The sequence below is a fragment of the Myotis yumanensis genome, unplaced genomic scaffold (assembly GCF_028538775.1).
Source record: "Myotis yumanensis isolate MYYU_CA2020_CCGP unplaced genomic scaffold, mMyoYum1.0.hap1 SCAF_5, whole genome shotgun sequence".
Taxonomy (NCBI): Eukaryota; Metazoa; Chordata; class Mammalia; order Chiroptera; family Vespertilionidae; genus Myotis; species Myotis yumanensis.
Window position 1 is genome coordinate 24407846 of NW_027223756.1, and position 144179 is coordinate 24552024.

Sequence of the window (144179 nt, forward strand, 5' to 3'; positions counted from 1 at the left end):
CAAACTAGTTATGCGTTTTTGTACCACATCACAGCACACATTTTCTAATTTGCTTATGAAGGTATTCAAAATGACAATTTCCAGACTACTCTTACTTAACTGATCTGCACCAACTTTGGCTTAGGCATTTTTACTTTAGGACAGATACTATTATCACCTTTAAAAAGCAACCTCTTTGCCCAACTGCTGTGGCTCAGTGGTTGAGTGTCAACCTATGAACCAGGAGGTCACGGTTCCATTCCAGGTCAGGGTACATGCTCAGGTTACAAGCTCAATCCCCAGTGTGGGGTATGCAAGAAGCAGCCGATCAATAATTCTCTCTTGAGGGAGAAGGACATGAGAAGATGGCAGACGACCCCAATGCTGTGGATAGGAATGTGGAGATCTGGAAGATCAAGAAGCTGATTAAGAGCTTGGAGGCAGCCTGCAGGGAGAGTGGAAGAAGGAAAGACAGAAACATCGATGTGAGAGAGAAACACATCGATTGGTTGCCTTCTACACAAGCCCCGACCAGGGCCCAGGCCAGGGAGGAGCCTGCAACCAAGCAATGGCACAAGCATGGTATCATTGATCATTCCTCCCAAAGACCAGATGTCACGAGTGGCAAAAATGTTAGCAGATGAGTTTGGAACTGCGCCTAACATTAAGTCACGAGTAAACAGCCTTTCAGTCCTGGGAGCCATTACATCTGTACAACAAAGATTCAAACTTTATAACCAAGTATCTCCAAATGGCCTGGTTGTGTACTGTGGTACAATTGTAACACAAGAAGGAAAAGAAAGTCAGCATTGACTTTGAACCTTTCAAACCAATTAAATAAAACATCATTGTATCTGACAACAAATTCCATACAGAGGCTCTTACAGCACTACTTTCAGATGACAGCGAATTTGGCTTCATTGTAATGGATGGTAGTGGCGCACTTTTTGGCACACTCCAAGGAAACACGAGAGAAGTCCTGCACAAATGCACTGTGGATCTCCCAAAGAAACGTGGTAGAGGTCAGTCAGCCTTGCGTTTTGCCCATTTAAAGAATGGAAAAGCAACATAACTATGTTCGGAAAGTAGCTGAGACTGCTGAGCAGCTGTTTATTTCTGGGGACAACGTGAATGTGGCTGGTCTCGTTTTAGCTGGATCTGCTGACTTCAAAACTGAATTAAGTCAATCTCATATGTTTGATCAGAATTTGCAATTGAAAGTTTTAAAATTAGTTGATATATCCTATGGTGGTGAAAATGGATTCAACCAAGCTGTTGAGTTATCTACTGAAGTCCTCTCCAACGTGAAATTCATTCAAAAGAAGAAAGTCATAGGATGATACTTTGATGAAATCAGCCAGGATACAGTCAAGTACTGTTTTGGAGTTGAAGATACACTAAAGGCTGTAGAAATTCTAATAGTCTATGAAAATCTGGATATAATGAGATACATCGTTCATTGCCAAGGCACAGAGAGGAGAAAATTCTCTCTATAACTCCAGAACAAGAGAAGGATAAATCTCATTTCACAGACAAAGAGACAGAACAAGAACATGAACTAATTGAGAGCATGCCCTTGCTGGAGTGGTTTGCTAATAAACTTGAAAAATTTGGAGCTACATTGGAAGTTGTCACAGTTAAGTCACAAGGAGGATCCCAATTTGTGAAAGGAATTGGAGGTATCTTGCGGGATCGAGTAGATTTCCAGGGAATTGAATACCAAGGAAAAGACAACTTTTTTGGCCTTGATGACCACTAGGTAGTCAACATGGGTCCAGCAAAATGTGCCTCACCCTCCAGCATCCAACCCAAGGAGCATACCCGTGGTGGAATCCAAACAGATCCCTGCCTTACAATTGGAACATTTCCAGAACTTAATCCATGAGCATTGGATACTGAAAAGAAAACGGAAACAAAACCAGACCCAACCCTACACTTTGGTTTGTCATGGTGTCAGCGCAGCAGCAGCCTACAACTAAGTTCCTAAATGCCACTTTGGACTAATTTAAACAAGAATCCCAGTTTTTACTTTTACTCAATGGTGAAATTGGTTGCTTTTTTATTTTATGAAAAAAAATGATTTTTTAACCTTCATACATAGAAGCAAAAATACTTTAACTGCTGTAAACCTTCAAAAGTTAATAGAAATAAGATCATACTGAATTGTTTCTTATTTTGATTGGAAAAAATTAAATTGCTGCATTTCACAGTGACGCACTTACATGGCATTCTCAGCTTAGACTGCATAAGAAGAAATATGTGTTAAAATGTTGGGGAAAAAGTAATCCTCTCTCATCATTGATGATTCTATATCTCTCTCCCTTCCTCTCTGAAATAAAAAACATATTTTTTAAAAAAGCAACCTCTGTAATTGTACCCATTACTAAAATACCTGTAGAATGTATTGCAATAACAATTAAACCAGATAGTGGTAGAAAGGAAGAAAATTAAATAGCTATTCCAGAATCTCTCTTCTTCCCTGTGTTGCCAGCCTCTTATTGCTCAGGAGATAATTCTTATTAAAAACCTGAGCTTAGTAGCCTTATTAGGTAATGCAAAATCAACGCATATGGGGCAAAATGGCAAGGATGTCTACTCTGTGTTTATAATTTAATATCTTCCTGAAACGAACCAGCAGATGACACTCATGTTTCTGATGTAATGCTCTTTAAAAATGTTCTTCAAAAATCTATAAGTTGATTTTTGTTATTACTACCAATGCATAGACTGACTAGAGTAAGTGATCTTTTCCTACACAAAAGCCCCAAACTCCCATGTAATCTGTGACCCCAGGTTTGTTGCCTGAACAAAGCAGTGTGTTGGTTATAAGATGGGGTTATATATTTTTTCCCCTGAAGGTGCTTCCCTTTTGGGTTACAGTATAGTTAGAATGGAGTCCACAGGTATATTCATGACAGTGGAAAAAACCTGTTCACCTAATGTTCCAGATCCAGACCATATAAAGCCATTTTCAAAAATTTCACATCTGTTACCTCAGTTTGATTTTTTAAAATTTGAAATGCAATTTTGCCTCTGGCTTCTGGGTAGTCACATTAAGTTAATCACTCCAACAGTAAGAAAGAATAAGGCAGAAAACAAAGAAGAATTAAGCATAGTGCCCCTGGCCATTCCTGAGGGAATCATGTGGCCACAGCCTCCTTCCTTCAGAAGGGGAAATCCTTTGCTACAGGGAATGGGTTTTAAAAAAGAAAAGTCTTGCAGTTTTATGCATAGAGAGATGAAGTGTCAAATCTATATATATAAAAGCCTAAGTGACCAGTCAACCAGTCACTATGATGACGCACTGACCACAAGGGGGCAGGTGGTCAACGCAGGAGCTGCCCCCTGGTGGTCAGTGCACTCCCACAGCCAACCTCATGCAGTCCCTACCTCTGGCCCCAATTGCCAGCCAGGCCGAGGGATCCCATCTGTTCATGAATTCGTGCACTGGGCCTCTAGTAGATATATAAAAACAGTCTCAAAGAAGAAAGTTTCCCTCTGGTCAGTGGAGTGAGCTAGAAGTGAGGAGGGGGAATCGAGCACAGGAAAGATTCCATCCTTTCCGGACAAAATGTGTGTCTATTTTCGAGTGTTTCAAACTTTTTTATCTTCCAGAATTTTAATAAATCACTAAAATTGCTTAAATGGTTATAATAGAACCAACAAAAAAATCCTTAATAGTTTTAAGAGCATGATTCTTTTCACAGCATGTACCTTTGAATAATTTTATAGATGGAGAAAATGACAGCTTGCTTTTAACTACTTTTTCTGCTTTTTTATCTAGAAACATAAAATCCATGCACTTTGTGCAGTTACTTCACATACATGTTACTAATATATATCTACTTAATAGCTAATTCTAGTGTCACCCCAATAGATTGTGTATGCAAAATAGTTTCAATTTTACTATTGTTTCCCAATGGCCACATCCTAAAGCATAATTCACTGATCAATGTACATAAACCAGTATATACAAGTACACTGTACAGAATTGTTAAGGCAAGGAAAAAAATCTCCTTTTACATACTCAGAGATTCACAATATAGGATATGTCAGACTAGAGCAGATTAGATGACAAACAGAATAGCCAGGGAGGGTGATTCTGAAATATGTCTGTTAAGTAAAATCCCAGGTCAAAGGGCTTGAGACTTTGGGAAATGTTTATGCTTTTCTGTAGCATACTACATAAGTATGTAAAAAATACTTAATGTTCTTCTGTGGGAGGCTGGTAAGAGGATTCTAGTCAGGAAAGAGACCCGCTTCAACCATCTGCAGTGAGTGACTTGTGACCGGACTCGCTTCATGGCTAGATGTAATATATACATTTTCAATTGCTAAGGGTTCGAAAAATGTCTTTACCTAGAGTCTAGTTGTCTTCTATCTAGTTGATTAATGTGGCATATTAAAGAAACATAAAAGTGCAAACTCAGGTATGAAGTATTCCTTCCTTTTTTCTCCAACATTGCTAAACACATTGAAGCAGTTCCACAAGATTTAATAGTCCATGTAGAAAATTCCATTGTAGGTAAGAATAACTCCATTCAGACAATTCGATGATGATTAGATGGTCTGCTAATAGTGGATTACATTTCACAAAGTATTTTCAGAAACATTAACTCACATAATGCTTATTGCAATCCTGTGAACATTAAATGGGCACTAATATTATAATACTCATTTTATAGGAGTAAACTGAGCATTCAAAAGACTAATTAACCCCAGCTCACATAGGTAGCTAGAATTGGGATGTGAACACAGTATCAAGCAACGATTAAAAGACTTACTTTGAAGTCAAATATAAGGGGACTTCAAATATTGGCTTTGACTTGAGACTATAAACTGTGCCTCAGTTTGCCCTTGCACAAAAAGGGGAAAATCTTAGGATACCTCACAGAGCTGTTGAAAGGACTAAATAAGAATGTTTGAAAACACGCAGCACAGTGGATCACATAAAGAGCATTGAAATGGGAGACAATGTTATTTTGACCATATGGCTGGGGAATGGCCCAGTTGCGGGAGATGAGCTACCTGCATCAGACCTGTGGGTCCTCAGTTCTGCTAGCCATCCCTCTTTCAAACTGGGAACACTGACATTAAAAGTACTACACAGCCCTGGCTGGTGTAGCTCAGTTGGTTGGAGCATCATCCTGTGTACGGAAGGGTTGCGGGTTAGATCTCATTCAGTGCACACACACATGTTGTGGGTTTGATCTCTGGTTGGGGCAGAAGGCAACCAATTGATGTTTCTCTCTCACATCTATGTTTCTCTTTCTCCCTCACCCTTCCTCTCTCTAAAATTATTTTAAAAAAACACATATCCTCTCTGATTGGCATGGCTCAGTGGTTGAGCCTCGACCTAGGAACCAGGAGGTCACAGTCCGATTCCCTGTCAGGGCACATGCCCAGGTTGTGGGCTTGATCCCCAGTGGGGGACATGCAGGAGGCAGCCAATCAATGATTCTCTTTCATCATTGATGTTTCTATCTCTCTCTCCCTTCTTCTCTGGAATCAATAAAAAATATATTTTTTAAAAAAACACGTATCCTTGGGTGATTAAAAAAAAAAAAACTACACAAAAATGGTACCATGCTTAAGGAAAGATTTAAATTAGAAAAAAAAAAAACTCATGGGGAATATATTGGGAAATAACAAGTCTTCACAATTCCTTTTCCAAGTTTACAATCATTTCTTAACACCATTAAAAATGACTGGTGAACCCTAACCGGTTTGGCTCAATGGACAGAGTGTCGGCCTGCGGACTGAAGGGTCCCAGTTCGATTCGTAGCGGGGACATCCCCAGTAAGGAGTGTGCAGGAGGCAGCTGATCGATGTTTCTCTCTCATCAATGTTTCTAACTCTCTATCCCTCTCTGTAATTAACCAAATAAAAGGCATAGATGGATTGTTTTATATTTCCACTGCTGGTTCTTCAAGTCATTTATTCAAGTTACTCAAGGGCTTCTGTGTGCGGAATATTTTACCATCTGATCTATGTTTTAATTTATTTATGGCACGTACACACCCAAAATCATGTTTCTGGGCAAAAATGGTCAATGACAGCCCTACTAAAATGTTGAACAGAATCAAAACTCTCTGCACTTTTCTCATATTTTAAGTGTGCAAATTTTCTGTGGATTCGGACTCTCATCACCACAAAGAAAAACAAGTGAAAACAGCTACTGTAACCATTTCTCCCACCTTATGTCCATGAAGCATAAAACCATCACCGGTGAATATAGTCAAATCTCAAAATGAATAAAAAGGCAATCCTGGGTTGTAAAAAGGAGAATCAAAATATGCTGTGTACTGTTTCTATAGACAATGTTCAACGTTTTCTGAACATGTCTGAATATACCAGTTAGGTTCTATTTTTTTTTTTTTTTCAAGATAACGGCCAATTTCTGAGAAACTAATAAGTACCTAAAACTCACAAATAGCTTTCCAAAATATTAGGAACTCAGCACAGAAGCTTGCCATAAAAATAGGGCCCTTACATAAATAAGTTCTCGCTTCTAAGTAGATTTTAATTGTTCACTTCAATCTTTTAGACTTTTCTTCAGCTTTATCTGATTTATCAATTAATAGTCATTTGAAAAAGTAAAACTAAGAGTGGAGGAAACTTCTTTGACATCCTTGGGACCTCAGGAGACCACACAGCACCGTTCTATTGAGATAACTCTAAATAATTTTCACATGAATGGCTAAAGTGCAGAAATGTATAATTTATTAGGATTTAAATAAATCACAGGGAGAGAAGTGCTTTAGTCATTGGCAGAAAATTTTTCAAAAAATATAAAATTATGATTCTAAGAAATTAAGTTCTATGTGTAAAATTTTCCCCCATCTTTAGTATTTCAAAGGAAAAACATGTTGATAATGCTTTAAGAACGGCACACATTATTTTTAGCATTTGATGACAGCAAAGTATTTTTCAATGACACATTCCAAATTTTAGGGGTAAACATCTTTCTAAAGCATGTACTGTAACCAGGAGAATGTTATAATCATTTTGTCTCAGCAATTTTCCTGACACACTTGCCATATTGGAAATATTCCCAATGGCTACTAAATTTTGTCAAGAGTAAAAGTCTTTCTCTGTTGTATTATTAGAACATGCCTATTTTCCCATGGGTTGTCAAAGAATAAAAAGCCCCCTTTCTCCCAAGGGTGCTTACATCTTTTTTTTTTTTTTTTTGAGATGACAATTACTACCATACCATTAGGAGTCAATAAACATTTTATAGTTACCAAAATAGCTAAAATTAGAAACCCATAAGGATTTAGAATGGCATTGCTAAACTAAGAAACCTGAACATGTAAAAGTCAGATAATTCTATAAACAATAGAACATGAACACCAGTTTTATTCATTGAGAATATATTATTTTTTTAAAAAAATCTATGGCATAAACATAACTATAAATGAACACTGCTATTCTCAGCACTTTCTGCCTAGAAAATTCAGTATACTATATGAAAACATCATTAAATAAAAGCATGTAACTTATTTATGTGCAACATGATTTTTTTAATGCCAAGGTTAAAAGGAAGAAGGCACCAGCAATATTAAAAAACACAAAGAAACAAGGTAGAAATATTGCAAGATTATCATAATTCAGTTTGCCAGAGAAAATATTTAAGATAAAATTGAAAATAAAATAAACATAGGTTATGATATAGCCAGATGATTGTGAAATGTATCAAATTGGCTGGCTGTACATTACGGAGGTCACAGAAAATTACTTTAAAATGTTTCCCCACAAATTAGCATATATAAACACTGTTCGCTATGGTTTCCAATATGCTACCTAAAAACAGTGTTGCTCCCTACGGGAGCCTGGTTCCAATCCAAGGCAGATGAAATAGATGGAGCCAGAATGGCAGTGTTTTGACAGACACTAATAAAAAAGACCAGTGACATTCTATGGACTTGTAATATTCCATTTTATTAAAAGCAGCAGAGCACAGAGGTTAAAAGCTGAGCTCTGGAGTCAGATCTGTGTTCAAATCCTAGTCCCACCACCCTAGGCTGTGAGATCTCTGGAAACCACTTACTCTCCCCAAAACTCAGTTCCAAGCTGAACAACCGAGTTGCACTTCATCAAAGGGCTGTGCAAACACAGGATTCAGGCAAACTACAGAGCCATTCCTGGAACACCTTCTGCATTAAATACATGCCAGTTATTTTTTTAAGTGAACAGTTTAAAATTATCAATTTCGTTGAAAATATATTTTCTTAATGAATAGCTTAAAATAACCAGTTTAGTGAAAAATATTTACTTGGTACCATGGTAATACAAGGAAGTCAGGTTTTATTACTTAAAGAATCCCAAAGGAATGAATATGGACAGAGGATAGACATTCTAAAATGTACAAATAACTTACATTTCCATTATTAGGGCTGATTTCATTGCTTTGCAGACTTAATGGTTTTCCTCCTGTGGCTTTCTGAAAATATGTCAACATTCTCATCAACATGTTCCTAATCTTTTTCTTTATATTTTAGAAACTGGAAAAGCACAGGCATGTAAAGATACAAGTAACACACTTGCCCAAGATTAAGAAAAGTGACAAGGATTAGGTAATTATTTTTTATTTCCTATTTCTTATAACTTATAGGAAAATGTGTTTGAAAAGCGTGAAATTCAATGGCACAAGGTTGAAATGTGTACAATTTTCTCAGAAATAGACATCAAACTTGGTTTAGTTTTGATGGCTGATAGCTAAGGTGACTCTAAATGCAAAACTCAAAGCCAAATACTCTTACTGACTTGAATTTCATAAAAAGTAACACCAATATACTAGTATCCTACTTCCTCCCCAAAACAAATAATGACAAAAATATAAAACTGCAGGCAAGTTTAAAGTCACTCACAGTTGTCTATTTTAAAAATTAAAAACACCTTCACACTCAAGAACATCAAGTAATCAATAAAGACACTGATATATATTTTTTCACCTTTAATTTTAGACTCTAGACTACTTTTCCAAGCAAAATACAAAACGTTAAATTACATCATTTTACACTCAAAATTGTATTGACGATGTTACAGCAAGGAAGAGAGAGATTTAAAAATCCAATTCAGCCCAGCCAGTGTGGTCAGTGCTTGAGCATCAACCTATGAACCAGGAGGTCTCAATTCCTGGTTTGATTTGCTGGGTTGACTCCTGGTCAGGGCACTTGCCTGGGTTTCGGGCTCAATCCCCAGTAGGGGGTATGCAGGAGGCAGCTAATCAGTGATTCTCTCATACTGATGTTTCTCTCTCTCTCCCTTCTTGGAAATCAATAAAAAAAAATTTTTTTGAATCCAATTTACCCTATATCTCAATAGGCCAGTGTTTTTCAAACTGCAATGTTGAAAGTCAAATAGTGGATCCTGCCAAAAATTAATAGAATAAATAATATCACGTGCATATTGAATAATAAGGGTGTTGTTTGGTAAACTTTTGTTTGGAGGAAGTGTGTATACTGCATCACAATGCAAAATATTTTTACTGTAAGTTGCTGTGGGGAAAAAAAAGGATTCAGTCACTGCTCTAAGGCCAACTAAATTTTGTCTCCTAGAGCCCCCTACAGGCTCAAAATGTTAAAAACTTGAATCCTACAGTAAATAAATCTCTTGTTGGAGGGTAGTTCAGAATCTAGAACTCAATAGTTTACTGGTATGCAGGAACAGGTGTTTACACAGATAAATAGGCAGCGTTTGGTCTAAGAATTCACCCTGAGGCCAAATCATCCTCCAGAAACCAGAATAATTGGGCAAAGTCTATATTAGCCCTTATTGTCTAATTTAATTTAAAACTGGGAGAAATATATCAATATTTTACACTAAGAGCTCTCTGGGAGAAAATGAGAAAAGATGGAATTACAAGAACTTTAGGAAACTGTTAACAAGACATTCACTTTTATAAGGTTTTTACAAAGCAATACTGAGAATAGAAAAGGGCTAGGCAACTAAAAAGATTTATTTCTACACCTGGACTCCCTAACAAATAATTAAGAATAATTTTGAGCAAATACTAAACCAGTACCTCTATATAAAAAAATAACTATTATTTTAAATTACAAATGGACCACTATATCAAAATAATAGAACTCTATGAAGTGGTTAGAAAACTGAAGGGATGTAGGAAATACAGGCTTATTTTCATGGAAAACAAGCTAACAAGCTCTTGCTCCTCTTTCACAGAAAGATAATATAAATAAATAAAAAGAAAAGGTAACAGCCACATTTATCATGCTTAATGATCAACTCCACACACACAAAAAAAAGGAGAAAAAAAATCTGTTTGCAGTAGCCTAAGAAAAGAGTAGACTCAAACTGCAATTATCTTGCAAACAGTCATCAAACACTATTCTGACCTTAATTTCACCTGTATCAAGTCACCTATCTCAGAATGCTGGGATGGTTTAGTTAACCTAAGGTTGATCAAAGAACCAGGTAAGAGACCCTGCAGAAAGGAGATCACTTGGCAATAAAATAAATTTAGCATAAATGAAGGTGATTCACAGCACATGCAATAGCAGTTAATAGCCTTATATTTTCGAGTCAGTGCTCCTTGGCTCCTCAAACAGATCTGACACTAAAATGACACAAAATGTGCAGGTCTGCCCTTGTTTAAAGCAACCCTGACTCTATCATCTCAAACATTTCAAGTGTTGACATAAATGTTCATACCTTCTGTTTACTGTAACATAATTAGATACAGGCTAGATCATACACTGGGACTCATGATTCAAAATTTATCCTTGCTTTAGAATAATTTACATCAAAATCACTAAAAAAATCACATAAACCCAATAATTTGTTAATGAGAGGTCCATTTTAGTAAAATATTTGACTTAATATTAAACAGATGTAACTATTTTCAGAATTATGCTTATCCCTACTAAACTTCCCAGAACTAATGTTTATTATAAACATGGAGGGTGTCACCCAAAAATGTATACACTCACTATGAATAACTATTAAGGCAGTGTTAATTAAAATACGTTTCATTTTCAAAATTGAGCTATCAGCTGTTAAAGTGTATATACATCTTGAGGGGACACCCTGTATAGATGAGGATAAATTCTCATCTATTCAAAACAAATGATCACACAGCTTATTTGCCATTTACCAAATTCATAAAATACAGATGAAATTTATTTGGAAAGACTGAAAATGAAATTTACTCCCATTCTTTAGTAATTTCCTGTATAGGCTGAGATTAAAAGAATGACTCTTCTTAGACAATGAATAATCATTTCAAGGGAAATTTTATAAGAAATTTTTCAAAAAAGAAATATGAGCCCAAGTAATATACTTTCCTGTCTCATCCCCTCCCACCGAATCCTTAAGGTGTAAGATTACTTCTTGTTATTCTTTACTATTAGAGGTCACAATTAGAAGTCATCTCTTCAAGGTGTTTTTTCCCATCTTTCTATTCCACTTAAGAAAAATGTCCTTCCAGGTGGCCGGCATGGCTCAGTGACTGAGCATCGACCTAGGAACCAGGAGGTCATGGTTCAATTCCCAGTCAGGGCACATGCCAGGGCTGCGGGCCCAATCCCCAGTGTGGGGTGTGCAGACAGCAGCCAATCAATGATTCTCTCTCATCAGTGATGTTTCTCTCTCTCTCCCCCTCTTCCTTCCTCTCTGAAATCAATAAAAATATATTTTAGAAAAAAGAAGAGAAAAGAAAAAGGTCCTTCCTATGGTTGGCAGGCACATTGAATATCATCAAGGTAGCATTAAAATAATTGCTTTTATAAAATTGTTTGTGCTTTTTATCAGGGATACCAAGACCCATCATGAACAAAGAAATATGGCTATCAAAGCTAACTTACAAGTAATCCCCTTCTTTTTCATTTCCAAGACCATCCTGTTGAGGGAGTTATTCTACTGAGTATTTCATAGCCAGTGGCTTCAATACCCATTTTCATAGAACAGCATTCTCTCATGTACATGAACCCAACAAAAAACACACATACATATCCACTACTCACTCACAGACACACATAAGCAAGCATACACACACATTTTCTTTCTTTCCAGAACAAGCCAGAATTACAGCTCTTTTGGTGATTGTTATAATTTTTGGAATGGTTCATAAGTTTTCCAAATTCTTTTAAATTCATAATACTTTTATCTTTTTTCTTTTCTTTTTTTTTTTGATTGTGAACCATTCCATATTGCATCTTTATTGCAAAAGTCAACATGCTTCTTAGAAATTCAGATTGTAATTGATAAAACAAACATTACATATATGAATTTAAATGTATAAACAGTTAGAAATTCAACAATATCTCCTATTATACTATTACACAAGTTCACAATTTTGTAAAAACTATAATACAGGCATACTATACATAAGAAGAACCACTATTCCTTTTCACATGATTTTTTTCTTCTTTTTGAAATAATGATCCATCAGTAGGACCTTTGTTTCATCCTAACAAGACCGTTTTCCAATTTATCATCAATGCTTTCCCACATGAAGAAATGCAAAAAAATTCTGCATTCCCTGGGGTTACCTTTTTAAGCTTGGGCAGCAATCCACTAATGAACCAGGCTGACTTAGGTGGACTGGTCATCAGCTACTTAGAAACTTAGACATCACATTAATTAAAAAGAATACAGCTTGCCTCAGATGGTATATGTCATATCTGTAACTGAAGATGCCAACAAAACAAGTTATGGTACTTACTTTTAAAAAGAAATTCTAATAGTTGGGGATTTGAGGATGGGGATAAAAAAATCCTAAAGGAAAAATATATATTCAACTATTTTATGCTAACATTAACTTAAAATTTTTAATATTATATTTAACTCATTATTTTGAATTCATTTTTGAGAGTCAAAAATGTTTTAGAATTCTTAGAACATTTAAAACGTATTTTAATCTTATATGAGATGTATTGAAAAAGCAGTTTTATATAAAGAATCTTACTGGGAAAGGTGTCTGTCTATTCTTCACTGTAACACTCTTCTCTTTCACCCTCCTCTCTCCCAATAACTAAAAAGGCAAACAAATCCTCAACTCTCTCTGTACAGAGTGTAATAAGATGTCAATTTTGAGGTTAAAAAAAAAAACCATATGAAAAGGAATCTCATTCTGTTGAACTGTCAGTCTACTGAAAATTTTCTTACAGCTCCATTAATTTACTGTAATTTTCAGTTTCCAAATACAAAAATACAACAATTCTTATTGAAATCTATACGCTGGTAGTTTTAGTACACAAAAAAACCAAACAAATTATTTACAAAATTATACAGTTTAAGAAAAAACTTTGTACAAAAAATATATAAATCCTTTGTTCCCTCTATCAGGTTTAAACTGTCAGGACTCAAAATATTCACCACAATGAATCTTTCAAAATATATACCGACTGAGCCACAGACATCAAGAAAATTTCATTAGAGATGATGGAGGAAGGAGCAAGATTGCTTATTCTAGGTACCCCACTGTAACATTTTTACGTTTTTATAAGCTTATTTTAGTTTCAGTGTTATCAGAAATATTAATAACAACCTAGGAAGAGGGAGTCCTTATTATTGCGAAGGGGAAGTTACAATGAACATAAAAATGACCCTGGTTTGACACATCATTCCAGGAAAATAAGTAGAAAAGAAGAGATAATCAGAACGTGGGATTTAACTTCTTGTAGCTAACTTAGAGTCCTGATGGTTTTAAGTTTCTTAGTGAATAGTTTCTATTTTAAGAAACAGTCTTTACTTCAAGAAACAAAATCCTTGATATAGTGATCACCAAGAACTTTCTGAAGCCAACAGGAAGTTTCAAATTTTCACACCACACGTACATAAAAACATAGATGTGTATACTCTTGAAAAAGTGACATCCTATGTACATTAATCATTTTATTTCCCCAGGGGTCAATACAGTGTAGTGTTACTCCTCTGTTTTTCCATCTAACATTCAGAACACAAGGACATACATTTACATATATATTTTACTTAACAGATACTCTACTCTATACAGTGTACAGTAAAAATGCACACAGTGAAAGAAACTGTCTACTGAAGGATGCATATGTCATGGATAGTAACAAGCTACAAAATTATCAAAAAATAAGGTCATCTGATCAAAGTCAAGTTATGACTCCCATTTATTACTAGCATACCCATTCCCCTACCCTACCCCACCCCTACCCTACCCCAACACCTCACCATCATGGTTTAAATTTAGGAAAAGAATTTCAGACACTTTTTAACCCTTTTGTGTAACTATTAACTAAATTGAAGCATTAAAAAAGAAAAAAAAGCTAGTGACTGACTTTCCCCATAAATCCTTCCATTATTCTCATCTAAACATTTATCAAGGTGCTTGCTGGTTTAAACTTTTTATTAAGGGTTGACTTTTGGTGACCCAAAAGAATCACTTATCTCAATAATGGGTAAGTCAGGCCTAGTAATAAAAAGGCAGAAGAAAGAAAATGGGATTGAGAAAAGGGCAATGGGTAAAAACCTTTTATATTCTGAGAATGTTAAAAATAGAAAAACAAAACACAAACCAACTGAACCAATACTCACTAATTTCAAAGTAAAGGATCAGCAGCAACAGAAGTGCAGGAGAGCTAATATAATGACAGAAGGAAAATACCATAGAGCTAGCTTCCATTACCTTATAGCATTTAAGAACACAGAGTTTGTATGGTTTACACTAAAATAGTACTTCTACACATAAGCCACCTCCCACCCCAAATTTAGATTTAATACAAATTGGGCTCCTCCTCAGTAAAAACAAATGAAAATAAATTTACTTTTCTTCCAAGACAACTCTTGAAAGCAGAAGGGTATTGCAATTACAAATGTCTCCTACTGTCTGACGACCCATCCATAATAGCTAAGAGTTAAGAGATTCCAGGCAATTTTGACATTTAAAGAAATTTTATCAGCAGATTATAATCCAAAATAAAATTTCTGAACACCCTGTCATTTACATCATAATCCAACACCAATAGCAACAAAACAGGTGGTGTGGAAATATAAGGCTCTAGAGATTATCCATGTCATCCTGTGGATCTTCACAACTGTGTAAAAGTCACTAGGCCTTTGGTGCTTTAATATCATGAACAGTTATGAGATGTGTTTAAATAGCAAACTTGCTGTCCTTAAATCTACTGTGTTGAAAAGAAAAATAAAAAAAATTTTTTTGGCTCATTGACGTCTTTAAATAACTTTAAAAGTTGTTCTTCTAAACAAATATTCCTAAAAATTATACAGCTCGTTTCAGATTTCATCTTCGCCACGAACGAGACTCATATTCATCTTCATCTTCGTCATCATCATCAGGCAAAAACAAATCTGAGGTTTCTGTTTCCTAAAGAAAGAGAGGGTAAAATCTGCTTAGTGGCACAAGAAAGTTAAATAAAATACTTTTTTACGACAAAGGGCAAACAGACTAAATATAAAGGCTGGATTTACAAATATTTTTCAGAGCAAAAAAACAAAAAACAATTTTTTTTTACATGTACTGGGTGGGATAAAAGTAGGTTTACTGTTGTTCACATGGAAAGTAATACAATAATTAATAAATTAAAATACAGGTTTTAATAAATTAAAATTAATAAAAGTAGGTTAAAGTAAACCTGTTTTGCTCCAATCTATGTATATAATCTTCTCCCTAACTTTTCTTAGTCTAAATAGGAAAAGATTTCCATTCTAAAATCATCAGAAAAATAAAGTAAATAATATATGAACATTTAATAGGGAAAATAAAAATACCTATGAAATGTATTGATAAAATTAATTTAATTTTATTCCGTTAACTTAAAAATTAGGCAGTAAATGACCATTCAAACTCCTAAACCTTTCCTTTAATATTAGAATATTTATGAGGGGAGAATATACTAACTTCCCATGACACTGACATTCAAAATCTTATATAAAAATATTAAAAGTTACACAAAGTAGAAGTATCTGTAAATAGTCCCCAAAATATCAAGATTTTTCTTTTCTTTTTTTTTTAACAGAGGAACATGTTTCCACTTTGGTTATATAAAATTACCCATATGGTTAGAAGCCTCTTGACCATTAATAGTAGATATCTTTTAAACCAAAACTGTGATGAATCAGGAATAACTTGCAATGTTGGATGAGTGTCCATTTTAATAAACTAATTAGAAATATAGTAGTAAAAGAGCAGAATCAATTCTCTGATATTTTAAGAGGCTGATTATTTAGTACTTGCATTATTTAAGTCTTTGACTTTCCCAGCCTTCCCTCTTAATGTTTTACTTCCTTACACTGACATTTTAACCAACTATACATAGAAGGAAAGAAACTCCCATCTATTACTTATGGAACTTGAATAAAAGCTTAAACAATCAGCTAAAACTTAATTTATTCATATAATCCATGTCCTCATTTACCAGAATAAAAATATCTAGAGCCCAAACAAATGCCAATAAAAATGTCTCTCTACACCAGAAAATAATCCCCCAAAGCTTTTTATATTTATGTACCTTTTGATGCTTTAATAAATTTTAAGACTAGTCTTAGATAACTGCATTCATGCAATAATTCAATATTTATTTTTATATTATTTATTTTAATGTCAGAAAAAATGTAACTGAGAAACAATCTAATTCTTCTCTTTTTTTCTTTTTCAACTCTTATTTTCAATCATTAAATTTACCTCCTCCTTGACTTCTTCTTCCTCGGTCTCTGTGGATACAGAAGGCACCTTGGCCTTGTGCCATGATATTTGTAGCCGACGGTCTTTAAATTTTGACCCTTGGTTTGCAGCCTAAAATAGATTTTAGAAAAACACAAAAGTGTGTACTCACATTTACTAATGATTCCTTCAAAGTGTGTGCTACTTAAAAAGTATAATGACGAGGAGAAAAATCTATTAAAGTGGATCTATGAACAATCTCCAATGAGAGCTAGAAAAAAATGAAACCTGTTTTAACTAGTAGACCATATGTTCTGGTTGCCCAGAATAGTCCATGATTAATTTTTCTGTCATGTAAATAAAATCTGTCTTGGCCAGGTGATAAATTACTTAGAAAAGTCATCATAAGGACAAATAAATACTGTCTTAATACAATTATTGGCTTTTGGCTTTGATAATCTACATATTTAGACTGAAACCTTAAAAATGTAATTATTTAAAACACTGTCTTTTCATCATATGGCATCTCTTATAGCCCCACCTATATTTGACAAAGCTATTCCCCCTTTCTGTTCTGAAATGTTATACAACTATAAATAGTACTCCCCAGCTCACCTATACATTCAACAAATGTTAAACACCTACTATCCTCACTCAAGGTAAACCTGCTACCAATTATTCCTTGTTACTACAGTATCAACATTTCCCCCACCCCTTCCCAGCACATATCAATAATAAGAGAAAGCAAAAGTTTAATTTTAAAGACCAAGCAACAGAAGCAAAAGAATAGGGACCCAAAGTTTCATTAAAGGAAAAGTTTAGTTATTCCTACAGTTTTCTTATGAACTGGGCTGAGTTGTAAAATACCCCCAAAATGTGACAGAAGGAGTTCTTTTAAATTTGGGGTTTCACTCTAGGTTCTCTAAGAAAAATGTTGGTAAGCTTCAGGAAGCATCTGACAAATGTTTCCACAGAACACTGCATTGTAATAGTGTACACTAGGCCAGCCCCATTGCCAGTTAACTACTGTCTGCATAGATATTGGCCTGTGATCTAAGGAAATATCCCCATTATTTCTTATGGGATTGACTGTTTATAATCTGACACCCAACATTTGATCCATGAGACATAACTAAACTGATGTATCAAAAATGGCCCTATCCAAATACACATCTACCATCTTTTAAGTATATTTTATTGATTTTTTTTTACAGAGAGGAAGGGAGAAGGATAGAGAGTTAGAAACATCATGAGAGAGAAACATCGATCAGCTGCCTCCTGCACACCCCCTAACTGGGGATGTGCCCACAACCAAGGCACATGCCCTTGACCGGAATCGAACCTGGGACCCTTCAGTCCACAGGCCGATGCTCTATCCACTGAGCCAAACCGGACAGGGCAACATCCACCATCTTTTAAAAATCAGGTAGTTGCTAAGAGAGTAGATATTAAAAATTCTCATCCCAAAAAATATCTATGTGAGCTGATGGATGTTAACTAAACATATCTTAATAATTATTTCACAACTATACATATATTAAGTCATTAAAACTGAGAACAGCCCTAACTGGTTTGGCTCAGTGGATAGAGCATTGGCCTGTGGACTGAAAGGTCCCAGGTTCTATTCTGGTCAAGGGCATGTACCTTGGTTGCAGGAACATCCCCAGTAGGGGGTGTGCAGGAGGCAGCTGATCGATGTTTCTCTCTCATCAACATTTCTAACTCTCTATCCCTCTTCCTTCCTCTCTGTAAAAAATCAATAAAATATATTTTTTTTAAAAACATTTAAAAAAAACTCTGAGGAACAGAATAGAGATCCCAGAAATAAAGCCACACCTTTATGGTCAATTAATATTTGACAAAGGAGGCAAGAGAATACAATGAGGTGAAGATAGTCTATTCAATAAATGGTATTGCGAAAATTGGATACATGCAAAAAATGAAACTAGACCACCTTCTTACATTATACAGAAGAATAAACTCAAAATGGATTAAAGACTTCAATGTTAGGCTCAAAACCATAAAAATCCTAATAGAAAACACAGGCAGTAAATTCTCAGCCATTTCTCGAGCAATATTTTTCCTGATATATCTCCTCGGACAAGGGCAACAAAAGAAAAACAAACATATGGGACTACATTAAACTAAAAAGTTTTTGCACAGCAAAGGTAACCATCAACAAAATTAAAAGACAACCCACTGCATGGGAGAACATATTTTCCAATGATACATCTGATAAGGGTTTAATATCAAAAATTTACAATGAACTTATACAACTCAACACCAAAAAAACAGACATCAAATTAAAAAATGGGCAAAGGACCTGAATACACACTTCTCCAAAGAGGACATACACACAGCCAATAGACATATGAAAAGATGTTCAATGTCACTAACCATGAGAGAAATGCACATTAAAACCACAATGAGATATCTCCTCACACCTGTCAGAATGGCTATTATCAATAAATCAACAAATAAGTGTTGGCAAAGATGTGAAGAAAAGGGAGCCCTCTTACACCGTTGGTGGGAATGCAGATTGGTGCAGCTATTGTGGAAAGCAGTATTGAGTTATCTCAAAAAATTAAAAATGGAACTGCCTTATGACCCAGAAATTCCATTTCTGGAAATATATTTGGAGAAACCTGAAACACTGATTCAAAAGAAAATATGTACCCCTATGTTCATTGCAGCGTTATTTACAACAGCCAAGATTTGGAAACAGTCTAAGTGTCTATCAGCAGATGAGTGGATAAAAGAGCTGTGGTATACATTTTCACAGTGGAATACTACTTGGCCATAAAAAAGAAGGAAACCTTACCTTTGTGACAGCATGGATGGACAAGGAGAGTACTATGCTAAGTGAAGTAACCGAATAACAGAAAAATAAGTACCATATGATTTCACTCATATGTGGAATCTAATGAGCAAAATAAACTAACAAACAAAACAGAAACAAACTCATAAATACAGAGAACAGACTGACAGCTATCAGAGGGGAGGGGGATTGGAAGGCTGAGTGAAAATAGTGAAGAGATTAAGCAATAAATAAAAAATAAAAATAATAACCCCACCTCATGACACAGTCAACAGGATGGTGATTACCAGAGGGACAGAGGAGTGGGGGGGGGGGAATTTAAGAGGATAAAGGGGGGAATAAATGGTGATGGAAGGAGACCTGACTTGGGTTAGTGACATACCATAGAATATACAGATGGTGTACTATAGAATTGTATACCTAAAATCTACATAATTTTATTAATCAATGTCATTCCAATAAATTCAATAAAAAATAGGTGAAAGTAACCTAAATACCTATCAATAGGAAAATGAAAAAATAAATTGTTGTGTATTTATACAACTGAAAATTATGCAGCAATAAAAATGGCAAACTAGTGTTACATGTAACAAAGAACATGCATGAATCTCCAAATATAATCTTTTTTTAATATATATATTTTATTGATTTATTACAGAGAGGAAGGGAAAGGGATAGAGAATCAGAAACATCGATGAGAGAGAAACATCGATCAGCTGCATCCTGCACACCTCCCACTGGGGATGTGCCCAAAACCAAGGCACATGCCCTTGACCGGAATCGAACCTGGGAACTTTCAGTCCGCAGGCCGACGCTCTATCCACTGAGCCAAACCGGTTAGGGCATCCAAATATAATCTTAAACAAACAAAACAAAAAGGCAGTCAGAAAAGATCAGATACTGTGCAGTTTCATTCATATAGGCAGAATAATACTATCTATATATACAAAAGACTAAGCGACTGTCCAACCATCCAACTGGTAGCTATGACACACGATGACCACCAGGGGGCAGATGCTCAATGCACAGGCATGGAAACATGGAACAGACTAATGAATCTCAGAAGGAAGGGGAGAGGGGAGAGGGCAGGAAGAGATTAACCAAAGATCTTATATGCATACTTAGAGGCCTGGTGCACGGTGGGGTCCCTCGGCCTGGCCAGTGGGGATTGGGCTGAATCCATGCACTGGGCCTCCGATATCCCCCGAGGTGTCCCAGATTGTGAGAGGCGCAGGCCAGCCGAGGTCTCCACCAGTGCACAAATCCATGCACTGGGCCTCTAGTAACATTTATAAGTGTACGTTTAGCTAATAAAAAGCTCAGTTGATTATTATATGCAGTAGTCATATAAAGTTCAGTGCAACCACTGAATTAGCAAATACTGTAGCATTGTTCCTAGGGGAAATAGAGGGTTAAGTTCCTATAAGACTCTGGTCAAAACATTCTCCTTAACTGATCAATACATAACCTTGTTTTATGTTTAAAGACACCATATTTAATATATATTATTGACTCATTAGCCAAAAGCACTGTAACTCATGCCTGAACAAACATTATCTAACATGTATCTTTACCATAAGGCACTTCTCAGCCTTTTTGAACTTAGGATCACACAGAGAACTACCCTTACGGCCAGTTCAAACACTAATGAAAAGCACAAAAATGAGAAAAGGGCACACTAATTAGATTGTGAAAAGAACTTGTATACAGTACAAGATCTGAAACAAGAGCACTGAGTAGGCCTTATTTGACCACAGCTGGGAAAATATGCATTGGTTGACTCATTTTTCACAGCTCAGCTCATGTCTGAAAATGACCACAAAAATACTTCAAGTATTGATTTTGAGGTTATAAATAAATTTTAATGGATAGGTGAATTTGCAAATAACAAATAATAAGAATCAACTGTATAAAGAAAATAAGGAGATGAATATGATGAAGTGAGAATAATGGTTGCTTTTGTGAGAAGTAAAGTTAGTGATGCAGGAGTGGGCTTCTGGGGTATTTATTGGGAGTGCTCAATATCTTCACCTGAGGGGCAAGTATATGGGACTTCACCTTCTGATAAAGCACTGAACTACACATTTCTAATTGGTATAGTCTGTTTCAATAAATATTTTAAATTGAGTATTAGCTTTATAATTTTAAGAAAATACCAAATAGTTAAGATATTTATGTTTAAGAAGCAAGGTTTGGAATTCAGCCCTGATTTTATAACATGATTCCACTGTGGAATTTTTTTAAGTGAGAGCTTTATATATGTACAAGAGGCCCAATGCATGAAATTAATGCAAGAGTAGGCCTTTCTTCCCCTAGCTGCCGGCACCAGCTTCCCTCTGGCACCTGGGACCCGGGCTTCCCTCCCAGCCCCGCTTTGTCCAGGTCGTCCGGAAGGATGTCCGGTTTAACTAGCATGTTACGCTTTTATTATTATAGATTCTTATATTCCTAATTTTTTCTACCTAAAAATGTCCAAGAACAGCACCTACATTTTAAGAGTAGGCAGTGATTAAGAGAGAAATTATTTTTATTTTTTTTAAATATATTTTATTGATTTTTTTACAGAGAGGAAGGGAGAGAGATAGTTAGAAACATCAATGAGAGAGAAACATCGATCAGCTGCCTCCTGCACATCTCCCACTGGGGATGTGCCCGCAACCCAGGTACATGCCCTTGACCGGAATTAAACCTGGGACCCTTCAGTCCGCAGGCCAACGCTCTATCCACTGAGCCAAACCAGTTTCGGCTATTTTTATTTTTTATTAACCATTTGCATGCATTAATTTTTAACTATTTGGGAGAAACCAAGATGGCGGCATAGGTAAAGACTGGAAATTGCTGCCTTGCATAACCACTTCAAAAATACAACTAAAAGACAAAACGGACATCATCCAGAACCACAGGAAGGCTGGCCGAGTGGGAATTCTACAACTAGAAGGAAAGAGAAAAGCACACTGAGACTCAGGGGAGGTGTGGGAGTTAAGTGCAGAGGTACGGAGGCACACACAGAAAGGGCTGGCAACTGAGGACGCGGCTGCCTTTTTCAATCGGGAGGGAGACACAAGCTCCCAACTGCTCTGAACACCAGTTCTGGGAGAGTCTCTGGGGACCCAGACTCATACGGGGAGAAACTGGACTGCCTGGCATCGGGCAGAACTTGAGGGCGGCTTTCTCTCAGAGGTGTTTGCAGCGATTACCATGGAACAGTGAGACCCGGGGCCTCTTAGGGCAGGGCTGAGGATCAGCCATAGCTGTTTGCTCTGCCCTGTTGAATCCCTGAGACCACACCCCACCCAAGCTGTGTGCAGAGGCTTTTGCATATGAATGCCCTGGCCCTTTGCAATCTGAAAATTACCTAACTAATTGCAGCTGGGTCAGAAAGACCCAGAACATCCAAAAGAAGGCCCAAGGCCCCACAGCAGCTTGCATTGCTTCACAGCTGGGCCTCATCTGGGCACCTCCAAACTCCAAACAAAGAAAAGGAATCTGCAGATCTCCCCGTACCTCCTGCTGGGTAGCCTCAGGCAGAGGCTAAATTAGCACCTCCTTAGAGATCCAAGAGCCAGTGTACCCAGTGGTTAGAGTGGACCATCCAGATTACAACTCCTCAGATCCATAAGGGACACACTAAGGGGGCAGACTCAGTGAGCACCAAAGCCCCACTGAAGCAAGTCTTGCCCCAGAAGGGTATCTCCAGCACAGAAGTTCTCCCACTATAACCACAGCTGATTCTCACAGCCAATTGGCCTGGAGGTCAATTCCTCCCAGTGATACCTACAACAATCAAGGCTTAACTACAACAAGACTGTGCACAAAGCCCACAAGGGGGTGCACCAAGAGTGTTCACCTCAGGTAATTGAGGAGGCTGAGCCACTGGGCCCTATAGGACACCTAGCACACAAAGCCACTCTACCAACACAGGGAAGCAGCCAAAATGCGGAGACAAAGAAACAGGTCACAAATGACAGAAATGGAGGAAAGCAAACTACTGGATATAGAGTTCAAAACCACGGTTATAAGGTTTTTCAAGAATTTTCTAGAAACCGCTGATAAATTTAGTGAGATCCTCCATAAATCTAGTGAGACCCTCGAGGATATGATAAAGGACCAACTAGAAATTAAGCATACACTGACTGAAATAAAAAATATTATGCATAGATCCAACAGCAGACTAGAGGATCCCAAGAATCAAGTCAAAGATTTGAAATACAAAGAACAAAAAATGCCCAACCAGAAAAACAAAAAGAAAAAAGAATCCAAAAATATGAAGATAGTGTAAGGAGCCTCTGGGACAACTTCAAGCATACCAACATCCGAATTATGGGGGTGCCAGAAGAAGAGAGAGAGCAAGATATTGAAAACCTATTTGAAGAAATAATGACAGAAAACTTCCCCTACCTGGTGAAAGAAATAGACTTCCAAGTCCAGGATGCTCAGAGAACCCCAAACAAAAAGGAATCCAAAGAGGACTACACCAAGACACATCATAATTAAAATGCCAAGAGCAAAAGACAAAGAGAGAATCTTAAAAGCAGCAAGAGAAAAACAGTTAGTTACCTGAAAGGGAGTACCCATACGACTGTCAGCTAATTTCTCAATAGAAACTATGCAGGCCAGAAGGGAGTGGCAAGAAATATTCAAAGTGATGAATAGCAAGAACCTACAACCAAGATTACTTTATCTTGCAAAGCTATCATTCAGAATTGAAGATCAGATAAAGAGCTTCACAGATAGGAAAAGCTAAAGGAGTTCATCACCACCAAACCAGTATTATATGAAATGCTGAAAGGTATCCTTTAAGAAACGGAAGAAGAAAAGGTAAAGATAAAAATTATGAACAACAAATACATATCTATCAACAAGCGAATCTAAAAATCAAGTGAATAAATAATTTGATGAACAGAATAAACTGGTGAATAAAATAGAATCAGGGGCATAGAAAGGGAGTAGACTGACAATTCTCAGGGGGAAGGGGTGTGGGGGTGCGGGAAGAGACTGGACAGAAATCATACACCTATGGATGAGGACAGTGGGGGGGGGGGGGGGTGTAAGGGCAGAGGTTGGGTTGGGAACCGGGTGGAGGGGAGCTATGGGGGGAAAAAGAGGAACAACTGTAATAATCTGAACAATAAAGATTTAATTAAAAAAAATACTTAAAAAGATTTAGGACTGGCCTTTTAAATGTGATATGCCCATTAAAATATCTAATTTTTCTACACACACATATATTCTCTCACACACATATCTGTAATATGGTTGAAATAATGGAATACTGGGAAAAAGTGAGATGTCCATCAATATGAGACTGTTTAAACCTAGTGTGGTACATCTATCCAATGAAATATAATGCAGACATTAAAAAGAATAAAGTAACTATATGCACTAGAATAATCTGTACTAGCAATCTTATACATATTAAGTGAAAAGTACATTATAAAAAAACTGTATAATATGCCACCATTTGTGTAAAAGAGGGATCAAATCTTTGAGAAAATATGTGAGAAATGAGTAACAATAATTGCCTATGGGGAGTGAAACTGAGAGATTAGGAGGTAAAATGAAATCTTTTGTATACAGTTATTTGTTTTACACTTTGTATATGTGTGTTGCCCTCCAAAATAAAATAATTCAAATAAAATGTTAATATATGAATATATGCATAGATATGAGCAAACTGTGTAGCATCAACGAAAAGTTATCCTAATATATAAAAAGCCAGGGGCCGTCACAACAGAAACAACTGATGGAAGACCAAACAGCAGGCTGCGTGGGGCAACCAGGCCGGCAGGGGGGACAGTGAGGGACAACCAAACGACTCAACAGCAGGCTGAGTGGGGCATCCAGGCTGGCAGGGGTGGCAGTGAGGGGCGAGCAGGCAGGCAGGCAGATGAGCGGTTAGGAGCCAGCAGTCCAGGATTGTGAGTCAGACATCCCCCAAGGGCTCCTGGATTGAAGAGGGTGCCAGATGGGCTGAGGGGACCCCCACTCCATGCACGAATTTCATGCACTGGGCCTTTAGTATGCAATACTTTAGAAGTACTTGGAACCTTAGAGGTAGAAGTTACTCAGAGAGAAATTCATCTAGCCAGCCATTTTCCCAGATCAGAAACTGATGCCAAATCTGTATCAATCATCATTCATCAATCACATAACTGGCAAAGATGAAAAAATAAAAATCAAATGCTGTTAAGGGTATGAGGAAACAGGTACTTAAAGTAATACAATATATGTCAGGGATCTGCAAATCACAGCCTTCAGGCCCAGCACCTGTTTTTCAATGGCCTATAAGTTAAGAATAGCTTTTATATTTTTAAAAAGAAAATAAATTCATAGAAGGAAAAGGGAGGAGAAGGGGCAGGTAAGGGGAAAGAAGGAGGAAAAGAAAATATGACAGAGACTCTATGTGGCTCTCAAAAATCTAAAATATTTACTATCGGGTCCTTTACAGAAAAAGTCTGCTGACCCCTGATATATACTATTAAAATTTTTATGTATTATTATATATGTCTTATGTTGTTATATATAGCTTGCACTGTATATTAAATATTTTATATATTTTAAATTTGTGTATACTTTAATTTACACATATTTTTATATAGGTGCCTGGGACTAAAGCCCAAGATTAACACATATACTCAAATTTGGTTTTAAAATCATCATAAAAATGCTGACACTTCACCTAAAAGTGAATGTGATGTTAAAAGGTCTGATTTAAAAAGTAATATATGTTCATTTGGAAAGCTGGAAAAATAGAGAAGCGCTTAGAAGGAAAAAAATGAAAAACTTGAATTTTGTCACCCAGAACTAACAATTTAATGCACTTTCATTTTTTTGTTGTTTATGTTTAATATTGTCTCCAATTTTTTTTAACCTAGAAGTTAATCCAGAGAATTTTCTCATGGCACTCTTCTTTAAAAACATGTTTTTAATAGCAGCAAAGTACTTGTGAGCATTTAGATTGTTTCCATTTTTTCACTAAATATAAAGCATGCTTCACTGAGCAAATGTACAGGTATCATTTGCATGCAACCCTAGCAATACCCTTGTGATAAGTTCTTAGAAATGGATTGCTGGATACAAAAATAAACTGAACAACTCCAGGATTAGGTCCTCATTCTTCAGAATAGCTTCACCAAAACCCATCCATACAGATAGAATCTTCCATGATGATTTCACAATTATTAAGGACAGTAAAAAAAATACTGAAAATATAATTTTTATGGTAGCCTTTGTGGGATATAAAAGATCTTAAATAAGAATTACCCTTTAAGCCTGCTAAATCAATTTGCCCTAATATCTAGGCATATGTATTTCTTTCAAAGAAAACATACTATATGCCCAAGTCTGTTACTAGGGTAAATATGCTTCTAGTACTTAAGACTGTCTGATAAGCACTTTACCAAAAACAAAAAAACAAACAATAAAATGCCATCAAAACCAATGTCAGTGTCTCCTTGAAGTTACCTCGTCTGCCTCAGCTTTGTTTGCTCTCTCCCCAAATGCCTGGTATTTCCCCTTTCCACAAACCAAATGCCATGTGTCAGACTTATCAAATGCATTTATCTAAAAACTGGTTATCATTAGATGATCTAGAATGACTCTACTTATGAGAAGGAAAGAGATCCACATGAGCATGACTTCTGGGTTAAAACTTAAACATCTAGCCCTAGCTGGTTTGGCTCAGTGGATAGAATATTGGCCTGCAGACTAAAGGGTCCTAGGTTCGATTCCTGTCAAGGGCACATGTCCCAGTTGCAGGCTCAATCCCCAGTGGGGGTGTGCAGGAGGCAGCCGATCAAAGATTCTCCCTCATTATTGATGTCTCTATCTCTCTCTCCCTCTCCCTTCCTCTCTGAAATCAATTAAACACACACACACACACACACCCCAAAACAAAACAACTTAAATATCTACATATTGCCTCCAGCGACCCTCAGGACAGAACATGCAGCTTCCTACAATTACCTACTTTTTATAACTGAACTTTCTACACAGACAAATTTATAAAAATTCTGCTTTATATCACCCAGTATCACCTCACCAGAGCTGGCATTAGGTCTAAATGCCCAACTTACTTGGCAAGGAAGCTTTAATTTTATCTACTCAACATTAAAAGACAAAAATTAACATTTACCCAGGTTCTACAGGATACCTTGCCCAAGTATAGTGCTCCAAATATTATCTTCTTTATTTCTCAAAGAAGCCACTTAAAACTAGTCTCCCACTTTAAAAACAAAGAAAATAAGGGGCAGACTAGTGAAAGAACTGGCTCAAGAATGAAGAGGCCAGAGCCCAAAGGCTCTAAAATCTGGACACTGTATAACAACCGACAATTTTCTAATAGTGAGGGCAAGATAGGATTATGGGCACCAAACTAATAAGAAACTTTGGAATGAAGTTTTGCTTGTTAAGATTTCCCTCAACATCTTTAGCACTTAATAAGGCTAAGCATATTTTCTCTTAAAAAAGTTGTCTGAGGAATAGGGATCCTGATGCTAACCACTGTGCATTTCTATCTTGGTTTTACTACTTATTAACTGTTTGATTTTGGTTAACTTATGTTTAAGTTTTAATTTTCCCATCTGTACATATGTGACTTCACATGCACTTTAGTTATTTAAATGAGATCATGTATGCAAATCTCTAGCACAAATAACATGCTCTAGCACAAATAACAATTTTTACCGAATGAATTAATGAGTTGTTGGAAGGAGAAGATACTTGTTGTAATACAGAAACCCATACCTGAAACCTATATGTTCATGTTGACCAATGTCACCCCAATAAACTTAATAAAAAAAGAGAATATACTGTTTATGTGCAAAATAATAAACATTTACCTGTATCAAACCTCTATTTGCATGTTTTATTTAAAAATAAATTGTTGCATGTGTATACAAAACATCACTAAATAAGTCTCTTATCCTAATAAATTCTTCCTTTGATTTTTGCTTCCATCCCAAATTATTTTCACTTATTAACTATCAACAACCGGTAAACCATGCAATAACCCCAAAACAAAAATCAAAGATAGCTCTGGAACAACTTATCACTACACATGCATTTATGAGGAGTATTATGGAATTACAGAACATGAGTTTCTTCTTGACCTTCAAATATATTCATGAAAATTTGCTAATACCCATGTTTTTACAACTTCTTTTCTAATCTATAAAACATTTGGCATTTATACAGAATGCAGCCAGGAAATGCTGAATACAGTGTTTTCAGAGTTAGTTTCTGCTACTTTAAAAACTTACTGAGAAATGCTGAAGTAAATCATCTTTTTCCTCTTCAATGAGTCCCCCAACTGATAGTGCTTTGGGCCGGTGGTCCACCACCATGTGATTTAGTGAGCCCCTTCCTCTCCCTCCACGACCTCGGCCTCTTCCTCGACCTTGGGAGGACATGGTCTTTCCACGACCCACTGGTAAGATACCTAATCGTGCAGCCTGAATAACAACAACCAAAGGTAGAATAAAATACACAGTTAGATTAAACCTGGGAAAATAGAAAAAGAGAAAACTATTTTTTTGAGATGTTAAATGTAGTGAGTCAGTAACATCTCTTTAATCTCACCTCAACCTGTAACTGACTGAGCTTTTTCCGTAACTCTGTTGTGTCTTCTCCTGAGGACAGCCTCTTGTGAAGGTCCAGTTCAGTATCTAATAGTTCTTTTTGGGCCTTTGGAAAAATTAAGAGTAAAAGTGCATTTTTTAGATTACTTCCAAGATCTTATTCAGAATATTATATTTACAGAATGACACACATCTCTTTTAGGAAAATGAGAGTGAGAGGATGCAATACACATGGGTGTTTTAGAGAAAGTAATTTTATGGATATAATACTAACATGTACAGAGCATAGTGTTATCAGTAAAAACAATAAAGAGTATTACTGCTTAAAATGGCCTAAAACTCAGATTTTGAAAAGTCATCTGAGATGAGAATAACTTTCACATAATAAAATACAATAGGGCAAATTATATAGTAAAAATTCATTCATAGTACAAACCTAACAGTTACATAACTGCTTTCAGATATGAACCCTATAACTACTGCCACTCTTTTTTGGGGGGGGATGGTAAGAGACAATAATCAGTCTTTAGGTAAGCGACTGTGAGAAATTATTTTTCTCCTATATATATTCTCTTTAATTTTCAAAATGTGCCCATGTTCTTTCTATAACTGGGGGAAATTTCAATAAAAACATTTTTATTATATTTTTAAAAAGCAATCTTAGTAAAACACTTTACATTCATATAATAATTTCAAATGTAATATAATATTGTACATAAAAACTTGTGTTATATATACATATAAATGTATACATATATGACAAATTTATTCCGTATCAAATTTATTCATTCGTCTATTGATGGACACTTAGGCTGCTTCCAAATCTTGTCTATTGTAAATAATGCTACAATGAACATAGAGATGCATATATTCTTTCAAATTAGTGTTTCGCTTTCTTTGGATATATTCCCAGAGTGGAACTGCTGGGTCAAAAGGCATTTATATTTTTAATATTTTGAGGTAACTCCATACTGTTTTTTGATTGGAGCATTAAGAAATTTACATTTAAAGTAATTATTGATAGGTACGTATTTATTGCCATTTCATTCTTTTAACTATGTTCCTCTTTTTCTTCCTTCCTTCTCCCTTCTCCTCCTCTTCCTGCTTCCCTTCCCCTCCCCTCTCCTCCTCCTCCTCCTCCTCAAAGCGCTAAAAATTAAATCCCACTACAAAGCTGAGGTATAATGGAAGCACTGTGTAAAGCAAGTATTCACCTATGATAAAATAAAAGAACACAAAACAAAACAAAAAATTAACAAAATCAGACTTCAATGATCAAGAGCAGTGCTTCCCAAACTTATTTGGCCTACCGCCCCCTTTCCAGAAAAAATATTACTCAGCGACCCCTGGAAATTAATTTTTTTAAAATTTTAATAGCAATTAAACAGAGAAATATATGTATTAATGTTTCTACCTTTTTCGTAAAATATAGTAAAGAAAGGTGTAAATTAGAAACATCGAAGTTTGAAATTATGAAACTATTTATTGAACTCAGAATAGAAAGGTAATACAAAAAAAGTTAAAACAAATGCACCTGTGGCCATCACCGCCCCCCTGGATCGCTGCAGCGCCCACTTTGGGAATCACTGATCTAGAGCTTCCAATTATTCTTTCCAATAGAATGCTACGCTTTTGTCCTTACTAAAGCAAATGATTATTGAGAGCAATGGTTTTATTACAACACTATTATAAAATTATAAAAAAAAATTGCTGAGCCCTGACCGGTTTGGCTCAGTGGATAGAGCATCGGCCTGCAGACTCAAGGGTCCCGGGTTCGATTCCAGTCAAGGGCATGTACCTTGGTTGTGGGCACATCCCCAGTGGGGAGTGTGCAGAAGGCAGCTGATCGATGTTTCTCTCTCATTGATGTTTCTAACTCTCTATCCCTCTCCCTTCCTCTCTGTAAAAAATCAGTAAGATATATATATTTTTTTAAATTGCTGAAATAGGAAGTAACCCCTTTGCTCGCCATCACTTTATAGTTTCATGTTCAGCAGAAAGAACCAAAAATTTCAACTAAAAAAACACACCTTTATTTACCTCTTTCAAAGACAGTACATGTAGCATCTATAGAAATATTTTTTAAACTTGTTACTATAATTGTCTCCCCATTAGACTATTAGCCACCTAAGGGTTGCATTGTACTTTCAAAGTACCAAACATATAACAGATGTTCAATAACCCTACGTTGAATAAAAAATGCAAATAGCCCAGCTAGTGTGGCTCAGTGGTTGAGCATTGACCTATGAACCAGGAGGTCAGAGTTCGATTCCCAGTCAGGGCACATGCCCACGTTGCAGGCTCGGTCCCCAGTGGGGAGTGTGCAGGAGGCAGCCAATCAAATGATTCTCTCTCATCAATGATGTTTCTATCTCTCTCTCCCTCTCCCTCTCTCTGAAATCAATAAAAAATATTAAAAAATACAAACAGATACCTCTGTTTTGGTCTTCATTTTCGATGGTGTGGAGACTGCAGAAGATGTTTTTAATTCATCTTTCAGTTGTGAGATCTTTTCACCAAGCTCTTTCAAAGTCTTCATTATATTTGCTCTCTCTTCTGGTTTCATGTTTTTGTTTTTTTCTAGCTTGGATATTAGCATCTATAAAACAAACAGGAAAGAGTAAAACTATGCTTAGTAAAGTGTAATGTAAAAATAACCTTAAAATATTTACCATTAGGAGTATCTTTATAAAATCCATTTTATATTCCAATAGGCAAATAATGAGCTCTTGTCTTACCTTCTGGCATTCTATTTGTTTTTCTAACACTTCTTGCCTTTTTTTCCTCATATCTTGTTGTAGCTTCATTGCTTCCTATATGAATAGGTAAAGAAAAAATTAATAATGGATAACAAAATTTGCCAATGATACATAGGCTACTTTATTCTCAATTCATTTCTTCTGGGCCATCTCTATAATAAGATACATTTTCCTCCTGGTCAAAAAATGGCTGAAAACCAGAGATAAAACCTTCAACTATATTGTCCGAACACTTTCAATATAAAAACCTTTACATTTGCCCTGACCAGTATGGCTCAGTGGATAGAGTGTCAGCCTGCAGGCTGAAGGGTCCCAGGTTCGATTCTGGGCAAGGGCATGTACCTCGGTTGTGGGCACATCCCCAGGAGGGGGTGTGCAGGAGGCAGCTGATTGATGTTTCTAACTCTCTATCCCTCTCCCTTCCTCTCTGAAATCGATAAAGATCTATTAAAAAAGAAACAAGAAAAAAACCCTTTACATTTATAACTGTACTCTAAAAAGTATTTAAAATACTGAACATTAGTTAGCTGTATCTATGAGGTTCCTTCATTTGAATGACCTAAATGTAACTCTGAGGAAAAATAGGAAGTGTTTTCATTTGCCAATATAATAAGCCAAATCCTTATTTTTAAAGTTTAAAAATGTGAGATGAGCTACAGGCTAGAAACAATAGCAAAATATAATGTTTTTGCCAGGAAAATGTTGCTTCTACTCCTCTGTTAATTAAGTATCAAATTATGCTGAGTTAATATATATAAATATTTTATTTGAAAACTGTTTATATCTAAGATGATATGAAACTCAGAATTGAATCATCTGAATAATAACTACATAAAAGTTATATTTTATGTGAAATATTATCTAACTTGAAAAGTCAGAAAGAACAAAAAATAAATAATGAAATGAAATGTCTGCTTCTAGTCCTTGGAGAATGAAAAATTTTTCAGCTTGGTGTTGTTTACTTTTGCACAGAAAAAAGTCTTCCCTTGTGCTTGATGTAGCCACCGAAAGGCAATTGCAAGACATTTTCTCTGTTTGTTCACCTTTAGTTCAAGTGTACACTGCATCCAGCAGCAACTAAACAAACATGATGATGGAGTTCCATAACAACATCAACAGTCGAAGGTATTAACATAATCACTTAAGAACTCAGTGGGACCTTTTCTCTTTAACAAAAGAGGAATCAAAGCTGTTACCTGCTTCTTTTTAAGAACTTCTTGAACATCATGAGATTTAGACCCTGAACAAAGTTTTGAAGGAGTCTTTAAATTTGAAGAGCTGTAAATCATTTTTGGATGGCCTGGAGGTGAAAATATCTGTGAAACACAAACATGATTAAATTAAATCTTAGAAATGACTCAGTCATTTTTTATAAAGATGAATATATTTCTTTTTGGGGAGAGTTAAAGTTTATATTTTACATTTAAAAATGACATTTGTAAAACTAGTTCTTTATACATAAATTTAACTGGCACTCGAACAAAATAACAAAAATTGATGTTTAGCAATAATGTTGTGTTTCCGAATGCAATCACCTTTTTTCTCTCTTTTAAATTGAGATAAAGAACTACAAAACTATAGTTATATAAAAACTTGATATATCCATCACCAACAGCAACAATTATCCTATCTAATAATAGAAAAACATGGTAATTAACCGTACCTCCAACACGCTTCCCATTGGCTAATCAGGGTGATATGCAAATTAACTGCCAACCAAGATGGCGGCCGGCAGCCAGGCAGCTGAAGCGAACAGGAGGCTTGCTTGCTCCAGTGATGAAGGAAGCCAAGGTTCCCCGCCTGCCGCTGCCAGCCTCTGAGCTGCACTCTAAGCAACTATGTTGCAATTACAGAAGCTAAACAAACCCCATGCTTTCAGCCAGCTGGCCAGGCTGGAGTTGCAACAGTGTTTCAATTATAGAAGCTAAACAAAGCCCAGATACCTGCTTTCAGCAGCCAAGGTCTCAGAGCTGGAGCCGAGCCTCAGAGCTAAAGCCGGCTCTCAGCTCTGACAGCCATAGAAGGTAAATAAATCCCAGAATAAAAAAAGAAAAAAGAAAAAAAGGAGAGGTTGGGAGCTTCAGTCACCCGCCAGCCTAAAAACTGCCCTCAGCCCCTCACCCAGACTGGCCAGGCATCGCATTGGGGACCCCCACCCTGAAGGGGGTGTGACCAGCTGCAAACAGCCATCATCCCCTCATCTAGGCTGGCCAGGCACCCAAGCGGGACCCCCACCCTGATCCGGGACACCCTTCAAGGCAAACCAGCCAGCCCCCACCCGTGCACCAGGCCTCTATCCTATATAGTAAAAGGGTAATATGCAAACTGACCCTATCAGCAGAAGGACTGGGAATGACTGGTCACTATGACACACACTGACCTCCAGGGGGCAGACGCTCAATGCAGGAGCTGCCCTCTGGTGGTCAGGGAGCTCTCACATGGGAGGAGCTCTGCTCAGCCACAAGCTAGGCTGAGGCTGCCAGTACAGCGGTGGTGGTGGGAGCCTCTCCCGCCTCCTCAGCAGCACTAAGGATATCGACTGCAGTTTAGGCCTGCTCCCCGCTGGCAAGTGGACATCCCCCGAGGGCTGCCGGGCTGCCAGAGGGATGTCTGATTGCCATCTTAGGCCCAATCCCCCGGGGAGCAGGCCTAAGCCAGCAAGTGGTCACCCCCGAGGGGTCCCAGACTGCAAGAGGGCACAAGCCGGGCTGAGGGAACCCCTACCCCCGAATGCACAAATTTTTGTGCACCAGGCCTCTAGTCAATATATAAAATAACATTGTTTTATTTAAATCCCCAACTATATCTTTATACCAAATACATAATTTTAGATATAAATATATTTCTAAAAGGACTTTTAAAACATAACCATAACATCATCACACTTGCAAGTGAAGAGTAATTCTTTAATCTCATTAAATATTCACATCTCCAGATTGCATCATAATTTTCTAAATATTTTTCCCATTAGAATTGGGATCTATTAAAATCCATACAGTATAATTGGATACATGTTTTTAAAGTCGCCTTTAATTCTGTTCCCGCTCCTTCTTTTCCTTCAAAATTACTTGTCGAAGAAACCAGGTCACTGATCCTCTAGTATTCACCAGAGTATGGTGCCCTTAACTGTTCTGCTGTCCTCTAAATTTTTTAAAAAATTGATGAGGAGATATAGAGCTTTTATGATATTTTTTTCATTTTTGACAGGATTCTAATAATCTTGGACACTTCCTCACTTTCTGGTTTGACAAAATATTCCAGGGTCATCTGAAACATTGCCAGCCCCAGATCTTGGAGATAGCCATTTCCCTGGCTCCTTTGGGTGCTGGGGGTTGGGGATGAGGGCCATTACCATTGGGCTGGTCCTTGTTCCTAGACTTTTTCAGTGAATAAAGTTAGGAAAATGCTTTGGAGGTTTTTTGGTTGCTTATATGTTTTTTAAGATAAAATACTATCTGAATTTATAATAATTCTTTCAATTCAAATGCAAAAAGACTAGTGTTTTGACTTAATCTTATCCATCTTACATCTCTCTTTTCAAACAAAATGAAATCAGTTGTCAATGACACCAATGTAATTCCTCATTTGATTTATCCTACAATACTTACAAACCAGTTTCAGAACATCAAGAGAGCCAACAATATGATTGCTGAGCTTTTATAAATTGCTTTGTCCTCCTTAGGAATAAATAGTCAAATAACTGTGTTTTAGAGTACTCTCTATGCAGACATGCTAATTCATTTTTCGTTTTAATTTTCAGGGGTTACTTTCATTTCATTTTATAATTACACGTAGCATTTATTTATTTATTTATTTTAAATGTATTTTTTATTGACTTCAGAGAGGAAGGGAGAGGGAGAGAGATCAAAACATCAATGATGACAAAGAATCATTGATTGGCTGCCTCCTGCACACCCCCTACTGGGGATCGAGCCCACAACGTGGGTATGTGCCATTGACCAGAATCGAACTCAGGACCCTCCAGTCTGCAGGCCGATACTCTATCCACTGAGCCAAACCAGCTGACAAATCTACAAAACAAGACATACTCAAAAGTTGTCTACTTTGTTCCCTCCTTCTCATAGCTACAAGATTTAAATTATATGAATTTTTTTGTTTTTACTATTACAAACAACTGCTGACATGTGTTCATCACACCTTTCTTATACCAACAGTGGCTGACTATACATTTTTGTTCCATTTTGTCTTTTTAACTTAATACAGCCTAATTATCACATGGTATATATTCCTCATTCCTTTGTAAAATTGCATATACACTATTGTGTAGATGTACTACATATTAAGTAATTGGTACCTTACTGATGGACATTTGGGTTATTTCCAGTCTTTTGATATTATACTATATAGTCTATAGGTCTTAGTTTGACTAGCATACCTTTGGCATAGATTCTTAGAAGGAAGATTACAGGTTTAGAATAAATGCATACATAATTTTGCCAAATTTACTTTCGGGAGGGCTGTACCATTTAGCCTTTCTATCAGCATCTAAATCTCAGATCCTTTTGGAAATTATCCTTGTTTACTATGTAATTTTTTAAATGGATCAAATTCTCTGTTTTCTATACGGCTATCCAGTTAGCCCAACACCGTCCATATTTCCCCACAGATCTGAGATACTGTGTTGGCAAATATATTCTTATTTGCAACTGAGCCTATTTTTCGATCTTCTATTCTGTTCCACTGGTCTGTCTATGTGTCAAAATCAAATTGCATTAGTTATACAGACTTCAAAGCACTTTTTAATGTCTAGTAGAGCTAGCCCCTCTTGTTGTTTTTCAGCGTTTTCCTAACTCTTTGAAATAATTACCACGCTGGAGAGCCAGTGTTTATAGATATCTATACTAGAGGCCCAGTGCACAAAATTCATGCAGGGGGGGAGTCCCCTCCGCCCAGCCTGCACCCTCTCCAATCCAGGACTCCTTGGGGGATGTCCAGTCAGACATCCCTCTCACAATCCTGACCACTGGCTCCTAATCGCTCACCTGCCTGCCTGCCTGGTCACCTCTAACTACCCTCCCCTGCCGGCCTGATCACCCCTCACTGCCTCTGCGTGCTGGCCTGATCGCTCCCTAATTGCCCCCCCGGCCAGCCTGGTAGCCCCTAAATGACCCCCGCTGCCAGTCAGGTCGACACCAACTGCCCGCTCCCTGCCAGCCTGGTCGCTCCTAACTGCCCCCCCCGCCAGCCTGGTCACCCCCAACTGCCCCCCTCTGCTCGTCTGGTCACCCCTAACTGCCTCCCCTGCTGGCCTGGTCGCCCCCAACTGTCCCCACCAGCCTAGTCACCCCTCACTGCCCCCCCTGCCAGCCTAATCGCCCGCAACTGCCCCCCTGCTGGCCTGGTCACCCCCAACTGCACCCTCCCCCCCGCCGGCCTGGTCGTCCCTAACTGCCCCACCCCCTGCCGGCCTGGTCACCCCCAACTGCCCCCCTCTGCCAGCCTGGTCGCCCCCAACTGACCCCCCTGCTGGCCTGGTCGCCCTCAACTGCCCCCCTGCTGCCGGCCTGGTCACCCCTCAAGACCCTCACCAGCCTGGTCGCCCCACACAGCCTGCTTGTTCAGTTGTTTGGTCATCCCTCACTAACCCCCTTGAAGGCCTGGTTGTAGGCAGCCATCTTGTGAGGGTGTGAGGGTTAATTTGCATATTTCCTCTTTATTATATAGGATTATTACATAGGACTAGAGGCCCAGTGCACAAAAATTCATGCACTCAGGGGGGGTCTCTCAGCCCAGCCTGTGCCCTCTCACAGTTTGGGAGCCCTCAGCAGATGTCCACTTGCCAGCTTAGGCCCGGTCCCCGGGGAATTGGGCCTAAGCTGGCAGTCAGATATCCCTGTGGCAGCCTAGGAGCCCTCGGGGGATGTCCACCTGCCAGCTTAGGCCCACTCCCTGTGAGGAGCAGGCCTAAGCCACAGTTGGACATCCTTAGTGCTGCCGAGGGGGAGGGGAAGGCTCCCACCACCACACTGCACTTGCAGCCATCAGCCCGGCTTATGGCTGAGCTTAGCTCCCCCATGGGAGCGCACTGACCACCAGGGTAAGCTCCTACCTTGAGTGTCTGCCCCCTGGTGGTCAGTGTGCATCATAGCAACTGGTCATTCCTGGTTGTTTGGCCGTTAGGGTCAATTTGCATATTACCCTTTTATTATATAAGTTTCCTAAAAGCAAAAGGTACTATTTAAAATAAATTTTAATATTTGACTTTTAATTATAACAGAATCTCCTTTACTATGCTCTTCATTGTATTAAAGAGAAAAATTATAAAAGATATGAACTAATAAAGACATCTACCTATTAATAACTATCTAAAATTACCAAATTCCTACTTAGCTTTGAATAGAAAAAAATTTTAACTAGCAAATTTCTAGCTCCATCATGAAAATTAGGGAACTATATCCACCACACTTACAACAGCTGTCACACTTATCTGAGAAAAACAAGACATTACAAATCTGAATGGTAATCAATTTGTTAATTTCCTTGTTACTGAACAACTCTGAACATATCTGAGGCTCACAGAAACACACACCTGGCAATCATCACCAGCACCACCTGACTGATTTAACAAGTGTGCCGCATCACTCTGGTTAGCACTTGCGTGTCCAAGACGATGTTTCACAGGAACTTTGTTAAGAACATATGCACCCGGTGTCTGTGGTTTGCTCATCATCTGTATATACAAAATAAACACATATGTATGTGGCAAAAGTTTTTTAAATGCTCAGGAATGATATAAATTTAGGACATTGATTACTTAGGAAAAGAAGGTAAGAAAAAAATGGGAAGGGAAGGTGCTTTAATTATCTGTAAGGTTTTATTTTTTTAAGTGAAGTGGCAGATACATCAATGATTGTTATGTTATTATTCATACTTTTTTGGATGTCTTAAATATGTCACAACAAAATGCATGCATATATATGTATACTCATACAGAGATTCTAATAATTTTTGTATATTCTTTTTAATATGGAATGCTTTGACAGACTTAAGCATTTTAATTGACAGTAGCTTACTATAAATAGTGTGTTAGGAACCTCCTTCTTCCCACCTGAACTGCTCCTTTGCCTCCTTCCCTCCCCGGAGGTTGCCCAATGACGCTACTGTCCGCCCAGAAGGAGGGAAGCTGCAGCCGGGTTCCCAGCCAAGAGTGGTAGCAGGAAAATTCGCTGCCTCCACTGGAAATCAGTATTAAGTGGATGGGCTAGCACGGGCAACAGACATCAGGACTGCAGCAAGTAGGTCCTGTATGTCTCATCATTTAGCTAATAGAGTCGAAAAGTTTCTGTAAGGACCAGATCCACAACCTCTACAATGGGTTAGAGGCCCGGTGGGGAGCCAGACCCGAAGTGGGGAGCCAATGGGTTAGAGGACTCGTGCACCGGTGGGGTCCCTCAACCTAACCTACAGGGATCAGACCAAAACCAGCTCTCCAACATCCCCCAAGGGGTCCTGGATTGCAAGAGAGTGGTTCTCAGGTGACGCACCCCGGAATTGGGCTCCCTCCTCTCTGGTTCACCCAAGAACCACAGCTGCCAAGTCACCGCAGCTCCGCAGCTCCTGCGTTGAGCATCTGCCCCCTGGTGGTCAGTGCGCATCATAGCTACCGGTCAGCTGGTCAAATGGTAGGCCGGTTGCTTAGGCTTTTAAACACAGATTCTTGGGCCCTACACATAGCAATTCTGATTCAACAGATGTGGGGAGGCCTAAGAAATTGCTCCCAGGAGATCATATGCTGCTGATCTGCAGATCAAGTTGAGTGGCTCTGGTGTAGAAGACCAAAGGACTGCAAACTGAGGAACACTGATCTAGAGGAAGGGACTAGAGGACCTCTAATTCCATGTGAACTAGTAGATTACCTTCTGGATACCTCCATGTACCGTTGCAGTAGAAGACTGCTGATGAAGGTGCTGTGGCAGGTGATGGTGCTGTTGTGACATGTGACTAAGTGTTTGCTGTTGTTGCAGGAGCAGCTGTGCTGGGGACTGTAGTGCTGGTTGCTCATTGTTTTCTCTATGCCACAGGACTCGAATGAATCGGTTATTTAGAACAGCTTCAGTGCTAGAAATGGCTTTCCTGGCCTCCTCATTGGTAAGATATTGGATAAGGGCTGCTTCTGGATCTCCCTTAAAAGCAACCTGTAAGAAAAAACAAAATCAACAACAAAAACAGATATTAACAGATAATTAAATGGAAAGAAATTGATAAATAATTCAGAAGTAGAAAACAGCCTGCTGAAATCCATTGTGAATTCTTTGTAAAATAAAGTTCTCTATCCACTAAAAGATGATATGCCTATTTCAAAATTATATATAGAAGAATGTTAGATTCCATAAATAATCCTACTATTACCTAACCACTGAAGAGATATTAGATTCCTCCATGATATCACACATCCAAACTAACACCAGAGATACAATAACAAGCAAACAAAATACCACATAAAGACCCAGAAGAAAAAAGGTAACTGTATAATCTCAGGGTCTGAAAAGACCTTTATACATACCTACAAAAGTAGGATCTATAAAGACAAACAGCAGATTTGACAATGTAAAATTTAAAAACCTGTCAGTCCAAACAAGCCATAAACAAAATAAATGACAAATGGAAAAGCTATTTTTAATATATATGACAAGCAAAAGCTTAGAAACACATTATTATAAATGCTTTTGTAAAAAAAAAAAAAAAAAATGGACAAAGACCATGGATAGGTAAATATAAAAGAACTGTAAATGGTCTATATAAATTACAGTCTACATAGTAATAAAAAAAAGCAAATTATAACAAATAATTTTTCACTTAAATCCATTACAAAAATTTAATGAATCCATACTACAGTGCTGATGAGGTTTTAGACACTAAATTTGGGAGTATCAATTGGCACAACCCTTTTGGAGAACAATTTGGTAATTCAAATAAAAGGTCTTAAAATTCCCTTTAATTCAGCAATGCATCATAAAAAATGATGAAAGATGTATCCACAAGGAAGTGCACCACACATTTTTTATATAGAAAAAAATAAATTCCCAACAAGAAGAGCTATACAGAAGAATTAAACTATGCCCTCCCCACCTCCAAATTCATATGTTGAAACCTTAACTTCCATGAGGCTATTCAGAAATAAGCTTTAAGGATAGGCTTTTCAGAGGTAATTGAGGTTAAATGAGATCATAAAGGTGGAGCCCTAATCAGAGGAATTAAATGTGTACCAATTTTGCTCTCAGGGGTAAAATTTGCTTAAAAATCTCTCTCTCAGAGAAACCAAGATGGCGGCATAGGTTAACGCCGGAGTTTGCTGCCTCGAACAACCACTTCAAAAATACAACTAAAAGACGGAACAGACATCACCCAGAACCACAGGAAGGCTGGCTGAGTGGAAATCCTACAACTAGAAGGAAAGAGAAATCCATACCGAGACTCAGAGGAGGCGCAGTGCGTAAGTGAAATACTAAGGTGCAGAGTGCATGTGGAGCGGGCCGGCGGTGGAGGGCACGGTTGTTGTTTTCAATCGGGAGGGAGTTTCAGACTCTGAGCTCCAGATCCAGGCGAGTTTCTAGGGACCCAGACTCAAACGGGAGAAGCGGGACTGTCTGGCTTTGGTCGGATCGCGAATGCAGCTTTCTCTCCCGGGACTCTGAGAGGCAGAGCCCCTGGGGACGGATCTGAGAGCAGCCAAAACTGCTCGCTCCGCCCGCCCTGTAGATCCCCAGGGACCCGCCCCGCCCAAGCCCTGCACAGAGGCATTTGCCGGATAGCCTTAGGCAAATGCTAGACTAACACCGCCCTAGAGATCCAGCACAGAAGCTCTCCCACTGCAGACACAGCTGACTCTCATAGCCAGTTAGCCTGGAGGTCAATTCACCCCCAGTATTGCTGACAACAATCAAGGCTTAACTACAATAAGACTGCACACAAAGACCACAAGGGGGGGTGCACCAAGAAAGCATAAAAAATGTGGAGACAAAGAAACATGACAGAAATGGAGGATATAGAGCTAAAAAACGCACTTTTACGGTCTTTCAATAATTTTCTAGAAACTGCAGATAAACTTGATGAGATCCTCAAGAAATCTAATGAGACCCTCGATGTTCTGATAAAGAACCAACTAGAAATTAAGCATACACTGACTGAAATAAAGAATACTATACAGACACCCAACAGCAGACCAGAGGAGCACAAGAATCAACTCAAAGATTTGAAATGTGAAGAAGCAAAAAACACCCAACTGGAAAAGCAAAATGAAAAAAGAATCCGAAAATACGAAGATAGTGTAAGGAGCCTTTGGGTCAGTTTCAAGGATACCAACATCAGAATTATAGGGGTGCCAGAAGATGAGAGAGAGCAAGATATTGAAAACCTATTTGAAGAAATCATGACAGAAAACTTCCCCCACCTGGTGAAAGAAATGGACTTACAGGTCCAAGAAGCGCAGAGAACCCCAAACAAAAGGAATCCAAAGAGGACCACACCAAGACACATCATAATTAAAATGCCAAGAGCAAAAGACAAAGAGAGAATCTTAAAAGCAGCAAGAGAAAGACAGTCAGTTACCTACAAGGGAGTACCCATATGACTGTCAGCTGATTTCTCAACAGAAACTTTGCAGGCCAGAAGGGAATGGCAAGAAATATTCAAAGTGATGAATACCAAGAACCTACAACCAAGATTAATTTATCCAGCAAAGCTATCATTCAGAATTGAAGGTCAGATAAAGAGCTTCACAGATAAGGAAAAGCTAAAGGAGTTCATCACCACCAAACCAGTATTATACGAAATGCTGAAAGGTATCCTTTAAGAAGAGGAAGAAGAAGAAAAAGGTAAAGATACAAATTATGAACAACAAACATGCATCTATCAACAAGTGAATCTAAGAATCAAGTGAATAAGTAATCTGATGTACAGAATGAACTGGTGATTATAATAGAATCAGGGACATAGAAAGGGAATGGACTGACTATTCTTGGGGGGGAAAGGAGTGTGGGAGATGCGGGAAGAGACTGGACAAAAATCGTGCACCTATGGAGAACCTAGACACAGAACCTAGAGACAGAACCTAGAGACAGAGAGAAACCAAGATGGCAGCATAGGTTAACGTGGAGTTTGCTGCCTCGAACAACCACTTCAAAAATACAACTAAGCCCTAACTGGTTTGGCTCAGTGGATAGAGCATCAGCCTGCAGACTGAAAGGTCCCAGGTTCAATTCCAGTCAAGGGCATGTACCTTGGTTGCAGGCACATCCCCAGTAGGAGGTGTGCAGGAGGCAGCTGATCGATGTTTCTCTCCCATCGATGTTTCTAACTCTCTATCCCTCTCCCTTCCTCTCTGTAAAAATATCAATAAAATATATTAAAAAAAAAAAAATACAACTAAAAGACGGAACGGACATCATCCAGAACCACAGGAAGGCTGGCTGAGTGGAAGTTCTACAACTAGGAGGAACCAAGAATCAGAGGAGGCGCAGTGCTGAAGTAAAATACTAAGGTGCGGAGTGCGCGCGGTGCGGGCTGGTGGCTGAGGGCGCGGTTGACTGTTTCAATCCAGAGGGAGCCTCAGACTCTGAGCTCCAGATCCGGGCGAGTCTCTAGGGACGCAGACTCAAACGGGAGAAGCAGGACTGTCTGGCTACGGTCCCTCCGAGGTTTGCAGCGGTTGCTGGGGGGGTTGCTGGGACAAAGAGGCAGAGCCCCTGGGGACAGACTGAGAGCAACCATAACTGCTCCCTCCTCCGCCCTGTTGATCCCGTGAGATCCGCCCCGCCCAAGCCCTGCACAGAGGCATTTGCTGGATAGCCTCAGGCAAAGGCTAGATTAGCACCTCCCTAGAGGACACAAGTTCTTCCACTGCAGACATAGCTGATTATCACAGCCAGTCAGCCTGGAGGTCAAATCCCTCTAGTATTAACTACAACAATCAAGGCTTAACTACAACAAGACTGCGCACAAAGATTACCAGGGGGTGTACCAAGAAAGCGTAAAAAATGCGGAGACAAAGAAACAGGACAAAACTATCAAGGGAGGATATTGAGTTCAGAACCACACTTTTGAGGTCTCTCAAGAGGCTTCTAGAGTCTGTCGATAAACTTGATGAGATGTACAGGAAATCTAATGAGACCCTCGATGGTGTGATAAAGGACCATCTAGAAAGTAAGCATACACTGACTGAAATAAAGAATATTATACAGACTCCCAATAGCAGACCAGAGGAGTGCAAGAATCAAGTCAAAGATTTGAAATGCGAAGAAGCAAAAAACACCCAACCAGAAAAGCAAAATGAAAAAAGAACCCAAAAATACGAAGATAGTGTAAGGAGCCTCTGGGACAGCTTCAAACGTACCAACATCAGAATTATAGGGGTGCCAGAAGATGAGAGAGAGCAAGATACTGAAAACCTATTTGAAGAAATAATGACAGAAAACTTCCCCCACCTGGTGAAAGAAATAGACTTACAGGTCCAGGAAGCGCAGAGAACCCCAAACAAAAGGAATCCAAAGAGGACCACACCAAGACACATCATAATTAAAATGCCAAGAGCAAAAGACAAAGAGAGAATCTTAAAAGCAGCAAGAGAAAGACAGTCAGTTACCTACAAGGGAGTACCCATATGACTGTCAGCTGATTTCTCAACAGAAACTTTGCAGGCCAGAAGGGAATGGCAAGAAATATTCAAAGTGATGAATACCAAGAACCTACAACCAAGATTAATTTATCCAGCAAAGCTATCATTCAGAATTGAAGGTCAGATAAAGAGCTTCACAGATAAGGAAAAGCTAAAGGAGTTCATCACCACCAAACCAATATTATATGAAATGCTGAAAGGTATCCTTTAAGAAGAGGAAGAAGAAGAAAAAGGTAAAGATACAAATTATGAACAACAAATATGCATCTATCAACAAATGAATCTAAGAATCAAGTGAATAAATAACCTGATGTACAGAATGAACTGGTGATTATAATAGAATCAGGGACATAGAAAGGGAATGGACTGACTATTATTGGGGGGAAAAGGGGTGTGGGAGATGCGGGAAGAGACTGGACAAAAATCGTGCACCTATGGATGAGGACAGTGGGTGGGGAGTGAGGGCGGAGGGTGGGGTGGGAGCTGGAAGGAGGGGAGTTATGGGGGGAAAAAAAGAGGAACAAATGTAATAATCTGAACAATAAAGATTTAAAAAAAAAAAAAAGAACCTAGAGACAGAACCTAGCAAGAGAACATGGCAAAAGATCCTGGATAGAACCTGGCTACAGAACTTGGCTGGAGAACCTAGCAAGAGAACCTGTACACAGAACTTGGCTGGAGATCTTGGACAGAACTTGGCTGGAGATCCTGGAGGGAGAACCTCACTATGCTGATGAACTGAACCCTGTCTCCATGTCATTCCTTCTTCGCCGACTCCGTCCACACCTTTGGGGACCCCTGGACCCGCTGGGGTTGGACCCCAGCATAGAAGAAAATAGAATGGGTAGAAAAAAACTGTGTGAATTTACAATAAAAAGTATCTACTAATACAAAAAAAAAAAAAAAATCGTGCACCTATGGATGAGGACAGTGGGTGGGGAGTGAGGGCGGAGGGTGGGGCGGGAACTGGGAGGAGGGGAGTTATGGGGGGAAAAAAAGAGGAACAAATGTAATAATCTGAACAATAAAGATTTAATTAAAAAAAAAAATCTCTCTCGCAAAAAAAAAAAAGTAGTTTGGCTCAATTCTTTGAAATACCAAGTCCCCCAATACAACCACCTTCTTCTTCTTGTTTTTAAATCCTCACCTGCGGATGTGTTTTTATTGATTTTTAGAGAGAAAAACATCGATGTGAGACAGAAACATCGATCAGCTGCCTCCCAAACACACCCTGAGCGGGGATAGAACCCACAACCTAGATATGTGCCCTGATTGGGAAATTGAACCCAGTTTATGGGATGATGATCCAAGCAACGGAGCCACCTGGCCAGAGCTACCTTCATAAACTCAGTTATATAAATTATATTTTTATTTGATGGTAATACCAAGTATCAGGGGTAACTGACTGAAATTCCAACTTAAATAGGCCACCAAGTACCCTCAATTATAGCGTAACACCAACCACAAATTCATAAATTCAAATATCTACTAAGCAGACAGCAAAATACAAAAACTACAATTTGATGTTAGAAAACACGTTGCACTGCCTAAAAGTCTCAAGATTAGAACCAGCCTTAACCAATAACTAATTTACCACAATATAAAAGTGAGTCAGTGAACAAAATGACAATAGCAGAAATTACCAAGAATCTCACCTACCTAGTTAGAATACTAAAGCAGGCAATAAAGTCATCTGTCCAGAGATAAAACTATAAAAATACAGTAACTGACCCAGTGACTCTCAGGAAGAGGTTGCAGAGAAGAACCAAATCAATTTAAAAGAACAAATTCAGCTTAACAATTCCATCATTAAGTTGGGCATACAGATAGGTAGTGTTAGCAAAGAAGATAATACTAATCACTGGCTCATTTAAACAAGGTGAGCTGGTAGTAATATTTTCAAAAATGCATTGAATACATGAATTCTGTCATGAACATAGCCACATTTACCTGGATGTTAACAATAGTTCCAAATTTGCTGAAGTGTTCATTGAGCTTGGTAATGTTGTTCAATTCCTGAGGAATTTTCTTGACTTCTAACTTTGTATTCGTATACTGATTCTTTCTTAAGAATCCTGGTTTACTCTGATTGTTATTCCCTTGCCTGAAAGAAAAAATGCCATAAAGAATAATGCCCTAGGAAATCTTGGTTAACTAATAAATCTTGGTTAACTCTCTCTCACCTTATGCCTAACCAAGATATATATATAAGATTACAAAGAACATAAGGCTACATTTATGAAATGTCTTTTGTAAGCACTTAACACTCTTCATAAAGTACAAAATAATTTTCACATTAATTAAATGGGATTAGAATAGGCAGAGAGAAAGAACACTGAATGGCCAAAATCACAAAAAGAAAAGGCCCAACTAAGTTTAAAAGTCATGCTAAAAAGATATACCACAACTACCAAGGAATCTTTAAGCAAGAAAAGAATATATTTTTTACAGTGCATTTTTCAACTTCTGCAAAAGTACAGATTTTTTTTTCCTTTTTACTCATTTCCAGAGTCTTAATTCTTAATATTGGGTTAGGCCTAGAAATAAGTAGTACAAATTACCAATATCTATTATAAATATTCTGTTAGCTTTTCAATTTTTAAGACATTCTAAGGATGCCTCAGGGAACCCTAACTTTGACACACACAGTTTGATAATCATTGATTAACGACAATTCTTAATTATACAAATTTACTAATGCAAGCAAAAATAATAAAAGCACCAATTCAATGCTACTAATTAGCAAATTATCTTACTTTCCAAGCCAAGGTTTCTTTGTGAGTGGCCCTTCCAAGCCACCCACAGCTCTTTTCCGGCTATCTGGTTCAAGAACTACTCTGGTTATGTTGCTATTAATTGAAACAGGAACTGGTGGTTCAGTCTGGATGACAATGTTAGCAGCTGTTGGAAACAAAAATTAACATTACTGACATTGCATTACATTTGGGGAGATTCAAAATGATTAAAAGCTAAAAAGCACTGTGAATAGCACCCAACTAAGACCACTTCCTTTTCAGAAACACCTAAGCAACAAGAAAAACTTATCATTGCCTTGCCTTCTTTTTCTCTTTTTAAAAAATAATACAATACCTAAGTTAAAAAATAGGCAACCCCAATGTAGCAAATGATTCAGGCAAAAATCATTAATAGATGCAAAAAAAGAAAATCAGTGAAAGATGGTTGGAAAACAAGGTATTTATCTGGTGCCAAAGTATCACTCCATGAATTATTTACTTTACAATGAAGAGATTGAACAATTATCACCTTAGGCAAGCAATCAAACTTAGCACCATAAATACAGTAAAATTATTTGTCTTGTGATGTAATTAAACAAGAAATTCACCTGGATAGAATATTACTATGGAATTATGATTTTTCTTGTGTGCAATAATAATATTGTGCTTATATAGGACTATGTCATGTCTTATTTTTAGATGAAGCAAAAGTATCACAATCTATGATTTCAAGTGGTTCAAGAAAAAAAATGTGGGAAGGTGAAGAGGGGAAAGGGGACCAAATATAGGTGACAGAAGACTAGACTTTGGATGGTGAGCACACAGTACAATATACAGATAATGTATTACAGAATTATACACTTGAAATTTATATAATGTGTTAACCAATGTCACCTTAATAAATTTAATTTTTTTAAAAGAAAAAAATGTGAGGGGAAGAAGAAGGCAGGGAGAGACAACAACAGTGTGTGGGCACACAAGCAAGCATTCCAGCCCAAAGGTGACAAACATTAACCCTTTGCACTCCAAACCATTCTGGACATTGGCTACCAGCTACTCGACGCTACTTTGTGGCGGAAATGTGCATTTACAGACCCTCATATTATTTAGTATAATTTTGGAACCAAGTAACGTATTATAATGATATTGGACTTATATGAATTGGGTGACATCGAGGAATGTATATTTGCAAAAAGAACAATATTTTATTGTTTATAATTTTGTACAGTATGATAAGTTTTGTAACACTCCCCAATATGCATTGCAGGCTGATTAGTGCATGTTTGACAGTAATAAGTGGTTTGACGCCTGCCACCAGGTGTTTTCCTGTTAGAACACACAATGCAGTCCCGTTTTCTTTGTCCCACATCGGGAATATGTAGTTTATTGTTTAATCCGACACAAAACCCGCTGGCATTTCTTGTATATATCTTAGTAATTTTACGATATTTTGATTTAATTTCTTGTGCCATTTCAAGATAAAACTTCAGGGAAACATGCATGTCTCAAAAAGTTGCGTTGAAATAACTCAATTCCCCGTAATCACTAATAAACTGCAATGTCCCCTGAGAGGGGACATCCGAGTGATATGCTAGAATTCCGATGTCCCCTGAGAGGGGACAGCGGAGTGCAAAGGGTTAACAACTGGTGAATCTAAGTGAAGGTATTTAGGTGTTTATTATACTTCATTGATTTTCTATAGGTTTAAAAAAATTTTAACTCAAAAGTTGAAAAAGTGCAAAGCCAGTATTATAAATTGGCACATTTCACTGACAACAGTTAAGATTAAAATACTACAAGAAACGGTCTTTACAATGGATTATCTCTTGGTGGGAAGAGGGTGATAAACAAAAAGGTAACTCAAAACTATGCCTGTTATACTGAGTATTCTCCCTAACTAGCAATTCCACTAAAATAAAATTAGCAGCAAAGAAAAACATATGTAGGACTGGATGTTGGGGTAAGAATGGGGCTTGCTAGTATGTTCCATCTGTGTGACAGGAAATTATGATGCCGATTAATTCATTTAACATATATTTCTTGAGCATCTGCTATAGCTCAACCTTGGGTATAAATTAGTGAATAAAATATGATCCCTGCCCTTGGGCTTGTGTTTTCAGAGGATAGTGGATGAGAAAGCAATTGTGATGACATGAAGCATTCTAGAATGTGAGATATCATTATGTCTTCCCTAAAATAGTTATCACCACCTGACAGGGCCTAATGCTTTTCTTTCTGAAGTGCTTTATAAAAAAGGAAAAAGATATAGCTTGAGATTAAGTTATTGTCCCAGATGACAAAGCAAGCCTCTTGTATAAAAACCACATAACTTTTACACTGAGAGATTCATGAATTGCTGTATATAAATGTACAGATAGACCAGGCTAATGACAAAGAGGACTTGAAATTTTGAGAATATGCTCTTCTCACTAATTTCCATTACTTGGCAACAATGTATAATTTATAGCACTGAAGGAAGAACATATTCTTTGGAATTAGATAGACGTGGATTCAAATTCAAATTCTTATTAATAGCTGTGTGGCCTGAAATAAGTTCTTTAACCTCTCTAAGCCTGAGAACCTTTATCTATAAAAAGAGAATAAAGATAGTATCTCTTAAGAAGTTGTTGGTAAGGTATATGAAATATAATAATACATATAAAAGTACTTGGTTTAGTCAACACAAAACTGTTTAACCTGTAGTGATAATAATGTTATTAGTGGCAGTAAAAAAAAGTTAAGATCAGAATAGGAAAATGCTCACAATATAATTAAAGCAGAAAAATATTGTCAGGTTGGCCCATGGCCAGTCATTAAAGTTAAACTTAAATATTAAAAATCTAACTATAAAAATAAAAAATTAAAATAGCATCAAATTCTTCACCCAAACTTTTTTTTTTTTTTTTTTAGAGAAGGGGAAAGAAAGGTATCCCATACTGAAGGTAAATGCTTGCACTTAATCTTTTGAGGTTTATGACTATGCTTTGTTAAGGTCCTAACATGTGCTTGTATAATCATAAACACTAAAAATGGCCAAATAATTTTATTGTAAGATTTTACATTGTCAATTGTTACTTGTTTGAAGAACAGCTCTTAATGATACAAAGTAGGCCCTTAAATGATCAGTTCCTGTAGGGCAAGGCACCATGTCATTTCACCTTTCTACTAGAGGCCCGATGCACGAAATCTGTGCATGGGTAGGGTCCCTAGGAATGGCTAGAGATCAGGGCTGATCTGTGGGGCAACTGGCAGGGTGATGGGGGGGTACCCTCTGGCACCTACCTTGGTGGGCCTGGCATCGCCCACCCCCGATCGCCCCGCCACTGCCAGTTGCCTCCCTCTATGGGGCGACTGGCAGGGTGATCCAGGCGGGGGGCTCCTCGCTGGCACCCGCCTTAGCTGGCCTGGGGCCTGTGGGCTGGGGGCAGCTCCTGCATTGAGCATCTGCCCCCTGGTGGTCAGTACATGTCATAGCAACCCATCGTTCTGCTGGTCATTCTATCGTTCCATCAATTTGCATATTAGGCTCTTATTATATAGGATGCCTATATCTAGAACAGTGTCTAGTATATAGCTAAACAGCCTCAAGTCCTACAAAAAAGCTGTTAAATTCCCTTAGTATTATTTTTACTTAAAAATACTTTGATTATAGCTTTAAAATAAATTTTGGAGATAAAGTTATTCAAATACATTTATTTGAGGTGACTATATAGCACCCTTCAGAGATCGTGTGTAAATACTTTTAGACTTCAGTGAGGGAAGAAATGCTATACCCAACTCTTGCATAACACGTAGCATCAGGAAACATTCAAGGTGCTCTCACCTCTTGGATTTGCATCCATATCTCCAGATGTTAGGCCAATCAGGTTTGGGCGCTGTGTCTGTGTTCTCGAAAAGAACTGTCTGTACTGAGACCTACCGGAACTGGTAATACTAGGAGCTTCTGGATTATAACCATCTGGTTCATATGTATCTGAGGAAAAAACCAACAACAAAACACAGAACAAATCAGAGAGCATTTAAATAACCTCTCATTACTATAAAATAACTGCCAAAAATAAATTTTCTTCTATTAATAGATCAATCCATATGTATTTCTCTTTGAGTTACAGTATATAGACACACCTATTGGAAGGGAAAGAAAAGTGCTTTGTCACAAAAGCGCTTCATCACAAACAGACACATAAATCTGTTCTTTTACAAAAAAAAATTTTTTAATGTTTTTCTTGATTTTGAGAAAGAGGAAGGGAGGGGGATAGTGAGATAGAAACATTGGAGAAACATCATTAATCAGCTGCCTCTTGCACAGCCCCTACTGGGGACTGAGCGAGCAACCAGGTCATGTGACCTGACCAGGAACTGAACCAGTGAGCCACACCAGCTGGGCTCAGTATTAATTACTGATATATTTCCAGATTCATTTAACTAGTCATTTTTATCCTATACATTAACCACCTTATTCAAACTTCAATACACATTATGAAGAGAAATTTTCACATACATGGAACACTATATATAAAAGACTAGATGAGTTGCCTCTGTTACTATGTCTCACCAATTTCTAGGTACTCTTTTAATTAGGAGGGGGGAAAAACAGATTAATTAGGTTATCTGCACTTTAAACTAGAGAGATAATAGCTGGCTTCATACATGATGCAAATTTCAAATGTTTCATTTCAAAAAGCTAATAAATACATTTTATATTTATCAATGTAATCATTATCTTACTATCACCCATCCCATCAATGACACTATCATGTCCCTTTTGTTTTCTCTACAACTAAAATTTTAACTTTTTAAATTCTTATGATAAGTAACTATTTTGTTGGTGTTATTACTGAATGTGTTGGTCTCCAAATGATATATATCCTCTTCATCCTACATAAAATGAAAGGATTAAGACTGAGTGAAGATAGTGATTTTTGCAATTGTGATTTAGAAGTCCTTCGTCTCTTTTTTTTCCTTAACGAAAATATTCTTTATGTCATTCATATTAAATTTCAGCTACAAGATCTTTATTATTGACCAATCAGTTCTATGATTCAGAGCATAAGATCATCAAATTATGATAAAAAAGTTTTCAGTGCCCTGGCTGGTTTGGCCCAGTGGACAGAGCGTCAGTCTATGGACTGAAGGGTCCTGGGTTCGATTCCCAGTCAGGGCACATGCCTGGGTTGTGGGTTCAATCCCCAGTAGGGGGCATGAAGGAGGCAGCTGATCCTTGATTCTCTCTCATCATTGATGTTTCTATCTCTCTCCCTCTCCCTTCCTCTCTGAAATCAATAAAAATATTTTTTAAAGAAGAAAAGAAACTTTAAAAAGTTTTCAGTTACCACTTGGTTCTCTTAACGGAAAATTTGCAGTTAAGGCTGCAGAAAGTTTTAAAGAAGGTACATAATCAAATGACCTTGTTCTACAGTTCCTGGCAATACACAAAACTCAAGAAACTTAAGAGTCCTTTAGTTAATTATAATGAACTAAATAAAGACAAGGTGAGAAATTAAAAACTTCATGAGATACCCACAAAGCATTCCATAGGTCTTCAAAATATACATGAAATAGGAGAAAAGTTTTCAAAAAATCACTACATTATACAGCCAGTCCATACAACAAGGGGTGGGGGAAACATGTTTGTCCACAATCAGCAAGAAACCAGATGTTTTTGTTTTGTTTTGAAGAAAAATTAACCTAGTTTTTCTTGTAATGTATAACTGGCTAGAAAACATACAAATATATATTCTCTTCCTATCTAATCAGATTAGAAACTAGTTTAAGGAACAAGCATGACTTTTGTTACCGAAGCAATGAAAGTAAATACAGAAGACACCAGAGATGATAGACACACAGGAGGCCTAATCATCTAGCAGCCACTAGGGACAAACCAAAGAACAGAAAAAAAAAAAAAAAAAAGGAAAGAAAGAAAAAAAGCTACCTAAAAGCTTTAATGGGATTTGTGACAGCAGATCAGGATGCCAGGTCATCTCACAGGCTGGCCAGCTTATGGTACAAAAGAGCAGAGAGGTGGGTGGCCGTCTGTAGCAAAGCTTACCTGGGACCAGAGGGGTGGGGCTGGAGACTGAGGTATGGTACCCAATGGAGGATCCCATGAGGTTTCGAGGTGGCACCAAACGAGCTGCCAACAGAGGAGGCGGTGTCCCCAACTGAAGTCGCTCAGATGCAGCAGCACCATGTTCACGAGAGTACATGGGCTGTCCTATAGAGGAAAGAATAGGAGGGCAACTGGATTCGAGTCACAAGCTTCTCTTAGGTAATGATGTACTTCCCAAGACTCGAGCCAAGAACAGAGAAAATACACCAATAGGAACAGTATTTGAGAAAGAGGTGACTGAGATTCTTTCTAACTCAAGAAACAGACATGCAAACTGGTTAGAATGCACTGAGGTATAAAGAAAGGGTAAGAATTAGGTAGTATAACTGCAAAATCTTCATCTTTTATAAGCTTAAGTTGAATAACTATGTGCTAATTTTAGCCTAAACTGGTCAAGCATATCAAGTTATTAGACAAAGGAACCCTGAGCTATTATGTACACAGAGTTTTGCATCCAATGAGACATGTGGTTATAAAGGCTGTCACATTCATTAAAAAACAAAAACAAATACACTCCTCAAACTCACATAATTTCAGGTTGGCACAAAATATACTCCCATATCTTAGAGCAGGAAAAAAACCCCACAATAATAAAAGAACTTAAAAATATATAAAAAAGAAACACACCACCACAAGCATAACCTCGCAGAGAATAAGAAATGTTCAAAAGAAAAAATTAAGACAGTGCAAATTTGTTATCCCATGAGCAGGCGGATAACAGATACAGTGAAAGGAAAAAAAGGACAAACCCCCAGATAAACAGATAAGCCACTACATATGAAATTATTTCAATATTAAGAACGACTTTATGAAAGAAACACATTTAGAATATATATATATATGGATGCAAGAATGTCAGACGCAATGAAGCCAAATTTTGTAGAACAAGATGAAAAAAGACAAGGTATCGAGGAACAAAACTTCCCTTTGGCTGGTCATTTAACAGTATCTTTTTCACAGACTACCACATGTAAGACCTATTTCTAAGACTTAGTAATTTATATCTAAAGTCAGGCATTCACTATGTGACACAAGACAAAATAAAGTGAATCTAGAATCTTTTAAAACACCCGATGAAATGACCTTAAAACTTGTAAAATTCCAAAAGATTTTTAATAAACTTTAATAGGACAAGCCACAAAGCAACCACTTGATTTCATAGTAAATGCAGAAGAGAAATGGATGTGCTAAACATTATTACCTTCTCTTCCCATATAAGGAACAAAGGAGGAAGTGACACATATACTGTATAGCTGACTACATACTGTGTGCTCAGCCCCAATCCCTTCCAAATTTACATTAGAAAAGGATCAGCTAGAAAGGATCAATGGGGAAAAAGAGGGGACATATGCAATACTTTCAACAATAAAGATTTTTTAAAAAAGAAAAGGGTTGATCTATTACACTGCAAAAACAATTCAACATATCCTCAATGATCTAAAAATAGTTGGGAATGACCTACTGCAGACAATTTCTTGAAGAATGAAGTAGTGTGCTAAAGAGAAAAAAACAACTACAATCTCAGTCATGTGATTAGTTTAGATTTATGATACAGCATTCAATGTAACAAGTAGTTTTAATTAGTAACTACCTCAAAGTAAATTGGAAACTAAAAGACTAGTTTGCAGAATGCCTTTTTTAAAAAAACAAATGACAAAGAACATGTGTTCAAACACTTCAGAAAGACAGCTGTTTATTCAGATGAAGCCTAATTTTCTTCAACACATTTTGAAGTCTCTAAATACTATTTCAAAAATAAACAGTTGTGGGTTTTTTTTGTTTGTTTGTTTTTAATATATATTTTATTGATTTTTTACAGAGAGGAAGGAAGAGGGATAGAGAGTTAGAAACATCGATGAGAAAGAAGCATCAACCAGCTGCCTCCTGCACACCTCCTACTGGGGATGTGCCCGAAACCAAGGTACATGCCCTTGACCTGAATCGAACCTGGGACCTGAGTCCCCAGGCTGACGCTCTATCCAGTGAGCCAAACCGACTAGGGCTAAACAGTTGTTTTGATAAAAGGCTGATTCTAGGCCTGAGCCGACAATTTATAAGATGAGAAAGGTGGTGCACCTTGGTATAGCTTATCCTTCCAGGAGCAAGATGGCTATCAAACACTAGCATGCCAAAAACAAAACAACCTGCAGGAGCCACTGGTCAAATATGAAATTTGGACATTGAAAAGGGCTGTAAGGGAGTGAAACAGCAAATGCTAACAATCCATGAATTCATTATGATACTTAAAAAAATACAGTGGTCCCCTTTGGAAGATACTAGGAAACCAATTCCTTATTCTAAAACTGGTAAATGAAACGAAACAAGCATTTATCCAATCTTTCCTGTAAAAATTACGTTTCAGGTTAACGAAATAGCTAACACTCCCGAGTTTTACTTTGTAGAATGCTAGCCAATAAATGTAGGAGAAATTATATAATTATAATATGACACTTTTATAACCCCTAAAGAAACAACAGATCTAGGCAATAATTACAATGGCCGCCGAAACCATGAGCAACTGTTAAAATGGATGGGTCGGGATGAAAACACCTGTACACACTGAAGAAAATCTATAACACAGAAAGGAGACAACTTGGTATTATGAATATAATGATGTACTGCAGTAGGAAGTATATAACCCCATCAATAAAATATTCATGCCCCCAAAGGAAAAAGCCAAACCTAATTAAGTCTCTAGATCTAACCTCCAATTTTCAGGAAATACAGGGGATAAAGGAATGTCTTAAATGACACCAGGAGATGCACTGTGCCAAGTCCAGATATAAAAAAATAAAATTCTGCAGGAGAAATGATTTGTTTCTTCAACAAGTATCAAGCGGGGGGGGGGGGGGGGGGGGGGGGATGGGGGACTGGGAAATTTTTTTTTTTTTTTTTTTTTTTTTTTTTCTCTTTTCAGCATCCCTTTATTGTGGATGATTATGATTGCTGGGGTCCAACCCCAGCGGGTCCAGGGGTTCCCCAAGGTGTGGACGGAGTCGGCGGAGAAGGAATGACACGAAGACAGCCTTCAGTTGATCAGCAGCCTAGTCAGGACCTATAGCCAGGATCTCCAGCCAAAGTTCTGGTCAGAGTTCTGGTTAGGAACTGATGAGGATCTGATCGGGACTGGGAAATTTGTTACAGATTTAAAGACTTAAGAAACATATCACCTAAATATAATGTGTAACCTTGTTTGAATCCAGCTTCAAATTCATCAGCTGTAAAAGGACATTTATGATACAATTAAGAAGTATGAATACTGACTGGCATGTTTGACAAAGGATAACTGTTATAAACTTTTGGGGGAGTGTGATAAAGTATTGTGATTGTGTGTTGTGTGTGTTTAATCCTTATCTTTTAGAGAAAATTAAGTTTTTACAGATGAAATGTTATGTTTGGGGCTTGCTCCATAAAATCAAGACAGGGGTGAGTTATAGATGAAGCAAGATTAACCATATGTTGATAAACACTAATGCTGGTAAATGAGGATATGAAGATTGTAATATAATATTTGTTCTCCTGTGCATATTGGAAATTTTTCCATAATAAAAAGTTTTTAAAAATCAAATAGGTTACAATAATGGTGAAGATGAGCCATTCACAATTTATATGCATTCAATTTAATTTTAATTGGTGCAGAGTATGATTGGATAATTTCAAACTTCAAACATGCCAAGTTCACATTTCTATCTTAAATTGTTTGTATCTTACATGCCTGATAGCAATATTTTCACATTATTATTAATTTTATTGAGTTGATAGTCTTTATTCAAACTCAAATTTTAGCTACTCTTTGTGATTTTCCTGATTTTGTCCTTTGGAGTATTCACCGGGGGGAAAAATCCCAAGATAAGTTTTTTTTAAAAATATAATTTTCATTGATTTAAGAAAGAAAGGGAGAGGAAGAGAGAGAAACATTAATGATGAGAGAGAATCACTAATTGTCTGCCTCCTGCATGCCCCCTACTGGGGATCGAGACTGCAACCCAGGTACCTCCTGGTTCATAAGTCAACGCTCAACCACTGAGCCACCATGGCTGGGCCCAACATAAGTTTCAAACTAAAAGCCCAATTAGAAAAAATATAAAGCTATACCTTCTGATTATTAGCCATATTTATCATGTGTCTTCTCTATCAGCAAATCCAAGGTTCCTGGCATACCTTCTGAAGCTCCAGGGCTTACACCAAGTCTGGTGCATAGTAGGAGCTCAATAGTCATTTAAAGAGATGAAAGCTTATTTATTAAAAGTATCCAAATGACAATTACTGCTTTGGATGAATATCTCTATGTTGAAATGGGCAAAATGACAACTAAAGCAACACAAATCCAAGTAAGACACAAGGGGAGAAAAACTCTAGACCAGCCGTGGGCAAACTACGGCCTGCAGGCCGGATCCGGCCTGTTTGAAATGAATAAAACTAAAAAAAAAAAGACCGTACCCTTTTATGTAATGATGTTTACTTTGAATTTATATATGTTCACACAAACACTCCATCCATGCTTTTGTTCCGGCCCTCCGGTCCAGTTTAAGAACCCATTGTGGCCCTCGAGTCAAAAAGTTTGCCCACACCTGCTCTAGACAATACACCTAGACAAAACTCTAGTCAATGCTTCTGGTGGAGACTGATTCACCTCTCTAACCATCAAAATCCATGATTCTACACAGAGAAATAACATACCATCCACAGAATTAAATGAGAAATCTTGAGTTTAGGAATATAGTGTTTGAATAATTTTATATTGTTGATAATAGGAAATATATTTTCAGAAAGATAAAGATAGTCTATGTAAATTCATTTGAAGATGGACCATTGCCTTCAACTTAAGAATCAGTCTCTAGAATCCAGGATGTTATATTCTATACGAGGCTCAGTGCACAGATTCGTGCACTGGTGGGGTTCCTCGGCCTGGCCTGCAGGGACTGGGCCGAAACCGGCTCTCTCACATCCCCTGAGGGGTTCCAGATTGCAAGAGGGCAGTTCTTGGACGACGCACCCCGGAATTGAACTCCCTCCTCAATGGTTCCGGGTGCGTCACCCGAGAACCACAGCTGCCAAGTTATCGCAGCTCGGCAGCTCTTACGTTCAGCGTCTGCCCCTTGGTGGTCAGTGCATGTCATAGCTACTGGTCGGAGTGTCTAGCCCCTGGTGATCATTGCATGTCATAGCTACCAGCTAATCAGCCCATCGCTTAGTCTTTTATATATAAACTAGAGGCCCAGTGCACAAAACTTTGTGCACTGGGGGGAGGGGGGTCCCTCCGCCCGGCCTGCGCCCATTCATAGTCCAGGACCCGTTGGGGGATGTCCATCTGTTGACTTAGGACCACTCCCTGGGGGATCAGGCCTAAGCTTGTAGTCAGACATCCTTCTGGCAGCCAGGGAGCCCTAGGGAGATTTCCGACTAAAGGCTTAGGTCCCCAAGGGATCGGGTCTAAACCGTTAGCTGGACATTCTTAGTGCTGCCACAGAGGTGGGAGTGGCTCCTGCCACCACCACTGCGATGGCCAGTCATGAGCCAGCTTCTGGCTGAGTGGCACTCCCCATATGGAAGTGCACTGACCACCAGGGGGCAGCTCCTGCATCGAGTGTCTGCCCCCTGGTGTTCAGTGTGCATCACAGCAATCAATTATTCTGCCATTCAGTCGATTTGAATATTAGCCTTTTATTATATAGGACAGAGGCCCAGTGCATGAATTCATGCACGGGTGGGGTCCCTCGGGGAGGCCTGTGGGTATCAGGCCGAAACCCGCAGTCCAACACCACCTGCAGCTCCTATCTGCCACTCCCACTCATCCCAGCCCCACTGCGCCTGCCTCGGGCTCATACCCAACCAGTTCCGATAGGGAGAGGTTCGCGCCACCAACACAACACTCGCCAGCTGTGAGCTCTGCATCTGGCGCCCTCCTGAGTGGAGTGGCCTGAGGTACCGGGCCGAAACCAGTTCTCTGACATCCCCCAGAGGGGTCATCCCCCAGATTGCAAGAAGGTACAGTACAGGCAGAGGGACCCCACCGGTGCATGATCAGAGACAAGGAGGGACCACAAGAGGGCTCCAGGGAGTGTCCGGCCCATCTTCCTCAGTTCCGATCAGCCGGACCCCAGCAGCAAGCTAATCTACTGGTCAGAGCGTCTGCCTCCTGCTGATCAGTGCACATATTAGTGACTGGTCGACCATTCAACTGTCTGCCCCATGGTGGTCAGTACACGTCGTAGCGAGGGGTTGAGTGGCCTTAGCATATCATTAGCATATTACACTTTGATTGGTTGAACAGTTGACCCGTCACCAGACGACTGGACACTTAGCATATTAGGTTTTTATTATACAGGATAGATCAGTGGTCGGCAAACTGAGGCCCCTTGAGTGTGGCTCTTCCACAAAATACCACGTGCGGGCGTGCACGTACAGTGCGATTGAAACTTTGTGGCCACACTCAAGGGGCCAAAGAGCCGCAGTTTGCCAACCACTGGGATAGATAGATAACTTTCCCACACACCTAGTATAATGAGCTTAGTTAGCAGTTATAAAAAAACTAAAGGCCCAATGCATGAAATTTGTGCAAGAGTTGGCCTTCCATCCCTGGCTGCAAGCACTGGCTTCCCTCTGGCACCTGGGACTCAGGCTTCACTTATAGCCCTGACTTCATCCGGAAGGACGTCCGGTCTAATTAGCATATTATGCTTTTATTATTATAGATTCCATTCTGTCTTCTTCAAAGAAGAAAAAAAAACAGACCAAATTTAAGATAGTAAAGAGTCAATTTAAAAATGATCCTGTGAAAACCAAAATAACAGATACTGAGTTGATGACTTCAAATTTGGGTAAAATGTTTAAATGCTTCAGAGGACATAGTTGATTTTTTAAAATCTTTTTTTAAAATATGTTTTTATTGATTTTTAGAGAGTTGGGAGGGAGAGGGAGAGAGAAACATCCATAGGCTGCCTCCTGCAGGCCCCCTACTGGGGATCGAGTCCACAACCAAGGCATGAGACCTGACCTAGAATTGAACCGGTGACCTTTCAGTGCGTGGGCGATGCTCAACAAACTGAAGCACACTGGCCAAGGCAATAGTTGATTTTAATAGGTGTATGAATTGCTGTTTTTCCAGACAATGCTATATAATCCAATTATATAGCATTTCTCATTATTTAAGTCCTTTTCAAAGTATCTGACATTTTACAAAAACAACAAAACTACAAAGGTGTTTTTTTTAAACTAGAACCATCTGACATTAACGTATCCTACCTCGTTTTACAGTGGGTTAATTTTTTTCTTTTAACATTCAATTTTCCTCTTCCAAAACAACTGATAATTACAGACTATGAAGGCTCCATTTTTAGCAGAATTAGTGCCTTTGTCATTTGTGTTTCTGAATCATTCTGTTCATTTACTTTTAATACACTGTAATTGGTTTTGAGTTTTGTTTTTACATATTTCTTTCCATTATAATTTTTTGCTTCCTAAGAGAAAAATCATTTCCTTTTTTAAAAAATATATATTTTTATTGATTTCAGAGAGGAAGGGAGAGGGAGAGAGAGATAGAAACATCAATGATGAGAGAGAATAATTTATTGGCTGCATTCAGCACACCCCACCCATACTGGGGCTCAAGCCCGCAACCCAGACATGTGCCCTGACTGGAATCGAACCCTATCCTCCTGGTTCATAGGTCAACGCTCAACCACTGAACCATGCTGGCCGGGCAAATCATTTCTTATAAATCAGTATATTCTCAGTACATAGCTAGCTAGCATTGAGCATAGTCCTATTTTTACCTCAAAAAATCCAAATTTTATTTTTCTGTTTACTTTAGGTCCCTATTGACATAATTTTCACAATTAAATACCATTTGATATGCTGTTTTTCATTTCTACTATTTTCTATGCCGTGACTTTTCATGGTAATTTTAATGACAATAAAATATCCATAATTTAAACTTTCTCAATTTGTTAAGCCTTGAGCATAGTTCAAGTTCTTTATTACAATGCAAACATACATATACTTTACTTCATTTGAACTGAAGCAAACTCTAATTTTTTGAAATGATTAATTACAGTATTTATAAAAATAAACTTGAATTAATTTTCAAAGGCAATTTTATTAAAAGACAAAAATAATTTTTAAATCAACTTAATAGAAAGACATTTAAAAAGTATGACCGGAAAAAAATATTACACTAAAAAATTTTTTTTTTGTTAACCCTCACCTGAGGATATTTTTTCCATTGCTTTTCAGAGAGTGAAAGGGAGGGAGGGAGAGGGGAAAAAAGAGGGAGAGAGAAAGAGACACACACACAGACACTGATGTAAGAGAGACAGATCAACTGGTTGCTTCCCATGCAGAAAATTAAAATCCAGCTATATAACATATCCACACAGTAAACTACCATGACAATACAAATACGATTTTATATAGCACAATCCATAAGTATACAAATTAATTGTATTTTAAAAAGTATAACACTGATATGAAAAAAAATGGCTCCTATTTGCTGAGCAATTTTAAGTCAAACTATTTTTACTTACGTTCTGATACTGTATAAAGGAGGTTCTGGGGTAAAGGAGGAGGTAGTCTTGCTCCCACTGGTGCAAGATTGGGCACTGCACTTGACCCAGGCTGGTCACGGTTGTTTATTAAGCTTGACTGTGTTATGGGTGGTCCTACGGAGAAGAGTAAGTAAAAGACACTGCATTAATATTTCCTAACTAATAAAAATACTCACTATAGCCCTAGCTGGTTTGGCTCTGTGAATAGAGTGTTGGCCTGCAGTCTGGGGGGTCCCAAGTTCAATTCTGGTCAAGGGAACATGCCTGGGTTGCGGGCTCAATCCCAGTAAGGGGTGTGCAGGAGGCAGCTGATCAATGATTCTCTCTCATCATTGATGTTTCTCTCTCTCTCTCCTCTCTCCCTTCCTCTCTGAAATCAATAAAAATATATTTAAAGAAAGAAAGAAAATCATTGATCAGCTGCCTCCTGGGTGCCCTCTATTGGGGATTGAGCCTGTGCCCTGACCAGGAATCGAACCATGACCTCCTGGTTCATAGGTCAATGTTCAACCACTGAGCAACACCAGCCAGGCAATATATAGTTCTTTTAACTTTTCTGTTTCCTTAAATTTGTTCTAGCAAAATATTGGGGGGAAACTACAGTCTTAGATTTAACTTTTAAGAAGTTCAGGGAGATAACTTTTATTTTTAAGAATTTCTATACAGCCGAAACCGGTTTGGCTCAGTGGATAGAGCGTTGGCCTGCGGACTGAAAGGTCCCAGGTTCGATTCCAGTCAAGGGCATGTACCTGGGTTGCGGGCACATTCCCAGTAGGAGATGTGCAGGAGGCAGCTGATCGATGTTTCTCTCTCATCGATGTTTCTAACTCTCTATCTCTCTCCCTTCCTCTCTGTAAAAAATCAGTAAAATATATTTAAAAAAGAAAAAAAAAAAAAAAGAATTTCTATACATAAAGATGCTATTTTACCTGGGAATAGCATCAATTTGAACTATACAAGTATACCATTTATGTGACAATAAATATTCACAAATGCTGAATTATAAAGGACCATATTACTTTTTGTTTGTTTTTAAATCTTCATTGTTGAAAGTATTGCATATGTCCCTTCCCCCCCTCCCCGCCACTGACCCCTTCTAGCCCACCCCCACCCAGGCCTTCACCACACTATTGTCTGTGTGCATAGGTTATGCATAGATGCATACAAGTTCTTTTGTTGATCTCTTCCACCCGCCCACCCACCCCTACCTTCCCTCTTCATATTTTTATTGATCAAATCTATGCATTAAATGTCTCAAAATCTTTAGCAATTTTAATGAAATATGTTCTATAAAGGAAATTGCTGCAGAAAAGCTAGGTGAGGAATACACAGAATCACGCTAAAGTATTTTTGCAACTTCTATTATAATTTCAAAAATAAAAAGTAGCCCTGGCCAGTGTCGCTCAGTTGGTTGGAGCATCGTCCCATATGACAAAAGGTCATGGGTTCGATTTCCAGTTGTGGGGGAGGCAACTGATAAGATATTTCACTCGCACATCGATGTTTCTCTCTCTCTCTCTCTCTCTCTCTCTCTCTCTCTCCCCCTAAAATCAATAAAAGCATGTGTTCAGAATTATAAATAAAAAGAAAATTTTAAAAACTACCACTTAAAGTGAATGACAATCATTTTTCAAAAAATAATAATTTGCAATCTGCTAGCAATGTTAAATGTCATCAAGTATATATATTTTCTATACACTTGCATACATGTAAACTACTTATTCCATAATCTTTTCAATTATACTAAAAAAGTTTAGTCTTACTTCTGTTTCTGATAAATTAGCAATTGCTAAGGTTTTCTAATGATCATTCTCAAACATCTATATATATAAAAGCTTAAGCGACTGTTAGGACTGGCCGGTAGCTATGACATGCACTGGCATGTCATAGGGGGCAGATGCTCCTCCCGCGGTCCCTCCCCCTGGCTGGTTGGGTGGTCAGTGCACTCCCACAGCCAACCCTCATATCCAGCCAACCTCCTGTGGTCCCTCCCCTCTAGCCGGCCAACCTCCTGCGGTCCCTCCCCCTGGGCAGCCAACCTCCCATGGTCCCTCCTCCCGGCCAGCTGGCCCCAATTGGGCCCAATCGGGATGGGGCAAGATGGGACAAGATGGCCCCGATCAGCCCCGATCACTAGCCAGGCCGAGGGACCCCACCCATGCACAAATTCGTGCACTGGGCCTCTAGTTTCTTTCTTTCTTTTTTTTTTTTTTTAAATATATTTTTATTGATTTTTTACAGAGAAGAAGGAAGAGGGACAGAGAGTTAGAAACATCAATGAGAGAGATCGATCAGCTGCCTCCTGCACGCCCCCCACTGGGGATGTGCCCGCAACCAAGGCACATGCCCTTGACCGGAATCGAACCTGGGACCCCTGAGTCCACAGGCCGACGCTCTATCCACTGAGCCAAACCGGTTCGGCGGGCCTCTAGTTTCTTAATATTAATTTTGATAGATGTGATGATAGCACATTATTTGTTTATGCAAAACAAATAAAAAAATAGTCCTTTCAGTGAAGAGATTCATACTGAAATATATACTAGTAAAATGATATAACACTTGACATTTACTCCAGTAAAAATTAAGCCAAAAAAAATGTGTGGGTGGGGTGGGGGAAAAATGAAACAAAAACAGATGAATACTGATAATCCACTGAAATTGGGTAACAGTGCATATGGAACATATATTATTCCACCTCTGTGTATATTTGAAATTTTCCATAATAAAATGTTTTTTAAATTATTTCAAGATTCTTGAAGAAATTTTCTTTAAAGACAAGGAAATTTCATTATACTGACATGTTTTGTTTTGTTTTTTCTTAATTGATTTTAAAGAGGGAGAAAGAGAGAGAAAAATATTGATGTGAGACAGAGACATTGATCAGTTGCCTCCCCTAAACACCCCAACAAGAGACTGAACCCGGAACCTAGGTATCTGCCCTGACCAGGAATGGAACCCAAGACCTTGCAATGCACCGGACAACACTCCAACCAACTGAGCCACACCAGCCTGGGCTATTAGCATGTTATTTTTTCTGACACCTTCAAAATACTGGCTTTCTTAAGATGCTATCAACTAGCAAGATTTTGACTCCAGGTCAATATAGCCACTACTGATAATATTTATTCTTGGAAGTGCTACAAATAATGCAATGCAACAGTGGATAAAAAAAAGGAAACGAAATTTTAATTATAGGAATATATTCTAAATTCTATAATTAATTCACTTTTCAAAAACTTTAAATGTAGTGTCAAGTTAGCTGAAAGGGATGGATTATTTGAAATATAATTCTGCAATAAACAGTCAATGAACATATACTTACTTGGTATGGGAAGCACAACAGAAGGTGGAGGCTGGCCATGTCCTTGGGGAACAGGAAGTCTCATATTGTGGCCAGGACCTGGACCTGGACCTGGACCTGGGCCTGGGCCTGGGCCAGGGCCAGGACCAGGGCCTGGGCCTGGCATTGGAGGCATTAACATTCCAGGAGGTGGTGGAGGAGGAAGCCCAGGAGGAGGTGGAGGGAAAGGAATCATGCTTGGCAGAGCAACTTCATCAACAACCAGGGGATCATTTCCATGATCAAACTGACAAAGGTCACCAAGTACACAAAATCCTCTTTCTGTAAGAAGAAAAAAAAGATGTTATGATGATCTACTTAGAATTCAGAAAAGAAAACAAGTCCTGAAACACCCATCAATCTGATTTATAAAGTGTTTTTCCTCCAAGGAGTCTAAACTCTTCTTAAGTGTTGTTCTGTTAATAATCCTATATCCCCGAGGTCAGGGCAGGTGTACTCTACTTTCTACACTAAGACACTATGATTTGTTGAGTCAGCAAATAGAGTCAAGAAAAGGCTACTAGCCACCATTAATGCATTTGCTATGAAATTTTCATAATAAAAATTCAGATTTGTTCTGTTGTTACTAATCCTTACACAAGGATATCTTTCCATTGATTTTTAGAGAAAGAAGAAGGGGGAAAGGAAAGGAAGAGAGACATTGAGGTGAGAGAAACACACTGATTGGTTGCCTCCTGCAATTGCCCCAACCAGGGCAGGGGATCAAACTAAAACTTAGGTACGTGACCTTGACTAGGAATTGAACCCTCAACACTTAAGCACACGGGCTGACATTCTAACCACTTACCAACACCAGCCACGGCAAATTCAGATATTTTAAAGGAATATAAATTTCACAAAGGCTGGGAGTGAGGTGAGGGGAGATAAAAGACTTGAATTATATGATTCCACTACCTATTTTCATGATATTATTCTAAAGCAACCATTCTTGCTATAACTGCAAGTTGTAACTTTAAAATATTCCAGTGGACATCATGTACCAGATTATTCACTGCAGCATTGTTTGTAACAGCAAAATATTAGAAACACCCAAAAGGGCATCAATAAAGAATAAGTTAAAAAGGAGACATATGTACTACTATTTGTAATACTTTAAACAATAAAATAAAATTTTAAAAAAAAAGAATAAGTTAAACACATTTTTTGTACATATATAATACTAAAAGTCTAAAAAATATCGAGGAAGCTCTTCATGCAGAGACTCCGTATGGAAAGATACACAAGAAATTAATGACATTAAATTGGCCTTGGAAGGAGAGCTCTGTGGCTGGGAGATGAGGGTACAAGTAAGGTAAGACTTCAATTATGATATGATTCTATTCCCTACTTAAAGTTTAAAAAAAATACACACTGATTCATTCATTCAAATGGAAAGTCAGCAAATTCCAATACCAAACACCACACAAAGGAGTTATAATTCCTAGTATTTACCAAGTTATACCTAGTGTTTGAAGTAACAAGAACAACAAAAGACAAAGGGTCAAATTTGAACATTCTGTTAATAAGAGCCAAAACTACTAACTCAAACAAGTAAATAAGCATATACCAGAAGAGATTCACCTCATTCATCCCTTTTAATAAAATCTGAACTACAATGAAAAGATATACAATATGAGCAACATCTGCTTTACTAGTATTTTTGGGTACAGCATAATAAGAAAATTTTTACCATCATAATCTCTGCATCGCCTCTTTGGTGGTGGGTTTCGACCAAAAGAATTGGAAGAGCTATGATTGTTATAGTAATTGGACCAACTCTCCGTTGTGTTTTCTGAGTGGTGCGCAGGTGCAATCACAGTAACAGTGCTGGGAATAGACTGGGCCCCAGAGGAATACTGCTCCGAAGAGTTTGGAGGCGGTGCAGACACAGGCACATATGAACTCTCCAAGTCATTCCTTTCACTCTTAAACTTGGATCTTTCCCTGTGCTCTGCTTTAGAAACAAAATAAAAATAAAAGGCAAGATCAGACATATATTCTTGAAATACATGGGTATTTCTTCACTTAAAAAATATGAAAGGAGAATACTGAAGTAAATTTACTGAGCTATCAGTATTTAAAAGTGCTTTCATTATTAATATATCCTAAAAGTAGGAACATCAACAATGTGACATATCTTGACCAATAACTTATGTAAAATTATCTCTTATAACATCAATACCAATACATAATGAAGAAAGGCCAGCTTCTCCGCTGATATTTAATAAAAATGCTATCCAAGAATTGATTTCCAAAATGACATCCCGGGAGATCACTGGCTGGGATCCCAATAATATACTTAATTTTTTTTTAATTTTACAAACTCTAGGCAACCTTAAAGCAAATCAATTCTTTTTGGAGGGAAGTAGGGGAAGAGGGCAGGGGCCAGCAATCCTTTTCCTCCAGCGGTAGCTTTGTTGATTAAAGGACATTTGTTTCAATTATACAAGATGACTTAAGTCTAGACATGCACATACTATAATACATTTATGAATAACTTCTTTTGAGTCAAACTCCTTTGACACTATCCTGAGAAAAGAGCCCTATCTTTTTAACAAAATCAGTATTAAATATTTGGAGACAATTACAGATTTTACACTGCTCAGAAATAACAAAGATACATTTGCCTTTAAGAGAAATTCTCATACTCTTGTGATACAGGAAGATAAGCAACTATACCATCTTTAGGAAGAAGCCTCTACTCACCAACATTCCTATTTGGATCCCGGTCTTTGCTGCGCCCCCTACTTCGGCTTCGACTTCGACTTAGGCCTCGGCTCTTACTCCGGCTTTTACTCCTGCCTCTTCTCCAGTCATACTTCTCACGGTACAATTCATTCCGCTCAAAGTACCTATCGTAGTCTCTCCACTTGCCATCTTCTCTTTTCTTCTCACGTGTCCTATAATATACAGATATAAAAGCCATAAGGAGATATAGAAACTAAGTCTGCAAACAAATCGGTGGTATGAAATGCCCTCCTTGATGCATCAAAATTCATAATATAAATGCTTTTTTAGAAAGCTGTAGGACCACCACAAAATTTCTCTAGTCCACTATACAAAAAGAAACAACATTCCCTCAAGTACACTGGGTAGGGAGAAGTGAAAAAAAAGAGGTGAACCCAAAGTATGGGGAGGGGTGGGAGAAAAAAACAGATATTTAAAACTAGAAAAGAAAAAAGGCTCAAAACAAAGTTTTCTTAAACAAAGACTAATTTTTTGATGGTAGGCTGATGATTCAAAATATAAAATGCACTAATTGTAATATAAAATGCTATGGATGATTTTAATATTAAGCACCCCTAACCAAATGGAACATTTCATTATTATTCTCTAAGGAGACTGCTCCCACCCCTGAGCTCTTGGGGAAAGCACATAATGATGCTTGTTTATAAAAGGAAGACAAAGACAAAAAAAGAGAGAATGGAAGGAAGAAAGGTAACTTTTCCTTTAATCAGTTCAGAGAGAGAGGTCAGTTCATATTTTAAAAATCTCTTCAATGCCCTTATAACGTAACTGAAAAGTGAGTTATCAATATCCCCCTAATTAAAAATATACACAAACCTTCGTTCACTAGATTCTGAACGAGTCTTCTGGGGACTAGGATATTTCTTTTTTCTGCCATCTCGTTCTTCCTCTGCTGGCTCCTGAAATACCTATATGGAAACACTCATTAGAAACAAGAACAGGCCTCCAAAATACAAAACACACCCACCTGATGACAAACTTACTGGCACAAAGAAGGCGCAAATAAACTGAAATATTAAAGTCATATCACACCCAAAAAAGTTTGGAAACAGAAATAAAAAGATGCTGAAATTACATTACCAGCAATATGTTAATTTTTAAATGTTAATTTAAGGCAGAAAAGTGTAGGAAGAAAACAAAAATCCATTCTTTAAATTCAAACAGCAGAAATAGCAAATCTCTATTTCTAAGCATCGTATAGTAAAATGATTTGAGTTTTCCTAATTATAATTCATTTGAGGAGAACTTTAGATTCATTTCATAGAAAAGGTTACAGGAACAAAAAGTTAATGAATGTTATAAAATGGCAGCCACAATATGGCAACCATATGGTCCTGGCAAAAACACTATACAATTGTTAGATTAGGTTTAAATATCGTTCTACCAATTCACAGGAAATACAGACGATATATTATTCCACTGGGATGCAATCAACAAAATTATACTCTATCAAGTACAAAAGAAAAGTATCTTCCTATTTCCATTACTTGAAAAAACATACCAAGAGCCTCTTTTAATTTTAAAGATTTTATGAGACAATTAAAGGGCATAATAAAAAATAAAAATAAATTTAAAAAGTGATAGTAATCTCAATGGATCTTAATGAAGTATTTTATTTTGTTTTCTTTAACATTGAATCAATTCTATCATCCTAGCATTTAAAAATGTATCAGAAATGACAACTAAATGCAATATGTGATCCTTACAATGATCCTGTATTGAAGAGGAAAAAACACAAGCTATAATAAAAGGACATTGTTGGTCAACTGACAAAATTGGAATACAGACACTAGATTCCAGTATTTTATTGATGTTAAATTTACTGACACTAATAATGGTACTATAGCTAGTTAAGAGAATATCTTTATTCTTATAAAATACACACTGAATATTTAGAGGTCAAGGGTCATGATGTACCTGACTTACTCCCAAATATTCAGAAGAAAATAATTCTGAGTTTATATAAAGAGAGCAAATGAGGCAAACTTTCAACAGGTGAATCTAGGTAAATGATATATGGGTATTTGTGGTACTATTCTTGTAATTTTCATATGTTTAAAATTATTCCCAAATAAAAGTTCATTAAATAATTATTAATAAAAACAAAAGTTGGAAAACATTTCTGTATAATAACCAACACTTATGTGCCAGGCATTGGACTAAGATGTGTGTGCGCACACATAAAATTTCATTTAATCCTTAAAGAGATAAGTATATACTACTATGATCATCATTTTGTTGATATGCAAATGAACAGTTAAGTAGCTTTGTTTAGAGCTACTACTTTAACTCATGCAGCTTGATTTTAAAACTTATATTCTTATAGTAATACTGTTATCTATACATAAAAAGAATCACATATGAACTTTGTAAAATTTCTTCCTTGATTCAATTCAAACCATCTATAATCACATTTTATATCTCAACATTGTATAAACATTTTTTCCTTTTCTTTCCTATGAGTTACATTTATAATTATATTATTTTCTCTACTTATGTGAAAATGTGTTACCTAATGAGTTCTCTTGAGGTTTCATTCGTACTTTTCCTTCAATTAAGCTTCAATATTTAATGAAGTTTTATTTTTCTAAAAATCACTGGATAAGATTTCTCTGAATTCCTCAATATTACACTAAAATACTTCTTGGCTCTCTAAACAAGCTATCTGAAATTCTTCCAACTCTTCAAGTTCAAGAAACTAAGAAGCCCTGAAAAAGACTTTGCACCATGCCCAAACCCCACAAATTTCCATCACTTCTAAAGAGGTCAACTTCCAGCTAAGAATAATATTGGTAATGGGGCATAAGATGCCCCCAAAACAAAAGAAAACTCTGCATTACCTCTTCTTTAATTTCTTCTTTTTCTTGGACTAATGGTTTTGGCTCAGGCTTAACTGGCTCCAAAGGCGGAAGGTAGTTCTTAGTATAGAGGCTTTCAAATAGTTTATCCACAAAACCTGAAGTTTCTAAGGAAGATAAATAATATATGTGTTATATAAATAGAAACCAAAAATCTGACAACACATTCTATTGTCAAATCTGAGGTAAATGGGACATCTCATACACTGTTGTTGGGACTTAAAATGAGTCCAACGCTTATTGGGAGAAAATCCCACTTCTAGGCTTTTATATCTTTTGGACATACCTGCACATATAAAAAATGATATATATACAAGATTATTTGAGTACATAATAGTAAACAACTGGAAACAACCCAAATTTCCATGAATAAGAAACTAGTTAAATAAATTATATGGCAGACATACAACAGAATACAGAGCAAATATAAAAAGAATGAGTACTGATAATCAGATCTCAAATATACAATAAACATTTATATGTTTATATTTGCATAAAAACTGATGAAAAGACAAAATGTATACTGGAGGTGGGAAGAGGGCATATGAAGAACAGGTGAGAGACTTCACAGTATACCTTTACATTGTTGGATTAAATATACTGCCTAGTCAAAAATTTAAAATATTTTTATGTCAGTTGAAAAAATAAATGTTGACATGAAAATTATATGGAAGTATCTTTTTGTATTTTACTTAAAGGCAGCTTTACTTTGAAACTTTTTCAAACTGGGAGAACCAAATAAATGTATTAAAAACATAAATGTCAACGTATTTGTTGTTCAAATCAAATTTCTTGAATCAAATAACTTTCATTGATCCTATCCTAAGGAAAAAAGAGCATATTAAAAGTACAATAGCCCAGCGGTTGTGGCTCTGTGGTTGAGCATCAACCTATGAACCAGGAGGTCATGGTTCAATTCCTGGTCAGAGCACGTACCAGGGTTGTGGGCTTGATTCCTGGTGGGGTTGTACAAGAGGCAGCTGATCAATGATTCTCTCTCATTGATGTTTCTATCTCTTTCTCTCCCTCACCTTTCCTCTCTCTGAAATCAAGAAAAAATATATATTCATATTTTTAAAAGGTACAAAACAGCACTGGCCAGTGTGGCGCAGCTGGTTGAGCGTTGTTCCACACACAGATTGCCAGTTCAATACCCGGTCAGGCTACATGCCCAGGCTGCAGGCTCGATCCCTGGTAGGGGGTGTACAGGAGGCAACTGATCTATATTTCTCTCTCATATCAATGTTTTCTTCTCCCTTCCTCTCTAAAAATCAATAAAAATATTAAAAATAAAAGTACAACACAAAACCCTGGCCAGATAGCTCAGTTGGTTAGAATGTTATCCTGATATGCCAAGGTTGTGGGTTCAATCCCAGATCAGGGAACATACAAGAATGAACCAACAGAACAGAGTGCAGAATCTCAGAGGAAAGTTGGGAGGAGGTAAGCAACCAAAGACCTGTATGCATAACCCCTGAACACAGACAATAGGGTGCTGAAGGCCTGGGGCGGGCTGGAGGAGGTTAATGGGGGGGGGGGGGGGGGGTATATGTAATACTTTCAATATAAATGCATGGAACAACAAACTGATGTTTCTCTTTCCCTTCCTCTCTCTCTCAAAATCAAGAAATTTTTTAAAAAGTACAACATAAACCCTGCTTACACTGTAATTATTACACATTTTACATAATCAGCTGTTTCTAAAATATCTAATTAATTTTCCTTTAGAAAAGCATCTTTATGCTATTAATTTGTGTGGTAACTTTTTCTTATTATAAAACTATTATCTCTTGTTAATTGTACACATAATTTTAAGAAAATAAATTAATCAGACCCTTCAAAAGCATTATTTTTATGATCAGTGATTTTCTCTCTGGTTGCAAGTTTATGGCAATTTATTTTTTTTTTCCTTTTAAAAATGTTCTTTAAAATTCTTCCTCACATGTATTGCTTTTGTAATTTTTTAAAAAGTTACTAAAGCCCTAACCGGTTTGGCTCAGTGGATAGAGCGTCAGTCTGAAGACTGAAGGGTCTCAGGTTCGATTCCGGTCAAGGGTATGTACCTTGGTTGCGGGCACTTCCCCAGTAGGGAGTGTGCAGGAGGCAGCTGAATTGATGTTTCTAACTCTCTATCCCTCTCCCTCTCCCTTCCTCTCTGTAAAAAATCAATACAATATATTTTTCAAAAAAGTTACTAAAAATCTTTAAAGCTTTTGTAACAAGGAATTCTTAGATATCTAAACATATATGTGCCTGTTACCTCAAATGTCTTTGCAATGTTTTACTTATTTTTTTCATGGCCCTACATTTTACATGATTTATCTTTAATGGAAACTGAGTAATATAAATTAATATATTTAGAAAAGAAAATACTCATCCTCCCATCTGTACTAGGGAGGAATTACTGTGTTTTAGATTGAGAAGCCACAATTACTATCTTTTCTTTCTCAGTAAATATTTGAGTTAAAGGATGTCTTCCCACCATCAATAGCTAGATCAACCAGTAACTGCATTATCTACATTCCTGTCCATCTATTCAACAATATTTATTGAATATCTTCTATGTGACAGGCACTGTAGGTTCCAAGTCTCTCCTCCACAAAGGAAAAGACCAAACAGGGTTGGGGAGAGACATATATAAACAGGCAAATCAACATACAACATGACAAGGAATGACAAATGCCATGATAAAAAATAATAAAGCAAGGTTAGAACGAGAGTGTCTAGGGCAGGGGTGGGCAAACTTTTTGACTCGAGGGCCACAATGGATTCTTAAACTGACCGGAGGGCTGGAACAAAAGCATGGATGGAGTATTTGTGTGAACTAATATAAATTCAAAGTAAACATCATTACATAAAAGGGTACGGTCTTTTTGTTTGTTTGTTTTATTCATTTCAAATGGGCCGGATCCAGCCTGCAGGCCGTAGTTTGCCCACGGCTGGTCTAGGGGCATGTGGCATACTACACATTCAGGGGAAACTACTCTAAGACAGCACTTTTTAAAAATATGCAACACCTGACTTATTTAGCCAGGGACACTGACCTCTTTTTCCGTAGATTGTCAAATTAAAAAAATGACAACAGCCAACCCAACTATAGCCATCTGGTGTAATAAGTATTATCAAAATTATACCTATATTTTGCTCAGATGAGCAAAATATTTATTTTTTGGTGTACCAGAATTTTAGTAGTTTATGAGTGCCATGAGATGAAAAAGGCTGAAAATGGCTGCTTTAATGATGACATTTGAGAAAAGACCAAAAACCATAAGGGAAGAAACCATGTTTCAAGGAAGGGTAAAGAGAGTTCAAAAGCCCTGAATTGGGAATATGTTTGCCATGTTGACAAAAACAGCACATTAGTCAATGTGACTAGAATGAATAGTGAGGAGGACAGGTAGGGAATGAGGTCAGAAAAGCAGCAGGGGAAGACTCCAGGAATCTCTGTGGACTATGAAAAATACTTTGGTAAGAAGATGAGAAGTTAAAGGCACAAAGAGAAGAACATGCCACCTCTTCTTGGATATCAAAAAGCCCCAGCCAAGAGGGGAAAAAAAACAACAAAAAAACCACACAACAGAAAGCTTCACTGCCTTAATAAACACTAAGAATAAACAGCTTCAATATGCTTCAAATGTTACCCGCCCCCCACCATCAACTAGGATCTGCCACAGCTGCAAAGGACCCATTCACCTAAAAAAGCATTAGTTACCACTGCCTCAATATAGGAAACAGAGAAGGAAAAACCAGTTCTGCCAAAATATATCTACACTAATAAAAGAGAAACATGCAAACTGGTGTCACTCCGTTACACCCACAAGCCAATCAGTGTGACTATGCAAATTAACCCAACAAAGATGGCAGTTAATTTGCATACGCAGGCAAAGGCTCCAGCCAGAGTGAAGACTGAAGACTGAATACTGAAGAGGCTTGGCTTCTCCACTGCGGCGGAGAAGCCAAGCCTCGCTGCGGCCAGACCAAAGGCCTGGGTCCCGGGTGCCGGAGGAAAACTGGTGCCAGCAGCCAGAGGAAGGAAGGCCTATTGCGTGAATTTTCATGCAACAGGCCTCTAGTGATAAATAATTAGGTATGAATGGATATATTCAAGTATAAAAGGACCCTGACAATTTCTTTCCTTTCAAGCTTATATGTTCAAGATCTTATCAAGAAGTTTTAAATTGGCCGAAACCGGTTTGGCTCAGGGGATAGAGCATCGGCCTGCGGAATCAAGGGTCCCAGGTTCTATTCCGGTCGGGGGCATGTACCTGGGTTGCGGGCACATCCCCAGTAGGAGATGTGCAGGAGGCAGCTGGTCGATGTTTCTCTCTCATCGATGTTTCTAACTCTCTATCTCTCTCTCCCTTCCTCTCTGTAAAAAATCAATAAAACATATTTTTTTTAAAAAAAGAAGTTTTAAATTGAAAACCTTAAATACGTGACAAAAGGTCCATAGTAATTACCTTTTTGTAAAAAGACGTCAAGTTGATCAGCACAAAAGGCTTTCAATTCTTTCTCAGGTTTGTCCTTCTTGACCAGTGCGACAACGTAGTTGGCTAAGGCTGAAGGGTCAGCATCACATCTAGTTAGATAGAGAAAATATAAAAATTTTTAAACAATTTTTTCAAATGGTTATTATTAATGAAGTCACCCCTATTTTGAAAAGCTAAAAACTTTAAAGTAACTGCAAACACAGGGGACTATTATAACACACAGCATACATGTAGTGCAAGTAAGTGTTTCCTTTTCTGCTTCTGCTTATTTTCATAAAATAGTTTGTATCCTACTTTCAATGTTCTAATTACATCCAGAATTTTTAACTAAATCTGTATTTGCTTTCTCAATGGTAATAAGAAAAAGGTGGCAACTGACCCTTAGCTTCAGCTTGACTCCCAGCCTATAGAAACAGTCAATGTCTTTAGGAGCTATCTGTTCCATGGGACCAATGAGGAAGGAGGAAAAGTAACAACAATTTCCCCCAGTCCCTATAACCCCAGGAACCAGCATCCAAAAATGGAGATCAACTCCACTGTTAATCATCTCAGTGAGTACCTTAAGGATCTTTTATTTTTAAAAGTGAGAATAGAAGTTTGGCACCTTAAATATTACTGGCAAACACTTTAGCTGCTATAAGCAAGAGAGACAATATCTGGGAGTCAGCACAGAAAGGTTAAGAAAGTGGTGGGAGGGCAGCAGAGATAACCTTTACCTACTTCACTTTTTTTTCCTAGTCCAGTGATGGCGAACCTATGACACACGTGTCAGAGGTGACAGGCAAACATTTTTTTGGTTGATTTTTCTTTGTTAAATGGCATTTAAATATATAAAATAAATATAAAAAATATACATCTTTGTTTTACTATGGTTGCAAATATCAAAAAAATTTCTGACATGGCACCAGAGTTAAGTTAGGGTTTTTCAAAATGCTGACACGCCAAGCTCAAAAGGTTCACCATCACTGGCCTAGTCAGTAGTAACCTGACTTTGACAACCTAAAGTATCTCCTATGCCAGGGCAGCACATGATCCTTGAGTTGCCACCTCCTGACATACAGCAATCTGTCAGACTTAACATTTAATCTACATTACATGAAATTGAAAGTTTTATGTTGCAAATATATGTATTTTTTAATATTCTATTTTCCTCATGAATGTACATTTAAGTAACACATTATCTTGTATGGCTTCATAGGGTTGCTATAAAGCTGAAATGAAAAAGTTCAGAAAGACAGTAATTAAAATCAATATGCAAGCAAAGTGATCATATTCCTGTAAAACACTCCAATCAACTAATCCTATTCTACAGTCCTTGGGCCTCCACTGTCAACCAGAAAGTTAGATTCAACTCTAAGAGTATCAATCATTTCCAACAACTTCATGAGATCAGCAAACAAAAGAAAGACTAAGCATAAGCACCTTTACTTTCTTCTAGTCTATTTTTCTAAAGTTCATAATTCAATAAAATAGAATTTTTTCATTGCCAGTATTAACATTTTATGGGAAAGGCAGGTTTTTAAGACATCTATGCACCTTTATGCACCAAGTTCTAAGAGAGCAAATTTCAATGATTGGCAATTTTACAAAATTCAGACCTAATAAAAATAAATTATGGGCAAGGATCAAAGTGTACTAGGAAAGACTAAGTATTAAAGATGATGAGTTACATATTAATAAAAACATGCAATTTAAAAGAAAGCTACAATTTTTCTTAAGTAAAAAATATAAATTGCTAAATTCTAAAAATGAATTTACAGCATTTTCATCTTCAAAAAAGTGTTACACATACCATGCCCATTTTGGCTATTCCATAAAAACCTCAAGAAAGAGATATGTAGGTAGACCTAATTTCACTCCTGAGAACACGAAGATATTTGATCAGTATAATTCTAATCAACTTTCAAATGGGAGGGGGATCACATTTCTACCTTTACTTAGAAAGTTCAGATCCTGGATAAGATAAATATTCTAAGCACAAAAAGAAAAGGATTTTTAAAAATAAGAAATGGCATAAAGAGGCAATGTTATTTTCTCTAGTATTACGAGACTCTTCAGAAAGACTCATGACCTGACGGTACAATGCTGGGTTAAGAATATTTGGGTTCTTAGTGAAAAACAGGCAAAACATTCAGATTACTGGATAAATTAGGTGGGTTAAACATACACGGATGCCTTATACATATATTTACTATTCAGACTCTAAAACAAATGCAGAGTTAGGCCTCTTCTGATGAAATACATTTTGATGTGACAGTGCTAAAACTCAAGATGGACAGTTATGAGAAGTTCAAAGAGCAGAAAAAGACAAAACACCAAGAAAAGAGTGATCACAGATTCTAAATATTTAATGTGAGTGAACTAATTATTAATAACTGATAGAATTCTGCACCAAATACAAAAATATGTTTATAGCCAAAGGAATAGGACCATTTAAATTAATAGCTCCTAATATATATATCCATAAAGTGCCCTAGGAGAGAAATTGCCAGTCTGAAATAACAACTGACACCAATTGAATGGTGAAACTTAAACACACTGGGGAATTTTATGTTGTAATTTTCTGTTTGTTCTTATTTTTTCTTTCACCACCCCTTACCATATACACTTCAAAAACTGACAATATTGTAGTAACTATGGTAGCATGCTAATACTAGCCCAACAAGACATCCAGATGTGTCATAAAAATCTACATGTCTAAGATCCTTGGTAGATTACAAAACAAATGCAGAGCCACCTATTATTTCTCTTACCCAAGAAGCAATACCTAGGAAGAGTAAACCATTCAGCTATTTATTTGTAACCAAAGCTTATGAAAATTCATTTCTGCTTACATATAGGAATAAGCATATCCTATATAATAAAGAGCTAATATGCAAATAGTCATCTAGTCATCAGGCCCTCACGCCGTTAACAGCTCAGACACTCAACACTGGTAAGAGCGGAATGGGCACCAGCCAGGCACAAATGAGCTTATGAGAGAGGAATGGGGACCAGCCAGGCACAAATGAGCTCACAAGAGAGGAATGGGGACCAGCCAGGCACAAATGAGCTCACAAGAGAGGAATGGGGACCAGCCAGGCACAAATGAGCTCACAAGAGAGGAACAGGGACCAGCCAGGCACAAATGAGCTCGCAAGAGAGGAACAGGGACCAGCAGGCACAAATGAGCTCATAAGAGAGGAATGGGGACCAGCCAGGCACAAATGAGCTCGCGAGAGAGGAATGGGGACCAGCTAGACTGTGGCCCGGGAGAGGGACAAGCCCCCCACCCCATGGTCCCAGGTGCCAGCGCCTGCGGCCCGGGAGAGGGACAAGCTGTCTGCCCCGAGGTCCCAGGCACCAGCGGCTGGGGCTGCGGCCCGGGAGAGGGACAAGCCGCCCACCCCGCGGTCCCGATGCCAGCGATTGCCTCTGCACCTGTGGCCTGGGAAAGGGACAAGGCGCCTGTCCAGTGGTCCCAGGCACCTGCAGCTGTGGCCCAGGCAAAGCCGGCCAAGGTACTGGGTGCCTGCAGCCAGCCAGAGGGAGCGAAGCCCGGGTCCCGGGTGCAAGGCAAGGCAGAGGCGGTTAGGGTATGATCAGGCCAGCAGGGGAGCAGTTAGGGGCGATCAGGCCGAAGGCAGAGGTGGTTAGGGGCGATCAGGCAGGCAGGCAAGGTGAGCAGTTAGGAGCCAGCGGCCCTGGATTTCGAGAGGCCGTCAGACATTCCCCAAGAGGTACCGGATTGGAGAGGGTGCAGGCCAAGCTGAGGGATTCCCCCCACACACACATATTTCGTGCACTAGGCCTCCAGTTTTAGAATAAAACAGATTTGAAAATTTTGGATCCATGCCTATGATATACACATTTCTAGACAAAAAGGGGCTTCTATTATAACAAAGAGATTTAAAAAGGTAATAATACTGTCTAAATTTACTATTCTCCTAGAGCAGTGGTCGGCAAACTCATTAGTCAACAGAGCCAAATATCAACAGTACAACGATTGAAATTTCTTTTGAGAGCCAAATTTTTTAAACTTAAATTATATAGGTAGGTACATTGTTATTAACTTAATTAGGGTACTCCTAAGGCTTAGGACAGTGATGACGAACCTATGACACACGTGTCAGAGGTGACACACGAACTCATTTTTTTTGGTTGATTTTTCTGTTAAATGGCATTTAAATATATAAAATAAATATCAAAAATATAAGTCTTTGTTTTACTATGGTTGCAAATATCAAAAAATTTCTATATGTGACACGGCACCAGAGTTAAGTTAGGGTTTTTCAAAATGCTGACACACCGAGCTCAAAAGGTTCGCACATCACTAGCTTAGGAAGAGCCACACTCAAGGGGCCAAAGAGCCACATGTGGCTCTCGAGCCGGAGTTTGCCGACCACGGTCCTAGAGACTTTAAAAGGCCTTAACAGCATAATCAATTATTCATTTTACCGATAATTAAATTTGCATATATTAGACAAATTAAGTGATCCACTGAAGATCAGATAGACAGAACACCCGTAGAACTAAACTCAGGTGCAATTCCACACAAGTAAAATCTTTTTCACAGCACATACACTTTTCTTTTTATTCTTTTTTATGTATTTTTATTGATTTCAAAGATGAAGGGAGAGGGCCTCTTTTCTAATGTATATCTATATGTCAAATTAATGTAGTCTAAATCTCAAACAATAGTTCCTTTCAATTAAAAAACAACAACAAAAGAAGTTCCTAAAGTTTAATGGAAGTTACAAATATAAGGACTTTATATTTGTAAAGTCCAGCATAGCTCAATGGTTGGAGTGTTGGCCTGAGGACAGAAGGGTTGAAGGTTGGATTCCAGATCAAGGGCATGGGCACATACCTAGGTTGCAGGTTTGGTCTCCAGGTTGGGTTGGGGTGCCTGCGGGAGGCAACCAATTGATGTGTCTCTCACATTGATGTTTCTCTCTCTCCTCCTTCCTCCCTTCCACTCTCTTAAAAAACAAAAATCAATGGTAAAAAAATATATGTATAAGGATCTTAAAATTCACATCTTGCATAACAATGTTCTAAGAACATGTCTCAGTAATCTATCTTTAAGTCATTTAAAAAATAAAAAGCAATTACGATTAATTTTTATCAGGGGAAGTTAACAGAAATATCACCCTAAAAATGTCTTACTTGTAAAAACCTCAAATTTGCCTTTCTCTTCCTTAATGAAATTTCCATTGCAGGTATGACACATCTGCTGAGCTGGTACATCAGCCCTATAGATTTCAAACATATATACCCAATCCCAAAACCTAAGAGTAAAGATCCTTCCTTATATACTACTAACAAACCACTATAGTCTATTTGTTTCAGGGAAAAGCCAGGACTACTTAAACCTTTTTCACTTTCAGGAAAAAAATCTACATATTTCTGAATATGGGTTCAATTTTAAGTTCTACCTTTGTGTAGTTTCTGTTTCAGAGGTGAGACAATTAATGAATACACTATTGGGCCAAAGGGGAAAAAGACCTCCTGATCCTGATGTGTATCTACAACCATTAAAAATGTTCACATTCTTTGACTTGCATAGTAGTTGTACTTATGGGAAATTAGTCTCAGGATGAAGCCAAATATAGGAAATACTATTGGTACCTAAGACAAACTAAAAATATATACATTTATTGCATAAAAACAGCATTATTTTTAACAGAAAAGGTAAAGTCAAGGTAACCATTCTTATTGTTGAATGTTTATGAAATACTAGAGGCTCAATGCACAAAATTGATGCGAGGGGCTGGGGCCTCGCAGCCGCAGTGGCTGCCTCAGCCTTTGCAGACCCGGCTTCGTCCAGAACAACTTCATCGGGAAGGACGTCGGGAAGGTCGTTTGGCTGTATGGTCTAATTAGCATATTATACTTTTATTATTATAAATTAGGCATCCAAAGTGATGGTTATAAAAAGCAATACACAAATATAAAAAATACTTTTGATGTAAAGTCAATTAGAGAAATCAAGATAAAAAAAACAGTGTATTTGGATCTATTTACATCTACAAGAAAGTTCATACACTGAAGAGAAACTGGAAATAAATATGCCCAAATTTTTATTCTTTTCTCTCCTTTCTATATTTGCTGTAATACAATAATGCTCTTATTACTTTATAAAAAAAGTAAAAAAAAAAAAAAAAAAAGTCTGCCCCTGAGATCTGTGTTCTGATTATTCCTTTAATAAGGCAGTGGTAGGTGCCCAGCCAGTGTGCCTCAATGGTTGAGCTTCAACCCAGGAACCAAGAGGTCACTAGTTCGATTCCATCAGGGCACATGCCCGGGTTGCAGCTCGATCCCCAGTGGGGGGTGGGGGGGGTGGGGGGGGGGGATGCAGGAAGCAGTTGATCAGTGATTCTCTCTCATTGATGCTGTATCTCTCTCTCTCCCTTCCTCTCTGAAATCAATAAAAATATATTTAAGACAGTATTAGAAAAATATGTAAAATCTGAGCTTATTTTATCAAAGGGTGTACATAACTATTAAGTTCTAAAAAATGTTAACACATATTAAAGATAACACAAACATTGATACTTCTTTTCAAATAAAAGCTTTCATCTTTCCCTTAATTAATGGTTTTCATGAATGAACACAATGTAAAATAAAATACCCATAGATTGTTTTGGGAAAAATATATATACATATATCTGTCAGCTGCAAACATCATTTTGATATTTGGACTATGGCTTCTAGAGCAGTGGTCACCAACTAAGTATACCCAGAAAATAGGATAATTTTTTAAAAATCTTATTTTTCTAATTGTCCACCAACCTAAATTTACATATGAGCACATGCATCCATTTAAACATTTACTGAATATTTACTAAGTGCCAAACATCTTGCTAGGTAATGGAATTACTTTGAGCAAGACTTTGCCCTGCAGTCACTGGCCAAGAGATGAGTATGAAAACAAATAATTACAGTACAAAATAACAAATGGTTAAAAAGGGAGATTAATAATGAAGTAACAACACTGTGAATGAGAGAAGACAGTGGTAGAAAACAGGGATATAAAGCAACTTCTGACTTCTAGCCTATAGCAATTGGGCCAGGAAGAATGAAGTCAGACATATTTAGGAGCCAGACCAAAAGATATAAGAACAAATATGTTCGTAACTTAGTATAATAAAACTTGCCAAGAAGTCATCTGGTCAAAATATGTCCTTTTCTATGAAACAGTGAATGGTCTCCTTAAACAAGTCCCACAGCACTTTAAAAGCAAACTAATTCTTTGAAGCCACTAAGTACACGTTAGAAAATTATCAGTACTTCTCAACCTTAAGAACACACCTCCAAAATACTCATTTCACCCTAGTAGCTTATTTATCAGGGATGTCAGGTCTAACAGCTGCAAGGTGATCATTTTTCCTACCATTTGAGCAACTTCAGAGATTACTAGTCAGTTTAACTTGATAGCAGCATGTAAACTCTATATAGAGTTAAACCAAAGTATACCCCCATGATCACTGAACCAATAAATATGAACCAAAAAAATAATCTCAGTCTCTGCATCTTATTGCTGCCTTTTCCATCAGAGAAGGCAATATATTCAATCTCCTAGTACATGCACAAAGTACATATGGCCTGTACTCACAGAAACTGCACATGAAGACTATGGCTTTCACTAGCAATTCCTGTTCCTGCCTATTCAGCCTGCAATGAGACTCTAGCTCTGTCATGCACTAGACTGCTTATTATTTTGTAAGTGGCAGTCAGGGGTGCTTAACATTAGTAAGTAAAATATTTTCGCAGAAAGAGTTCAGCATATTTTCATATTTCAAAACCACGAAATTTCATTTATATTTAATGATGATTCTGAGGTACACAAAGCACTAAGTCTGCATCATTAATATTCAAACCACGTTCATGAGGTAGGTAAAAGGCTAATAAAATTAACTCTGTTTAATAGAAAAAGGTTAGACAATTTCTCCGAAGTCCCACAGTGAATTTGAGACACAGAACTAGAAATTAAATGGCCTGATTCACATAATGATGCCCTACTAGGATGGATGGATGGATGGATGGATGGATGGATGCAACTCTCCAACAAGTATTACAAACGCTTTTTTAAAAAGACTAACTTTTACAATAAGCCAAACAAGCAGTATGAATTGCATATGATTTTATATATTTAATATATGATATATAAGTAACTTAAAACATTCCCCATTAAAGACATTTTTGGTAGGAATGTGTGTTACTGAAAAATGCTTGCCTGAACTTTTTCTAAACTTGCAGAAATTTCTTCAGTTATTTATCCCTAACATTCACTTAGGACCTTACTTTTTAAGGGGTTCCCATACTTAACATGAAGTTATTTCTGATAGAAAGAAACCACAGCATCTTCTAGTTGTGCATAATCCCTACACAGTCTCTATGACTAGGATACCTAGCATATTTTTAAAGTGAAGAAAGATGAGGCCCCCAAACAAGATCTATGAATTCAGTCTGTTCATGCAGCAGAAGGAAAAGAGATAGAAACTTCTTGCCTAATATGATTTTTCTCCCCTTTATGATGCCAACAAAAATGGTACTGAGGCTCTAACCGGTTTGGCTCAGTGGATGGAGCGTCGGCCTGCGGACTGAAGGGTCCCAGGTTGATTCCGGTCAAAGGCATGTACCTTGGTTGCGGGCACATCCCCGGTGGAGGGTGTGCAGGAGGCAGCTGATCGATGTTGTTTCTCTCTCATTGATGTTTCTAACTTTCTATCCCTCTCCCTTCTTCTCTGTAAAAAAAAAAAAAAATCAATAAAACGTTTCGTTTTTTTTTAAATGGTACTGGGTTTTTCCCAGCCAGTTAAGAAGCCATTTCTTCTAGGCTCCCTCCTTCTGTCTTTCCTCTAATACAAATAATAGATATGTCCCACATCTCTATTTGGAAGGCAATAGAGATGGCATGGAAGGTAACAGGTGAGCTCTTAACAACACATGGTATTTCTAATTTGTCAATAGGGAATAATCACATGTAAACTGGATTGGTTTAGAAATACGCCCTTACATGCCTTTGTTTTACCAGTGATAAGCTGTAATATGCTTAAAAACACCTAAAAATTCAAAAACTTCCATAAATTTAGTTAACTGGAAATTAAGTTAAACAAGAAAGTGCAGTGGGAAATCATGTGCCACCGTACCATTCCAACACAGCCACTGCAACTACGTTTATCTGAAAACTTAACAACTGCTCTGAAATGCTATGTTGTAGCAACATGCCAATCAGCCATGAAAATTTTCTTAAATCTGGAATATGCAAAAAGTAAATTTACAAATACATCCCTCTTCAGCATATCATTTATTACATTTTAGGATGTCTAAACAAACAAAAATAATCTCCCATAACAACATACTAAGAATGAAAATACATGTGATATCTGCATTTATTTCTTCATAACACTTCCATCCAAAACCATTACTTATGTGAATTAAAAATAAGTATTTTTATTTTCTAATTCTATGAATGCCTCTATATTGTTAAGTCTAAGTTGTAGTAATTCTAATCTTTTTAATCCTAAAAAAGTAACAAAAATTAAACAGAATAGATAGAAACATGATGTGTGCTTTAAATTGAACATAAATGGAAAACAAATGGGGAAACTAAACTCAAATATTCATTTTGAAAGGTAATTTTTACCCATGAAAATTACTACGTATCTACAAACTTACCAATATAAACAGCCAAAAAAGCCAAGTGAAAAGACCCTTAGGAGATTTAACTTCCTACTCAAACTAAATTTTGACATTAAGAAACATTTTAGGGATCTTTAAAAAAAACACACACACACACAACTAACTATAATATCAAAACTTGTCACCTTCTCCCAAGACATAAAATATACATTTAAAACTTTTTCAGTGGATAAAGTGTCAAGCTGGACTGGAGGGTCCCTGGTTCGATTCTGGTCAAGGGCACATGCCCGGTTGTGGGCTCGGTCAGTCCCCGGTGTGGGGCGTGCAGAAGGCGGCCGATCAATGATTCTCTCATCATTGATGTTTCTATCTCTCTCTCTCCCTTTCCCTTCCTCTCTGAAATCAATAAAAATATGTAAAAAATTTTTTTAATACATTTAATACTTTTAAAATGATCTCTACCAACAAACAAAATCAGAGCTTGTATGAAAAACTGTTACACACACACACAAACAATGGCAACATAAACAGCCAGAGTTAAGTTTTTGGTTTCTTAAACATTAAAGAGCATAGAGGTAAAGAATTTTTAAACAGACATTTTTCTTTTTTTCAGCCTTTTCCAAATATGGTCAATTTTACTAAATCAATTTCACTATTTCTCAACTTTATCACACTCCATCTCCATTTTTGTGTTCCAAAACTTTGTACTGTAGAAAAAGTATGATGCACATCCAGGAGGCCCACATTCTTCTACAAAACTTCAAGTGCACCAATAAGTCATTTTCACTTTTACTAGACCTCACTGCCCTGGCTGGTTTGGCTCAGTGGATGGAGCATGGGCCCGGGGACCTAAGGGTCCGAGTTCGATTCCCAGTCAAGGGCATGTACCTCAGTTGCAGGCTCAATCCCCAGCCCTGGTCGGAGCATGTGCCGGAGGCAACCAATCGATGTGTCTCTCTCACATGGATGCTTCTCTCTCTGTGTCTCTCCCACTCCCTTCCACTCTCTCTAAAAATCAATGGAAAAAATATCCTTGGGTGAGGATTAACAAAACAACAGCAACAAAACTTGACCATCACTAATGTAAAACTCAGAAGCCCTTGGTAGGCATTTATTCACACCTGTGCTCTACTCACATCCTCATCTTCAGAAAGCAAATACCACTTCAGACACCCAAATTCCCTAAGCCTGCCTCCCTCACACACCCTGCCTTCACCAGGCTGACACGCTGGACTACCCCTGACTCTCCCTAGGTGTTCCAATCTCACCTCAAGAAACAACAGAGGTTAGTTACCAAGATTTCTCGGGAGGACCAAAAAAATCAACAGGGAAGTAAAGTAGCTTTCTCAACAGCCCCAACTTTACCCCATCTCCACACTTCCACCTCTGAAAAACTCAATCTTGCCACGCAAATGACCTGATTTAATGAAGCAAAGCCTGCCCATCGCTTCCTCTACCCCCTTTCCTTCAGCCATACAGTCCTCACCTCCAGCAGGAAGATAAGCCCCAGAAACGAAGAGGGGGCGGGAAACCATCCTTTCCCTTGCCTTTCCATGCCCTCTCTCCCAAGAGGGTGAAAGACAGCATGTCTCTCCAGTCCTCCCCTTCCGCCTTCCCTAGGTCCTAGAAGAGTCTAGGAGATGTGTTTCGGGGACCAGCTATGCAAACCTCAGTGTCCCAAATATACGCACTCCTACCCCCTTAAAATGGTTACAAAGCCCACAAAAACTTGATACCTCTGCTCTCCCTTTCATGGGTCCCAAATACGACCCAGAATGTTTATTTTAAAACAAGCCCCTCATTCTTTTCAGCACCTCGACAACAACCCTCCACCTCAGTATCTTCAGTTGCCCACACCATCTTTCAACAATGTGTACAAAACTCCTATTCTTTCTGCAACGCCCTCCATGCCTCCAGCGCCGCATCCAGAAACCGCGAGATCCCGCAGGTACACACACCCCTCCCTCTCAGCCCCTCCTCCAGTGCTAGGTAGCAGGGTAACCCCCAACCAAACGCATAAACCTCAACTCCCCCCAAGCCCCAATGATATTTAAAGATCATCAGTTCTCCTAGTACTATCAACTCATCAATAATATCTGAAATCCCTAAAAACCATTATCATATTGATCAGCTCCCCAATAATTCCCCCAATGCCTACATTTCCCTTTCAAACCCCCCCCCCGTTTTTTCAAGTACTTTAATATTCCTAGACTCTTAAGAGCTTATCGGTAATCTCTGTAAAACCCTCAGTACCCCTCCCCTCCCTTTCTGCCCGGTTTGGAAAAGGCCCTCCTCGACACTCGCCGCTTCCAGATCTTTTAGTCCCGGAACAATGTTGTCTGTAAAGCCCTGGCTACCCTGCTCTTCCCTTCGAGATGCCAATATCCACATTTAAAAATCCCTCGATAGCCTTGCTCTCCCTCGCAGTTCTCAATCAGCAACATTTCCAGTCCCCTCGCTGCTCCTGCTGCCCCGGGAGCACCCCAAGACTTGGACTTAACAAGCCCTCGCCCCCCTTCCCGACAGGCCCCACAGCACACGGTCTCCGTGCCCCTGGCTCTCCCTCCTGTCCCCTCCCCCCTCAATGGTGATAGTACTACAGAGGAGACGCCGGGACCTCCCGACCGCGGCCCCTCCGCCGCGCCCTCCCTCACGCCGCCTCCCTTCCCCCCGCGTCCCGCGGGCCCCCAACGCCCACGTTCGCCGGCCCCGGCCCAGCCAGGCTCACTCACATCGGCTCCAGTAACTTGGCCAGCCAGGACTTGAGGGCATCCACATCCTCTATGAGCATGGTGCAGGGAAGGCGGGCTCGGCCGCCGCTCTCGTTCGGGCCTGCCGCGGTCTCCCCTCGTCGCCCCCTCACGCCTTCTTCACAGCCCCCGGTGCCCCAGCCCACCGGGCATCTTAAGAGACTTCAACCTACTCCCCCGGCCGGGGCCTAACAGGAACTAACCCAAGAGCCCTCACTCAACCTACCTCAACGGCTCAGGAGGGCGGGAGTTAACGCCGAGTGGCGGGAGCAAGAGCCAATAAAAGAGAGAGGGCCGTGCACGCAAAGCCAATGAGAAGGCTCGTTTGCCCCGCCGGCCAGTCGTACCCAGTTAAGGAGGATATATCAAGGTAGGTGGAGAGCTTACATGAACTCCTGGTGCAAGATGGTATCTTGGAGAAGGTGCTGTGCCTCTTAAAGGGGCCGTGGCGCCTTTTTTGACCACGCCGCCGCCCGCTCCGGAATACCGGTGTCTGCTGCTGGGAGTGCCCGGGGGAACCCGGCGAGCCCCTCAGCCTGGTTCCTTCCTCTCCTTTTTCCTGGAAACACACACTTAGTGTCCCGAAATGACTCAGCTGTATAAATCTGCAACACAGCATGCAACACGTTCACAATTGCAAGAAATGCAAAATTTTACCTTTTTCCCTTACACTCATTTTGCTCGGCACACATGCTTGCATTTTTTGCCGCTCTGCTTAAATTACGAAGAATGTCCTGACAACCATGCCTTGGATTCCAATAATCGTCATTTTAAAAACGTGGCGCACGGATATAAAAGGCTGAGGCCATTTCAATTTTACCAGTTTTTTTTTTTTAATATATAAATGCTTTATTTAGACAGAAAAACTATTCCAATTTTTTTTTTAATTCTCTTTTCATTGCATGCCTAAAATTTAGTGGGGATCTTTTTGCAGGGAGAATTTTGGTCAAGTAAACAAGATTTTTACATTTTTTAAAAATCTATATTACGGAAGTAGGCAACTTAGTTTGCACTAGCTGAGAAATTCCTTATGGAATTTTGAAATTGGCTTGGCACTGGTGTTAAAATGTTTACTCAACAACAAACACGGAGCACCTGCTATATGCCTGCACTGTGTAAGACACTAGGATTCTAATTGTGAACAAAACAGAGTCCCTCTTCTTAAGAAGCTGGGCAGTTTATGGGATTATGCATTATAATAATGGCATTTTAAAAAATGCCTGATGAGCATATACCGCATATCAAAGAGATGGGTCAACCCAAAATAAGTAGGTAAACTAAATATGCATTGAGCAGGTATAGGCAAATTTTTTCTGTAAAGGGCTAGATAGTAAATATTTTTGGTTTTGTGGGCCTTAGGTCTCTGGCAACTACTCAACTTTGCCCTCTTGGCATGAAACAGGCCATAGGTAAGATGTAAACAAAGGACTATGGCTATGTACCAATAAAACTTATATGAAAATTTCAATTTTAGATAATTTTCATGTGTAACAACATAGTATTCTCTTGACATTTTTTTTTCTTCAACCATTTAAAAGTGTAAAAGCCAGGTTCACTTCACAGGTATACAGAAACAGGTGCCAACAGGGTTTGGCTTGCTGGCTTCAATGGGTTCACCTCCTTACATAAAGAAATAAAAAACAAAATGCACTTAGAAATCTTCTAATAAGCCACCTTCACTGACATCTCTCTCCAACTTTGCAAATGAGGGAAAAGCACAAGGGGACTGAGTGGTTCACCCAGAATCACACATGTCTGCAGGTGGAGCAGGGTAGCATACAAATCTTCTGACAACAAGCCCAGAGCTTTCTCACATCCAATTCTTGCCTCATCTTCCCTCTCTCCTCCTCCCCTTCTTCCTTTATGCTTATCTACATTCCGCCCCCCCCATACTTATTTCCCCTAAGGAGATAAAGTGTTATGCCAAAAGGACACAGATTTAAAAGAGAGAAATGTAAAAGTGATTTGATTAGGCCTAAAGCTAGACAGGAACTTGATAGTATGACAGAAATGGAACAGGAATTGCCTTTATCACACTAAATCACTCCTCTGCAAGAATTTCAAAGTACTTTTCGAATGTATTTATAGAACAAATTTTGTAGGGCCTTATTTTAGAGGTGAGGTTGCTGAGACACTGGCTCCTATCACCCAGGGCATCATTTAACCAAGAACGTTACAGAGAGTAGAACAGACACGAGCACAGTAATATTTGTGTGTGGGGACCCGAATAATCTTTTTTTCTTTTCTTTTTCAAATTGTGATGTTATTATATTATTTTTTTTAGACTGACTACATTCTATACTTATTAGGGCTACTGCTTTGAATGTAGATATTAAACCCCAACTATATCTTTTTTTTAAATATATTTTATTGATTTTTTACAGAAAGGAAGGGAGAGAGATAGAGAGTTAGAAACATCAATGAGAGAGAAACATCAATCAGCTGCCTCCTGCACATCTCCCACTGGGGATGTGCCCGCAACCCAGGTCCATGCCCTTGACCGGAATCGAACCTGGGACCCTTCAGTCTGCAGACCAATGCTCTATCCACTGAGCCAAACCGGTTTCGGCCCAACTATATCTTTAAAAAGTAGCATTTGTAGAAGAGTTGCTTTTCCAGAAGTGGAAGGAGGACATAATATAGTCAATCCCACTCCCATGCCTGGCTCATTCATTTGCTAATTAGCCGTTCAAATTTGGTCAGTAGCCACGGCCCAGAATTTTCCATATATTTTATTCAATAGCATTCATCCTATGCACAGAACTGAATCATTTGCAACCCATGAATGAGTGAGGCATTGATTTCAGCCATACAAATGCAATGCATACATATATATCTTAATTCAACACACTGATATTGAGTGATGGTTACCATGTACCTGATTCTGTGCTCTGGGCTGGGGCAGAGACAAAAGTTTGAACAGTTATATCCATTCACTGTCTTTTGAGAGCTCAGATTCTGTTGGTTTAATAGGCACCAGAAATAATAATCATAGCCAAAATTGTTGAGTACATGCCCTATGCTAAATATTTCAGTGTATTATTGCCTCTCATCCTCACAGTATCTCTGGGTAATAAACAATATTTACAGACAAGAAAAGCGCATCCCAGAAAAATCATGAAGCTGATGAGTGGAAAGGCCCAGTTTTGATCATGTGTGTTTGACTCCAAAGCCCATACCTATAACCTTCACTTAACCATCTATCAAACAATGAAATATGAAATGTGTGGTTCATTCAAAAGTCATTCAACAAATATGTATTGAGCCCCTTACCATCTATTAGGCACTGTTCTTGAATATAGAGAGTAAGAGTGATTTTAAACAAATATTCTTTCCTTAATTAAATGTATAAAATGGATACTTAATGATTTTTTTCTCGGTTTTATCTTCACAGGAAGAGAGAGAAAGAGATCCCATTTATTTAGGAAAAAAGAGATTATTAATATGGGGCATTGAAAAGAGAGAGTGACCACAAAAAGAACAGACATCTAAACCAGCTTTATTCAGGCAAGTTCCCTTTCTAGGCTAGAGGATAACTGGGCCTCAATCAGAAAAAAAGTGTCAACAACGAGATTTCACACAAGTGTTGACACGGTTAAATAGGCCTTCCAGGATCAGAGTAGGTCATACCCACAAATTGTTTTGTTTTGTTTGTCATTATTTTCTACCCTGTGGCCAGAGCTGTCCCTGAGGTACAATAAAAAGAAGTTGAGAGTCATTTTGCAATTTTCTCTGTGAAATTTACAACTACAGTGTGCTTCCCTTGCATACAATTAAACTAAACTTCGGTAGAATTACAAACTAGGAAGCTCATACTTATAAACAGGCCCTCTCTTGCCAGTACACTTATAGATGATCATTTAATTAAACAATACAACCATCAAATATCAGTCTCTCCTGAGTCTGGGTCACCTAGAGCAGTCCAGCTGGCTCAGAGAAAAGTTACCTCAATAAAAGTCACTTGGATCTTAGACAAAGACAAGGTGAATTGGCCTACAAATGCGTCAATCAGATAGTCTCTCTTTGTTATGGGAATGTAGATTTGTTTTCCTAGGAGAACTATGTTATGTTTTTTTCTTAATTGCTTCACACTATGTAACTATAAAAATAGCTAATATTTTAATAACTGACAACAATGAATGCTGATAATGGTGTAAAGAAATAGGATCATGCATACTTTGCTGGTGTAATGTAAAATAGTGTATAGTCGCTCTGAAAAACAATTTGTTTTTGGTATTTTCTCTAAACACTAAACCTGAAATTACCATATGATCCAACAATTACTCTCCTGGGCATTTATCCCAGAGAAATGAAAACTTATGTTCACACACAAAAATCTATACTTGAATGTTTATCGCAGCTTTATTTATAATAACCAAAAACTGGAATCAGCCCTGATGACCTTAAACAGGTGAGTGGTTAAACAAACTGTGATACATATGTAGCATAGCATGCTACTCAGCAATAAAAAGGAAGGAACTATTGATACATGCAACAATTTAGATGAATTAGGCTGAGTGAGGAGAAAAGCCAATTCCCAAAGGTTACATATTGTATACGTGTGTGTGTGTGTGTGTGTGTGTGTGTGTGTGTGTGTGTATATCCATTTATGTAACATTTTGAAAATGATGTTTTAGGAGCAGAGGAGAGAGATGGGGAGATGTGGAGGGAAAGTGGGTGTGGTTATTAAAGGGCAACATGAGGGATCCTTGTGCTGTTGGAACTGTTCTGTATCTTGGCTGTGGTAGTGGATACAGGAACTAACATTGTACAAATTATATATATATTATATTATATATTATATTATAATATAATATATATGTTTATATATATATAAACACACGAGCAAGCACAAATGAATACAAGTAAAACTTGTATCCAGGTCAGTATTCTGACTATGATAGTATGCTATACTAGTAGTTTTGCAAAAGTTAACGATTAGGGAAGTTGGGGAAAGTGTGCAAGAGTTCTCTCTGCATTGTTTCTTACAACTGCATATGACTACAAGTATGTCAAATTTTTTTTTTAAAAAGTTGCTTCACACAGTTGAGAGTAGTGTCAACAGGAAGAAAGGCTCAAAGTGGCGTCTCTGGGTGTGCACATACCAGAAAACAGTCCTTGTCCCATTCACCGAGGGCTTCATAGGTTCCTGCTGGACCTGTGTGGGGACCCAGATCTGACATCCTTGCAGATTAGAAAAGCATTCAGGAGAAATGTGCAAAGCTCTACTGCAGTAGACATTTATTATTATTATTATTTGCAGCAGGAAACAGCAACAGTAGTGGACAGACCAGACTTCAGTTCTCTCTGGTTAGCCCTCTGTTATTAGGGGGAAAAACTGCCCTCTCTTCTTTGGATTGAATAGCCCCTTGGAATTTGGACACATCATATAAGAAGAACTCATACTCCTGGTGTGCCAGGCCCTCTGCCAAGCAACTTCGCATGGATCAGCCTCTTTCAGTGCGTGTATTCAGCCTTTCAAGAAATATTGATTGAAGACCTATCATAGGCAAAGCACTGTTATAGGCCCTGGGGACACAGCAGTGAGGAAAATAGGCATTCTCTTGGAGATTGATTTTAACAGGAGGAGAATGATGACAAATAAATAACTATAATATATCAGGTGGAATACTTCTATAAAGAAAAATAAGGCAAAGTGAGAAGATAGACAGTGATGGGGAAGCTAAAAGGACTCCGAGCAGGTGTCTGGAGATAAGAAAGGTGTTAGTGGAAATCTGGGAGAAAGCCTTCCCGGGAAGTGCAAAGACCCTGAGGCAGGAGCTCGATGCGCATGTTTCAGGAAAGAGGAGGAAGCAAAGGGGCTGGCGCAGAGCAGGCCAGGAGGAAAGCAATGGTAGAAGAGGTTAGAGAGGTTGGTGGAGTCCAGATCATGGAGGACTTTGTTGGTCATGGGAGAGACATTGGGTTTTTATTCTGATTGAGACTATAAGACACTGATAGTTTTAAGCAGATGAATAGAATTACGTATCTGGTCTCCTTTTTAAATTTTTAAGCAACATATTATGGCTGCCTTATGGTCATCAGACTGGAGGAGACAAAAGTGGAGATAGGGAGATGGTTAGAAGGCAATAAACAAAGCAAAAGTTCATGGTGGTTTGGGCTAGATTCACAGTGAAAGAGATGGTGAGGAAAAGTTGGATTCTGGATATATTTTGGAGGTAGAGTCTGTTAGTTTCACTAACACATTGTCAGTATGAAACACAAAGAGGAATCGAGGATGGCACCAAGGTGCTTGGCAATCTGACACTAGCGTCCCCACTCTCAGACACAATACGGAATAGCAGATATAGGAAGATGCTGACTTCTGGCTATGCGGAACCAGGCCAATTAATAAAAAAAAGTAGAACCATGGTTGTACCCCCAATTTGTATAATTTAGACCTCTCTAATTTTATTGATACTATAAAAATAGAAATCATAAGCATCATAAATGCACAAAATACATTTAAAAAATATACTCACTATCGCTTCTCGGCCTTTTGGCTAAGATCAAGTGTAAAAAATATACTCACTGAGATTAGAATCTCAATAATATGTGATTGGTTGTCTTTACTTGTTTCTCCCTTCCTCCCTTCCTTCCTCCCTTCCTTCCTTCCTTCCTTCCTTCCTTCCTTCCTTCCTTCCATTCCTTAAGGAGTCCTTGGACTATTCCACAAATGATGATGGGGTGATAGTAATGGTGATGACAAGCAATGTTTTGGTGACTCAGATGTCACATTTTCCATACAATCCCATGACAGGCTGGCCATGCCCTGTGGAATGCTGACAAGGTGGCTGACTACAGCTTGTGGATCCTGAGTCTGGAGTGGTGTAGCATGAGTGAGTGAATTCTAATTCCCAAGAATGACAAATATTACCACATTAGAAGAAAACAAGGCAAAAGGGGTTTCTCAAAATATTGGTGCCTGAGAAATGCAACGTCTCTAATTTGGTTACATTTGCCTAAATATAAAATTCTCCCTAATTAACATGGCTATTTGTTCCTAGCTCATGTCAGTCTGTTCAGACTGCTATGACAAAATACCACAGGCTGGTGGCTAATAAACAACAGAAATTTATCTCTCACAGTTCTGGAGGCTGGAGGCCTGAGATCAGGGTGCCAGCATGGCTGAGTGAGAGCCCTGTTCTGGGTCACACACTTCTCTTTGTATCTTCACAAAGCGAAAGGGGGTGGGGAGTTTGTGGGCTCTTTTTGATAAGGCACTAATCTTATTTATAGGGCTCCATCCTTTTGACCTAAGCACCTGCCCAAGTCCCCACCTCTTAATTCCATTGCACTGGGCATTAGGATTTCAACATATGAACTTTGGGGGGTGGGATGGGGGGACACACAAACATTCAGACCATAGTGCTGATCGAACTGGCTTCCAGGGTTTCCCACTTTTCTTTCTTTTCTCTTTAGCTTAATATTTCTTGAGCACTTACATTGAACCACGCATGGGCTAATCACACGGCTTGGTGTAGCTCATTTTTCCATAGCAAGCCTAAGCAGTAGGTATTATGGTCATCCCCATTTTACACATGAAGACCCAGAGGTATAGAGCTAGTATGGGACAGAGTCTCAGTTCAGACTCAAGCCTCTTACTCCAAAGCCTGTTAGCATAACCACAGCACACACGCTTCCTCTGAGGCCCATTAACTGGCAGAGGTTGCACACACAGCAACCCAGGGTCAGCTAAGCCCCCAAGTCCTGGATGGGTTGGTTCTTCTTTCTTCTCTTTATACTCACTCCTTATATCATTAAAAAAAAAAAATCTTCTCACCATTCAGGAAACATAAAAGCAAACACTAAAGGAGGAAAAAATCATTTAGAAACTATAGTTGTCCATTCAGGTAGGAAAGTGACACCCATATTCATCGAGTGTCCCATTCTTATGAAACAGAAGTATCACAAGAAGTGCCCACAATGTCTTCCTTAACTGTGCCATCTAAGGGTGGGGAAGTTAGGGAAATATGCACAAAAAACAAACACAAAAGTACTCAAAGACAAGCCAAAGCTAATTATAGCTTTATGGGTCTAAATTTAGAAATGCTGCCTCAATTGAATTGAGTAGATTTACTGGTGGGGTGGGTTTGGGGAAAAAAACATACAAGGAGGAAATGAATTCTCTTGTGGAGTTTTGAAGAATGATCGTGATGTGATCTGACAGCTGGAGAAGGAATACCACACAATTATATGGTGATAGCTACTTCACTTAAGCTGGAGAAGAGATTATTATGGGGCACAGGTAAGATTTGTCTATTTTAATCAGACTAAATGTTTATAGATCAATTTCCTAAAATAATAATAAAAATAGCTGACATTTTAAAGTGTTTACTATGTGCCAGATAGGTATACAGTATGTGGTTTATACACATACGATTTCTTCAATCCTCATAGCAATCCTATGAGGCACTTACTATTATTACCCTCACTCACAGAGTGGTTAATTGTATTGCCCGAGGTCACTTAGCTGGTAAATGATGAACTTGGTCTGTCTGATTCAGAGCCTGACTCGTATTCACTATGCAACCTTACGAATGTCATTTATCCAGATGAGTTCCCAATTTAAAAAACCCTATTACTAAAATAAACTCTGTTTTATGAATATCTCTTAAATCTGTTCACTTTTCTCCACCTGGACTGCCACCACCATCATCTAAACCACCACCACCTCTCACCTAGACAACTGCAGTAGCCTCCTGCTTCCACTTTTGCTCCCTCCTGATCCTTCTTCAGAATGATCTTTTTTAAAATATATATATTTTATTGAATTTTTGCAGAGAGGAAGGGAGAGGGATAGAGAGTTAGAAACATTGATCAGCTGCCTCCTAAACATCAATCAGCTGCCTCCTACACACCCCCTACTGGAGATGTGCTCGCAACCAAGGTACATGCCCTTGACCCGAATCGAACCTGGAACCCTTCAGTCCCCAGGCCGACGCTCTATCCGCTGAGCCAAACCGATCAGGGCAGAATGGTCTTTTAGGATAAAACACAAATAGCACCATGATCCTTCCATGCCTACAAGGCTTCCACAGCCTCCCACCACTCCCACTGCTTCCTTGTGTGCCTCTTCCACTAGACTGTGAGAAGAGACTGTGCATATTTTGTTCAAGTGTTGTCTCCAGCATCTTGGAGAGTGCCTTGCACATAGTAGAAGGTAAATATTTTTTTCTTGAATGAATGGAATCCAAACAAACCTTAAAAGAAGAATATTAGTCATTTATATAGGAAAATTAAAAATGATGAAGTTGGAGGTATGCAAGTAGGTTTTTCATAATTTGTAACCACATCGGTACTTGTTTATGTTCTTCTTTAATATCCCTAAGCTCCATGAAGGCAGGACCATGTCTGGCTTGTTCCTTATTATATCCTCGCTATATCTCAGGTTCCTAGGAGGTGCTTACTAAGTATTTGTTGTATGAGTAGTTTCAATGACCAATGTGGATTAGAAGCTGATGAATCAAAGATGACAAATAGTACTGGTTAGGGCAGAATTGAAACAGGAAAGTATAATCATAGTTATAAGAGCTATAGAGGGTGAGCATGCTTTCATTTATATATATATATATATATATATATATATATATATATATATATGCCTAAGTGACTGTCACAACCAAAACAACTGAATGGACAACTGAACAGGCTGCTTGGGTGACCAGGCCAGCAGGGGGGTTAGTGAGGGCCGACCAAACAACTGAACAGCAGGCTGTGTGGGATGACCAGGCTGGCAGGGGGGGCAGTGAGGGGCAACCAAACGACCAAACAGCAGGCTGCGTAGGTCAACCAGGCTGGCAGGGGGGGCAGTTAGGGGTGACCAGGCTGGCGGGGGGGGGGGGGGGGCGGGGTGCAGTGAGGGGCAACCAGGCTGGCAGGGGGGCAGTTGGAGGCAACCAGGCCATTGGGAAGCAGTTAGAGGTGATCAGGCAGGCAGGCAGGTGAGCAGTTAGGAGCCAGTGGTCCCAGATTGTGAGAGGGATGCCCGACTGCTGGTTTAGGCCTGAACCAGAGGGATCAGGCCTAAACCGGCAGTCGGACATCACCCAAGGGGTCCTGGATTGGAGAGGGTGCAGGCTGAGCTAAGGGGATGTCCGACTGCTGGTGTAGGCCTCCCGCTGCCCCATGCACGAATTTTGTGCACTGGGCCTCTAGTTTAATAACTATAAGGCACCTGCTATGTGCCAGACACTGTGCTAGGCAGCCTGTGCTATCATGGAGCTTACGGTCTAGTAATAAATAAACAGGCAGATACATTTCTCAAGGGAGGGCAGTAAAGTAGTGCTCCAGGGAACACCGAGGAGGGGACATTTAACCCAGATTTTGGCTGTTAGGAAGTGATGTCTAAATGGTGAGTAGCTAAAGGAAGAGGGTGTAAAAAGTGATGGAGAGTATTTGCATGTGTAAGAACCCAGAGGCAGGAATGCCACTGGTAGGTTCTCTATAGCCTAGGGTTCCTTCTTCCTTTCATTCAACACATTTTTATCGAGTCCATACCATGTGCCAGGCATTGTGTTAGGCCGTCATTAGATTTTTATTTCAAAACTAGTTGCTGAGCCTGGCCAGCTGGCTCAGTGGTTGAGTATCAATCTATGGACCAGGAGGTCAAGGTTTGATTCCCGGTCAGGGCATATGCCCAGGCTGGATCCCCAGTGGGGGGCATGCAGGAGGCAGCTGATCAGTGATTCTCTCTCATCACTGATGTTTCTCTCTCTCTCCCCCTTCCCTTCCTCTCTCTGAAATCAATAAAAATATATTTTAAAAAACTAGTTGTTGAAAAATGTATATGTGAAGAAATACAATGAAGTACCTATAGTCAAGCTGCTAAATTACTAAAATAAAGTAGGTTGAGGCATGAGGAAATGATTCTATTCTTGCTTTATCTAGCCTGGGAACTTAATTTTTGAACTTTCTGTTCTTGCATCAAAGCCTGGATACACATAAGACCTCCAGATAACCACCTGATTACACCTGAAAAACTAAGGAAAGTATGTTCACATAACCAGACCACCTGACATTTATTATCCAGATCACCAGTAACCTAGAGGATTACCAACCCAGAGGCTAAGAATGCAGGATTGCTTCTTCTCAAGAATATATTTTTTACTCTAGGAACACTTAGCTTTTCTTTCTTCTTCAGACAACTCTGGATATTACCTAGTTGTGTTTATGATTTGCAAACCCTAAGACCCTTAAATAAATCATCATTTCCAGCCAAAGACTCTTTTTTCTTTTTTTTACAAAAGGAAAAAATCCACTTTTACTTACTTACTGTTCAATAAGTCTCAATCCTTATGGGGCACAGCATTACACAGAATCTGTATCCAACGGCCTTAGAAGGAGATTGACTAGAAATTTGCCAGGAACCAGTTTCCATGAGCACAAGCTATGTTTCTCCAGCTTCCTCTGGCTTTGTTCCCTTTGCCACCAGGTGTCACTGTGTAGTTCTTTGCCTTGTCCACACATAAGGGCATCTCTTGCCTAGGGAGATGCAGCTTCATCTCTAGCGCAAACACCTTCAATTTTATGAAGAGTCGAGTGCTCCCAGAGACCCTGCTTATAGCCAGAAGAACATGGCCTTCCAGACATATTTGCCTTTATAGAAGTCCTGTTCCCAGCAGGCTTCCACAGGCTGCGAGACGCGGAAAGAGTCCTGACTCTTTGAGTTCGTTTGACAATACATACATAGCATGTATCATTTTAAATGCATTTTTATAAAATTTTTCTTTTTTCTAGGATAAAATTTTTTTATTGAATTTATTGGGGTGACCTTGGGTGACAAAATTATACAGGCTTCAGGTGCACAATTCTACAACACGTCATCTGTACACTGTATTGTGCATTTACCATCCCAAGTCAAGTCTCCGTCCATCACCATTTATCCCTCCAATGACCTCTTTTCATTAAAAATAATCCACCCCCACCCCCGTCCTTTGGGAAAACACACTTCTGGGCTGCCCCCTCCCCTAACGTGCTTTGTAGATGCTTAATGAATGTTAACTCAATAAACGAATGTATATGAGAGTAACTAATCTGACCATCAGAAAGTAAAAGCCTTGAATCACCATTTAAAAAAAAATAGAAACATCCTTTTTTATTTAAAAATGTATATTTTTATTGACTTAAGAGTGGAAGGGAGAGGGAAAGAGAGAGAGAGAAATATCTATGATGAGCGAGAATCATTGATTGGCTGTTTCCCGCATGCCCCACACTGGGGATTAAGCCCGCAACCTGGGCATGTGCCCTGGCTGGTTCATAGGTCGGCACTCAACCACTGAGCCACGAAGGCCTGGTGGAAACATCTTTTATAAAAAAAAAAAAAAATTGATTTGAGAGGTAAGGAGAGCAAGCGAGCGAGCGAGAGAAACGTTGATTCTTGTTCCACTTATTTATGGATACATTGGTTCCTTCTTGTGTGAGCCCTGACCCGGGATCGCACCTGCAAAGTTGGTGCATCAGGGCGAAGCTCCAACCAACTGAGCTACCCGACCAGGGGAATGGAGTAACTTTTTAAAACAGATCTTTCTTTGATGATGGAAATGTTCTATTTCCTCAGTGTCCGATGACATGGTAAACACTAGCCACATAAACTACGGAGAGCTTGAAAAGTGGCTAGTGCGACCGAAGAACTTAATTTTAATTTAATTTAAATTGTTAAATTTAAATAGCCACATGTAGCTAGTGACTACTGCATCAGACAGCTCAACCTTGAATGGTAGCCCAGTTGAAATAACTGAGATTGGCACTGAGACCAGGTATGTTACCAGCCTCTCTCTTAAAAGTGGAGATTGTTAATAAGTGGTTATAAAATGTCTAAATTCTGGGCTGTTGAATACCACCGACAGTAATAAATATCCATGCACAGTGGCAAGCCTTCATTAGCACCTGTCACTGAAAGATGAATTAACTTTGCATCCTGGCATCTTGACAGACACCCAGCCAGCTCTGCGGGGTGAAAAGGTTGAAGTCTGGGGACTTTACCTCAGCGCGCGCGGGCGGCCATCTGCGGTTCCGAACTGCATTATGGACGTTGTAGTTCAACGTGCACGTGACATCACTACCAGTGTCACCCCTGAGTGGCCTGTCGAGTCAATTTCCGGTATCCGGTTGCTACCTGGGAATTGTAGTCAACAAGTGCCTGCTGGATTTGGGCTCTAGGTGCTTTGGAACTACAATTCCCGGCAGGCTACGAGATGCACCCGGTGGTAGTTAATAGTGAGCTGGTGATTGCCTCAGCAGGCGTGGTGTGCTTCAGTGTCTTGAGAGGCTTGGGTGTCTCGGTAGAAAGGGTGGAAGGTTGTAACTACTCCTTTGAGGGTGATCACCGAGGTCGTGGGTTTGCACTGTCGGCTGGGCAGCGCCATGGCGGTGAGTTTTTGTGGGAAGAGAGCTCGGCTGGGCCCTAGAACCGGCTGATCTGTGTGTTTTGCAAAAACTAGAGGCTCCATGTGGTAGCCACTGTCCTGCAGGGAAAAATTCTTTATTCTAAAGAAAGGGGAAGACTTGCCCTCAAAGCTTGAGGCGTGGCTGTTGTGAGGATGTGCCTTTTCTTGTTAGCGGATGAGGCAGGAACTGATGTCTTTAACTTTGCAGACTAATGTCGTGTGTATTACTCCACCTAAGTTTCTAAAACCGATTTGGAGAGAGGAGGTTGTAACATTGATTCCTCCTTTCAACAAAAAATTGAGCGCATCCCGGTAAACAGACAGAAATGACTGCATTCGTGTTGCTTATATGTGTGTGGGCTACCTGCTAAAACACATGGTGTGACATGTCAGGTGTTGATAAGTACTAACGAAAAAACTAGAGCTGGAAGCGGGACTAGGGAGTATGAGTGGGGGAGGATTGCAATGTTAGAAAGTTGACCAAGAAAAGCTTTGTTGAGAAGGTGGCATTGTGGCAAAAAGGAGGTAGGGAGCAAGCCATGCAACTACATGTGTCAAGGAAAAGATTTCCAGGCAGAGGCAACCATGAGCGTGAAAAGCAAGGAGGATTGTATGTCTAAAGGGCAGTGGTCCAGGGGGAGATGATTGGTGATGATAATGATGATGATGGATGTGTGTTTGTGTAGGGGACTAGGCTTATCAGTGGGTTGATGTAGGTCATAATACGGCCTGGTAGGTTGCTGCTTGGAGAGTGGGTTCCAGAAAGAATGTCCAGAGAGGGACTGGAGATAATGAGTGTGGATAACTTTTTTTTTTAAAAATTAAATCTTTATTGTTCAGATTATTACAGTTGTTCCTCTTTTTTCCCTCCATAGCTCCCCTCCACCTGGTTCCCACCCCACCCTCTGCCCTTACCCTCCCCCCCACACTGTCCTCATCCATAGATGCACGATTTTTGTCCAGTCTCTTCCTGTACCCCCACACCCCTTTCTCCCCGAGAATAGTCAGTCCACTCCCTTTCTATGCCCCTGATTCTATTATATTCACCAGTTTATTCTGCTCATCAGATTATTTATTCACTTGATTTTTAGATTCACTTGTTGATAGATGTGTATTTGTTGTTCATAATTTTTATCTTTACCTTTTTCTTCTTCTTCCTCTTCTTAAAGGATACCTTTCAGCATTTCATATAATACTGGTTTGGTGGTGATGAACTCCTTTAGCTTTTCCTTATCTGTGAAGCTCTTTATCTGACCTTCAATTCTGAATGATAGCTTTGCTAGGTAAAGTAATCTTGGTTATAGGTTCTTGCTATTCATCACTTAGAATATTTCTTGCCACTCCCTTCTGGCCGGCATATTTTCTGTTGAGAAATCAGCTGACAGTCGTATGGGTACTCCCTTGTAGGTAACTAACTGTTTTTCTCTTGCTGCTTTTAAGATTCTCTCTTTGTCTTTTGCTCTTGGCATTTTAATTATGATGTGTCTTGGTGTGGTCCTCTTTGGATTCCTTTTGTTTGGGGTTCTCTGCACTTCCTGGACTTGTAAGTCTATTTCTTTCACCAGGTAGGAGAAGTTTTCTGTCATTATTTCTTCAAATAGGTTTTCAATATCTTGCTGTCTCTCTTCTTCTGGCACCCCCATAATTCGGATGTTGGTACGCTTGAAGTTGTCCTAGAGGCTCCTTACACTATATTCATATTTTTGGATTCTTTTTTCTTCCTGTTTTTCCGGTTGGGTGTTTTTTGCTTCTTCGTATTTCAAAACTTTGACTTGATTCTTGCGATCCTCTAGTCTGCTGTTGGAACTCTGTATAATATTCTTTATTTCAGTCAGTGTATGCTTAATTTCTAGTTGGTCCTTTTTCATATCCTCGAGGGTCTCACTAGATTTATGGAGGATCTCACTCAATTTATCGGCGGTTTCTAGAAAATTCTTGAAAAACCTTATAAGTGTGGTTTTGAACTCTATATCCTGTAGTTTGCTTTCCTCCATTTCTGTCATTTGTGACCTGTTTCTTTGTCTCTGCATTTTTTATGCTTCCCTGTGTTGGTAGAGTGGCTTTGTGTGCTAGGTGTCCTATAGGGCCCAGTGGCTCAGCCTCCCCAGTTACCTGAGGTGGACACTCTTGGTGCACCCCTTTGTGGGCTTTGTGCACAGTCTTGTTGTAGTTAAGCCTTGGTTGTTGTAGGTATCACTGAGAGGAATTGACCTCCAGGCCAATTGGCAGTGAGAATCAGCTGTGGTTATAGTGGGAGAACTTCTGTGCTGGAGACACCCTTCTGGGGCAAGGCTTGCTTCAGTGGGGCTTTGGTGCTCACTGAATCTGCCCCCTGAGTGTGTCCCTTATGGATCTGAGGAGTTGTAATCTGGATGGTCCACTCTAACCACTGGGTACACTGACTCTTGGATCTCTAAGGAGGTGCTAATTTAGCCTCTGCCTGAGGCTACCCAGCAGGAGCTATGGAGAGATCTGCAGATTCCTCTTCCTTGTTTGGGGTTTGGAGGTGCCTAGATGAGGCCCAGCTGTGAAGCAATGCAAGCTGCTGTGGGGCTTTGGGCCTTCTTTTGGAAGTTCTGGGTCTCTCTGACCCAGCTGCAGTTTGTTAGGTAATTTTCAGATTGCAAAGGGCCAGGCCTTTCATATGCAAAAGCCTCTGCACACAGCTTGGGTGGGGCGGGGTTTCAGGGAATCAACAGGGCGGAGCAAGCAGCTATGGCTGATCCTCAGTTCTGCCCTAAGAGGTCCGGGGTCTCAGTGTCCTGGTAATCACTGCAAGCACTTCTGAGAGAAAGCTGCCCTCGAGTTCCGACTGATGCCAGACAGTCCAGTTTCTCCCCGTATGAGTCTGTGTCCCCAGAGACTCGCCCGAAACTAGAGTTCAGAGCAGTCGGGAGCTTGAGACTCCCTCCCAATTGAAAAAGACAACCGCATCCTCAGTTGCCAGCCCTTTCCACGTGCGCCTCCGTACCTCTGCACTTTACTTCCGCACTTCCTCTGAGTCTCAGTGTGCTTTTCTCTTTCCTTCTAGTTGTAGAATTTCCACTCAGCCAGCCTTCCTGTGGTTCTGGATGATGTCCGTTTTGTCTTTTAGTTGTAGTTTTGAAGTGGTTGTGCAAGGCAGCAATTTCTGGTGTTTACTTATGCCGCCATCTTGGTTTCTCCAAAAATTGTGTGTGGATAACTCTTGAGGAAGTCTATGAGGAAAGTGGAAATAGACGAAGGTTAAAAGAAGGCCTTTTTTTTTTTTTTTTTTTTAAGACAGGAGAAATTATACAGTGCTTCTATGCTCATGAGAATTATCCTGTAGAAAGAGAAAATTGATACATAAGAGAGATGATTGCTGGAGTGTTGCTCCTGAATAGAACAGGGGGCATGAGATAAAGTGCCTCAATGGGTAGGTTAAATAGGACCGCATTCATCTGTAGTACCAGGAAAGAAGGCAGAATATATGGGTACATATATGGGTTGGTAGATGTGATGAGGGAGGCTGTGGAGATTTCCTGTTCACTTCTCTTTTCTCATTGAATTAGGAGCCAAGATTATCACCTAAAAATAAGGATGGGAGAGGACGTGTTGGGGGTTTGAGGAGGGAGGAGAAGGTACGAAAGAATTGTCTAGGACAGCTGTCAATAGAACTTTTGCACTGTCAGATTTGGTAGCCACTGGCCACATGTGGCTATTGATCATTTGAAATGTGACTATTGCAATGGAAGGACTGAATTTTAATGGAATTTAAAAATTACAGTCATGTATGGCAAGTGGCTAGCGTACTGGACAGTATGTACATTTAAGTTTGAGAAGAACCGGTGTAGGAGAAGGAGTAACTAATTGGATTTCAGAAAATAGTATATTGCTGGACATAACTTAAAGTTAGTGGGTCATGAATTTATATTGAGACTAGTCAGCCCTGGCCAGGTAGCTGGGTTTGTTAGAGCGTCATCACTATACGCCAAGGTTGTGGGTTGATCCCAGTCAGGACACATACAAGAAGCAACCAATGAACGCATAAATATGTGGAACAACAGATTGATGTTTCTCTCTCTCTCTTTCCCCCCCACTTCCTCTCTCTCTCTCCCCCCATTTCCTCTTTCTCTTCTCCCCCACTTCCTCCCTCTCTCTCCCCCCCACTTCCTTTGCCCAAAATATCAATAGTGCCAAAGTTTAGCCAGAATAAGCTAAAATGTATTGATTGCTTATTCTGTGCCAGGCATTAGTGTTTTACTTAATTTTTCATCAACACAACCCTATAAAAGTAGGTGCCATTATTATCCTCATTTTACTGATGGGGAAAATAAGGCATCATATCTACTAAGAGGTAGAGGTGGGACTTGAGATCATTTGGTCCTTTTCTGATCCATTCTTAATCATTGTATTATTCCTAACTGTAAACTAATTGGGGAATTTTTTTGCAAACACCCTCCCATTAGGAAAGTTTTTTTTTTCTAAAGAAAACCTTACCAGTAGTAAATTGTGCAAGACAGTAAACATGAAATAGCACGGATAGAACATTAGTCTTTATTTTATAATTTAGTTTGTAAAGAGCAAACAATATACTTTTTATTTTATAGAGCTTTGGACAGTTTTAATCTCTTTGAGTTGCACAGGGACCTGAGGGTGTATTGTAATAATGATAGTAGCCAACTTAAAAAAAATTTACTTTTAAACTTTTTCATTTGGAAAATTTAAATAGTTAACAAAGTAGAGATAATAGTATTGTGTATTGCTGTGTACCCTGACACAACTTCAAAAATTGGCAGCACACAGCCAATCTTGTTTCATATATCTTTCACCTTCACCCCTCACCTACTCAGGATTTTAAGCTAATTTCAGGCATTGAATCGTTTCATTTATACATATTTTAATAAGTTTAAAAAATACATAATGATAAGTTCTCTTAAAACATAACCACAATGCCTTTTTCAAACCTAATAAAAAGTACATGATGTCTAGTTGTCTGTGATAATAAACATTTTTGAGCATTTGCCATGGGTCCAGCACTATGGTAAGTCCTTCGTGTGTATTTGCTCTTTTAATTCTCATAATAATAATACAAGGTAGGTATAATTATTATCTTTATTTTATAGATAGAGAAATGCAGGCTTAAAAAGATTAAGGAACTTGTCCAGGGTTCTACAGCTAGTAAGTGGTGGAGCTAAGATGTGGTCGGTTCCAAGAGAAAGCAAAATAGGAGTCAGAAGATGACTCCAACTAGACCATTTACCAGCATGATGATCGGAGCTTGCGATTCATTATCTTTTTTTTTTAATATATTTTTTATTGATTAAGATACTACATATGTGTCCTTATCCCCACGTTATCCCCTACCCCCCCTGCTCATGCCCTCACCTCCCCGTTGTCCATGTCCATTGGTTAGGCCTATATGCTTGCATATAAGTCCTTTGGTTGATCTCTCCCCCTTACTCCCACCCTCCCCTACCTTCCCTCCAAGGCCCGACAGTCCAATCAATACCTCTCTGTCTCTGGATCAGTCCTTGTTCATCAATTCATTATCTTTGAAATGATAATCGCTGGTCTGCCCACTTGTTAGGTTGTTAACATCAAATAAACCAGTGTTCATAAAAGTGTTTTAAGAACTGCAGAATACTATGAATATAGGAAAAAGTTTATTATCTAGTTTAGTGTTTCTTTACTAGGGGTGATTTTGTCTTCCAGAAAACGTTTGGTCTGGAGACTCTTGGTTGTCATAGTTGAGGGGGTTGTGCTACTGGTATCTAGTGGGTAGAAGCCAGAGATGCTCATAAACATCCTATAGTGCACAGGGCAGCCCCTGTGAACAAAGAATTTTGCCCAAAATATCAATAGTGCCAAAGTTTAGGAGCATCCATCTAGTTAAATAATCTTTTAACTAATTAAAACAACCAATTGCCTAGTTGAATAACCAGTGAAGAAATTGAGGCTTGGATTGATCAAGTGACTTCCTCAAGTTTATGCAAGTTGGTGCTGGGGCCAATATCAGATTTCATTACAATCAACCTTTGAGATTTGAGGAACAAGTTTTTCTGAGAAGCAGAAACCTCAAAGAAGAGCTTTGTGCACCTAGCATGCTTTCTACATGAAAGAAACATAGTTCTAAGTATTTTGTGAGGACTATTGCTTTCATGTTCTTTAGAAACATAGTTCTAACTATTGCTTTCATGGTTATCTTTAAGCAAAAAATGTTTGTCATGTAACTTCTTTGTCTGTAGCATTGTATTTGGTGCTGAGTAAGTAGATCTAAAAGTTGCTGCCTGCCAGGAGTTCATAGCCTCCCTGGGTGAATGTCTATAGGATCGTTTGGTGGCATTCAATGGAAGTGAACTCAAGTTGGTTAAGGTAAAGAGGAATTTAGTAAGAACACAGTGGGATTTCCTATAACCCATAACCCTAGAATAGAAGGTACAGCTGGGCTTCATTAGGCCCTAGATACTTTCGGCTTTGTGGGCCCCTTTCCCTGTAAAAAATATTAAAATTACGTTTTACAACTATTTTGGCATAAAGACAAATATATTAATGTATATTAAAGTTTTTTCTTAAACCTAAAAGTTTATTTTTTTAAAATATATTTTTATTGATTTCAGAGAGAAAGGGAGAGGGAGAGATAGAAACATCAGTGATGAGAGAAAATCATTGATTGGCTGCCTCCTGCACGCCCCCTATTGGGGATCAAGCCCACAACCAGGGCATGTGCCCTTGACCAGAATCGAACCCGAGACCCTTCAGTCCACAGGCTGACACTCTGTCCACTGAGCCAAGCCGGCTGGGGCTATTTTTTTCTTGATTTTAAAAGAAAATATTTTTGTGAGTCCCTAAAAGTAAGTGGGCCCTCAGCACAGCGCCTACTCTACCTGCAGATTAAGTCGGCTACTAAGAGTTAGTTATACAGGCTGTTTTAAGGCCCGGGTAGAAGTGACTTACTTTTTTCTCCCCAAAACACTTTTGCCAGAACCTAGTCACATAGCTCGATCTAACTTCGAATTCGAATTCGTCTGGAAAGGACACAACCATTTAACCAGCAGAGGACACTTAACCACTTCTGCTGCACCACCCTGCATAAGACTGGGTTTTTGTTGCTGAGCGAGAAAGGGAAGGAACATATGTTGCATAGGCTACCTGCTGTCTCTGCCATAGCTCATTTAAAAATGTTTTTAAAAATTGATTTGAGAGGGAGAGGGAGAGAGATCAATTTGTTGTGTCACTTATTTTGTATGTGCCCTGACTGGTTATCAAATCCACAGCCTTGGCATATCTGATTGATGCTCTAACCAACTGAGCGCCCTGGCCAGGGTCTGCCATAACTCATTTTAAAATGGTAGTTTTTGAATATTAGAATTGACGACAGGGTTTAGCATATATTGGAATAGAGAGACTAGAGATAGGTTACTTGTTAAGAGGGTTTTGCAGTAAGAAGGGGCCCAAAGGATCTGAGGTCTAAATGAAGGTGTTTAGTAGCAGGAATGGAAAGTGCATTATTCTTTCTTGGAAAAGGAAATACTTTCTGTAACCACGGTGTTTTATGGAAATTCTTGGCAAAGAGTCCAAATTGCTTAGCACCTTGATTCAAATATGCAACCTAGTTCCTCGTCCATCTATTTTTTTTTATGGCCACATTATGTAAAAACAGGCAATGTGTTATTTGCTTCTCTTTAAAAATCTTTATATATTCAACAAATATTTGAGAGCCTGCTATAAGCTAGACATTGAAGATAAAATGAGAAACAAGACGTAGTCCCCACCAAGAACAAGCTTACAGTCCTGTGGGAAGGATGGCCAGATCCTGACGTCGCTATGTGATTAGGGCTGTCACAGGGGAAATATGGGTGGGTAGGAGCATATTCAGAATGGCTTCTCAATGTAGAATCCAGACCGGTGATTAGCTGAGACCTGGAGGGTGACATGGCCAGGCAAAGAGATTGATTGGTGGGGTAAGAGGGCAGAGGAATAGTTTGAACACAGGCCTAGAGGTGAGAGAGGGACCTTGGCATATTTGGGAAAATGCAGATGGCTTAATAGGCCTGTGAAGATGGAAGCATGGAGAGAGGGGAGAAGGGAGTGGCCTGGCAGATATGAGCAGGCAGGGCCTCGAATGTCAGATTTAAGAGTAGGGATGGACTTTATCCTGAGAGCATAGAGAACCTCTAAAGGGGGATTGACTTGGTCAGATTTGTGTGTTGATATGATGTGGTTCCAGTCGCAGCAATTATGATCTGGTCAGGATTTATAGAAACAAAAAATGTCATTTTCCTTTGGTTCCTAGATAAACTTTTTATATGTCCATGACTTTTCAAATTATGGAAATCTTTCTCATTTCCTCTTTGCCTTTGTGACAGGGTTCTTTAAAAAAAAAATACATTTTTATTGATTTCAGAGATGAAGGGAGAGGGAGAGAGATAAACATCAATGATGAGAGAGAATTATTGACTGGCTGCCTTCTGCACGCCCCCTACTGGGGATTGAGTCTGCAACCTGGGCATGTGCCCTCGACCGGAATTGAACCCGGGACCCTTCAGTCCACAGGCCGATGCTGTATCCACTGAGTCAAACCAGCTAGGACGTGACAGGGTTCTTTTAATCCACATTTTATCTCTTCCTTATAAGCTGACATTTCATCTTTCTATTGCTTGTACTTCTCTTGCACTTGCTTAAAAATAATTTAAAAGAGAGAAAATTGAAAATAGTAAAATAGAGGTGACACATTTTTTATGCTATCTTTGTACTGAATCTTACCTAATTTTAATACTACTAGTTTTCATTATTACATAATATACAAGGTCTACTTAACATAGTTATTGGAGAGATAATGGTACTTTTTTTATTGCCTGGAATTCCTTTGTATAATACTTCACTTTTTTTTTTTTTTTTTTTTAGAAAAACAGTTGTAAGAATCCGGTGTATCTGTGATGTGAATAGGAAGTGCTTTTTAAATTGTTGGGTAGAAGGGACAGGCGGAGGGCTCCATCAAAGGAGACCAGGCGGCTTGGCAAGGTCACCTGTCTAGTGGGCTATAGAAGTATGAGTAGAACCCAGGTATTTCCTCATTTGAAAATGCTACAGAATCTGGAATTGTTAGCAGGTAGGAGGGGGAAGAAAATCCAATTTCAGTTCAGATAATTTTATACCAGAAAATATATTAAGTTTTCAAAACAGACCTAGATTTGTGTATGGTCCATTGGTATCCAGATTTCACCCCGCCTATTTCCTAAGTGTGTCCTACTCCACTTATTATTACTTATTAATTAGTGTATCATTTTCCATATGAACAACTGTAAACCTACTTTTGCCCACCCCTGCATTTATATATTTTATGAATAGGAACATTTGACAACAGTGTTTTGTTATAGTACCTAATTTTTGAAAAGTATTTCAAAGCCTTTTGAGTAATTTTTTAACCACTCCTTTGAGGTTTGAGGTATACAGGTCGTGTCAACCCTAATTTTCTATCTGGTTCATTTAAGTTTGAAGATAACCATGGAAAAATTGATCTGTCAGTAAACAGCTCAGTTCTGTGTGAACCCATTTTTTTTTTTTTCAAAGCAAGCCTGTTGAAGTACAGAGTGGGTTATCCTATCTCTTTTGTGTCTAAAAGGAAAGAAAGGGAACAGCCAAAGTGGACTTCTTGAAGAAGATTGAGAAAGAAATCCAACAGAAATGGGACAATGAGAAAGTATTTGAGGTCAATGCATCTAATTCAGAGAAGCAGACTAGGTGAGTAATAGTTGGTGAAGTTCCGCACATTGTGTTTCGAAACCAATTGACTTTGTAGTACAGGAACTGCTCTGTGGAAAACAGTGGGCAGAGTGTGTTTAGAATGTCTGAGGTGGACTGAAGAAGGTGACTTCCATTTCCTGCATTTAAAAGTAGGATCTTCTTCCTTAAAGGATTTTTTTCTACATGAAGAGTTTTTCAAAAACTAGCTTTTCATGTTCAAACCAAAGGGGATGTTTTGAAGTTTTATCTTTGCTGACTGGTAAAAGGAAATCCTTCTATTAGGGAGGTTCATATTGTAGTGATAATTATCTTCACAGATGCAAAATATAAATTTTGAAAGGTTTCTGCATTAGAAGATCTTATTTCATAAGTACTGGGCTGCCTTGATGTTAATAATCACTGATAATAAGACAAACCATAGATAATGATGTGATATTGAGAAAAACAAAAACAAAATAACTGTCCCCAAATAGTATTACAGTAAATATATGTGTCAATTATAAGATGCATCTCAATTTCAGGCCTGGACTTCTTTTCAGGACTTTCTGATTCCAAAGTCTGTCCTCCTTTCTATTAAGCTACACTCTATCAGAAGTTTTTGTGTTTTTTTAAAAAAATATATTTTTATTGATTTCAGAGAGGAAGGGAAAGGGAAAGAGAGAGAGAAACATTAATGATGAGAATCATCGATTGGCTGCCTTCTGCATGTCCCTCACTGGGGACTGAGACTGCAACCCAGGCATGTGCCCTGACCAGGAATCAAACTGTGACCTCCTGGTTCATAGGTCGATGCTCAACCACTGAGCCACGCCAGCCGGGCAAGTCTTTTTTTTTTTTTTTTTTTAAGAGAAAAAGAGTTTGCTGTAATATGAAGTCTCTGGTGTTATACTTTATAATTTGAAGTTTCTATTTGGTTCTAGGATTTTGGTCAACTTTAAGGTAATTTAAGTAATCCAAAGTGAACTGACAAAGCTGCTATGTTCAGTGAAAGAAAATGAACTACAGCTATGTGCAGGAATGCTGAAGGAACTTAGACATAGCACATTGAGTGGAAAAAAGCAAATTGCAGAAGTCTATATAAAATACGCCATTTTTTATAAAGCTCACTAGTAAGGGAAACGAAATGATACGTTGTTTAAGGGCACAGACTTAGGTACAAACTTCAAAACTCATGTTTTGTAAATAATACGAAGTTTAAGGGCACAGACTTAGATACAGACTTAGGTACAAACTATTCAAAAATATGAGTGAAACTAAATGACACATTGTTTAAAGGCACAGACTTAGGTACAAACTATTTTAAAACAAGGAAATGAAAAAGTGAATTTCAAGATAATGGTTATCTCTGGTGAGAAGTGGGGAGGAACACAAAGGGAGCTTAAGTGGGTTCAAAAGTTGGACGGTGGTTTATAAGTGTTCATTTTATTGTGCTTCATAACTTATGTATATTAGATAACACTTGAAAAAAGATATAGCATAGTAAATGTTAGCTTTAAAAGGTGCTTTTTAAATGCATTTACAACATATCATGCAATATTGAGGATGTTTTATTTTACCTGAGGACTTTGAATTGCTTTATATATCTTGTAAAAACAAATTTAACCTAATCAGTAAAACATTAAATTTATTCAGATCCCTAAGTTTTAAAAAATTTAATATTTAGTATTTTATCTTTATAAAGCATTTTAGCTTAAGTTAAACCTACAAGTATATTTATTTCTTTGAAAAATTATTTAAGAGAGAGAGAGGAAGAGAGAAAGAGAAACATCGATTTGTTGTTCCACTTATTTATGCATTCATGGGTTGATTCTTCTATGTGCCCTTACCGGGGATCCCACCTGAAACCTTGGTGTATCGGATGACGCTCTAACCAACTGAGCTACCTGGCCAGGGCAGTATATTTATTTCTTAATAGTCACCTACAAATGTTTTCTTCTTTCAAAAGCAAGTTTTAATTTTAGAGAGCTTTTAACTTGTGGGTTTATAAATTTAATTTTAAATAACTAAAGTTTGAACAAATTAGTTATAGCAAGCATTCCCTTCACCATACTCCTTCCTTGTAAAAGGAATCTAACATTTTCCTGTCTGTATTTCCTTTTTCATATGATTGTTTTGCAGCAAGGGCAAGTACTTTGTCACCTTCCCATATCCATACATGAACGGGCGCCTTCATTTGGGACACACATTTTCTTTATCCAAATGTGAGGTAAAGCTTCCTCTGTTTAATATAATGGGCTGGTGGGTCTTTAATAAATACTAATTTGAAGAAAATGATATTTATAGAATTTATTTCCTGGTAAGGGAACTTAGACTTCCTTAATTTTAAGCATATTTTTTTTATATTTAAGTAATTTAATTTTTATATTTAATTTTTATATATTATGTGTGCAGTGGTTTAGGTATGTATGTTCACAAGTAATTTCTAGGTTGGTGAAAAGACACAAAAAGGTGGGTTAAAACTTTGGGGTGATTATACAATATAGCTGGTGTGTTAAAGGAGGATGTGAAGAGGAAAACTGAACTGATGCTCTTTGTGAAAAGTCAGCATTTTCTGTTCGCCTGGCATTTAAATTTGTAATTTAAATTTAATTTTCTTCCTATAGTTTGCAATAGGGTACCAGAGATTGAAAGGAAACATTTGTCTGTTCCCCTTTGGTTTACACTGTACTGGAATGCCTATTAAGGTAAGATTGCTTTTGGGATTGGTTTCTACCCTTTTTGGCTTAGAGCAAATAGAAATATCTAGTTCAATAGCTTGAAAAGGGATTAAAAAAATACTGCTCTATTACAGTGTTTTTTTTGAAATGAATTTATTATAGTGAAAATTACATTTAAAAAAACAGTTCAAGAAGTCCTTAAATAAAGGGCACACATTAAGGTTTGTGATTTCTAAGTAATTTTGGATATTGTTTGATCATCCTATATACTCATATTTCTGTTTTAGAATTATATTATAACTACTACCAAGTAAAATGCGCAGTGTTTTGAGCATTCATGACACATATAGGATGTTGGCACAAAGTAATAAACACTTCTACCCTATTTTGATCATTTTTTCAAATGTCTTCATTTGTCATAAGTTTATACTAGAAATAATTCTCAATAAAGAATGGGCCAGAAAACTAGAGTTGAAAGGATTCCCAAATGTTGTAGGGTTGGAAAATTTAACTCAGATTTTTTTTTATTCTTCAACCTTTTATTTTGAAAAATATCAAACCTACAGAAAAAGTAAAAGCATAGTACAGTGAACACCCATACAGCCTTCACTTATAGTTGCCAAGTCTTTTTTTTTTTCCTTTAAATATTTTTATTGATTTCAGAGAGGAAGGGAGAGGGAGAGAGAATCATCAATGATGAGAGAGAATCATTGACTGGCTGCTTCCTGCATGCTCCCTACTGGGGATCAAGCCCGCAACCTGGACATGTGCCCTTGACCATAATCGAACCCAGGACCTTTCAGTCCGCAGGCCAATGCTTAATCCACTGAGCCAAACTGGCTACGGCTATAGTTTTCTTTTTTTTTTTTTTTTTTTTTTTTAATATATTTTATTGATTTTTTACAGAGAGGAAGGGAGAGAGATAGAGAGTTAGAAACATCGATGAGAGAGAAACATCGATCAGCTGCCTCCTGCACATCTCCTAGTGGGGATGTGCCCGCAACCCAGGTACATGCCCTTGACCGGAATCGAACCTGGGACCTTTCAGTCCGCAGGCCGACGCTCAATCCACTGAGCCAAACCGGTTTCGGCAATATAGTTTTCTTTTTTAAAAAAAATATATTTTTATTGATTTCAGAGAGGAAGGGAGAGGGACAGAGAGATAGAAACATCAATGATGAGAGAGAATCATTGATCGGTTGCCTCCTGCACACCCCCTACTGGGGATAGAGCCCACAACCCAGGCATATGCCCTCGAACCTGGGACCCTTCCAACCGCAGGCTGATGCTCTATCCATTGAGCAAACCAGCTAGGGCAAGTCTTAATACTTTCCATAATTTAGTTCTGTCTCTCAACACACACATAGTACATGTATGCTTTTTTTTTTGCCTTTTCTATGAATTCTTTGAAAGTAAGTAAGTTGCAGGCATCATGACATGTCACCCCTGAATACTTCAGCATAATCTTTTAAAATAAGAGCATTCCTCTACTTTATCACAGTAACATCCTCTCAGAGAAATTTAACATTGATGTCATATTATCATCGTGATCTAATCTATAGTTGTATGTCTCTGATTGTCTCAAAATGTTCTTTCTGGCTATTTTTACTTTTTATTTTATGGATCACACAGTGCATTTCATGATCAATTCTCTTTAGTTTGTCACAGCATTGATGTCTTTGAAGAATCTAGGCCAGTTATTTTACAGAATATCCCATAATCTGAGTTTTTTGTTTTTGTTTTTTAATATATTTTTATTGATTTCAGAGAGGAATGGAGAGGGAGAGAGAGACAGAAACATCAATGATGAGAATCATTGATCGGCTGCCTCCCGCACACCCTCTACTGGGGATTGAGCCCACAACCCAGGCTTGTGCCCTTGACTGGAATTGAACCAGGGACCCTTCAGTCCTCAGGCTGATGCTCTATCCATTGAGCCGAACTGGCCAGGGTGAAATTTTTTTTAATTTTTATTGTTTTTCATGATTAGATTTGGGGTTAAATATTTTGACTCGAATACTACACTGGTGAGGTGTAAACTTTCCATTGTATCACATCAAAAGGCAGTTTGTCCCATTTTAGTGACATTACGTTAATACCTGTCAGATTTCTTCATCCTAAAGATGACTTTTCCCCTTTTTAATTAAAAGTAATCTGTGGGTGAGGGGGCAGGTAATGCTTTGAGAGCCGTTAAATAACGGGTTCTCAATAACCCATTCTTTTCTCATTTATTAACTGAAATTCTTCCGCATAAAAGAGTGAATTCCCTTTTTAAAATTCACAATTCTATATTTGCATTTTTTCATATCTTTAACATTATCTACTTGGAGTCATCTTTGTTTTTGACACTGAACTCCTTATGGTATAATTGAGGAGAACTGGGGTGGGAAGCCCAGATTCATGTGTTAGCTTTGCAGCTTAGTAGCTTTATAAGTTTGGATAAATCACTTACTCTCTCTGTCTCTTTTCTTCATACCTGCTGGGATGATAACTAATGAGTATATATGACAATCATTAAATTGAGAAATGCTATTAATCATGTTGTTATTCAAAATAATTACACATCATATCTTACATATCCCTGTACTTCGAATGCCTAACATGTAGTTTACTACATTAAGTACTTGAGGTGTTAAATAAATGTTTGCTGAGTAAAGGAAGTAATACTAATTTATAAATTGGGGAATTTTGTATCATTTGGGTTTTCTGTTTTGATCCACTTATATATATAGATATATTGCAGAAAATTTTAGAGTCAATTTTAGTGGGCCATAGAAGAAAACCCCCCAGATTATTTCTACCTTGAATTCTGAACTTCACTGTCTCTAATGTTGTGTTTGCTTAGGCCTGTGCTGATAAGTTGAAAAGAGAAATAGAGCTCTATGGTTGCCCCCCTGATTTTCCAGATGAAGAAGAGGAAGAGGAAGAAGTCAATGCTAAACCAGAAGATGCAATAATTAAGGATAAAGCTAAAGGAAAAAAGGTTTGGTGGTTGATGATACTTATTTTGGTTGAAGTTTTATATTGATGTTTGTCTGATTTGTATATTCATTCCAAGTACTAGCGCAGTACATATATTTTTAGAAAGTTCATGATACCCTGGCTCCATTATAGCACCATGGGACTCATTCTGTTCTCCCTTTTCTTTTTTGTGACTTTTTTCTTCAACAATGAGAAACCTGACTCATTATTTGCAGAATATTTATTTATTTTTTGTTCAGTCCTAGTGTACCACTAGTTTCAGAATTGTTAACCTATAATCCTGGGAGAAATAATTTTACTAACTTAAGGGCAGTGTTTGTATATAATTCTTTTTGTCTTTTAGATAACAAACTGGTTTTCTTTTTTTTTAAATTAAAAAATTTTTTTTGGTTAATCCTCATTTGAGGATATTTTTTCCATTGATTTTTAGAGAGAGTAAAAGGGAGGGGGGAAAGAGAGGGAGGGAAGGAGGGAGGAAGGGAGGGAGGGAGGGAGGGAGAGAGAGAGAGAGAGAGAGAGAGAGAGAGAGAGACATTGATATGAAAGAGGCACATTATTAGTCGCATCCCGCCCTGAATGGGGCTGGGGATTGAACCTGTAACCCAGGTACATGCCCTGGACTGGGAATCGAACCCAAGATCCTTTGGTACTAGGGCTGATGCTCCAACCACTGAGCAACACTATCCAGCGCAACACACTGTTTTTCAAAGTTACTTCCATAGCTCCTTTTTTCTCCATTCCCTTTTGAGTGGTTATGTCATACGTTTATAATGTAATTAGATACATTTGTTATACTCTGCATTCCATCCTGGGTTCTTCCAACATTCTGATTTTTTTTTTTTAATTCACTCTTGGACTTCTGGTCAAGATGGCGGAGTAGGTAAATGCTATGCTTGCATCCTCCCATGACCACATCAAAATTATAACTAAGTTATATATCCACCACCCTTGAGAGCATCCTTTAGACTTACTGAACAGAAGTCCTATAACTAAGGATATAAAAGAAAAGCCATGTGGAGACCAAATATTAGTCAGAAATTAAAATGAACTTTTTACTAACTAAAGGGCATGATAAAATGATCTTAAAGATGGACATTTAAAAAAACACACACCCTTTGTGCTGTGTAGTTGTGTTGGTTTGACAGATGCATGGAGCGCTGTTTCTACCACTGTCACACCATTTGGAGCAGTTCCATCCCCTCCCAATTCCTGGTCCTACCTTTTTATAGTTTAACTTCTTTGCCTATTTCCAACCCCTGGCTTTTGGTTGCCTTTTTGATATTGGCAAAGATTGGAAAATAGTAAACTCTTCTGAGTATGATCTAAGCTGTCATAGCTGACAAAAGATGTATGTGGTATTGGGAGAGGGAAACAGAGAAGGTTTGGTGTTGACATCTTATGTTTGTGATGATAGTTCTTCGTGGTTCCGACATATCAACAGCATTGTTTTGCACTTTAAAAAATTACCAAATGGTAATTTGATCCTAGAATTTGTTAACAAGTTGTTGGTTGTTCTTTGATGGAATGTGTTTTTGCTGGTTATTTTCAGAGTAAAGCTGCTGCTAAAGCTGGATCTTCTAAATACCAGTGGAGCATTATGAAGTCTCTCGGTCTGGCTGATGAAGAAATAGCCAAATTTTCTGAAGCAGAACATTGGCTTGATTATTTCCCACCACTGGCTATTCAAGATCTGAAGAGAATGGGTTTGAAGGTATGCCTATCACCTCCATAGCTGAAGGAAATATGAAGAACACGTTTATATTTATGAGATTACATGAGATTTGGACTCCTTAATTTAGAATATGTTTCACCTAAATTCTTCTGATGAATCAGTACTCGATTGTCAATTTAGAACCTAATGGGCCTCTATGCGAGCAATAAAGTACTTTAATATTTGTTGTATTGGAATATATATCAAAATGTTAGGATTTAGTAGAAAGGAATTCTATTGAAAGAATATGAAGGAGGCAAAGTTTAATTTGAATATTTAGGAACACTTAAAGGTGTTAAGTGTTCCTTTTTTATTTATTTTTATTTTTTAAAATACATTTTATTGATTTTTTACGGAAAGGAAGGGAGACGGATAGAGAGTTAGAAACATCGATGAGAGAGAAACATCGATCAGCTGCCTCCTGCACACCACCCACTGGGGATGTGCCTGCAACCAAGGTACATGCCCTTGACCGGAATCGAACCCAGGACCCTTCAGTCCACAGGCTGATGCTCTATCCACTGAGCCAAGCCGGCTAGGGCTAAGTGTTCCTTTTTTAATTTATTATAATTCTTGTATGTTTAATGTATAAATGTGTGTGTTTAAAAGTACACATATTAAACAAAAATTAATGTAATAATTGTGAGATATATTTAATAGGTGGAACTTAACAATTTTGTTTTTAAAATTTGATATAATTCTTAGTTGGAAAATAGAGTAGAAAAGTAAATAATTGATTCATAGGAATTCTCATTCATAGAGACAGAACTCTCAAAAATTACCTTTTCCTTTCTCCTTCTGTAGGTAGACTGGCGTCGTTCCTTCATCACCACTGATGTTAATCCTTACTATGATTCGTTTGTCAGGTGGCAGTTTTTAACATTAAGAGAAAGAAACAGAATTAAATTTGGAAAACGGTGAGTTTGTTGTCCCTCAGTATAAAAAAGCAAAAATCATATAATTCTTGCATTGTAATTCAGTGCCCCATAGCCCACTTTTCTCTATTACCTTTGTTTTTTTCTGTTTTCTTTCTTTTTGTTCTCTTGTGTCCTTTGGTTTGTTTTTGTCTTGCCAGTTTCTTAATTTCTCTGAGCTGCTTACTGTTTATGACAACTAGAACCAGGGAGAATGGGAGTGTTGGCTTTTATGACCTCACAAAAGATTCTGTTCAGTATTCCCAGCCAAACAGAAAAATAAATAATTGCATTTTAGTTTATTCTTTTGTTCTATAAATTGTTTAGGATTCTTCCTTGATTATGTGAGTTAATTAAAAGCTATTTGCATTTCATAAGTGAATTTAAATGTTTAATATTTTTTTGATGAAGGCAGAGATCTTTCATTAAATAACTAGATTGACAATAGAACTACCATAAAAGCATAATTAATAGATGTGGATATTTGCTCAGTTAGAAGTTTTAGAAGAAATATTGTTGGAGCAACACTAAATATTTAGGCTAAAACTTGTATATTATAGCAATATTTGTCACTTATTTTTTAGGTATACCATTTATTCTCCAAAAGATGGACAGCCTTGTATGGATCATGACAGACAAACTGGAGAGGTACTTATTTGTGATAATTCTTCATATGGTCATAGATTTTAAGAAATAGATCAGAAACCTAAAAAGTAACTTTATTCCAGTGCTGAGGTCTATAGTTGTGATACTCTGGGGGCTGTGAAGAGTGAGGCAGAATGTCATTCTAGGTTCCTGGATCTTGTCTAGGACCTTGCTACTCCAAGAGTGGTCCTGGACCAGCTGCGTCAGCTTGTGATAGAAAAGGAATTTTGAGCCTCACCCCAAAATTGCTAAATTACAAACTCTGGGGATGGGCCCAGGAATCTGTCTTTTAACAGACTCTCAGTGTGAGTCATATGCATGCGAATGTTTGAGAAGCACTGCCTGGAGAATGCTCTGCTCTGAAACAAGGGCGTGGGGAAAGGTAATGAGATACGTGGCTGACCGATGTACACAGGTTCCATTTACACTTGCTTTGGCTGTGTGCCTACTTGCTTATATGACGTCAGTTCACCCTACATGCCTGTAGGACACATTAGTGACATTATTTTTTGTAATACTTGAGTGAAGCAAGGGTAAGTGGTTGGTCTAAAGCTTTGGCATAGTAAGCCAACAATGCCAGGATCCGAACTTAGGAATCCCAATTCGTGTGTCACTGTTTGTTACCACTTTTGAACACATTTGTAGTCTGGTGCAGCGGTCGCCAACCTTTCGGACCTCGCGGAACAATGGTTAGCGAACGCTGGTCTGGTGACTACTTTTCAAAATCAGCCTTTAATTATGATGTTAATCCAAGTCTTTTCCCCCCTCCATTTTTGTTTTATTTGTTTAGGGTGTTGGACCTCAGGAATATACTTTAATCAAGTTGAAAGTGCTTGAGCCGTACCCATCCAAATTGAGGTAGGTTTGCCAAACAGTTATTGTTTCAGCTTTTTGAATATCAGATACTTGTGATAAAATCCACAACTTTTTTTTTTCTTTAATGTATCTTTTTTTTTTTTTTTAGTGGCCTGAAAGGGAAAAATATCTTTTTGGTAGCTGCTACTCTCAGACCTGAGACCATGTTTGGACAGACAAACTGTTGGGTTCGCCCTGATATGAAGTACATTGGGTTTGAGACAAAGAATGGTGATATATTCATTTGCACCCAAAGAGCTGCCAGGAATATGTCATTCCAGGGCTTTACCAAAGACAGTGGCGTGGTGCCTGTGGTTAAGGAATTAATGGGAGAGGTAAGTTGGGTAGCAGACTGTTTATTTTAGTGCATGAATTTAGAGGTAAAATTTCAACAGTGAAGCATGAGAAAAAAATATTAAACAAGACTTTTTAATTGAGGCATACATATCATCAAATAAAGAAATGGTGTGTATTTTTTTGGTGCATTTTCATATGTGTATACACTCATGTAAGGATTGCCCAAATTGAAATATAAAACATTCCAGTTTTCCAGAAGGTTCTCTTATGTCCATTTCACAGTCAGTACTTACTCCCTTCCTGCAAAGGTATTCCTGTCTGGCTGTACTACAGTATAGTTAACCACTCTCTGTAATAGATATTTGGATTGTTTCCTGTATTTTTCTGTTCCAAGCAGTGTTTATATTTCATTAGTACCTGATGCTGGAATTCTGTCTGAAGAGTTTTTGGGAGCAGTATTAATAACACAAACTTTTAACTGTCTCTAATACAACTTCTTTCCATGTTAATTTGAGCAGATTCTGGAGTGAGGAAAATGGGTGGTATAAATTAAAAAATAGCTTTCAACCTTCATCACTGTAAATTCTGTAAAAGCAGCTTATCTCTATGAATAGAGTGGGATGGGTGGGAACTGTATGGAATTGAAAAGTTCATTCCTTAGCTAAACAAGCAGCTACAAGCCGTTTATTGTGTATGGGTCCAATCTTGTTGGATTTTCTGATTTTAAAAAAAAGAGAAACTAGATATATCTTTTTAATTCAATTTGTCTTCCCATTATCATTTAAAATGGATATACAGTATTCTAGCTTTGTGAAGTCTTATATTTTATTAAATAATTTTTCTATTATATAAAGTTTTATTTGTTCCCAGGTTAACACAGCACTGGGCAGACTTCTCAGAGAAAAACAATTTTTTTTTTTAACTTTGAGGTAAATTCATAGGATTGGATCGCTGGGTCTTGTGTGAACATTTTTGTGGCTCCTGCTATGGATTCCTATGTCGCTTTCCTCAAGGAGTGCAATGTCAAAAGCACTGTGTCAGTGTACTAATTTCCTTACAACCTTAATCGGTATTTATAGTTATTTTTGGTCTAGTTGGTAAAAAAAGAATGAGTTTTGTTTTATTTCATATATTTTTGATTACTGGCTTCTTGGGCTTAAAATAGCATTGTTTTCAATTTTATTGGTTAAGTTTCTTCACCTTTTATGCTGATCTTTTTCTTACACAGGAAATTCTTGGAGCATCACTTTCTGCACCTTTAACATCTTACAAGGTGATCTATGTTCTCCCAATGCTCACCATTAAGGAGGATAAAGGTAAAGAGTTTATTTCTTTATAGAAATACTATGGTAATCACATCTGGCTGTATTAATCAGTTCCACACTTTGTTTTATCAGGCACTGGTGTGGTCACAAGTGTTCCTTCTGACTCCCCCGATGATTTTTCTGCCCTCAGAGACTTGAAGAAAAAGCAGGTGAGTATCTGAGTTTCACATTCTTGTTCCCCCTTCTTCATCTAATTGGTTAGGTACCGCTGAACTTCTCTATGAGATTAGGCTAAAAAGCTATTGCATGTCACTTTGAACTGCAATCTCTAATCTATTTCCTGATGTTTATATATTTTCCTGTGGTTTGAATATTGAATATAATGTATCATAATATATTTCTTTAAAGACTTTATTTTTTTAGAGCAGTTTTAGGTTTACAACAAAAGTGTGAGGAAGATACGTAGATTTTTCCTTATACCTCCTACCCCAGCACATGCTTAGCCTCCCCATTATCAACATCACTCACCAGAAAGGTACTTTTTTTACCAAGATGAACCACATCATAGTCACCCAAAGACCATAGTGTACCTTAGGGTTTAATCTTGGTGCTGTACATTCTGGGGGTTTGGACAAATGTATACAATAATTATATATATCCTTCATTATCATACAGAACATCTTCACTCCTTAAAAGTTCTCTGTACTTTTTCTATTCATCTCTCTCCCTCCTAGAGCCAAGTTGCCTAGTTTGAATCTCAGTTCTGTCACTTGCTGGGTAACTGGCAGATCTTGGGCAAATTAGTGCCTTAATTTTGTTATCTGTAAAACGGGGAAAATAATGCCTACTTCTTTAGTTTATTTTGAGTTTTAAAGTAGTTAATTTGTAAGTACTATATAAGTTCTGGCTTTTATTACCATCCAAAATGTGTAAGCTGCTTAAAAGACATATAACCAATTCTTGGTTATCGAGAAAAATGACAGTAAAGGTAAAACAAATTCTCATTTGTGTTCTTAAATACCTTCATTTTAGCTATGTATGATGTCACATGGGTACCAGACTTATCAGGGTGGTCACTTCATAACACATAACTGTCTAACCACTCCACTACATTGTATACCTGGAACTAATATAATATTGCATGTCAACCATAATTGAAAGAAAAACCTTTTTAAAGTTCACTTTAAGCTCAAGCAACTAGTAACTTAGTTGAATATTTGCTCTCTCTAAACTAGTCTTCTTTCTATGGAAACATGGTAAGTCACATTAACATATGCACAGTTAAGGAAAAAGAGGTTTGTTCACATCTGTTTTGCTCACCTGGCATTTAGTAGTCATTAACAAGTAAGTTAATGAACTGAATAAAACTGCTTTTTAAAAATTTGAACTTGTTAATTTAAAGAGCAAAAGAAGGGAACATGTATTATATGTGCAATAAACCTTTGGACTAGGAAGAGGGGACTGTGGGGAGGAGGATGGGAACATCTGTAATACGGTCAACATTAAAAAAAAAGGAGTGGGAAAAGGAGACATCCTTGCATTTACCTAATATTAGTGGGAAAGCTTCGAGTTTCTCATCATTATGATGGTAACTTGTAGGTTTTTTAGTGTTTTTTTTTAATTTTTTAAAATATATTTTTATTGATTTCAGAGAGGAAGGAAGGAGGAGAGAGAGATGGAAACATCAATGATGAGAGAGAATCATTGATTGGCTGCCTCCTGTGTGCCCTACATTGGCAATGGAGCCTGCAACCCAGGCATGTGCCCTGACCAGGAATTGAACTGTGACCTCCTGGTTCATAGGTCAACGCTCAACTACTGAGCCTCGCCAGTTGGGCAGTTGTAGGTTTTATAGTCTTTATGAAGCTGAGCAAGCACCTCTTTATTCTAGTTTACTGAGAGTTTTTATCATGAACGGGTGCTGGGTTTTGTCAAATGCTTTTTTTTTCCATTTGTTGATATGATCATATGAAATTTTCTTTTTTAATTGGTTGATGTGGTGGATTTCATTAAACTTTTGAAAAGTTTTCTGATAGTCAATTTTCATTGCAACCTAGAATACGAGCCCATTTATGTGGGGTGTGTGTGTCAGTTTTTGCTTTTGGCTATACAGTTTCATAATTTAAGCTATTCATTATAACTTAAACTGTTGAGTTTTTAAAAGTCATAGATCCCTTCTTGAGATATGTGGTAAAGATAAAAACATTGCTCTGTATGGAAAGGAGAAGAAATAATAGCTCAAAAAAAGTTTAGATGTTTCTTTTCTCAATTATTATACTAATAAAGTATTGATCATTAATGTTAACTTTAACATTTTTTTGTAGGCTTTACGAGCAAAGTATGGAATTAGAGATGACATGGTCTTGCCATTTGAGCCGGTGAGTACATAGATTATTCTGTATATTCATATCCATATCTTTATCAGAGAAAAAGAAAGAGCTAACTTTTTTTTGTAACAAAATTAATTATTGGATATGGAAATAAGGGGGTTTACTTGAGAGTTTATTTTAACTTGATGTCTGCTGTGGCAGGTAAAAGTGAAAGAAAAACTAACTAAGTATTAGCACCTGAAATTCAGGAACAAACAAATGGCTTTTTAGCATCACCAATTTTATAGTAGCTTATTTTGCTAGTTTGGCCAATGCCTAGGCTTCTGAGGACAACATTTTGCCATATTACTCATAAATGTTTATGTTTTCACATTAGTGCTTGCAGAAGAAAAAACATTTAAGGTACTAGCAAGTAACTTTCATGACAAATCCAGAAGACTTATTAGAAAACAAAACAAGACCCTCCAAAAATTCAGTTGTTTTCACAATTCTGCTAATTTCAGTATTAATTATTTACTAGTAGTTAATTGGATGGCAGTGGAGGGATGAGGGCTGGGGAAGGTGTACATGTAAGGGAGGGACAGTGGGGTTGCTGCACAGAATTTGTGGAGAGGAGGAGGACAAATTCATATCTCGATCTTTGTTAGTCACTGTGTGATCACTGACCATGGAGGCAAAAGGACTGTGCCCCATAGGGCTGTTTTGTGTTCACTCAGGATGAGTAGGTTCCTGACATTCTTGTTTTTGCAGGTGCCAGTCATTGAAATCCCAGGTTTTGGAAATCTTTCTGCTGTGACCATTTGTGATGAGTTGAAAGTTCAGAGCCAGAATGACCGAGAAAAACTTGCAGAAGCAAAGGAGAAATTATATCTAAAAGGGTTTTATGATGGTGTAAGTAATAATTTTTTATTGTTTTATTTGATTTACTGCATGCCCTGTGATTTTCTTCTTAATCATTTAAAAAATATGTAGGAAAATTCAATATAGTTTCAGCCATATACTGACCTATGACAGGTTAATATAGATTGATAAAGAGAGTCTTCTATTTTAACCCTTTTTAAATCTTCTTTTGTGGGGGAATAATAGTATTTACAGAAATTACATTTTTGTGTCCTGTATGAATCTCTTAAGGAATTAGTTCTTGAGAAGCTATTTAAAGTTTGTTCATATTATTATGCACTGAGCTCCAAAGGCTTATTGCATGGATAATACATGTTCCCTTCTTTGGCTCTTTAAATTAAGAAGTTTATATTAAAAACAAACAAACAATTTTAATCAGTTTGTTAACTTACTTGTTAATGACTACTAAATGCCAGGTGAACACAGCAGAATGAATGAACCTCTTTTTCCTTAACTGTGCATATGTTAATGTGATTTACTGCAATTCTATGGAAAGAAGACGAGGTTAGAGAAAGTGAATATTCAGCTAAGTTGTTAGTTGCTTGAGCTTAAAATGAAGATTTTAAAAGGTTTTTCTTTCAATTACGGTTGACATGCAATATTATATTAGTTCAGGTGTACAATATAGTGGTTAGACAGTTATATGTTATGAAATGACCACCCTGATAAGTCTGGTACCCATGTGACACCATACATAGCTAAAATGAAAATATTTAAGGACATAAATGAGAATTTGTTTTACCTTTAATGTCATTTTTCTAGATAACCAAGAATTGGTTATATGTCTTTTAAGCAACTTACACATTTTGAGTGGTAATAAAAGCCAGCACTTATATAGTACTTACAAATTAACTTCTCTAAATCTCAAAATAACCTCATGAAGTAAGCACCATTTTCCCCATTTTACAGATAAGAAAATTGAGGCACTAAGACATTAAGTAATTTGCCCAAGATCAGCCAGTTACCCAGCAAGTGACAGAACTGAGATTCAAACTAGGCAGCTTGGCTCTAGAACTGTGCTCTTAACCACTGCATCGTAATGATGAAGAAGTATCACTTCATAACGAAGAATTAAATAGATACGAAGCATTTTGGTAATGTTAGAGGATTGGAAGGCCAAAAAAGAACCTGTGTCTTTCACTCAGAAACTGTTTGAGAGAGACACAGGAGTCAGGTAGAGGGAAGTCAGTTTCAGTTGGAAAGGGGATGGTGGCTTAGAGCTGTGACAGCAACGGCAAACTAATATTTTACCCTAGAATTGACTTTCCCCACTAAGTAAAAGGCAGAGCTGAAAAATAGTAGGCCTTCCTCGTAGCTCAGTTTATCACGTGGCTAGGCAAAGGAGAAAGCTGGTTGGCAACAGGCGGGTTTGGAAAGAGAAGCCTAAGTGGTGCTGAGCTGAATATGCTCAGTTCCTTCTTGCAAAGCCTTGAGGAATGAGGTGAGCTCGTGTAGTTGAGTTCTCTCCACACAGACACCTGAGAAGTGGAAAGGAAGTGAGGGTTTCTTCCTAATCAGGCTCATGACAGCTATCCTAATTATACTAAAGAAAATAAATGTGTTATACATATTAGTTGTCCCAACTACGCCAAAGTAAAAAGTTATGGCTGAAAATGTGATAAATTTCACCCTAATATCTTGGGTTGGTGGGTGGAAGTAAATTTAGTTAGGAAAAAGTTTGGTTGAGGGGGGAAGGAACTCAGAGCAAATTTTAATTATTTTCTATGTGTTTCTTTCTTCACTCTCATCCTTTTAGGTAATGTTGGTGGATGGATTTAAAGGACAGAAGGTCCAAGATGTAAAGAAGACTATTCAGAAAAAGATGATTGACACTGTATGTGAAGGGCTATCCTCTCAAAGCTGTTTTAGAAGCAATATTTTAGTTAAAAGACAGACTTTACAGTGTGAATTAGCGGGGAGTCTGAAGTAGAACCTTGAGCTTTATTAAAAATAGTGTATTGTTTTGTGGCAGAATATAGGAGACCTATTTAGCAGTTCATTTAAGTTGAACTTCCCACCTGTACCGTTGACGAATAGTGTTCTAAAGTTGGTACGTGCAAAGCGCATGCAGAGAACTTCAATATGCTCCTGGTGGTGGCCATTTGAGATACCAGCAGTTACAGTTCTCTTTCTGTGGTGCTTTACTTATCACTTTCATCCTTCCCCGCATCTTCATTTTTGTTGTAACTTTTTTCTATTGAGCTACTTAACTACTTGTTAAATTAAAATTTTATTTTTGACAGTTATATGTACTCATGATACAAAGAGAGAGTTGTCTGTAAGGCTTATTAAAATAGAAAAGTCAATTTTCTCTTTATCCTTCCACATTCTCTTAAATTACTCTTTGTTGGAGGGGCTCACTTTCAACTGTTTTAGTTTATTTTAGTATTGACCTTCATCTCTTGTAGATCTCAAATCTAAATGTAGTATAATTTTCTGATTTTATTTTTTAGTTTTAGGCATCAGCCATTGACTTTATACTATTGAAGATCAAGATTTACTTCTTCCTGCCTTGTGGCTTCCTCTCTAATCTCACCACATTCATGTACACTTCTCCATCCCCCATCATCCTGGTATAGGTATATTATAATTTATGTTAGAGCCATAGTCAGTGTTTACATTTTTGAGACATGGCTGATCTATAATGTATACAATGAGAACTTTTCTTCCCTAGCTTTTGCGTTTCCCTGGAGTTAATAGTCTCTTTAAAAAGATTTTCCTCACTTTTAAGTACTTCTCAATACACCATCCCAGTCTCTGTCCCGTCTGTTGATTTCTCCTCTCAGTACTCTCAAACTCATCAGTGTGCTCCTGGTTTCATCTTAGAGACTCTCCCAGAGCCTTCTGGCCTGTTTTAGTCGGTACTGGTTGCTTGTACTGATGCACCGATGTCCTGAGGTGTTCCTCCACCATTACTAAAACTCTCCTTTGCTTCTCTTGAGTTGGATGCCCTGTGTCCTTGATTCCCTGACTGCTTCTTTCTTATTAACTCTGATTTTAGTGAAGCTTTGCCTCTAGTAGCTTTCCTGAGAAAAGTGTATGGAAGGTAAATTTTTACAACCTTTTGTGTCTCAGATATCTTTATCCTATCCTCATTTGCCCTTCTTTACCTGGGAATAGAATTTTGGATTAGAAATAATTTTTCCTTAAAAATTAGGGCCATTAAACACGGTGTTCTGGTTCAGTGATGCCTTTGAGAAGTCCAAAAGCATTCTGGGAATAACTCTTAAAAGTCTTAGTCCTCCTTTATTCGGCCTCACGTTTCCTCTTTCAGAACTACCTTGTGCTACCAATTCCTGAGTTTTTTGTGAACGGGGTTGCTTATTAGCTTTCTCTAATGTTGGCTTAGAATTCGGCCAGTTTTCTTCAACCTGCTAATACAGTTAGCACTCATCCTGCTTTTCAGTTTCCAGAATTTGGTGGCCATTGTTTCTTCAGTTTTTCTCGTCTTTGTAGGTTTGTGCCATTAAAAAAAATAAACACCTCTTTGTTGTCCTTTTATTGGAATTTTAGAGGCAGCAGAGTTAAACATGTTTTTTCTTCACTATCTTTAAACAAAAATCCCAGCTATTGAAGTTCAGCATGAGGAATTGCATTTAAGAACACAGAGCAATAAATCATTAAATGGATAATAATGCTGAATATTATTTTTAAAAATTATCCTAGCTTAAAAAGTTTGGGACCATAATGCATTAAGAGATACTTATATTTGGTAAAAAATAAAATTCATGGTCAGTTTTCTAGTGGGAATTTTTCATGACACTATAAGTCTTTAGGAACAGTATTTTCTATTTTTAATTTTTGGGCATCTATTGTTTTTTAAAGTTTCATATATTTAATTCTCTGTTTTCTTTACATTATTATAATAAAGATAAAAAGATGTCATAGGCAGCCTAATCTCCAAACTATAGACTTCAAAACAATAATACTTCTTTGATTTTGCCACTGAAGAAATATATCCTACCAGGGAAGGTGATCCATTTGACAAAGATGCACACCTTTTCAAAAGCACGTGTTGTGTGCATGAGTTTGGCTTAATGGCAGGTCCATCCCCCTGGTTCTCTCGTGGTGCCCCATGTCATAGCATACCGGCTTTGAACCACTGCCTGGCCGTTGCCTGTAGCATGCAGGCACTGAAGCAGGTTACATAGTGGAAAAAACAGAACAAAACAAAAATACAAAAGCAAGTGTATAGAAAAGAAGGCAGATAACTTTACCCTGGGAAGAAAGAAGATATAATGAAAATGCATTTTTTTAAAAAAAGTTGTTTTATCCTTGAGGAATAGAGATTGACTTGACATGATATCTGATATATTTTTATTTACTTTCATTTAGGGGGATGCATTTATTTACATGGAACCAGAGAAACAAGTTATGTCCAGGTCTTCGGATGAATGCGTCGTGGCCCTGTGTGACCAGTGGTTAGTCTCTTGTAGCAAGAAATTTCCTCCAGTCACTCTCCTTCCCCTTTAGACTTTTACTTTTTTCTAATTAATGTGTGTACTCCCAGGTACTTGGATTATGGAGAAGAGAACTGGAAAAAGCAGACATCCCAGTGCTTGAAGAACCTGGAAACGTAAGATGGGAGACAGTGATGAGGGAAGGGAAAGGAGATGAGAAGCATGGAAGACAGTGAAGGGGAAGGGAGACACTGTGTATTTTACTCTCCAGATTCGGCGAGGAGACCAGGAGGAATTTTGAAGCTACCTTAGGCTGGCTACAAGAGCATGCTTGCTCAAGAACTTATGGTTTAGGTAAGCAAAATTCAGATTTTTCTGTTTGAATGACTTTGGCAAATTAACAATTTTTGCTAATTCCCTCTTTTCTAGTGTTTTTCTGAATTGGAAGTGAGAGCTTTTGGTTAGAGCCACTAACCCAGTTTGCTCTTTATTTACCACTAGAGGCCCAGTGCACAAAATTTGTGCATGGGGGGGATAAGCGGGGGGCATCCCTCAGCCCAGCCTGCACCCTCTCACAATCCGGGACCCCTCGGACATCCCTCTTGCAATCTGGGACTGCTGGCTCCTAACCGCTTGCCTGCCTGCCTGCCTGATTGCCCCTAACCACTCTGCCTACCTGCCTGATTGCCCCTAACCCCTCTGCCTGCCTGCCTCATCACCCCTAACTGCTTGCCTGCCTGCCTGATTGTCCTAACCGTTCACCTGCCTGCCTGATCGCCCCTGACCGCTCTTCTGCCTGCCTGCCTGATTGCCCCTAACCACTCTGCCTGCCTGCCTGATCACCACTAACTGCTTGCCTGCCTGCCTGATTGTCCTAACCGCTCACCTGCCTGCCTGATCACCCCTGACCGCTTCTGCCTTGGCCCCCGTCACTGCAGCTTCGTCCAGAGGATGTCCGGAATGATGTCTGGAAGGTCGTTCGGCTGTCTGGTCTAATTAGCATATTACGCTTGTATTATTATAGATTTTATTTTTATTAATTTTCTGAGTAAATTTAAGAACTTCCTTTATAAGCAGCTTTATAAGTCCTGTAGAACTCTTCTTAAAATGTGGATTTATAGATGAAGTGTCTCTTAGGTCCCTCATGCATTAATTTTCTTTTTATCTTGCAGGTACCCGTCTGCCTTGGGATGAGCAGTGGCTGATTGAATCACTCTCTGATTCCACTATTTACATGGCATTTTACACAGTGGCACACCTGTTGCAGGGGGGTGACTTGCGTGGACAGGCAGAGTCTCCACTGGGCATCAGGTTGGTAAATGGATAAGGGAAAGAAATCTAGTTTGTCAGCAAAATATACCATCTTTTGATTTAAGTATTGAAGGTTCTTTTTTAATATTTAGTTTTCATGAGAATTCATTTAACCACCCTAGTCAGTGTGGGCCACTTGGTTGAACATCATCCTGTGCACCGAAAGGTCACTGGTTCAATTCCGGTCAGGACACATACCCAGGTTGGAGGTGTGTGTGGGAGGCAACCTATCGATGTTTCTCTCTCACATCAATGTTTCTTTTTCTTTCCCATCTCCCTTCCACTCTTTAAAAAAGTCAAAGCCATATTTTTTTAAAAAAGGAATTCATTTAGCAGAATTTTGCTATGCTGTTTTGTTATTTTGCTATTGAACTGAGAAAAAGTAATCAATAGCCCCTCCTCTTTTTTATTATTATCCATCCTTCATTTTTATGGGAGTCTGTTGTACTCATTTGTTCCTTTTAACTACATTAAGAGATTCCTAATTCATGGTTAGATTGAAATACTGATTCTTTCTAAAAAATTACATATGTTTTGTTGTTGTTTGTTTGTTCTATTTTAAATACAGACCACAGCAGATGACCAAGGAAGTTTGGGATTATGTTTTCTTCAAGGAAGCTCCATTTCCTAAGACTCAGATTCCAAAGGAAAAATTAGATCAGCTAAAGCATGAGTTTGAGTTCTGGTATCCTGTGGATCTTAGAGTCTCTGGCAAGGACCTTGTTCCAAATCATCTTTCATATTATCTTTATAATCATGTGGCTATGTGGCCAGAACAAAGGTGAGTGCTAAAAAGGATGTGGGCTAAATTTATTGCTTATTGACAAGAGTGTCTTATGGCTCCAAATATGTAAGAAGTTATTATGCAGGGTATAGATTTGCCAAGTAAATTAGCATCATATATCTATACTTATTTATATTTTAATTTATACAAAGATGCAATGTTGTAGACACTATTTCTGACTTGTGTTTTTATATAGCCCCTGCCTGTGTTTTTTAAGTACGTACATAGTAATTCACTGTATGCTTGTACCATAGTTTTATAACCAGTCCTTTGCTAATGGACACTTTCATTATTTTCATTTGTTTCCGGTTACAGACAGGGCTTAGTAAATATCCTTGTACATTTATGTTAGCAAGCTTTTATTAACCTTTTAGCATTTATCTCAAAATTTTAAGCCTAAACCACAATCTTTAAGTTTTATTTTCTCTCTTTAAACATTTACCTATAAAGTGACAAATGGCCTGTAGCTGTGAGAGCAAATGGACATCTTCTCCTCAACTCTGAGAAGGTAAGGCTCATTGAGAGTTAAAAATTCTGCAGAAAGCTATTCTGATTTAGAAAGTTGCACTTTTTAAAATTAAAGAAATAAAGAATATGAAAATCATATGCTTAAAAGTCTTACATTTAAAATGTTTAGGACTACCATCACAAATTAAAGTTTTATCTTTAAAATTGTGTGTGTAGCCCTGGCTGGTGTGGTTCAGTTGGTTGGGTGTCGTCCTGTGCATTAAAAGGTTGCTGGTTCAAGTCCCAGTCAGGGCACATGCCCAGGTTGCGGGCTCGATCTCTGGTAGGGGTCCTTTAAGAGGCAGCCTATCAATGTGTTGCTCTCACATCGATGTGTCTCTCTCCCTCTCTCTTCTTTTCTCTCTAAAAATCAATAAAAAATATTTAAAAAGTCAAAGGTGTAGAGTAAATAGTATTAATTGAGGGGAGGGAACCTACCTATTAGAACACTTGTGCAGTATTTCCTAGTATTTTCACAAAAGGTAACATGAATTGTGACTGGAGCAGAGAGAGAAACAGAGACAGAGATAGTAACTGTAAAGACCTAGAGTATCTTTCTCATTTAAGTTGAAAAAATAGCCTGGTGGTTTTTGTATTTTGTTTTATGCTGTGACTGGCCATTAAATTAGAATGTTAGAATTTTGGAGTTTGTTATAACATGACATTTTCTTTGGTTTCAACATTGTATTGTATACCGTACTGATTTTATTGGTACATGATATTTTATTGCCATGTAGTGGAACGTTGATATAATAATCACCTCTCTTTGATATCAACAAAGTTATGATTACGACATAAGAAATTTAAAATAAAGATTGCTCAGTTGGGCACATTGCTCCTTAGATGTGCTGCCCTCAGGCAGAGCACAATTTGAACAGCCAGTTATCATGACCCTAATCACAGGAAGTTCCTAAAACCCTATTAACTCTGGCCTCATGAGCTAGTCCGTTTATTTTTGAAGGACTAGTTAATATAGAGCTCTTCTCTATATCACCTGAAGTGTTCCAGAGTTACAGTGGAATAATTCCATGTGCATAAAGTAATAGTAGAGTCTATTGGAAAGAGCAATGGACTGAGCTTCAGCCTGGAGATCCTGTCCTAGCTCTCACTCACCAGCTGAATGGCCCATAGAAGTCACTATTGACTGGACTTCAGTCCTCACCTCTGTAAAATTAGTTGAGGGTATCTTTTTCTTCTGCCTTTCTAATCCTTTTCGTCTTTATCTGATTGTGGCCAACCCATTTAACTTGATTGGTTGGGTCTGTTTCACTTTATGTATAGTCCTGATAATGCTTACTTACTGGCTCTCTATTCCAGATGTCAAAATCCACAGGCAACTTTCTCACTTTGACCCAAGCCATTGACAAATTTTCAGCCGATGGTGAGTATACTTTTTTTATCATTGCTGTTGCATAGGATTCGATTCTCCTCAGATTACACAAGGCAATTTAATCTTATTGCTTTTCTCTTTTGCTCTTACCAATACTTTAAAAATATTCATGGTTTCTTTGTATACAAGCGCCGTAATGTTTAAAACATAAGAATTGCTGAGACACAACAATATTGAAATGAGGCAAATTAACAACCCTCCATGGCCTCTAATTGTTCAGGTGAAAGGAAGAGTGGCATATCTCTCACTTTAAACCAAAAGCTAGAAATGGTTAAGCTCCATGAGCAAAGCATGTTGAAAGCTGAGATGGGCTGAGAGCTAGAGCTCTTTCCTCACTTAGCCAAGTTGTGAAAGGAAAAGTTATTGAAGGAAATTAAAAGTACTCCTCCAGTGAACACAGTAATAATAAGAAAGCAAAACAGCTTTATTGCTGATATGAAAGTTTTAGTGGTCTGGATAGAAGCTCAAACCAGCTACAACATTCCCTTAAGCCAAAGCCTAATCCAGGTAAGACCCAAACTCTTTTTAGTTCTGTGAAACCTGAGAGAGGTGAGGAAGCTGCAGAAGAAAAGCATGAAGTTAACAGGGGTGGTTCATGAGGTTTAAAGAAAGAAACTGTCTCCATAACACAGTTCATAGTTTCCTCACTCTTTCAGCAGCCACATGCTTTCCATTGCAAGGATGTCCTATACTTTATTTAATAGGCTCTTATTGATGGCTTTTTTTCCAGTATTTTAGAATGGAAGATTTTGGTTGGAAAGTAAAATTTTGTTAATAGAAAACTTGGCAGGAAGAATCTACTCTGAGGACTAGGAATTAAATATACGTATATTTGTACACAGGAAGCACCAATGTGTGTTTTCATGCATTAAAATATCATAATATTTTGCTATCTCTAAATGAGGCTGAGATGTTGATAGGATATCTATCCCCAGTTTATTAAATTTTTCCTTTGCCTCATTGAAGACCACTTTATCTCATTAACTCAACATGCCTGAGAAGAAAAGCATATTGATGCTAAATGTATGCAAATTAATACAGATGGTGCAAATATTTTAACAGCATCTACTTTTGGTGATTTTTGTTTTGCTGTTGATCCATGGCAGTCCTTTAAAGCTTTGGCTATTTCTTAATTTATGTGCAGGTTTCATAGTGTACCCAGCTGGATGCATAATTGATATTAAGGAACCACAGTTTAAAATCAGCGATTGTTGTTTTTTTCCCTTCGTCCAGGGATGCGCTTGGCTCTGGCTGATGCGGGTGACACTGTGGAAGATGCTAACTTTGTGGAAGCCATGGCAGATGCAGGTATTCTCCGTCTGTACACCTGGGTGGAGTGGGTGAAAGAAATGGTTGCCAACTGGGACAGCCTACGAAGTGGTCCAGCCAGCACCTTCAATGATAAAGTTTTTGCCAGGTAACCTATGGGTTCCAGCCACTTTGTGCTTTAGAGTTGCTTAGTCCTGGTGCATTTTTTAGTTTTAAGTTTTCTTTTTCCATCCTAAAATAAATTTAGATGATAATATAGCTACTATTCATTGAAAGCTTACTTGTGCCAGGTACAATGCTAATTACTTTGAATCCATTATCTGATTTTAGCCTCACAGCAACCTTATATAATAAAGATATTTTTAGCTCTATTTTATAAAGAAATTAAAGCTTAGAAAAATTATTTCACTAAATGCCTTAAAGCTAGTCATTTCAGACTTGGGATATGAATTTGCTTCTATCTTTTTCCAAAGCCCATTCTCATAACCATTTTATCATGCTCTCTTGCATCAAAGTAGGGCAGATGGTTCAAGGAAAAGTAGGTGAAAAGAAATGGAGAAATATTATTTTCGTTTTCCCTTCAAAAGACATTTATCAACCTCTGTGTCTCAGGGATCATCCCAAGTACTGGTCTTACAAAGATGGGTAAGACTCGGTCCTTCTTGTTGTCTAGCAAGAGAGAAAAACACTTGTCCCTCCAATTAGAAGTGTAGTAATAGGGATTGAGGGAATTCACATGGAGTGTGCATTCTGGGTTTCTTGAAAAACAAACAGGATTTTTGCAAGGAAAAGAGAAAGCCCTGGAAAGAGTATGGTATATGTTTGAAGTACAGTATGTGGAGGGCAGAAGTAGGAGATGAACCAAGTTGGGCCAGATTAGGCCATATTATGAAAGGCCTGCAGTAGCATGAGAAAGTTGTTCCTAAATATCCAATGTCAGTTGTTTAGAATGCAACAGTTAAACTTGACTACAAGTTTAGGTAAGCTATTTTCATATTCATTTTGGGCTTCATAACTAAGTTATCATTAAGAAATTTTTATTTAAAAACATTTTATTTAAGAATATGTTTTTATTGCCGAAACCGGTTTGGCTCAGTGGATAGAGCATCAGCCTGCGGACTGAAAGGTCCCAGGTTCGATTCCGGTCAAGGGCATGTACCTGGGTTGCGGGCACGTCCCCAGTGGGAGATGTGCAGGAGGCAGCTGATCCGATGTTTCTCTCTCACCGATGTTTCTGGCTCTCTATCTCTCTCCCTTCCTCTCTGTAAAAAATCAATAAAATATATTTAAAAAAAAAAAAAAAAAAAAAAAAAAAAGAATATGTTTTTATTGATTTTTTTTAGAGAGACAGGAAGGAAGAGGGATAAAGAGATAGAAACATCAATGAGTGAACATTGATCGGCTGCCTCCTACACAACCCCACTGGGGAATGAGCCTGTAATCTGGGCATGTACCTTGGCCAGGAATCAAACCATGATCTCCTGGTTCATGGGTCAACATTCAACCACTGAGCCACACTAGCCAGGTATCAAGGAATCCTATATAATAAAAGCCTAATATGCAAATAGACCGAATGGCAGAATGACCGGCGGGACAACTGGTCGCTATGACACGCACCGACCACCACGGGGCAGATGCTCAACGCAATAGCTGCCCCCAACCCCTAGGCCCCAGGCCAGCCAAGATGGGTGCCAGCAGGGTCTCCTGATCGCCCTGCTGGTCGCCCCACACATCAGCCCTTATCACCGGCCAGGCCTAGGGACCCTACCTGTGCACAAATTTTGTGCACTGGGCCTCTAGTTTTTAGATAAGAGCATGGTTAACAGTGTTTTCATAAGCAGGAGCTCTAAGCAATGTTAGGTGACAATACGTTCTTAAAGGTGCATCTTATATAATAAAAGCCTAATATGCTAAGTGTCCAGTCGTCTGTTCAATTAATCAAAGCGTAATATGCTAATGATATGCTAAGGCCACTCAACCGCTTGCTATGATGTGCACTGACCACTAGGGGGCAGACAGTCAACCGGTTGACCAGTTGCTATGATGGGCACTGACCAACAGGGGGCAGACGCCCTGACCAGTAGGTTACCTTGCTGTTGGGGTCCTGCAGATCAGGACTGAGCAAGATGGGCTGGAGCCCTCCCCGGCTGGCCAAACTCCCGCATCCCTCCCCAGCCTCTATCGTGTACCGGTGGGGTCCCTTGGCCTGGCCTGCACCCTCTCGCATTCAGCCCAACGGTGGAATGACTGGTTGCTATGACGTGCCCTGATCACCAGGGGGCGGACGCTCAACGCAGGAGCTGCCCCCTGGTGGTCAGTGCGCTCCCCCAGGGGGAGCACTGCTCAGCCAGAAGCCAGGCTCACGGACTGTGAGAGGGTACAGGCCAGGCTGAGGGACCCTCCACCCCCGCCCCCTGAGTGCACGAATTTCGTGCACTGGGCCTCTAGTATACAGATAATAGAGAGGGATAATAGGCAGTCTTTAAGGAAGATGAAAATGGTCTTGTGGTAGAGCAGTTTTAAATGTTTCGGGCTTTGTTCTCATTTTACTGTTTATGAGTATAAGCAGCAGTTTTTGATTCCTAGCTATACTTGCCTTCACACCCAGTAACCGTTTTTTCCTATTCAATAGTGAAATGAATGCAGGAATTATAAAAACAGATCAAAACTATGAAAAGATGATGTTTAAAGAAGCTTTGAAAACAGGGTTTTTTGAGTTGCAGGTAGGCTGTTCATTTTTTTAATAGCTGTAAAATATGTCAGTGTCTATATTATGTGTTTTCCCCTTTTTCTCTCCTGCTCTATCATAACAACTCATCTAAAATGGGGACTGGAAATTTTGTTAATAAATTTAAAAATTCTTCAATAAATTGTGATTATAACTAGTTTTCTTTGGTATTTTTTCTGTTGTGTTCATTTAACATAAGTAATTCTGTTTCTATTGAGCTATGAGCATTAATAAAGAGATTAAATTTAAAAATCAATAATTCTTTCCAGAAAAACATTTCTAAGTTGATAAAAAATAAAGGCATTAAAAAGTAAAAGAAAAATAAAGGCATAATTGTAACTGCTTTTAGTTTGAAAATCAGTATTTTCTGAGTTTTTCCACAAGGTGTCAGTATTTCCTCAAGTTTGGCAGTTCAAGTGCTTAAAGTGAAAATGTAGCTTTACTCAAAATCAGTTGTGTTAAATATCACATTGGGATTTCTGTAACTTGGTTTTCATAGATGTTGTTAAAAAAGGGTAAGTGCTGAGCTTAGCAGTGTGCCAAAGGTATAGCCTTTTTTGATACTTAATATCTTTTCTATATGCCGAGCATTTGCCCTTAGTATACAGTTTAAATTGCTCAGCTTTAATGTCTGTTACAAAATGTCTTTTCAAAAACTTTTTCTTCAGACTCATAAAATTGCAGTATCCTTTGGACAAGGATTGATATACATTTACTTGCAAATTTTTAAAGTAATACCTTTACAAAAATTCATTATGGAATTTTAAAAGACTAAAACTTAAAAATGCGTAACTAAGTTATCATTAAGAAATTTTTATTAAAAAATTATTTAAAAATATTTTTATTAATTTTTTTTTTTTTTTTTAGAGAGACAGGAAGGAAGAGGGATAGAGAGATAGAAACATCAATGAGAGAACATTGATCGGCTGTTAAGAGAGCTACTGATTTTTTTCTCTTTATTTTTATTCTAAAGAAGTATGGGGAGAGAAATGGTAAATAATTTCCAATTTTCTAGGCCGCGAAAGATAAGTACCGTGAACTGGCCATTGAAGGGATGCACAGAGACCTCGTGTTCCGATTCATTGAAGTTCAGACGCTTCTCTTGGCTCCATTCTGTCCACATTTGTGTGAGCACATCTGGACACTCCTGGGAAAGGTATCTTTATGCATTTAAGATGTTGTGGCCGGTTTTGGTTTTTGTCTCATTAAATAAATGTTGGGGTAATGTTGTTAGTTAAGAGAAAAATGCTAAAAATGAATATTTTAAGAATAATGCTACATTCATCATCATAATTATTACAACAGGTTCACTGAAGCTGCCTCCTGTTTAGACAACATCATGTGCGTGCCTTTGTTTATATGCACAGTGTATATATTTTATAAACATTGACTATATGCTTGTGGCTTCTCACCTAATTCCTGTTAGGAAATGTTGTAATACATTTAAATATATTCAGGTATATATTTAAATGCATGTCTAACTAATATTGCCTTTCCAACTGTTTGTTAAAGAGGTGAAAATATTGAGAAAGATATAAATGTTATGAACTGCTTATAAACAAAGATAGGAGTGTATATTTGCATAAATATTCTTGCTTTATATAAAATTCCTGGCATATATATAGGGCTGCATATTCAGGGATATTATATTAGCATTTTTACTGTGAAGATAAATTCAATTATTTCTCCCTGGCTTGCAGATAAACAGATTGGCTGGTTTAATAACTCCTTTCCAACCTTATTAGCCAGGCTCTTTTGCATTTTTCACTGCACAAACAATACAAAAATGTGCTTATGGTGTATATACCACACAGCCATACTTTCAGTACTGGATGTATTAATAGGATAAAAACTGAGAGTGTGCATGATTTATATAATAATGATTAAATTGAGGCAAATTAGCATTACATAATTTTCTTTGAAAGTGAGCATATGTGTGTGGGTATTAACATGCTCGTACAAATGGATGCTAATTAAGAATGTAGAGTAAGACTTCACAGCTTGAATTCGGGAACATTAGGTCAGGGGCCGTGGAAGTGTGCTGGGTGGAGTCAGGGTTTGAACTTTGAGCACACCATTGCAGATGGTAGCTTTGGTATGAAATCGTAATCAAGAATCATAAAATAGTCGTATTGTCTAACCTCCCTGAGCCTTTCTGTTTTTACTTAAAAGCCTGACTCGATTATGCGTGCTTCATGGCCTGTCGTGGGTCCTGTGGATGACGTCCTGATACGTTCCTCGCAGTATCTCATGGAGGTCGCACATGACCTTAGACTGCGACTGAAGAATTACATGATGCCAGCTAAAGGGAAGGTGACGTCTTTTTTTTTTTTTTTTTTAAGGTCATTCCTGAGAAGTTACTGGTCAATTAATATTTAACAGTAATGAAAATTAAGGCAACTTTCATTAAAGTGTGTAGGGCTGTCTTCATTGCTAATGCAGTTCTGCATTATATGTCTTTTTTAATGTTCAAGGCAGTAGTGGGATATCCTGGGGGAGGGTTCTTCATTGTGGGTTTATATGAAAGTGATTACATGGTTTTTTTCCTTCTCTTTTACTCTGTAGAAGACTGACACGCTACCACCTCAGAAGCCTTCCCATTGCACCATCTATGTGGCGAAGAACTATCCATCCTGGCAACACACCACCCTGTCAGTTCTGCGTCATCACTTTCAGGTGATGCTCCCAGCAGACTGCCCTCCACCTTGCGGTGTCTCCCTGTGCGGCATTTGCTTTTAGGATGTTGACAATGTCCGGGAGAGGGAAGACCGACAGCTTAGTTTCATTACCTCTAGTCGTGGAGCATCCTTTGTTGTCCTTGGTGACTCCTGAATGGATGCCAGGGGGAAAGCTGCTGTTTTTCACCACTTTGGAAGCTTGAATCTAGTTGCATGTAATTAAAGACTTTAGGATTTTTCATCCATGTGATTAAAATTTTGAAGCAAAAACGCTGAGATTCATGAAACTTTAACCTTATTATGTTTGAAAAACTCGAAGCTTGGTTCTTGAGCAATTTAAAAGAAAATGTTCAGTTTAATAATTACCCATAGAAATGGAGAGCTTGAAGTTGTTTTTGTCTCCGTCAGGTAAGTAGCTATTATATATGATAGCTCTATTGAAAGGAAACTCAATATTTAGACTTAGACACAAACCATGAAGATGCCCTTAGAGAGAGAGAGCAAATAGAGAATAGAGATTATGGCCAAAGCATAAAGTGATAACATGAAGGAAAAATCCCTGGTTTTGATTTTATAGACCTTTATTAGAATTTTGCCTCAATAATTTTTATAGTTAATTTAGAATTATATAGAGAAACTTTTATATTTGCAAAATTTGATGGAAAGAGAAGAGCAAGTGTTTTTTTTATTCTTTGTGAACCTAATTTTATGGAGAACTATTTTCCCATTTGTGTGTAATAGAAATAGAAAGTAGCTTCTAGAATCTGCTTGCAGATTTTGACTTATAAGTAAGAGTAAACACTACTTTCAGAGGTAGAGAACTGAAACTGTGCCTCAGTGAGTTGAATATTCATACCAACATTTTCAAGGAAGCAGTAGAAGAACTAAATATAGTATGCAATGTCCCAGGTTTTAAAAATAAATGCACACTATTTTTCTTTTAGAAGTTCTAATTTTACATAGTATTCATTAACTAGTTATTGTACAGTTTCAAAACGACATTATCTTTTGGTATTTGGAATGATTAGCTTCCTTTAAAATTTTTGTATTCATCCAAAAGAATGTTAGTTTGTAATCAAGAAGAGTGTACTTATGTGGAATATGGCGCCTTTTCGTGACATAAGGAAAAGGGGTGTTTCCCACCCTCTCCTTTTCTCTTTCATTGTGTTTCAAAGCAACACATTGACAAGTAGAGAAAATTTTTTTCCATGTCCCTTACTTAGTAAAGGTTAGAATTGAAAGTAAATGGCTTATTGGAAATCTTACGATATGTTACTTTTCATTTAGATTTGTTCCCAACCCTTGGTTTTGATACTATGTTTCTACAATAAGGAGAAAATGAGTCACCCCAAACTCTGAAAAGGCTGCTTGCTTTCTCACTCTATTAAAGGGGACAGCTGGTGTTTGCAGAAGTGAATTTAAATTCACACAGCACATTTGGGACTTACGCATATTAGTGATATATGATACAGGCACTTGATTTTGAGTGGATAGAAAGAATACTGCTTTTTAACAGGTCCATAGCTTGGGATTCTTTTGTGCATGATGGTGCTAATGTGTAACAAAGTGTTCAAAAGCAGATTATAAATCTGTATGATAGTTGTGTGCAGTTTTCATTTTGATATAAATAATGAAATACTTCTAGAAGTTTATAAGACCATTTTGTTTTCTCACCAGATGAGATCTAGTGTTACAATCCTGGAGGTGCCATTATTGTCAGAAAAAAGATACTAGTAATATTCACCACAGTGTACCTGCTTTTCTTCTTTACCCTCAAAATCATGTATTGTCTGAATTTCGAGGGGTGCGAGACTCCCTTCTGTGCTACTCATTCACCTTCCCCTTCCTCGTGATGCTAGCGCTGCACCCTCTTCTGTTCTCCACGACTGGTTGAGGTCATTCTGTGTCCGCCCAGCTTCCTACAGGCACATCAGTCCTCCATCATCTTTAAAATATTTTCCTCTACTTTCCTCTCCAACTCTCTCTTTTTTTTTTTTAGAACAATAATGGAAAATTGCCTGATAACAAAATCCTTGCTACTGAACTAGGCAGTTTGCCAGAATTGAAGAAATACATGAAGAAAGTGATGCCATTTGTTGCCATGATTAAGGTAAGCTATGGGCCTTGTAGAGCTGAGACCACATGAGTAATGGTTAGATAGGCCAGTAGAAGGAGGGGGAAGTCTCCCCCAAGGTATCTGCTGATATAGCACTTCTCTTTTCTTTTTTTTTAAATTTAATTTAAAAAAATAATTCTTTATTGTTGAAAATATTACATATGTCCCCCATTGGCCCCCTCCAGCCCTCCCTACATCCCCCGCCTCCCCTTACCGTCTACCCCCACCCCAGGCCTTTGGACCCTGTTGTCTTTATCCATGGGTTATGCATATATGCATACAAGGTTTTTGGTTGATTACCTCCTACCCATCCATGAAATAGCACTTCTCAACCAGTGGTTATGGGACATGAACAACCCGGTGTGGGCTTTAGCTGTGGAATTGCTGAGTATGTGAAATTATGTCTGGTGGAGGAGAAGTGGTTTAGAATTGCTGCACTAAATGTTTCTCTTCATGTTCTACCTCCCCTTTTTTTCAGTTTGGGGAGGAAGCATATTCTTTTGATGTATATTAGGGTGTTTTTCTAGGTCCTATTACTGGAACGAGGAATCCTATATTTCTACAGGTTTAGGGTAACCAGATAAATGTTGTTTAGAGTGTTGAAACCAGGGTTTCTCAGCAATGGCTTTATTTTGGGCCAGATAGTTATTTGTGTCCTGTACACTATAGAGTTTAGCAGTATCCTTGGCTTCTACCCACTAGATGCCAGTAGACCCTCCCTTTTACCCGCCTCAACTGTGACAACCAAAAATGTCTTCAGACATTGCTAAATGTCTCCTGCAGGCAAAATCAGCATTCTCCCCTTCAGTTCCTCCATTAGGGATCATTGGGTTAGACTCTTAGTTTTCTCCATATACATAGCTGATCTATTGGATTTCTTGACAAAGAGAAATAGAAAGTAGGCTGTATGTTGCTTCAGATCTCAGGCTCTGGGGCCAGGCAGATCTTGGTCCAAACCCTGTTTGCCTCTAACTTCTTAGTTTTGAGGCCTTAGACAAATTACTTAAAATCTTTGGGTCACAAAGTTTTTCATCTATAATGTGAGGAAATTAATAGAACTACCTTTTAAGAGTAATGTGAGGAGTCAATGAAATAATAGTTTTAACACACTTGAATACTACCTGTCAAGAAGTAGGCTCAGTAATTTAAAAAAAATGTAAATCAGTGTTTTCCAGCCTGCTGGGCACATAGTAGTAATTCTTGTACTTTAGATTAATTTTCAAATTACGATATTTCAAGTCTGAGAATTTAGAATTCTGGGTTGACCTATACCAGTGGTCGGCAAACTCATTAGTCAACAAAGCCAAATACCAACAGTACAACGATTGAAATTTCTTTTGAGAGCCAAATTTTTTAAACTTAAACTACATAGGTAGGTACATTGTTATTAACTTAATTAGGGTATTCCTAAGGCTTAGGAAGAGCCACACTCAAGGGGCCAAAGAGCCACATGTGGCTCACGAGCTGCAGTTTGCCGACCACAGACCTATACCAATCAAGTTATATGTCTGCTGGTCTGCTCCTTAGTCAGTGGTCCCATTGGTCAGATTGCCAGATCCATTGTAAATATATGGATTCAATAAACTATCCTTACATTGTTGGTTGCAAAGATGTGCATTACCAGAATTCAGAGAAACTGATTTGAAAAGTAGTAATAAGATTTTAGATTCAAGAGTTGGCTTTTTAAAAACCAATGCTAGACTATTTGAGTAGTAATATATTTTTTCAGTAATATTGGGGATTTGCCAGGCATAT

At 38.3% G+C, this 144179-nt stretch overlaps 2 protein-coding genes, 1 non-coding gene and 1 pseudogene across 8 annotated transcripts in view; 3 read left to right on the plus strand and 1 right to left on the minus strand.

Moving 5' to 3' along the window:
• The first annotated feature begins 344 nt into the window (after positions 1 to 344).
• Positions 345 to 1738, plus strand: LOC139011630 (eukaryotic peptide chain release factor subunit 1-like; annotated as a pseudogene).
• Positions 1739 to 8923: 7185 nt separating this feature from the next.
• RBM27 (RNA binding motif protein 27) lies at positions 8924 to 87805 on the minus strand. 6 transcript variants are annotated; one of them, XM_070414678.1, is made up of 22 exons: positions 87572 to 87805; positions 75183 to 75301; positions 70705 to 70829; positions 68681 to 68772; positions 67823 to 68016; positions 66807 to 67070; positions 65225 to 65398; positions 65099 to 65176; positions 61756 to 61890; positions 53171 to 53335; positions 50945 to 51094; positions 47143 to 47287; positions 46337 to 46490; positions 39630 to 39908; positions 38303 to 38443; positions 32949 to 33068; positions 31732 to 31806; positions 31428 to 31592; positions 28995 to 29099; positions 28676 to 28867; positions 16619 to 16729; positions 8924 to 15301 (listed from the first exon to the last, which is right to left on the minus strand). In XM_070414678.1, the coding sequence occupies exons 1-22, from the start codon at positions 87628 to 87630 to the stop codon at positions 15218 to 15220; spliced, it is 3126 nt and encodes a 1041-aa protein (XP_070270779.1). In that variant the 5' UTR covers positions 87631 to 87805; the 3' UTR covers positions 8924 to 15217. The 6 variants fall into 6 exon arrangements, with proteins under 6 accessions (XP_070270779.1, XP_070270778.1, XP_070270777.1 ...); XM_070414677.1 differs by having other exon boundaries at positions 65099 to 65398; positions 66807 to 67067; XM_070414676.1 differs by having other exon boundaries at positions 65099 to 65398.
• A 13017-nt stretch (positions 87806 to 100822) lies between these two features.
• Positions 100823 to 144179, plus strand: part of LARS1 (leucyl-tRNA synthetase 1) — a 46993-nt gene continuing 3636 nt past the window's right edge. Inside the window, exons 1-28 of the mRNA XM_070414201.1 lie at positions 100823 to 100960; positions 110564 to 110682; positions 112804 to 112891; positions 113289 to 113369; positions 116188 to 116325; positions 117874 to 118035; positions 118840 to 118952; positions 119534 to 119597; positions 120385 to 120452; positions 120559 to 120784; positions 121975 to 122062; positions 122144 to 122220; positions 124336 to 124389; positions 125092 to 125232; positions 126998 to 127075; positions 129577 to 129662; positions 129752 to 129817; positions 129913 to 129995; positions 130814 to 130952; positions 131521 to 131733; positions 132187 to 132244; positions 133561 to 133624; positions 134867 to 135050; positions 137535 to 137625; positions 138646 to 138786; positions 139803 to 139943; positions 140196 to 140306; positions 142308 to 142418. Of these exons, the coding sequence (XP_070270302.1) occupies positions 100955 to 100960; positions 110564 to 110682; positions 112804 to 112891; positions 113289 to 113369; positions 116188 to 116325; positions 117874 to 118035; positions 118840 to 118952; positions 119534 to 119597; positions 120385 to 120452; positions 120559 to 120784; positions 121975 to 122062; positions 122144 to 122220; positions 124336 to 124389; positions 125092 to 125232; positions 126998 to 127075; positions 129577 to 129662; positions 129752 to 129817; positions 129913 to 129995; positions 130814 to 130952; positions 131521 to 131733; positions 132187 to 132244; positions 133561 to 133624; positions 134867 to 135050; positions 137535 to 137625; positions 138646 to 138786; positions 139803 to 139943; positions 140196 to 140306; positions 142308 to 142418 (2991 nt within the window). The 5' untranslated portion in view covers positions 100823 to 100954. The remainder of the gene's footprint in view (positions 100961 to 110563; positions 110683 to 112803; positions 112892 to 113288; positions 113370 to 116187; positions 116326 to 117873; positions 118036 to 118839; positions 118953 to 119533; positions 119598 to 120384; positions 120453 to 120558; positions 120785 to 121974; positions 122063 to 122143; positions 122221 to 124335; positions 124390 to 125091; positions 125233 to 126997; positions 127076 to 129576; positions 129663 to 129751; positions 129818 to 129912; positions 129996 to 130813; positions 130953 to 131520; positions 131734 to 132186; positions 132245 to 133560; positions 133625 to 134866; positions 135051 to 137534; positions 137626 to 138645; positions 138787 to 139802; positions 139944 to 140195; positions 140307 to 142307; positions 142419 to 144179) is intronic.
• LOC139011911 (small nucleolar RNA SNORA42/SNORA80 family) lies at positions 129263 to 129394 on the plus strand. The gene has a single exon (XR_011471721.1). It is a non-coding gene; the product is annotated as a small nucleolar RNA SNORA42/SNORA80 family (small nucleolar RNA).

Coding starts and splice junctions, on each gene's coding strand:
- RBM27 (XM_070414676.1), bottom strand. CDS start 87,630: ATGCTCATAGAGGATGTGGATGCCCTCAAGTCCTGGCTGGCCAAGTTA. Junction 61,891..65,098: donor TGTTGTGCTTCCCATACCAA/GTAAGTATATGT, acceptor TCTTCTCCGTAG/GACCACCCATAACACAGTCA. Junction 38,444..39,629: donor TACATGGAGGTATCCAGAAG/GTAATCTACTAG, acceptor TTGTATATACAG/ATGATGAGCAAACCACAGAC.